Source organism: Rhinoraja longicauda, chromosome 28, assembly GCF_053455715.1.
Source record: "Rhinoraja longicauda isolate Sanriku21f chromosome 28, sRhiLon1.1, whole genome shotgun sequence".
In the NCBI taxonomy this organism is placed as follows: domain Eukaryota; kingdom Metazoa; phylum Chordata; class Chondrichthyes; order Rajiformes; family Arhynchobatidae; genus Rhinoraja; species Rhinoraja longicauda.
In genome coordinates this window covers 15648040-15792218 of record NC_135980.1, presented here as the reverse complement: position 1 = coordinate 15792218, position 144179 = coordinate 15648040, and the positions used below count along the sequence as shown (strand labels likewise).

Sequence of the window (144179 nt, the reverse complement as noted above, 5' to 3'; positions counted from 1 at the left end):
ATCCTTGAACACCTAGGAAAACACAGTGCAGCACAGGGCGACACAGTGGCACAGCTGGTAGAGCTGCTGCCTCACAGCGCCAGAGACCCAGGTTCGATCCTGACCTCAGGATCAGTGGAGGTGTGGAGTTTCCAGGTTCTCCCTGTGACCTCGTGGGCTTCCACCGGGCTCTCCAGTTTCCTCCCACATCCCAAAGACATGTGGGCATGTAGGTTAATTAGCCTCTGTAAATTCCGCCTTGTGCGTAGGAAGTGTTGGGAAAGGAGGGATACCACAGAACTAGTGTGAATGGGTGATCAACGGTCAGTAGATAGACACAAAGTGCCGGAGTAACTCAGCAGGTCAGGCAGCATCCCTGGAAAAGAGTGTAGGAAAAGAACTGCAGATGCTGGTCTTACAAATCGAAGGTATCACAAAATGCTGGAGTAACTCAGCAGGTCAGGCAGCATCTCTGGAGAGAAGGAATGGGTTCCTTCTCTCCAGAGATGCTGCCTGACCTGCTGAGTTACTCCAGCATTTTGCGATACCTCCCTGGAAAAGAGGATGGATGACGTTTCAGGCTGGGACCCTTCTTCACAATTCACATGGGCCCCAGCTACGCCTGCCTTTTTGAAAAAGAAAATGGACTTCTGATCAATGGTCAGCGTGGAATTGGTGGGTCAAAGGGCCTGCTTCCATGCTGTATCTTTCAATCAATTAATTAACGCCGGCTTAAGAATGGTTCAGGCATTGGGGGGCAGTGGTTGGCACAGCCAAGGCAGGTTGGGCCCGATGTGGTGCGCTGTACAAGCCCCAGACTGCACACAGGCTACCCGCTGCCCTTCAGCTGATGACTGGTACCCTCACCCGGTTGGCAGGCTGGTGCTCTGGGTGCTGAAGGCAAATGTAGCACCTCTCCTCTCCTCCCCTCCCCTCCCCTCCCAGCCTTCCCACACAGCTGCTGGGGAGGGGAGATGCATTCTCCAAACCCCGCCTGGTACAACATTTCTCGAAATGGCCAAGCTGTTATTGAAACAGCCTCACTCACAACATTGAAATTCAGGCCATGGTGGCAACAAAATCATTCAAACTATCTCAGGTGCCACGCTGAAATAAACCGTCCAATAAACAGTTAATTTGTATTCTGGGTACACCCAAGGCATAGGTGGAGAAGAGGAATGAACCAGCTAACTTTCTGTCAGGACTGAGAGAGCATCAGCTTACGAGCTGGGCTGACAGAGACAATGGATCACGCCTGGTACAATCTCCCCTCAATAAAATAATGAATCTTGACTTGTGCAGCCCCGATATTGACTGAAAATAAGCATCCACTGTAAGCTGCGATGAGATCCTCGGTGATGCAGCCATGTTGGGAATCAGTGCACTCAAATCCCAGCCATTTCACTACTGTATTTGAAATCAAAACACACAATCCCAGCCCAGCACGCTGCAACAAAGAATAGGTGTGACCACAATGCCATCGCAGCTGAGTGCAATGCACTGAATCTCCCAGCCTTACAACAGCAGAGCATGCACACAGCTCTCACAGACAGCAGCAGCCTCATGATACATCCACACCCACCCACCCACCCCGGACGCTTGGATCAATAGCCTATTCCATAGGATCAGTTTAAAACCACTTACTCCATTGCCAGTGCCATTCACTCTGCGCTGCTGATGCTGACGGAGGGGAGTCTCTCTGTGATCCTGGTTGGGAGGAGGTGCAGCCGGGTCTGTGTGCACAGTTGGAGGGTGTTTGTTTCACTCAGAAAGCCCCCCCCCCCCTGCTTTGACAGGCTGATACCAGCGAACAGCTTCACATCTCAGTGTCTGTGTCCTGTGTTTGTTCAGCTCCAAGCCTCTTGCTCACAGTAGTGTCACTGCGCCCCTACTGGAGACTGGCCGCATTACCCAGCACGCTGACCGCCTCTCCTGGAGCTGCCTGAAGGTCCATGCAATTACATTAAAAACAAAACTGGAGCCACCATTCAAAATAAAACACTGATGACATTTTTAATGGTTTGGGTTTGGCTGAACTACTCACAGGCGGGAATAATACAGTGGCGCAGCTGGTAGAGCTGCTGCCCCAGAGCACCAGAGACCCAGGTTTGATCCAGGTTTGATCCAGGTTTGATCCAGGTTTGATCCAGGTTTGATCCAGGGTTGATCCAGGTTTGATCCTGATCTCTGGTGCTGTCTGCGTGGAGTTTGCACGTCCTTCCTGTGACCGCGTGGGCTTCCCTCGGGTGCTCCGGTTTACCCCCACATCCCCAAAGATTGTAGGTTAATTGGCCTTGGTAAATCGCCCCCAGGGAGTGGATGAGAAAGTGGGATAACATAGACTAGTTTGAACGGGTCGGCATGGACACGTGGGCCGAAGGGCCTGTTTCCAGTCTGTGGAATTCGCTGCCTCAGGGAGCTGTGGAAGCAGGAACGTTAAATAAATTTAAAACGGAAATAGATTGTTTTTTAATAGGCAAGGGAATTAGGGGTTACGGGGAGCGGGCAGGGAAGTGGACATGAGCTATTGTTAGTATAGTAAGACCTGAGTAATCTCCTGGACAAGTTTCGATCGCCTAGCTTGGGGTCGGAGAGGAATTTCCTGGATTTTTTTCCCAAATTGGCCTGGGTTTTTATCCGGTTTTTCGCCTCTCCCAGGAGATCACACGGTTCTTTTGGGTGGGAAGAAGGGCGGTAGTGGGAAGGGGGTTGGGGTAGGATCAGCCATGATCGTATTGAATGGCGGAGCGGGCTCGAGGGGCCGGTTGGCCTACTCCTGCTCCTATTTTCTTGTGTTCTTGTGTATCTTTCAATCAATCAAAACACATAGAAATAACAGTAAAGACTGGTATCTGCAGACTCTGGGTGTGGCTGTGATACACTGTGATACACTGTGATACACTGTGATACACTGTGATACAAGAGCCTGATGCTCGATGGTGAGAAGCTCTTATTGAACTTGGAGGTCATGGATCTGAAGCACCTGTAAACTCCTCCCAAGGTAAGCAATAAGATAGAAACATAGAAACATAGAAAATAGGTGCAGGAGTAGGTCATTTGGCACAGCCATTCAATATGATCATGGCTGATCATCCAAAATCAGTAGCCCGCTCCTGCTTTTTCCCCTGATTCCTTCAGCCCTTAGAGCTAAATCTCACTCTCTCTTGAATACATCCAGTGAATTGGCCTCCACTGCCTTCTGTGGCAGAGAATTCCACAGATTCACAACTCTCTGGGTGAAGAACAGCTATGGTGGGGTGGATCTTTGATGATATTCGCTGCCTTTTCAAAGCAGCGCATCCTCTAGATCCCTTTGATGGTCGGGAGGTCAGTGATTAGCCTGCAGGATCATTGCAGGGAAGGGGATTTGAACACAAATGTTTTGGACTCCACACGTGGCAAAAGCAAACAGTTTACAGCTAATTAATGTACACAACGGCAATTTACCTTCACACAGCAATGCTAGTGCAGTGAAACATGCCTTGAAGCAGCGTCAGGCAAATAGTCTCACCAGGCCAGAGGCATGGAGAAGAGATCAATGACAATCCTAAAGGTGGTTAGAGAGATGGGAATATGTAGGCAAGGGATCCCACTGAAGCTGTGGCACCTAACGGTGGAGCAATGGAGAATGGGTCAGATCATTGTGGCAGCATAGGAATCATGAGCTCGGGAGGTGATGACTGTCACAGAGATAGACTGGAAAACCTCGCAAAGGATTCTGAACATGATGAGAATGTTAAATTATCGACCAGCTCCGTGCCATGGGTGGAAGAGGGGTAGTGCTGCTCAGGATGTGTTTAGTTTAGATTAGAGATACAGCGCGGAAACAGGCCCTTCGGCCAACCGGGTCCACGCCGACCAGCGATCCCCGCACATTAACACTCTATCCAACACCCACTAGGGACAATTTTTACATTTACCAAGCCAATTAACCCACAACCCCGTAGGTCTTTGGAGTGTGGGAGGAAACCGAAGATCTCGGAGAAAACCCACGCAGGTCACGGGGAGAACGTACAAACTCCGTACAGACAGCACCCGTAGTCAGGATCGAATGGCGCTGCATTCGCTGTAAGGCAGCAACTCTACCGCTGTGCTACGGTGACCGCCCAATTGTTTCCGCTGAGCTCTCTTTTCCAGAAGTCAATCAGCACAGCATCCGGACAGAGGTTGGGGAACACAAGGGTTTCAGTGGCAGAGAGGGATGCAGGAAACCTCAAGGAAGAACCAGATCCTCAGTTCAGGACCGGGTAGGGACCACAATTCCAGTAAATGAGGCACCATCAACAACTGGCTCGTGTCTAGCCCGGGTTGAGCAAGGATTGGATAAAGAGATATTTGCGCAAACGTGTGGGTAAATGGGTTGAAACGTGTGGGTAGATGGATGGAATGGGCATGGTGGGCCGAATGGCCTGTTTCTGAGTTGTATCACTTTCTGAATCTGGCATGGAGGATGCTGAAGCTTTAATCTTTAAAAAGAGTAATGTGGCTCAATCTCTCACAAGCTGACAACACCGAGATCATGAACGTGTCAGAGGAGATGGCGGTGATGTAGTGTTGGGTCTTTGGAGCTGATGTCACCTTGATGGTGGCACATTGATGGTGGCACATTGATGGTGGCAGATTGATGGGGGCACATTGACCACATTGATGAGAAATGAGGAGGCCAGGGACGTATCGTTGAGGACAAAGGGGTGAGGGGAAGCGAAGATAATTGGTTGCACACTTGCAACCAGAACCGTTTACAAGCAGAGTGGTGCAGCAGTTAGTGCTGCTGCCATACAGATCTTGGGACCAGGGTTCGATCCTGACCTCGATCATGTGGGTTTCCCCTGGGGACTCTGGTTGCCTCCCACGTCCTAGAGAAGCACTGGTTGACCATTGTGTGTAGGTTGGTGGCCAAGCAACAAAAGGGAGTTGATGGACATGTGTGAGAGAATGCGTCACAAGGAAACATGGTGGGTTTACTGGCCACTTTCCTGTTGTAATATGTAACCAGCAATTAAATCATCAATCTGTTGTGATTATCATTTGACTTCACAATGGCTGAAGGAAATACTTTAAAACTTTACAATAACTTGCAGTAAATGAACAGCTTGTGTTGTGAGTGACCAGCGCACCCTGGACACGACACCCTGCAGCTAGAGAGATGGACAGACAGGTAGAGATACTGAGATACTGAGATACAGAGATAGACAGAGAGAAAGACAGGCAGAAAGACCGAGAGACTGACACACACAGACAGACAGAGACAGATGCAGGTGGAGAGAGGCAGATAGAAACAGAGAGAAAGGGAATAACAGAAAGACAGAGGGAGAGAGAGAGAGAGAGAGAGAGAGAGAGAGAGAGAGAGAGAGAGAGAGAGAGAGAGAGAGAGAGAGAGAGAGAGAGAGAGAAAAAGAGAGAAAGAAAGAGAAAGAGAGAAAGAAAGAGAAAGAGAGAGAGAGAGAGAGAGAGAGAGAGAGAGAGAGAGAGAGAGAGAGAGAGAGAGAGAGAGAGAGAGAGAGAGAGAGAGAGAGAGAGAGAGAAAGAGAGCGAGAGAGAGAGAGAGAGAGAGAGAGAGAGAGAGAGAGAGAGAGAGAGAGAGGGAGTGGGAGAGGCAGAGGCAGAGGCAGAGGCAGAGGGAGAGAGAGAGAGAGAGAGAGAGAGAGGCAGACAGACAGACCGCAAGAAAGACAAACATATAGAAAGACAAATAAATACATTGATCGGCTGAAGGACCTGTTTCTGAGTCGTTATGACTCCATTACACAGTAATGCACACATAATTATTATGTTCTACAGGTGCCCTAAAAATATAACAAAAATATATTAAATATAATTGTCTATGTAGATTAAATCATACCATCAATTTGCTACTTCAATGCAATATGTTATTATACAAATAATCATGCAGGAAGCACATAAATATACAGGAAACAACTGTAAACTAAACATTGATCTACTCAATTTCGAGTCCACTCAGCTACACGACAATGTAAACTTACAAGATACCTGATGCCAAGGAACCCAATAAATGACTTCTCCAATATACTTCACTTGACAAATGGCACATTACCATCTGAAGAGTTACTTTAACAATATGTAGCCATGATTACCGAATATCACATGCATTTCTCAACATCAATTGTAATCCCTATAACAGAACCTAATTAATTACCACACTGATTGCTACAGTAATTACATTGCTCCCAAAATATTCCCAAGTATCACAAAGGCAATAATAATTTCTAAATTAGATTCCCATCTTCTAGTTTCGCACACACTGTTTCGCACTGCAATTCCCAGCAGCTCCCGTGAACTGCAGGCATTTCCTTCTCACTGCTGACCCTTGCGAAGCTGGGAAGACAATAACTGACCTCTCCTCTCCAAAGATAGGCACAAAATTTTGGAGTAATTCAGCGGGTCAGGCAGCTTCTCTGGAGAAAGCGAACAGGTGACGTTTCGGGTCAAGACCCCTTCTTCAGATCCTTTCCTTACCAAGCTGTTTCCAGACCAAGGAACTCAGTTGCCACAATGTTCACTCCCCCCCCTTGGCAACAGTGTACTGAGTGGACATTGGTACACCCAAACCAAAGGCAACAGGATTGGAACTTTAGACCAACTTTAGATCCCCTCCACAATGTTGCAATGTTGATCTTTCTGGTTAGTGATGTGAAATCCCCCCTCACGGTCTTGGCCCAACACTGTTGGATCTCCCTACTAACCTTTATGTTCACAGCTACTGCACACATTGACCGAACTACCAAGCTTCCTCTTCTGAAAGACGTACTCATTCATTTCTTCCACCCCACAGCCCAGGTCATGCACATTACTTCAGATGGGCTTTGCTCAGACTTCAGCTACATCTGTGCTGCTGATCACTGGCTCCATCTCAAGGACCACACATTTTTCCCCAACATGGTTATCTGTGTTAGCCATGCTCTCTTCCCCAGTCGCTCATTCACTTGTCTTCCCAGAGGTGGAGCTTTGGCTAATGGACATCCTGTTAAATCAGCAGCTGGTGGCCTGGGTTTGCCGTGTCTCCGAGCTCCAGCCTTCTTGGTATCTCTGGAGCCCACCCAGGTCAGTGGTCCTCTTGGTTACGTCCAGTACACTCCACTGCCTGAGTATCTCCAAGATCCTAGGATCATCCATTGCTGCAGCCCTTCCAAACACACAGTCCCTCAGCTACAATTGACGCCCCACACCACAGGCCTGGCACCATAACAGGTTCCTGAACCCATCCACCTCCACATGAATTCTAAGTTTCTATTTCACCCATGACTGGAGTATCCCTCATGCATTTATGCCCGGCACCATTTTACTCAGCCCGAATGACATTTTGGATTGTCTTGGTGTGCACTTTACCCTGTAATCGATTGGTTTGCAGCAGTGTTCATCTGCAGGCTGATGAGGCTGACCTCAACTGATGAGGATATATTGTTTGTTATTCCCACTGCAGCCACACAGCAAATTCTATTCAATGTTACACTCCACCTCTGATCATTACAACTCTGACCCATGGATCGTGTTCCATCAAGGGTTCCCTTGCATCCAGGAGACTAACAGGAACCTATTTCATTTTCTTTCCCCCTCATAGTTTCTACCAACATCGGAGGCCCTTCAGCCACTGTGTCCATGCCAGCACTCAGAACATTCCTCTCAGTTCTGTTACCCAGTGCTCTCTTCTACTTCATATACCTTTCAATTCCCCAACCTATTTTTTTCCCCCTCAGCTACCTAAAATAGGGGCACTTTACAGTAGTCAATTACCTACCATCCTTAACAGCAGTCATCTTCATGATGATACAATTTGGCCTATCTGAGGATAATGAAACATTTGAATCAACTCTGCAAGACTAGGTGCTTGTGGACTTTGGAAGATTCAACATATTAACTCTGATAAACACACAAAAATAAATTATTGATAAATCACACATAAAATTGCACAAAAAAAGAAAGGCTGCAAAAAAACAGGACATTCCTACAAAAATATAATTGAAAAAAACAAGGCCACGAGATGAAACGTAGTGTTCTGTTGTCAAGGTAGGATTAGGGGTGTGGAGGTTGCTTCAAGAACCTGATAGTTGTAGGAGAGCAGCTGTCTCTGAACCTGCTGTCTGTGAATCAGGCCTTTGTACTTGGCTGATGGTAGCGGTAGGGGTGCCAACTATCTCACTCCCAAATAAGAAACAAGGTGACGTCACTGCCCCACGCCCCACGTGACCTCACCCAGCCATCGGCCACGTGCTCCCACTCCACCAATGGCGACCGCCCAGGCCGAGAGGCGGGTTGCTACGCAACCTCCGTTAGGCGGCGCCAGGGCCTCCGGACCTACACTGTCCGGACCTACAGTGTCCGGGCCTACAGCGTCCGGGCCTAATATGGGACAAGGGTGGTCCCGTACGGGACAAACCAATTTAGCCCAAAATACGGGATGTCCCGGCTAATACGGGACAGTTGGCAACCCTAGGTAGCGGTAAGAAGAGGCCATGGCCTGGATGGTGGGGATTCTGTACGATAGATGCTAACATCTTGAGGCAGTTCCTCATGTAGATGCTTTCGATGGTGGGGAAGACTGTGATGGATCAGACTGTGTCCTCCACTCTCTTCAGCCTCTTGTATTCCTGTGCATTGTAATGGCCATAAAAGGCCTTGAAGCAACCAATCAGGATGCTTTTTGCAGTACTTCGGTAAGAGTTTATTAGACTTTTCGGGGACATGCTGTATCCTTTTAAACTCTAAGATAGCACAAGCAGTGGCTTGCATATAAAACCTGACAAAAAGCTATGACTAAATATAAATACAAAACATGACACAAAGTCTGACACAAGATGTTACATGAAATCACTAATGTACAATATAAAACGTATCAAACAAGAGCCAAATGTCCAAACCACATGAACTCCAGTTCTTGACATTTCAACAGAAAATAAAGATCCTTCAATAAATTACTCTCTAACTCAAAATATTACTCTAACTACAGTCTCCATGATGAGTTCTATCCATTATCATCCACTCAGGATGGTCTCGATAGCTTCTTGCACATTGTCCCCTCCTCTAAGTCCTCTTATAAATCAAAATTCTCATCAAGCTTTCTACCTCCCTTTTTATACACCCAAACAGCTCTAGTCCTGACATGATTTCAATTGAAAAAGTCACAAACTGCATCGGAATTCACTCTCGAGTTGCAATCTCATCTTTCGACCACTAGGTGTAGGTGTTGCTCCATGGATTCCCTTCTCTAAGCCACACTATTCCCAATATAAATTCCTCAAAAGCCCTCCTCGTGCTGGAGAAGGTCCAAAAAGTGAAAGAGCATCACTTGTTAAAAAGATCTAAATCCATTAATAGCCAATAATTAATCAGACATACAGTGATTTTAAAGTCAGAGAAAATATATCAAAATGGGACTTAAATGTAAGGGGATTCTTCTTGTACAAGATGGTTCACTTTACTCACATTTGAATTTGATCTTGGTTCAAACAGGATGATTTAACCTTTGTTGACTGAAGTTGCACTGGGTTTGGTCTGGACTATAAGGGGCGAACACACCATTCCAACTTGTAGAGTCATAAGGTTACACAATGTGGAAATGAGCCCTTCATCTAAGACAACAACATTGCCTTACCAAGCTTATCCCACTTGCCTATGCCTGGCCCACATTCCACCTAACCTTTCCTATCCTTTCGCATGTCCAGGTGACATAATTGTAGTCCCCCCACCCCCTTCCAATATAGTTTGCTTGTTCCAATATACCCATCAGCAGCTATGTGAAAACATGCCCCTTAGGCCCCTTTTAAACCTTTCCACTCTTACCTTAAAATCTATCCCCCAGGCATTAGATTCCTTACCCTGGAAAAACACTGTGGGTATTCACCTTATCTATGCCCCTCATGATTTAAAACACTTCTATAATTTCAGCAACAGCCTCCTACACACCAGGGAAAACATGGCCTATCCAACCTCTCCTTATAACTCAATCCCTCCAGTCCTGGTTAAAAACCTCGGAAATCCTTGTTGCACCTTTTCCAGTTGAATGACCCCAGAGTGCACACAGCACTCGGATTCCACCTGAGTGGCAGAAGTTTTCTATGTCAACTTCATAAGCAGAAGGTCCCCGTGGGTTCCCCGGCCTCACGTTCCACTTACTTCTTTGTTTCCTGTACCTTGTCTGTGGTTTTTAATAAATCCAGGATGTCTTTGTGCCTCTGCTATTTTGTTAGAATGAATGCAGTGGTTAAGTGAACTCACGAAGTGTCAGTGGGGATGGGCTGCCGTGCCCAGTGCTGTGACCAGGAGCACACAATGCATTCGGGGAATGAGAGCGAGGGACACAACGGACAATGATGCTCACGGATTGATGACACCGACAATCTGCACATCATTCTTCCTGTGGGTGGGCAAGTCACACACAAAGGGGCAATTCAGTTTGATGCAGGTGCCAGGCACACTAGTTCTCGTGATGATGATGCAGGATTAAATCTCCCAATATTTCAGCACCTGAATTGAATTGACTTGAATTGAACACTCAATTATCACATGTGACAAGCCACAGTGAAATTCTTTGCTTGCCTAACCAAAGGTATGCAAATAGTCACCACATAAAGGGCGCTTACAAACGTCCACCCTTGTTCTCCGCTCTCCCCCTCTCTCCCCTCACGCCGGGTCCTCCCTTGTTCCTTCCCCCCGCGGCGGTGTCTTCACTCCCACGTGGTCCGTCCTCGTCCGTCGGTCAGCGCCCTCATCGACCGCCGCACTGACCTTTCCACTATCACCACCACGTCCTCTCCGGACGCCCCCCTGGAGCCCACCCAGGCCCCAGCCACGGACTCCCCGTCGGCCGCGGGTTCCTGCCACGGCTTCTACTCGGCCCGCTGGAGGACCTGCAGCTGCTACGCCATCCAATCCAAGATCCTCTGCTCTTTTAGTGGATTGCAATTCATGCCAAATTTCTTTTGACCATCTCCATTTAATCTTCAGTAGTTTTACCCATAGGAAGACAAAGAAACAGTCAATGAATGCCCCCTGCACACCTACGTTGGCAGGTGGAAGGTAGAGCAGGTGGAGGTGGGAAGGAGGCTCAGTTTCAGTCTGATTTAGTTCAACAAAGAGTAGGGATTAACAGGTCCCTTTCAGAATGGCAGGCAGTGACTAGTGGGGTGCCCCAAGGCTCGGTGCTGGGACCGCAGCTATTTACAATATACATTAATGATTTAGATGAAGGGATTAAAAGTAACATTAGCAAATTTGCAGATGACACAAAGCTGGGTGGCAGTGTGAAGTGTGAGGGGGATGCTATGTGGAAGCAGGGTGACTTAGACAGGTTGGGTGAGTGGGCAGATGCTTGGCAGATGCAGTTTAATGTGCATGAGTGTGAGGTTATCCACTTTGGTGGCAAGAACAGGGAGGTAGATTATTATCTGAATGGTGTCAAGGTAGGAAAAGGAGAAGTACAACAAGATCTGGGTGTCCTTGTTCACCAGTCACTGAAAGTAAGCATGCAGGTACAGCAGGCAGTGAAGAAATCTAATGGCTTGATGGCCTTCATAACAAGAGGAGTTGAGTATAGGAGCAAAGAGGTCCTTCTGCAGTTGTACAGGGCCCTGGAGTATTGTGTGCAGTTTTGGTCTCCAAATTTGAGGAAGGACATTCTTGCTATTGAGGGAGTGCAACGTAGGTTCACAAGGTTAATTCCCAGGATGGCGGGACTGTCATATGTTGAATGAATGGAGCGACTGGGCTTGTATACACTGGAATTTAGAGGGATGAGAAGGGATCTTATTGAAACATATAAGATTATTAAGGGCTTGGACACGCTAGAGGCAGGAAACATGTTCCTGATGTTGGGGGAGTCCTGAACCAAGGGCCATAGTTTAAGAATAAGGGATAGACCATTTAGAACGGAGATGAGGAAAAACCTTTTCACCCAGAGTTGTGAGTCTGGAATTCTCTGCCTTAGAAGGCAGTGGAGACCAATTCTCTGGATGCTTTGAAGAGAGAGTTAGATAGAACTCTTAAGGATAGCGGAGCCAGGGGGTATGGGGAGAGGGCAGGAACGAGGTACTGATTGTGGATAATCAGCCATGATCACAGTGAATGGCGGTGCTGGCTCGAAGGGCCGAATGGCCTACTCCTGCACCTATTGTCTATTGTCTATTGTCACGTGTACCGAGGTACAGTCAAAAGCTTTTGTTGCGTGCTAACCAGTCAGCGGGCAGATCAGATGGCAATGCAGAGCCATCTGGTTCTTGGTAGACAGGGGACAGGAGAGCTGTATCTGGCCAGCGTCAAGCAAGAAGATGTGAAAATAACCACAGATTTTGCTGGTCTCCAGAAACGGCCGAAGGAACTCTTGAGGTCCCGTGGGACAAACCGTGATCAAGTGACTGTGTGGCTTTAAGCAGGTTGCCCTGCGACTGCGACCAGCTGTGAATGTAATCAGGTTAACTTAGAACTGAAATAAAACCAAAATATTTGGGAAATATTCAGCAGCTCAGGGAAGCATCACTGGAAGTGGAGTCAATGTTCATCGGAGCAAGGCAAAGTTGGGAAACAGATGGAAACAAGGGGCAGGTGTGAAGGGAACGATGGGGCAGTTGGTGTAAGAAAATAACTGCAGATGCTGGTACAAATCGCAGGTATTTATTCACAAAATGCTGGAGTAACTCAGCAGGTCAGGCAGCATCTCAGGAGAGAAGGAATGGGTGACGTTTCGGGTCAAGACCCTTCTTCAGACTGATGATCAGATGGAGATGAAGAAACACAAGTGGTCGAGAGGGTGGTGAAGGCTTGTTAATCTCAGTTGATCTGTGAGATCTGAAGGAGATATAAGTAGAGAGAGATGAAGGAACAGAGAGGAAAGATAACACTGGAACGTGAAATACCAATTTCTGTGACTGCAATTCTGGACTAATTCTGCCCCTCTGACTCATGAACATGAACTAAAGCAGACCATGTCAGTCAGTTAGTTAACATTTCAGGTCCATATAAAGTTATCACTGAAACTTCTCCGGTTTCAGTATTGCAAGAAGTGGCTGAGATGCTGCCTGACCTGCTAAATTACTCCAGCACTTTGTGTCACAAAATGCCAGAGTAACTCAGCGGGTCAGGCAGCATCTCAGGAGAGAAGGAATGGGTGACATTTCGGGTCGAGACCCTTCTTCGGACGGATGTCAGGGGGGGGGGGGGGGGGGGCGGGAATCCCTGACATCAGTCTGAAGAAGGGTCTCGACCCGAAACGTCACCCATTCCTTCTCTCCAGAGATGCTGCCTGACCCGCTGAGTTACTCCGGCATTTTGTGATACCTTCGATTTGTACCAGCATCTGCAGTTATTTCCCTACACAACCAGACCTTTGTGTGTTCTTTGTAAACCAGCACCTGCAGTTCCGTGCTTCTGACTGTATCTTTTACAACCTTCTGAAAAAGGTTTACTGCTTGTTATGGTAACCAAGGTTTCAGTTAACTGAAAATCAAAGCCCTCACAAGATGTCCTTTAAAAATAGGACAAAAGAAACAGCTGATGTGGTGGCTAACATTGCACAGTTCATTCGGGCAATGGTTGGTTCTTGGGAGTCTGGGAACCACTCCTCGCAGCCACCAGCAGAGGGTGCTGTCACACCGTGTCACGGAAATAAAATAACAGTGCCAATTTGCACCTTTTATCACTCCAGTCTGTGAACAGGAGCAGAACTTCGATTTGTACCAGCAGAAGTTATATTGATATTGTTATATTGATCCAAAAGCAGGTTTTATGTGTCCAAAATGAGGGCTAGAAAGTGCAGGAGGTGCCAAGCAGCAAACCTGTCAGTACAGCACATAATCCTCCTACATTTTCCCCACCTTCAATGGGGTCCCACCATGGGTCACATCTTCCCAACTCCATCCCTATCCACCTTCCGCAGAGACCGCTCCTTCCACAACTCCCTGGTTAACTCATCCCTTCCCACCCAAACCACTCCCTTCCCAGGTACCTTCCCCTGCAACCACAGGAAATGCAACGCCTGTCCTTATACCTCCTCCCTCGACTCTGTCCAGGGACAGAGGTTCACCTGCACCTCCTCCAACCTCATCTACTGTATCCGTTATTCACGATGTGGACTCATATACATCGGCGAGACCAAACGTAGACTGGGTAATCATTTCACTGAAAACCTTCGCTCAGTCTGCCTGGACCTTCCTGATCTCCAGGTTGCCAAACACTTTAATTCCCCTTCCCATTCCCACACTGACCTTTCTGTCCTAGTAAGAGTGAAGTTAATCGCAGATTGGAGGAACAGCATCTCATATTTTGCTTGGGCAGCTTAAAACCCAGTGGTATGAATATTGATTTCTTTTTCAAGTAACCCCGACACTCCCTCTCTCTCCATCCCTCCCCCACCCAAGTCACACCAGGTTCCCGTTCTCATCTAGCAAAAAGCTAACAATGACCTGTTTCCTTTATCATTGTTACTTTTTTGCACATCTTTCATTGACATGTTCTATAACACTCAACGTCACTGTCGATATCTCTCGTTTCCCTTTCCCCTGACTATTCTGAAGAAGAGTCTCAACCCGAAACATCACCCATTCCTTCTGTCCAGAGATACTGCCTGCCCTGCGGAGTTACTCCAGCATTTTGTGTCTATCTTCAGTTTAAACCAGCATCTGCAGTTCCTTCCTACACATCCGATACATTCTGAATGGCAGGGGAAAGGGAAATGAAAGACATAGGCAGTGAGAGGTGAAGAACAAATGAATGAAAGATATGCAAAAAGTAACGATGCTCAAGGAAACAAACGGTCCATTGTTAGCTGTGGGCTAGGTGAATACAGACAATGAAACTCACCAGGACGACAGTGAAACTAGTACAACGATGAGGGTGGGGTAGGACTATGCCATGCAGGAAAGAATTAGCGTACGGGTGATTGTTGGTCAGTGTGGACTTGGTGGGCTAATGTGTCTGTTTCCATACTGTGTCTCTAAACTCAACTAAACTAAACTAAGTCTATTCATCCCATCTGTTGTCCAGTACTTTGAATGACTGCCCAGGTGACTAACATGGAACATTCCCCCCACCCTTAGTGATGTATTTGAGTCCCTTCCTGGGTAGGGTGTGGGTGTGAGGCCACCTCTACAACAAAGAAGGCCGTAGCCAAGAGGCATCCCCAAGAGTTTCAATGCCAATCGTCAGTGAAATGAAGGAAGAGACATCGTCAGCGTGTACAAAATGGCTGGAAACAGGAGAACAGCAGAAACATCAGTGCAGCTAAACACTTCCGGGGTGTAACAGTGGAAGACCAGTCCACCAATACTGCCCAAGCTGAGGAGCAGAGCTCCGGGCAAAACATATTGAAATGAATTTCCTGTGTTGTTCAAATTAATTTCCTATTATTTTGCTCCATTAATGTAAAGGACAGAATAGATTTAAGAGCTGCCAAGCTGCTTATTAAAGGTCTCCTCGCCAAAGCTGTCCAGAGCTGTGAAATCACGCTGCTCATTTAAATGCAAATAGTGGTGTGGCTTTGTCCTCAATAAGAATTTTGTATCGATTCATCAATTAGAATCTGCCACTGTGTTCAATGATCCGTTAAATTCTGTTATATGTGGCAGACTCGGCAACGAGACATGGGGCTACAGATGCAGCTTTGCAAAACTGGTCTACAGGGGGAGGCCATTCAGCCCTTCAACCTAACCCACCATTCAGCCACTCCGTGGGTGATCTGAATCTCAGCATCATTTAACTGAACAGTTTCTCTTGAAACCTCCTTTCCCCCATTCCAGCTTATTCACCCCATTTCACCCTTGGTCACAGGGGTGAGGGGAATAGTGTGATTTGGGAGAGGGTTGTTTGAGCCTGGACAGGGTGGGGTGTTGTGTGAGATGTCTTGGAGAAGGAGTGGTGCAAGGCATGAGGTGGAGTAATTGAAGATGGGAAGTGGATGGGTGATTGAACTGGAGGGAGAGGGGTTGGTTTGGGCTGGAAGGAGGAGTGGTGATCCAAAGGGATGACGTTTCAAGGTTTCAACGTTTCAAGGTCAGTTTATCGTCATGTGCACCAATTAAGATGCAGTGAAATTCGAATTACCATACAGCCATACTAAAAAAAAAGCAACAAGACACACAACTACATAAAAGTTAACATAAACATCCCCCACAGTGGATTCCCCACATTCCTCACTGTGATTGAAGGCAATAAGGTCCAATCTCCTTCCTTTTTATTCTCCCGCGGTCGGGGCAGTCGAATCATCCACAGACGGGGTGATTGAAGCTCCCGCAGCCGGCGGTCGAAGCCCCCACATCGGGACGGTCGAAACCCACGTCGGGGCAATCGAAACTCTCTCATCGTGTCGATCAAAACTCCCGCGTCAGAACGGTCGAAACTCCTGCAGCTTGGAGTCTCTGATGTCGGTCCCTAACCAGAGACCGCGGGCTCCGCGATGTTAAAGTCTTGCAGGCTCCCACAGTTGGAAACCCAAAGACGACCCCTGACAGGGATCGCAAACTCCGTGATGGTCAGTCTGTAGGCTCCCGTGATGGAGCACCAGGTCGATCTCCAGCAAAGGCCGCCATGTTTCTAATTTTGTTTCACTGGGTTGTATAAATTTATACTGATTAGCTAATTAATTTATTGCATCATATGGAAGGCGCATTCCCAATCTCGTTGTACCCCTGTACAATGACAATAAAGATATATTGTATTGTATTGTATTGTATCTCCACGATGTTAAGCTGCGGTTCGGACAGATACGATATGGAAAAAATCGCATCTCTGTCGAGGTAAGAGATTAGAAAAAGTTTCCCCCAACCCCCCCTCCACATAAAACAAGCTAAAGAACACAAAAAACATACATTTAACACATGCAAAACAGACACAAAGGAGGAAAGGATAGACGGACTGTTTAGTTTGAGGTTGGGCGGGAAGGGGCTGTTTTGCACTGGGAGAGGAAGAGGTGTTATAAACTGGATATGGCTTTATTGGGAATAAGACAGAAAGTGGGAATGCTCGGTAAATCACGCGGCACCAGTGGAAGGAGAAACAACAGCGACATTTCATGAGGAGACACAAAGTGCTGGAGTAACAACGGGTCAGGCAGCATCTCAAGAGAACGTGGATAGGTATGTTTCAGATTGGGACCCTATGTCAGACTGTAAACGGGAAGGGGGCGGGGGTGGAAAGCTGGAAGAAAGGAAGGTTGGAGAGGTGCGAATTGTGAAGCCAGAGGAAGGAAGGCATGCTTACAATTCACAACTCTTCATTCCTTTTGTCTCACACCTGTCGTTTCATCGCTGGCTTTTGGCCAACCAACTGGCCTTCAAATAACTCTCCTCTCCTTTGACAGCCTGTACCCGCCAGTCTTTGTCCTGCCCCTCCTCTCTTCCAGCTATCGTTACCACCCACACCCCCTCCACCATCAGTCCGAAGAAGGGTCTTGACCCGAAACATCACCTATCCATGTTCTCCAGAGAAGCTTGTGTGTTAGAAGGAACTCCAGCTGCTGAATTAAACCGAAGATAGACACAAAATGCTGGAGTAACTCAGCGGAACAGGCAGCATCTCTGGAGAGAAGGAATGGGTGACGTCTGAATAGACAATAGACAATAGGTGCAGGAGGAGGCCATTCGGCCCTTCGAGCCAGCAACACCATTCAATGTGATCATGGCTGATCATTCTCAATCAGTACCCCGTTCCTGCCTTCTCCCCATACCCCCTGACTCCGCTATCCTTAAAAAGAAGGGTCTCAACCCAAAATGTCACCCATTTTTTTCTCTCCAAAGATGCTGCCTGTCCCGCTGAGTTGCTCCAGCATTTTGTGTCTTCTTTTCTAAACCAGCATCTGCAGTTCCTAATTTCAACATTTCAGAAGCAAATTTTGGTCAACTCCTTAACAAAAAGAAAAAACTGCAGATGCTAGTTTAAACCGAAGACAGACACAAAAAGCTGGAGTAACCCAGCGGCTCAGGCAACATCGCTGGAGAACACGAATAGGTGACGTTTCGAGAGGAGACCCTCTTCAGACTGAGAGTCAGAGGAACGGGAGATATAGACAATATATAGACAAATGAATAGAATATATGCAGAACGCAACAATATTCAAGGAAATGTGGAACCCACGATGGTCCAATGTTAACTGTGGGATAGACGACACAACTGAGGTTGGAGGTGTAGGGAGTGTAAGAAAATAACTGCAGATGCTGGTACAAATCGAAGGTATTTATTCACAAAATGCTGGAGTAACTCAGCAGGTCAGGCAGCATCTCAGGAGAGAAGGAATGGGTGACCCAAGGGTCTCGACCTACAGACTGACCATTCCTTCTCTCCTGAGATGCTGCCTGACCTGCTGAGTTACTCCAGCATTTTGTGAATAAATACCTTCGAGGAGATGAAGGGAAGTGCCATTGGAGGGAGAGGCTAAACGTTTTCGGGAGTGGGGTGTTGCTGGGAGACAGGTGTGGAGCTGAGGTGGGGGATCTGGGTGTCTATCTCCTGGTGTGAGTGGTGTACGAGGCAGTGTGGCCAGGCAGGGGCAGGGCTTGGTTCTGATGGATGTTAAGTGGGTCCCGCGGCATTGGTGTAATTCCAGCCGTGACTGTGATGTATGGCATGAGCACAGGGGGGGGGGGGGGGGGCGCAGTGATAGATATCCAGCACCTGCATGTAAATTAAAACCCGGGGGATTGTGTGAGAGTGCGAGGACTGATGCAAAGATCTTCATTGTGTTTGGCTGGACGGGCAAGGAATCACGTGAAGGCGTTTTCCCGTGGGAACCGCCTGGCAAATAGATAGATAACTCCCTCTCCGCGCACTGCAACCTTGCATTCGGACTGACCCTGACCCCACTCCCCACCCCGACCCTGGCACCTTCTCCCTGCACCAGGCTGCTTACTCCCGAGACAGCTTCAGCCAGGTTAAATTTAGCCACCAAACATCAGAGTACTATTTGAACACAATCCCTGGTGTTTTACTGGTGCAAACTGCCCTCTGTATTATTACAATGATTAACACACGCAGACTACGGCAGTACCCCCTGGTCACAGCTAACACCTGCTTTGCTGCATCTGTCGGGGAATGCATGTGTGGAGCACAAGGAGTGAATAATAGCCTGCACAGGCAAACCGCCTCAAAATGTCAATGGGCACAGCGCTGGTGGATGCGGATGCAGGGTCCAGCTTCTTACTCCTGACTGTATTTAATTGAGGCATTTGGTTTTCTTGAAATTGCAACCGGGATTGCAAGAGTTTCATCTCCTCAATCCCTACCCCCCCCCCCCCCCCCCGCCCTCAGTGCTACGTTCCGGCAATCTTTCCTCCTCCCTCCCCATCTCCTTATTCAGGGTCCCAACCAAAAACGTCCCATCTGCCTCCACAGATGCTGCTTGACCCGCTGAGTTCTTCCAACATTCTGGGGTGGGTTTTGTTTTGTCAGTAAACCAGATACCATTTTTACAACAATTTGTGCTCATCACATGCAACAACATCAGATTATCAATTGAAATAAAATGTCACCAGTGGGATTTGAATTGGGACCTTCAGATTGTTAGTCCAGGCCTCGGGGGTACTCAATCGGTCACAATTTTTGCACCGAAAATGTTCCCTTTTTTTGCCTTCCTTGGCATTCAGATGCACGCCCCTCTCTGATTTTCCACATCTCCCTTCAGCCTTCATCTCTACACTCCAATCCAGTTATAAACATGTGCATGCTCCAGAGCTGATTGGTTTCCCCAGCTCCAGCAACTTATCATATTTTAATTAAAATGGAATTGCATTAATAGTTAATGGCAGCACATAAAAGTAGGAGGCTGACCTTTCATTACTCCATGCAACGCTGCACTTTGACACATTGAGAAATGAATTGAAATGGGTATTTTTTTAATGCCTTCCCTGGCTGTGATTTGCAAACCTTGACCGCAAGTACAGCAATTTATTGTTCAATAGAAATGATTGCCACAATGGTTAGGCTTGTGTAGAAAGATGCTGGTTTACACCGAGGATAGACACAAACTACTGGAGGTATTTTGTATAGAATCTGGAGAGAAGGAAGGGATGCTGCCTGTCCTGTTGAGTTACTCCAGCATTTTGTGTCTATCAATGTCCACAGATTCACCACCCCTCTGACTGTGTGTAAAATTGTCCCTAGTGTGTAGGGTAGTGTTAGTGTGTGGGGATCACTGGTCGGTGCGGACTCGATGGGTCTGTTTCTGCACTGTATCTCTGAACTAATCTAAACTAGATATATTTAAATTACAAGTGAACCCTTGTTATAACAGACAATCGGAGGATGGGGAGGGGGGAGGAAAAGGGAATGGAGGAATATAAGAGATCTGTTGGTATCATGTTCAGCATGGAGATTGTGGGCTGAAGGGCCTGTTCCTGCGCTGTACTGTTCTGTTTTATTCTGCCTGTGACCACCGAAGCTGCCTCCAACCTTCACCACCATCTCAGCTGTTTCCAGACCAGCTCTACAGAACTGGCATGGACATGGTGGAACATAGGGACTGTTTCAATGCTGTGTGACTCTATGACTCTGATACACTGAGCAATGAAGCAAGAGACCAGACTTCACATCAGGACTGTGCCTTTCAGGGTCACCTGGCAATGTTATAACCCGTGACTCTGCTTTTGTTCACTTCAATGCCGGTGAGATACTTACTACCTCATTAAGATCTTGATGGTTACAACGATACCACGGGGGTAGCCATGGGAATGACCTCATCAGACATTTTATTAATAATTTCCTGGACATTTTCCTTTTCACAATTTTTATTAATGAGGCCAGAATGAACAGAGCTTACACGTTAATTGGATTGCAGTTTTGATTACTTCACTACAACCGGTATGGCTGATATTAATCTGCAATATTCCCTGCCTCATTAAATGTCAGAGCACAATTAATAATATCATTGTCCATTGCTGTTTGAGGAAGGAAAGGAAAGCCTCTATATTTATACATTTTACATTTATATGCACGTTTTACATTTCCATCCACTTTTATCGCCAGAGGTATATCAAAGAGTTTATTCTCTTGGGCTACTATTTCAATGGGTTTATTTTGTTGCTTACTCTTTGCTACCTTCTCCCACTGAGTTTACTCTGCGCTGCCTTGTTCAGCCCAGGCAGATGGTTTGAATTCTTCAGCACACTCCAATATACGTGGGTGTGCACTTGTCTGCATGACTGGTGGAATTGATTACTTTCAGAAAGAGTGGACAGACACAAAGTGCTGGAGCAACTCAGCGGGTCAGGCAGCATCCCGGGAGAAAAAGGATAGGGGGTGTTTCACATCAGGACCTTCCTTCAGACTTTTCGAGTTGGGACTCTTCTTCTGAAGGAGGGTCCCGACCTGAAAAGTCTGAAGAAGTGTCCCGACCCAAAATGTCACCAAGCCTTTTACTCCGGTGATGCCACCTGAGTTACTTGCAGCCAATCTTCCCTGTCCCGCCTGCAACTGGTCCAAAACGCCGCAGCGAGACTCCTGACGGGTACCCGTAAAAGGGACCACATCACCCCGATTCTGGCCTCTCTCCACTGGCTCCCTGTACGGTACAGAATCAACTTCAAGCTCCTCCTATTCACGTATAAAGCCCTAAATGGACACTCCCCCCCCCCACATCAAAAATCTTCTAACCCCCCTCTCTAACTCCAGGTCCCTCAGGTCGGCCGACTTGGGGCTACTCACTATCCCGCGGTCTAGGCTTAAGCTCAGGGGTGACCGCGCTTTTGCGGTTACAGCTCCTAGACTGTGGAACAGCATCCCTCTCCCCATCAGAACTGCCCCCTCCATCGACTCCTTTAAGTCCAGGCTCAAAACCTATTTCTACTCCCTAGCGTTTGAGGCTCATTGAGGAGGCGCTGTGAACTGTTTGCGTGCTACTGTATGTTTCATTTTTTTTCCATTGGAACCTGATCAGATGTACAGCACTTTGGTCAACGTGGGTTGTTTTTAAATGTGCTATACAAATAAAATTGACTTGACTTGACTCCAGCACTTTCTGTCCATCTTTGGTATAAACTAGCCTCTGTAGTTTCTATCTTTCTACTACTTTCAGAAGGGAATCAATCGGTGGCAAGGATTACAGGGCTTGCATCATGCCAGCAATGGCACCACAGGCCAAACAACTTACTTTTGAACTGCGCAATTTTATCTGCGAATCTTGTACACCCTATCATTTCTCATATCATCTCTGAAGTTTAAACTAGGGTGCAGTTTTGACTATTATAACACACATTAGCATTTACTGATAGTTCATCCCCTCAAACCACTTCATTAAAACAGGTCATCTGACTGAACCTTAACAAAATGGTGGGATTCAATTGGGTCAAACTCACACTGAACAACATAAAGTCGCAAGTCTTTATCAAGGGGGATGCACCTGCATTCTCAGCCAAGGGGGGATGGTTGAAGTTCTGGAAGGGCTAGGAATTGGTAAAGACTTTTTTCAAATCATATCATATCATATCATATCATATATATACAGCGCGGAAACAGGCCTTTTCGGCCCACCGTGACCGCGCCGCCCAGCGATCCCCGTACACTAACACTATCCTACACCCACTAGGGACAATTTTTTACATTTACCCAGTCAATTAACCTACATACCTGTACGTCTTTGGAGTGTGGGAGGAAACTGAAGATCTCGGAGAAAACCCACGCAGGTCACGGGGAGAACGTACAAACTCCTTACAGTGCACCCCCCGTAGTCAGGATCGAACCTGAGTCTCCGGCGCTGCATTCGCTGTAAAGCAGCAACTCTACCGCTGCGCCACCGTGCCGCACGATTAGTATTTGTATCAGTTTATGGTTGCGTGGACTGAGATTCAGTGAAAAGTTTTGTTTCGCATGCTATTCAGGGAGAATATCCATAAGTGATCACAATCAAACCGTTATAGCGACACAGAAAGCGCAGATAAAAGAAAGAGTGTAAAGGCCACAACAAGGTGGATGGAGGGGATCGGGAATACATCCTTAGCTTATCAGAAGTCCATTCTGGAGTGTGATAACAGTGGGGAAGAAGCTGTCCTTGAATCTGATGGTCCGACGTTCAGGCTTTTGTTGCTTCTGTCTGACAGGAGAGGGGGGAAAAGGGGGTGACTGGAGTTGACAGGAGAGGGGAGAAAAGGGAGTGACATGGAGCACTGGTCTTTAATTGTGTTTATTGTCTGTGCCTTTTACCTGTCTTGGGTATCCCAAGCACTTATCTACATGCTTTTTAAATGCTGTGAGAATATATGCCTCCCACCACCACAGACATTCCAGACTCCAGCCCCCCCCCCCCCCCCTCTGCATGAAAAGATTTCTCCTCGTATCTGCTGTCGTTTTTAATTTTAATCATCAGTTAGTCCCGGAGATGATACAGGGAAGAAGATACTTTGGTCACTAAGTCACAAAGTCAAGGGCAATACGGTGCAGAAACAAGCCCTACAGCCCACCAAGTCCACACCGAGAATCGAGTACCCATGTATACTATTGGAACATTCATTCCACAGGCGATGAGTAAACAGGTGAGAAGCAGGAACGTTAGTGCAGAGTAGGTTACAAGGCGATCAGGCGGAAAGTTTATGAATAACAAGGTTTTTTTAAATAAGGTCAACTGGGAAAATTATTTCCATTGTTTACTACATCAATAACTGGAGGATGAGGGACAAAATTCTCCTGGGTCTCTTTTCGCTTTCACAGCAGTTTCATCTGAATACTTTTACCTCGTACCTCTGAATTGCCATAGTGTTGCATGGAAGAACCAGTGAATGATGCAGAAAGCCCCTGTGAAAAGTCAGCCCCCCCTCTCCCCATCCTTGTACACGTCACCAAGGTGTTGAAAGAAATATGTTGGGAATGTAGAAACAAGGAACTGCAGATTCTGGTTTAATGAAAAGACACACAGTGCTGGAGTAACTCAACGGGTCAGGCAGCAACTCTGGAGAACATGGTTGAGAAGAATCAAATATGTTGGGAATATTTGCTTCTGCTGAGGACCAAGACATTGGGACACGTATTAGAAACACAGAAACATAGAAAAATAGGTGCAGAAGTAGGCCATTCGGCTCATCGAGCCAGCGCCGCCATTCTATATGATCATGGATGATCATCTCAAATCAGTACCCCATTCCTGCTTTTTCCCGATATCCCTTGATTCCGTTAGCCCTAAGAGCAAAATCTAACTCCCTTTTAAAAACGTCGAGTGAATTGGCCTCCACTGCCTTCCGTGACAGAGAATTCCACAGATTCACAACTCTCTGGGTGAAAAGGTTTTTCCTCATCTCAGTCTTAAATGGCCTACCCCTTATTCTTAAACTGTGACTCCTGGTTCTGGACTCCCCCAACATCGGGCATTTTTCCTGCATCGAGCCTGTCCAATTCTTTAAGAATTTCATATATTTCCGTAAGATCTCCTCTCATCCTTCTAAATTCCAGTGAATACAAGCCCAGTCGACCCACTCATTCATCATATGTCAGTCCCGCCATCCCGGGAATTAACCTCAGAATTAACTACGCTGCACTCCCTCAATAGCAATAATGTCCTTCCTCAAATTAGGAGACCAAAATTGCACACAATACTCCAGGTGCAGTCTCACCAGGGCCCTGTACAACTGCAGTAGGACCTCCTTGCTCCAAAACTCAAATCCTCTTGCAATGAAGGCCAACATGCCATTAGCTTTCTTCTCTGCCTGCTATACCTGCATGCTTACTTTCAGTGACTGATGTACAAACACACCCAGGTCTCGTTGCACCTCCCCTTTTCCTAATCTAACACCATTCAGACCATACGGGTGTTGCACTGTAAGGAGTTTGTACGTTCTCCCCGTGACCTGCGTGGGTTTTCTCCGAGATCTTCGGTTTCCTCCCACACTCCAAAGACGTACAGGTATGTAGGTTAATTGGCTGGGTAAATGTAAAAATTGTCCCTAGTGGGTGTAGAATAGTGTTAATGTACGGGGATCGCTGGGCGGCACGGACTTGGTGGGCCGAAAAGGCCTGTTTCCGGCTGTATATATATGATATGATATGATATGATAATAATCTGCCTTCCTGTAGATGGCACCAAAGTGAATAACCTCACATTTATCCATATTGTACTGCATCTGCCATGCATCTGCCCACTCACCCAACCTATCCAAGTCACCCTGCAGCCTCATAGCATCCTCCTCGCAGCTCACACTGCCACCCAGCTTTGTGTCATCCGCAAACTTGGAGATGTCACATTTAATTCCCTCATCTAAATCGTTAATATATATTGTAAATAACTGGGGTCCCAATGTTACATTTAATTCCCTCGTCTAGATCGTTAGCATATATTGTAAAAAACTGGGGTCCCAGCACCGAGCCTTGCGGCACCCCACTAGTCTGCCTGACATTCTGAAAAGGACCCATTAATTCCTACTCTTTGCTTCCTGTCTGCCAACCAGTTCTCTATCCATGTCAATACCCTACCCCCAACACCATGTGATCTAATTTTGCACACTAATCTCTTGTGTGGGACCTTGTCAGTGGCTTTTTGAAAGTCCAGATACACCACATCCACTGGCTCTCCCTTATCCATTCTAGTTGTTACATCCTCAGAAAATTCCAGAAGATTAGTCAATCATGATATACCCTTCATAAATCCATGCTGATTTGGACCGATCCTGTCACTGCTTTCCAAATGCCCTGCTAAAACATCTTTAATAATTGACTCAAGCATCTTCCCCACTACCGGTGTAAGGCTAACTGGTCTATAATTCCCCGTTTTCTCTCACCCTCCTTTCTTAAAAAGTGGAGTTACATTGGCTACCTTCCAGTCCACAGGGACTGATCCAGAGTCGAGAGAACATTGGAAAATGATCACCAATGCATCCACGATTTCTAGGGCCACCTCCTTGAGTACTCTGGGATACTGACCAGCAGGCCCTGGGGATTTATCTGCTTTCAGTCCCAACAATCTACCTAACACCATTTCCTGACTAACAACCTCCCTACTGCTGTTTGGTGTTCTGTATCCAACCCAACAAAAGTTTTCTGCCCTTGGCTATTTCGCAGTTCTACCCATACCGATTCTACAGCATCCAAGCTAATGTCTCTCCTTGATATTGCATTAATCTCCTCTTTAACCAGCGATGCCACCACACCTCCCCTTCCTTTCTGTCTATCCTTCCTGAATATTGAACACCCCTGCATGGTTAGCTCCCAGCCTTGGTCACCCTGGAGCCATGTCTCCGTAATTCCAACTATATCATATTCCTTAACTACTAACTGTGCATTCAATTCGTCCACCTTATTACGAATGCTCCTCGCATTAAGGCACAAAGCTTTCAGGTTTATTTTTCTATTGCCACCAACCACAAAGAGTAATAAAGATTAACCTGCGATGGAGTTAAAACAGGCAAGAGGATAAGTGATTTAAAAGATATTGTAAAACTGTGGACTTGGTTGTCTCTTTGCCAACCTTCGGATATTTCAAATTGTTTAACGATCAACGAAGTGTAATTAGGAAGGAAACTCTGCAACTAATTTACAATTAGAAAGGTCCATAAATATCTTTGAAATAATTAATGTTTTTATCCTAGGTATTCATTGTTTGTGGGATCAGCAGGAGGCCAGCTCTCTCTCTCTCTTGTACGATACCAAGGGACCTATTGTGTTCAGGTGGGCAATCCCAGTGTGGTAATATAGAATTAGGGGTCACAGTCTCAAAGTAAGTAGGCCATTTCGGATGGAAATATGGTGAACTTTCTTGACTTAGAGGGTGATGATTGTGATTCTCTTTCCTAGAGTCCATGGGAGCTAAGGTACCCCTGCAGAGTAGTTATTAAGAGGGCTGATCCGTGGGCGGTTGCTGCTGGGACGTAAGTTGGGGCTTGATCAACCCCGGCTGGGTCGCCTCGGCGAGGGTGTCGGATGTTGTGAGACCCAAAACACCCGATGTCCCCAGGTCACATCACTGAGGATGCGTCCCAGCGCATCCAGAAGATGTATCGTTCAGGAGACTGCAGTTGGCAGAATCTAGAGCAAAAAATCAACCAGTGGGAGGAACTCAGCAGGCCAGGCAGCATCTTTGGAGGCAAGGACATAGTGGATTGAGAACTGATGCAGCACTTTAACATGAATTGTCACCTATCCCTTTGCCTCCACTGCCTGACCCCGTTGAGTTCCTCTAGCACTTTGTCTTTTGCTCCCCAGATTACTGCACCAGCAGGTTACAAGATGATCAAGCATCAATCGTAACCCAGCATTCATTGGGTTCCAAACAGAGAATTATAAATTTCTGGATATGAAAGAAATCGAGGGATATGGGACGAGGGCGAGGAAACTGTGCAGTAAATCAGCCTTTATGGAGCAGGTTCAAGGGGCTGAATGGCCACCCTTGTTCCTGTGTTTTATTTCCTAATTTTTAGTTTAGTTTAGAGATAAAGTGTGGAAACAGGCCCTTTGGCCCACTGAGTCTGCGCCGACCAGTAATCCCCTGCACTAGCACTATGCTCAACACTAAGGACCATTTACAACGTGTACTGAGCCAAAATTACCTACAAACCTGGACATCTTTGGAATGTGGGCGGAAACTGGAGCAGCTGGGGAAAACCCATGCAGTCATGGGGAGAACGTACAAACTCCGTACAGACAGCACCCGTAGTCAGGATCTAACCCGGGTCTTTTGTGCTGTAAGGCAGCAACTCTACCGTTGCACCACTGTGCTCCCCCCCCCCCCCCCCTAATGTCCCATCCAAAAGGAGATAGAGATGAGGAATGAGAACAAGTGAGTCCCAGAGCTGCTCTGTGTGTGATGGGCGTTTGATTGGTTTGGAAGCTTTATTGAAAGACACAAAGTGCTGGAGTAACTCAGCAGGGTAGGCAGAATCTCTGCAGACATACATTGGTGACATTTCAAGTCGGGACTGCAGTTCCTTGTGTTTTCATTGAAAGACATGATTAATGGGCTTAGGTTCCTCCTGTCATGACCGAAGGCAGTGAGACCCCCTGTTAACCCTGCTGCTAAAACGGTCTGCACATCCCAACAATGTCATCAGGAACAATGCCGCCATTTTAATTGAATGTGCCGTATTGCCACCCCTCGCCCTTTGTCTAATTTCCCCAAGTGATAGTTTAAGATTATAGGAATAAAACCCGTCCAGCCACAGCAAACTAGATCCTTCACTGTTCCCATGAATGTGCAATCCCCAGGATCAGTAAGCTGGCATCGGTAAGGGGCACGGGACTAGAGGTGAGCAAAAGCATGCTTCAGGAAGATGCAGCCATCTCCACCTTTGTGATTCGTCAAATGAGAAAGACTCATCCATAACAGAACTTTCATGGGCATTACTTCAATTCACTTCATTCAATTTCAAAACACAAATTTACCCAGTTCTGTCTGGCTTCATTTCATGTCCTTTCTTTTTGCTGAAACTTCACTTCAACATAACTCCTTCGGCATCTCATTTCTCTCCACCTGCTTTTAGCTATCTTGAGAATGTTTTTATTTTACTCTTAAAATTACACTGAATTAGGTCATTCAGCCCATTGAGTCCATACCGATTCCCAAGGGAGCAATCCCATTAGTGATATCCCTCCTCTTATTTCCCTGTGCTCCTGCAACTTATTTTCTCTCACACGTTCCCTTTTGATTATTTTTGCCATTAACCCATATTTACAGCACCCAATTAACCTAAAGATCACCAATGCGTTTGGAATGTGGGAGGAAAGTGGAGCACCCAGAGAAACCCCCATACTGTCACAGGGAGTATCTGCAAACTTCACACAGACAGCACCGCAGGTCGGGATTGAACTTGGATCTCTGAAGCTGTGAGCCAACAACATTAACTGCTGCCTGCCTTTAACTCCATCTGTTTGACTGTGACTGATCTGCACTACAGATCAATCGAAGGGTTTGCTTCGTTGCACACAAGAACAAACATACGAGAGTCATTGTGTGATCTGACAAACAGGAATTAGCTTCTAACCAAGCTCCTGGGAGTAAATATTTCCAGTGTCTGATAATCAGACCTGGCTTCAGCACTTGTTTTGTTTAAACATCAATTAATGTGAAGCTTGCCGATTTATGCAGTATTGGGCTAGTTCCCCTGTGACATGGATTTCTCTCAGATTAGGCTCATGTTGAAGATGTGAAGGGAGCTGGCAGACTTTCAGCAGTGAACTGGCCGCGGGACATTGCCTGCAGGATGAATCTTTGGAAACAGCAATTCTTTTCTTTCTGACAAAGACACGCATCAAGGATGGATTGCAAAGAGGACACAAACTAACTGGTTACATATTGTGTCTTTCACGTTTGTAAAGTTTTGCACAGAGCTCTGAAGCAAATTGAACACTGTCAAAGGCTTAGTTTGTGTAATTGGACAGAATGGCAATCAGATAAATAAATTATTCCGCAACTCCTTGGTTCACTCATCCCTTCCCACCCAAATCACCCCGTCCCCAGGTACTTAGCCCTGAACTGCAGGAGATGTAACACCTGTCCCTATACCTCCTCCCTCATTCTGGGACTGAGCACGTGGTCTTGTGATGCCCCTGTGCTGATGGTCAACAGGGAGGAAGTGTGGTTGCCAATACATGCTGATTGAGGTATATGGAAGTCAATAAGGAGAGGGCCAAAGGAGATGGGATTGTTCTTCTGGAAGCCAGCATGGATCTGACAGTTGAATTGGCTTCCTTCTCATTCCCGATGTTGGGGGTGTCCAAAACGAGGGGTCAAAGTTTAAGAAGTTAAGGAAGGCGGCACAGTGGTGCAGCGGTAGAGTTGCTGCCTTACAGCGCTTACAGTGCCGGAGACCCGGGTTCGTCCCAACTACGGGTGCTGTCGTATGGAGTTTGTATGTTCTCCCCGTGACCACGTGGGTTTTCTCCGAGATCTTCGGTTTCCTCCCACACTCCAAAAGACGTACAGGTATGTAGGTTATTTGGCTTGGTGTATGTGTAAATTGTCCCTAGTGTGTGTAGGATGGTGTTAATGTGTAGAGATTGCTGTTTGGCAGGGATTTGGTGGGTTGAACGGCTTTTTTCCCACGCTACATCTCTAAACTAAACTAAACTAAAAAATAAGGGGTAGGCCATTTAAGACTGAGATGAGGAAAAACTTTTTCACATAGAGAGTTGTGAATCTGTGGAATTCTCTGCACAGAAGGCAGTGGACGCCAATTCACTGGATGTTTTCAAGAGAGTTAGATATAGCTCTAACAGTTAACGGAATCAAGGGATATGGCGAGAAAGCAGGAATGGGGTACTGATTTTGGATGAAGGTCAGCCGATTCTGGAAATCTGAAGTAAAAACAGAAAAGACTGTAAACATTCAGCAGGTCAGACAGCATCGGTTGGGATAAAGAGAGATAACAGCCATCCATGTAACCACTACTGGACTAGGAGGAGGAGGAGGAGGAGGAGGAGGAGGAGGAGGAGGAGGAGGAGGAGAAGGGGGAGGAGGGGGAGGAGGAGGGAGGGGAGGAGGGGAGGGGAGGAGGAGAGGAGTGGAGGGGGAGGAGGAGGAGGAAGAGGAGGGGTGGGGGAGGGGAGGGGGAGGGGAGGGGGAGGAGGGGAGGAGGTGGGAGGGGGGTGGGGTAGGGGGGGAAGGGGGGAGGGGGGGAGGGGGAGAGGGGGAGAGGGAGAGGGGAGGAGGGGAGGGGGAGGAGGTCTGCTGCTGAAATAGGCCATTAATATGTAAACATAAGCTCAGCATGTACAACTCGGCTCATTGGTGCCATTGATGTTAAGGACCGTGAATTTATAAAGCAGTGCCTAACTCACAGTCATCACCACATCATCTGCCGAGTGCTTCCTAATCGTGAAACTACTTCTGATCCGGAGCTTGGTGACACATAGTTGGTGGTTTGAGGGCGGCAGCTTGGCTGTGGCCATCGGCAGAGAACCGGGTTCGATCCTGATCACGGGTGCTGTCTGTACGGAGACGGCGTGGGTTTTCCTCAGGTGCTCCGGTCTCCTCCCACGCTCCAAAGAAGTACAGGTTTATAATTTAATTGGCTTCGGTAAAAAATTGTAAATAGTCCCTGGTGTGCGGGATAGTGCGGGGTCGCTGGGCTGAATGGCCTGTTTCCACAATGTATCTCTAAAACCAAAAAAATACAAAAACTAGATGCTTCTGATTGTACTTTGGTGCAGGTGACAGTGATTAAACCTAAAACTGGTTAACTTTCCAGCTCAACGCAACCGGGTAGGTCTGGGAAGTGTGACTGTCTGTCCTTGAGTGTCCCGGGGAGGCGAGGGTTAAAGTGCATCGTGCAGGACATCCTCGGTGGAGGCGAGGTTGGCAATGGCTCTCTCCATCAAGCTGCCCACAACTCGAGTGCTGCAGAGACTTGGCCCTCTGCCCGCTGGCATGAGCGGCTGTGGGTGGCAAGGAAGGCACAGCAGGATCGACCAGGGGCAGGGCCATGTGTGTGTGTGAGTGTGTATGTATGTGTGTTTGCGTGTGAACCCTGGCATCCGAAACTATTGAGATCGTAGGCCTGCGTGCCTTTGGCTATGTTGTAAATGAAACTATGTTCTTATCGCTGGAACAGAAAGGGTTTACAGCGTGGATAATGAATAATGAATGCGCCCTTGAAGTTTCATTGCCTGGTTATTAATAGGAGGCAAGGTGGCAAATCGCTCCATATTTGCATTTCTGACCCACTTATATTCCGACACATCGGCTGGTAATAGTGTGGGCACAGCTGGTACATGAATCAACCGCAAATCCCTCCTTGCACTCTGCATCTTAGAGCTGGGAACAAGCTTCCAGCTCACCTCGAGAGTCCCCTCCCACTCTGCAGCTCCAGGCCAATGTTCCTTTCAACATTGTCTCAGAGATGCTGGAAACCTGAAATAAAACAAAATCTGCTAGAAATACTCAACAGAGGCCCCCAAACAGTAGCCTCGACATAGGGTGCAAGTTGAATCAGGAGATAAAATTGGCGTGTCACAAATGTAATGCTACGGTGGTTATGGGAGATTTCAACATGCAGGTAGACTGGGAAAATCAGGTTGGAAATGGACCCCAGGAAAGAGAGTTTGTAGAGTGCCTTCGAGATGGATTCTTAGAACAGCTTGTACTGGAGCCTACCAGGGAGAAGGCAATTCAGGATTTAGTGTTGTGTAATGATCCTGATCTGATAAGGGGACTAGAGGTAAAAGAGCCATTAGGAGGCAGTGATCACAACATGATAAGTTTTACTCTGCAAATGGAAAGGCAGAAGGGAAAATCGGAAGTGTCAGTGTTACAGTATAGCAAAGGGGATTACAGAGGCATGAGGCAGGAGCTGGCCAAAATTGACTGGAAGGAGGCCCTAGCAGGGAAGACGGTAGAACAGCAATGGCAGGTATTCCTGGGAATAATGCAGAGGTTGCAGGATCAATTTATCCCAAAGAGGCGGAAAGACTCTAAGGGGAGTAAGAGACCCCTGTGGCTGACAAGGGAAGTCAAGGACAGCATAAAAATTAAGGAGAGGAAGTATAACATAGCAAAGAAGAGTGGGAAGACAGAGGATTGGGACTCTTTTAAAGAGCAACAAAAGTTAACTAAAAAGGCAATACGGGGAGAAAAGATGAGGTACGAGGGTAAACTAGCCAATAATATAAAGGAGGATAGCAAAAGTTTTTTTAGGTACGTGAAGAGGAAAAAAATAGTCAAGGCAAATGTGGGTCCCTTGAAGACAGAAGCAGGGGAATTTATTATGGGGAACAAAGAAATGGCAGACGAGTTAAACCGTTACTTTGGATCTGTCTTCACTGAGGAAGATACACACAATCTCCCAAATGTTCTAGGGGCCGGAGAACCTAGGGTGATGGAGGAACTGAAGGAAATCCACATTAGGCAGAAATGGTTTTGGGTAGACTGATGGGACTGAAGGCTGATAAATCCCCAGGGCCTGATGGTCTGCATCCCAGGGTACTTAAGGAGGTGGCTCTAGAAATAGTGGAAGCATTGGAGATCATTTTTCAATGTTCTATAGATTCAGGATCAGTTCCTGTGGATTGGAAGATAGCAAATGTTATCCCACTTTTTAAGAAGGGAGGGAGAGAGAAAACGAGTAATTATAGACCAGTTAGTCTGACATCAGTGGTGGGGAAGATGCTGGAGTCAATTATAAAAGACGAAATTGCTGAGCATTTGGATAGCAGTAACAGGATCATTCCGAGTCAGCATGGATTTACGAAGGGGAAATCATACTTGACAAATCTACTGGAATTATTTGAGGATGTAACTACGAAAATTGACAGGGGAGAGTCAGTGGATGTGCTGTACCTCGACTTTCAGAAAGCCTTCGACAAGGTCCCACATAGGAGATTAGTGGGCAAAATTAGAGCACATGGTATTGGGGGTAGGGTACTGACATGGATAGAAATTTGGTTGACAGACAGAAAGCAAAGAGTGGGGATAAATGGGTCCCTTTCGGAATGGCAGGCAGTGACCAGTGGGGTGCCGCAAGGTTCGGTGCTGGGACCCCAGCTATTTACGATATACATTAATGACTTAGATGAAGGGATTAAAAGTACCATCAGCAAATTTGCAGATGATACTAAGCTGGGGGGTAGTGTGAATTGTGAGGAAAATGCAATAAGGCTGCAGGGTGACTTGGACAGATTGTGTGAGTGGGCGGATACATGGCAGATGCAGTTTAATGTAGATAAGTGTGAGGTTATTCACTTTGGAAGTAAGAATAGAAAGGCAGATTATTATCTGAATGGTGTCAAGTTAGGAAGAGGGGATGTTCAACGAGATCTGGGTGTCCTAGTGCATCAGTCACTGAAAGGAAGCATGCAGGTACAGCAGGCAGTGAAGAAAGCCAATGGAATGTTGGCCTTCATAACAAGAGGAGTTGAGTATAGGAGCAAAGAGGTCCTTCTACAGTTGTACCGGGCCCTGGTGAGACCGCACCTGGAGTACTGTGTGCAGTTTTGGTCTCCAAATTTGAGGAAGGATATTCTTGCTATTGAGGGCGTGCAGCGTAGGTTCACTAGGTTAATTCCCGGAATGGCGGGATTGTCGTATGTTGAAAGGCTGGAGCAATTAGGCTTGTATACACTGGAATTTAGAAGGATGAGGGGGGATCTTATTGAAACATATAAGATAATTAGGGGATTGGACACATTAGAGGCAGGAAACATGTTCCCAATGTTGGGGGAGTCCAGAACAAGGGGCCACAGTTTAAGAATAAGGGGTAGGCCATTTAGAACGGAGATGAGGAAGAACCTTTTCAGTCAGAGAGTGGTGAAGGTGTGGAATTCTCTGCCTCAGAAGGCAGTGGAGGCTAGTTCGTTGGATGCTTTCAAGAGAGAGCTGGATAGAGCTCTTAAGGATAGCGGAGTGAGGGGGTATGAGGAGAAGGCAGGAACGGGGTACTGATTGAGAGTGATCAGCCATGATCGCATTGAATGGCGGTGCTGGCTCGAAGCGCTGAATGGCCTACTCCTGCACCTATTGTCTATTGTCTATTGTCTATTGTCTATTGAGTAGGGTTAGCGTCTGGTTAGAGTGAAGCAGAGTTAAGATTTTGGGCTTTTGACATGGTTTTTCTCTCCATTAAGTATTAGGATGTGGATGTTGCTGGCAGGAGAGATATTTATTGCCATATTTAAAAGCCAGCTTCTTCCAACTTCGAACCATAGCTAAAATCAAACCTTTCCTCCAATTTGACGACACAGAAAAAATCATTCACGCTTTCATTTCCTCCCGCCTAGACTACTGCAACTCCCTATACACTGGGATCAGCCAATCTTCCCTGTCCCGCCTGCAACTGGTCCAAAACGCCGCAGCGAGACTCCTGACGGGTACCCGTAAAAGGGACCACATCACCCCGATTCTGGCCTCTCTCCACTGGCTCCCTGTACGGTACAGAATCAACTTCAAGCTCCTCCTATTCACGTATAAAGCCCTAAATGGACATCCCCCCCCCTACATCAAAAATCTTCTAACCCCCCTCTCTAACTCCAGGTCCCTCAGGTCGGCCGACTTGGGGCTACTCACTATCCCGCGGTCTAGACTTAAGCTCAGGGGTGACCGCGCTTTTGCGGTTGCAGCTCCTAGACTGTGGAACAGCATCCCTCTCCCCATCAGAACTGCCCCCTCCATCGACTCCTTTAAGTCCAGGCTCAAAACCTATTTCTACTCCCTAGCGTTTGAGGCTCATTGAGGAGGCGCTGTGAACTGTTTGCGTGCTACTGTATGTTTCATTTTTTTCCTTAGTACCTAATCAGATGTACAGCAGTTTGGTCAACGTGGGTTGTTTTTAAATGTGCTATACAAATAAAATTGACTTGACTTGTCTTGACTAGTTAAAGCGACGTAATTTTGTGACCTGCTGGGGTGATTTGGACAGAAGTCACCACGTCAGTACTATATAGATATGGAATCCGCTGTAGACCGAACAGGACTTTGGGGTTCCTTCCAGAAAAGGGCAGGATGAACCAGTTTGGTTTTCACTGTAGTCTGTCAGCCATAGACCCGTATTTACTGAGACCAGGTCATCTGGCAGATCAAGTGAAGCTGAGGCCATAAACTACCACAGTCGGACCTGGACTCACCACCTCTCCTTTGTAAAATCTTTCCTTTGTTCCTAAAAAACCAAAGCACTGCAAATGCCAGAGATAGCTACCAAAAGGCACGAACCCTTGAAATGTTCAGGATTTGGTTGGCATTGTTCCTTCTTCAGTTTGCGTCTCTTTTCTATTCATTTGCAGCCAGAATGAGACAGTCCAGGTTCTGTATCAAGCCACTGAGTTCCAGGATCTCTGAGCGCCAGGGTTACTGAGTGCCATTGTCATTAATACCAGGGTCACTGAGTACTAAGATCACTCGGTACCAGGGTCACTCGGTTACCAGGGTCTCTACTAGGATCACTGAGTACCAGGGTCACTGAGTACCAGGGTCACTGAGTACTAGGATCACTCAGTACCAGGGTCACTCAGTACCAGGGTCACCGACACTGAGTACCAGGATCACTCAGTATCAGGGTTACTCTGAATGCATTCAAGAGAGAGCTAGATAGAGCTCTTAAGGATGGCAGAGTCAGGGGGTATGGGGAGGAGGCAGGAACGGGGTACTGGTTGAGAATGATCAGCCATGATCAAATTGAATGGTGGTGCTGACTCGAAGGGCCGAATGGCCTACTCCTGCACCTATTGTCTACTCAATACCTGGATCACTCAGTCCCAGAGTCACTCGGTACCAGGGTCACTGAGTATCATGGTTTCTGAGTAACAGGATCACTCAGTGCGAGGTCCACTGACAACTTGGGTCAGTTTAGTTCAGAGACACAGCATGGAAACAGGCCCTTCGGCCCGCCGAGTCCAGGCCCACCGTTGGTCACCCATTCACACTGGTTCTATGCTATCCCAATTTCCCTACACAGGGGCAATTAACAGGTCAATTATCCTACAGACCCACCATTGCTAACCTGGGTCACTCACTACCTGGGTCATTCACTACCTGGGTCACTGACAGCCAGGGCCTCTAAGGCATTTTGTGAGTCAAATGCAAAAGGAAAGTATACAGTAAATGACTGGACCCTCAGCAGCGTTGATGTACAGAGGAATTTGATATGCCATAGCTTCTTGAAAGATGCAATGGAAGTAAACAAGGTTGTAAAGAAAACCCACGAACTGAATCAAATCAGACTGGCCTGAACTCTATGGCCATGGATTATAAATACATGAGATTCTGCTGACAAGTTACATGTAGCCTTGGGACACTGGCTCAGATGAATGTTTTGCTGGGACTGCCTGGTGTTTCCCACCAGTGCTGCATTCAGCAAGGGTTTGATCCCGACAGACACCGAGCCATAATCAGACTGTTACCCTCATTATTTAACAGATGTTGAGGCCCATTGTTGAGTTTCCCACGATAATTAAAACAAAATGCTTGACCCTCCCATCCTCCAGCTCTTTGCCCTGCTGACTTTTTCTGCACCAGCCCCATACTGCCAGACTGATTGTCCTTTGTTTCCACAGGCAATGGCTGTGAATTTGTCTTGCTTCAACCCATCGATTACGCCTGTGCTTCATGGCAGTACTGGCAGCCAGCTGGGTTCACATACCAACAGTCACCCTGGGAGCTTGATTGCAGCCTATTCATATTTGGGTTCCCTTCAGCTCCAGATTATTTCCATCTGTTGCTCTCTTCAAAGGGCAACTGCTTACTGTTTGTATGCATCATGTCCCATCTGACTGCAGCACCCGATGTAATCTATATGCACACTCACAGAAATGCACACATTTTAACACAATCCCGTGCCCTCTCCATCTATACAAATTCTCCCTCTTTCTCTCTCATACACACACAATTACACTCACACACAGATACATATACACACATTCACACTTAGGCACACACACTGACTCACAAAGGCATGCACACTCACACGCACAAACTCTCGTGCACACGTACATACACACACATTCGCTACATATGCAATTCATCACTTACACAAGGAGCAATCCTAAAGTTAGTCCTGCACACATTAGGCACACGTCATGGAAGATCGAGACAAGAGGTCGGTGGGATAGACAATGGACAATACACAATAGAGTGCAGGAGTAGGCCATTCGGCCCTTCGAGCCAGCACTGCCATTCAATGTGATCATGGCTGAGCCTTGCTTGAATCCCCTCTGTTCCAGGATGGTCTATGGGGAACCCTATGGTTACACTCACAGCTTTCTTAAGGCGTGGAATGGTGTTGAGCTTCTGCGGACAGCCAGAATCCCTCTCGGTTGATGGAGCTGTAACATTTTGTGACTTGAAAAAGGCTGTGACACTCAATGCTCTGAGTTTCTACAGCACTTCGTCTCATGTTGTGCTAAACCCAGTGAGAATAATATACACTGATTCTTTTTCCCCGCATAACTTTGCCCGCATTGATTTTCTGACCCTGGATTTATTTATAAGCCACCAAGCATGACAAAAACAGACTTGCCTCAATGACATTTTACTAAATAAAAGAAATGGAGTCCACTGGCTCTGATCCAAGCATTTATTAGTTAACAATTTAATTTTATTTCTATAGAAACAAAGTGAGGCGGAAATCTGGAATTCTCCTCTCAAACTGTGAATGCTTGGAGAACAATTGAAATGTTCAAGTCCATAATCAGTGGCTTTTTATTGAATAAAGGGATTAAAGTTGCAGCTAAAAGCAGGGTAGAGAGTTTTGAAGCAAGCGCACTTTAGACTTTAGAGATACAGCGTGGAAACAGGCCCTTTGGCCCACCGGGTCCACGCCGACCAACAATTACCCTGCACACTAGTACTACAGAAGCCAATTAACCTACAAACCTACAAATCTTTGGGATGTGGGAGGAAACCAGAACATCTGGAGAAAACTATGGAGATAGTACGAACTCCGTACAGACAGAACCCGTGATCAGGATCGAATCTAGGTCTCTGGCGCTGTAATAATAATAATAATAATAATAATGCATTACATTTATATAGCGCTTTTCAAACACTCAAAGACGCTTTACAGGGATTACTAGAACATAGAGAAGAAAATAAATAGATAAATAAGTAAACGAACAGAAAAAGGAGACAGAAAAAGAACAGAAAAAGGAGACGGTCAGTGGTTGAAGGCAGTGCTGAACAGGTGAGACTTCAGTGATGTTTTGAATGTGGTGAGTGAGGAGGAGTCTCTGACAGTTTGGGGTAGTGAGTTCCAGAGGGTGGGAGCAGTGATGGAGAAAGCGATGGAGTAAGGCAGCTCTTCTACTGCTGTGCCACAGTGTCACTGGCTCCTGCTTCTAGCAGAAACATGCAAGCATTGTGAACCAAAGTCTTTCAAGATAGACATAAGGACATTACTGGATATATTTATTTCTCACAACGCAGAAGAAGATCATAAGATTACTCCCCAGCATTTTGCACTCCTAGCCTTTCCAACCGCTCCCTATAACTAAGTCCTTTGAATCCTGGCAATTTCCTCGTAAATCTTTTCAGCATCTTTCCAGCTTAATGGCATCTTTTCTATAGCAGGGTAACCAAAACGGAATACAATACTCCAAACACAACCTAACCAACATCGTGCACAACTGCAATATAATATCCCAACTTCTATACTCAGTAAAAGACACAAAGTGCTGGGGTAACTCAGAGGGTCAGGCAGCACCTCTGGCCAACATGGATAAGTGATGTTTTGGGTTGTGCCCCTTGTTCAGACTGATTGTAGTAGGAGGGAGAATGTGGGAAGAGATGTGGGATGGGACAAAGCCTGACAAGTGCTAGGTGGGTACAGGTGAGGGGGATTTGATTGGCAGATGCTTGGGCAGAGATGAGATAAGGATGAGAGAGTGGAAAGAGTTGTTGTTGGTGGGTTATCTACCTAAAATGAGAGAATTCAATGTTCACACCATTGGGTTGTAAGCTACCCAAGCAGAATCTGAGATGCTGTTTGTATACGGTATCACTCTGATAGTGATATTCTTCAGGGTCAGAAGAAGGGTTCCGACTCAAAATGTCACCCATCCTTTTCATCCAGAGATACTGCCTGACCCGCTGAGTTGTGCCTATCCAGCACGTTGTGCCTATCTTTGGTATAAACCAGCATCTGCAGTTTACCATTTTCTAAGTTTGTAGGCTGATTGGCCACTGTAAATTATCACTAGAGTGAAAGTGAATGGTGCAATCTGAGGAGGGAGGGAAGGGGGGGGGGGGGGGGCATTGATAGGAAGATGGAGAAAATGAAATGGGATTAGCATTGGATTAGTGCCAACGCTTGATGGTCAGTGAGGACTCAGAAAGGCAAAGGGCCTGTTTCCATGCTGTACAAGGCAATACATTAGGAGTTCATGATCCAGCATTAGAGTGGAGCCATTGTGTTAACTCATGGACTGTTGATGCTGAGAATTTGACTCTATACAAGCATCGTGTTCCAGTGACCAGGGGCTCAGGAAAATGAATGCAAGACCCAGAGGACGGACTCTCTCTCTCTCTCTCTCTCTCTCTCTCTCTCTCTCTCTCCCCCTCCCCCTCCCCCTCCCCCTCCCCCCTCTCTCCTCTCTCCTCTCTTCTCTCTCTACTCTCTCTCTCTCTCTACTCTCTCAAGGGAATAACATTGTTGCACCTCAATTAACTTGGGCCCCTGTCAGAAAGGGGGCCGAGCCTGCTTTAACATGACCATATTGAGTTGAAGTAATGTGTGGCCATTTGTGAAGTCAGCTTCACTGCTCAATGGAGAAGAAAGTGAAGGATTGTGATTCATCTATAAAAGCCTGCAGACTACTTGAGCATATTATCGGTACCCTCAGGCAAGTTTAGAAAGTAGTGTCTCCCACCCCCTCTTCAGCACGCACAGACCGCTGGGCAAAGCTGCCTTCAGAAAGATATGTGTCCTTTTGTAACGATGAATGAAAATAACCCAGCCCCTGTGCCTCAATGAAATGGTATCTGTCATTATGAGCGGACTGATCTGGTATTACTGAACTGTTGTACAATGCATCAGTCCACCACTGCTGAGCACACTACTTACTGTGCAACACAATCCTTCACTAAATGTGAAATCTGAAGCTTACTCAAAAGCCCTTCCCTCGGTGAAACTTACAGACAACATAAATCCATTTTCAGTTGCAAAAAATTGAAAACAATGGTAACGACTAAATGAAACTTCATCTTTGATGCAAACCCCGAATGATTCAGGGTTAAATTGAAGTGCTTTATTAAGCAGTAAAAATCAAACATAACTTTGATATTTCAACACAAAAGCCCTTTAATTTTAGGAAAGATTTAACAGGATGGTAATTGCTGAACGAAGCTTTGGTTACCCTGAATGATTCCCATGGCATGGATATTCCATGTCTTTCACTCGCTACCACTACATGGAGCTTCCCCTGTGGTTGCTCTGGATAGCTGGGTCAAGGGTCCCTTCCCAGCCCTCGTGAGGTGGAACTCCACGATTCCAGGCCGATCACACACTGAGCTCCTCTCCTGGATTGGATAGACACAAAAAGCTGGAGAAACTCAGCGGGACAGGCAGCATCTCTGGAGAGAAGGAATGGGTGAAGTTGATCAAGCAAGCTTCTGGTTTCTGGATTCCACCAGGAATGGTTGCTGCGTGCAGCAGCGGGCTATAGGACACGGGTGAGGGCATCCCCTATAAACCAGCGGTTTGAGCAGAAATCCCGACATCCTGAGAGAGAAAGACTCTCCAAACTGCCTCTGGAACCTCACAGGACTGAACCGACAACAGCAGAGTGCAGTTCTTGTGTGACCCAGATCACCCTTTTGTATCCATGCATGGCCTCCAACAGATACCTTCCAGAGAAAATCTGTCTGTTCCCCAATAGTTTAGTTCAGTTTAGTTTAGAGATGCAGCGTGGAAATAGGCCCTTCGGCCCACCGAGTCCGTGCCCACCAGCGACCACCCACAGACTAGTCCTATCCTACACACTAGGGACAATTTACACAAGGCACTTAACCTACAAACCTGCACGTCTTTGGAGTGTGGGAGGAAACTGGAGCACCCGGAGAAAACCCACACGGTAACAGGGAGAAGGTACAAACTCCGTAAACAGACAGCACCCATTTTCAGGATTGAACCCCGGTCGCTGGCGCTGTAATTAGGATTAGAATTAGAATGCCTTTATTGTCATTGTACCAGCAGTACAACAAAATTAAAAGTGCTACATCTGAAACAGTGCGACAGTGCAAATCTTTCAAAAACAATCGCACAAACATAAGAACCAATACAATAAGTACCAATATCAATAAAAACTAATAAATAATAAATGAGTTTTGCACCTAAGATGCTGTATATTTTTAAAAAGTGCAAAGAAAGTGAAAGTTAGGCGGCAACTCTACCACTACGCCATCGTGCCACCCTGGGCCACCAATAGTTGTGGTGTTTTCCATGAGGGACATGGCTATTGCCCAACCAGGGAGGGAGTGGGGGAGGTGAATTGACTGCTCAAATTGGGAGGTTTTAAGATGTAGGACTCTGGCCTACTGGTGATAACAAGATACACGTTCCTGCATTGCTCAGTATTTCTGCACTTGTCACACCTGGACGGGAGTTCCACCAACCACTGACCAGGCAAATCCGGCTCATCCTAGATGGACACGTATCCAGAGAAAATGACAGAAGCAGCTACAATTATAACATTTGAAAGGCATGTGGACAGGCTCACGCAAAGAGACGGCGATGTGGCCAAAACGAGGGTAAATGGGACTGGCTCAAGTAGGTACCCTCAGTAGACATGGACGAGTTGGGCTGAAGGGTCTGTTTCCATGCTGTACAACTCAATGACTCTACATCAGGGAACGGTTCCTTGTCAACCTCCGTAATTATAAAGTGCCACGCTGCTTTAATGCTCCTTCTGGGAGAAAATGAAGATTTGGAAATACACTCAGTATTTAAAGATGGTGCACAGAAGGCGGTTCTTAATTTGTGAATATCTATTGTCTCAAAATTGTTTCTGCCATTTGTAATGTTAAGCGTGTGCCTTGGTGTTGAGGGTCGTTTTGTGGCTTGCCATTGTTTGTGCCGGTCCATTGTTTGCAAGGGTCGGATTTCACCTCAGTTTTCATGGGTATCTCCACTGCACCACAATTATCTCCCAGTCCCCTGCAAAACACACTTCACTGCAGCGAAATAATCAATGACATCCCGCGTCTTTATATTTTAGCTCGCAATATCAGAGACATCATTCTGAACGTGGTGTTTTGATGTTCCCCCGGGGCTGTTAGTCAGCACTGCTGCCTTTCGCTGTTCTATCAATACAACATCTGACTGTGCATAGGAATGACATGTTTTGGATGGATGAAGGCAATTGATGCAGTCCTGGGTAAAAATATTTCCAGCGCCACTCATCAACCCCTTGCTAAAAATATTCCCTCCTCAAAATGGAAGGACCCCACACTGTAATTCAAGATGCAAAACCACAATGCATGGGATAGCAACAGAAAAAAAAAGGCTTACTGGAATTTGATTCAATTCTCGCTTTCATTTGTGAATGGGTGTTGCTGCCAAGCGGCTCGGAGGGGGGAGGGGGGGGGAGGGAGGGAGTGTGATAGCTAATTGACCTGTTCTGCTCAATTCTTCCCCACACCAGCAGCAATCTGCCCTTATTAAATACTTAATGAGAGCCAGCTTCCCCACAGCTGTGGTTCTGCACAGTCTCATCTTGCTCTGAAATGAGCTGTCTGGGGTGTGTGATCTGCAGCATCGGGGCTTTCACTGTAGGAGGAGCTACCATTTAGAGAAGTAGCATTTTACCATTTACCATTATGGACATCGCATTTACCCAGCAACGAAAGCGCACCCAGTCTCACTTCTAACTTCGCAGTGTGATCATAAAGGAATTGTTGGCTAATCACAGCAATCAGTTAACAAAGACACTGCTGTGGCGCGTCGGTAAAGGCCCGAAATAAAGGCAAGGAGCCAGGTATTTTGGGGGCGTTATGGTTTATTAGACGGGTCGGTTCGCACCCAAAACCTTGTCCTTATATCTGTAGTACCGGACCGCCCCCCTGGACTGGTCCATTCCCGTGTCGAGGGGTCGGTAGTGGTATGGCCCGACCCTTGGGAGCCGCCACAGGACCCCCCCCCCCCCCCCCCCAGAACCGGAGGCACAAAGCGCACTGGTGGTCGCACAACCCGACCGGACCGCGTACAGTAATCGGTCGACAGAGGGGCCGGCCGAGGCACAGTTGGAGGGACAGGTGGTGGGTCCCGGAAGGGTGGGCGACCTCGTGGCCGAGGCTGGGCAACCCGCACCGGTTGGTCAATGTCTAAGTGGGCCGGCTTCAGGCGGTCAATTGACACGGCCTCCGGCCGGCCCCCCATGTCCAAGACAAGTGGCAAGAATGTTTTATGACATTTTCTATTATGTCCCAAACAGAACAATGAAATTCTTACTTGCAGAATATGTAAGCATAGTACTCTGTAAATTATACATAATAAATGAAAAAAAGTTCATAATATATGTATACCGAACTTTTTCATTTATTATATATATATATATATATTTATATAAATGTTTATATATATATATTTATTATTATATATATAATAAATGAAAAAGTTCAGTATACATATATATTATACTTATATTATAAAGTGTATTATGCAAGAAGATCCCAAGTGCAATCATGAGTAGAGCAGGCAGTACAAAAAGAGAAAGGAAACAGCGAGCAGAATATGGCGTTACAGCTACAGGGAAAGTGAAGATTTAAAAAGCGTAAGGGCCGCTACAGGGTAGATTGGAAGATTGGGAATACAGTCTTAGCTTATGTGAGATAGACACAAAAAGCTGGAGTAACTCAGGGGGACAGGCAGCCTCTCTGGAGCCATCCTTGGGACTCGAACTGAAATGTCACCCATTCCTTCTCTCCAGAGATGCTGCCTGTCCTGCTGAGTTACTCCAGCTTTCTGTGTCCATCTTCGGTTTAAACCAGCATCTGCAGTTCCTTCTTACACACTTAGCTTATGCGAGGCCTGTTCAAGAGTCTGTGGAGTCAGGTAAGAACCTGTGCTTAAATCTAGTGTTACATGTTTTCATGCATTTTGTACGGAATCATTCCCATTCAAAAGCATCTTGCAAGCAATTGTGCTTTTGCAGTGCAATCACCATTGCAATATAGAACACACTGCAGCATATAAACAGCAATAATGGTCAGTTAATTTATTTAAGTGTTAACTGTTGTTAAAGTTAACCATTTATTGCTTATTGTCAATTTGTTTAAGTATTAAACTATTGGCCAGGAGATGAGGAAGAATTTTCCCCTTCTTCAAAGAGCATCTTGCTGCAACTTACAATCTTACCGTCACTCCTCCAACCACAGGACTGACAGTTTGAATCATGCCCACACGCCTGTAATCTCTCTAATACCGGACTGTCAGCAAGCAGAGGATTGCAATTTCCCATCACTGTCAGCTGCCCTGGCAGAATCCGAGCAGTAATTCAGTGATAAGCTATCTAATCACATTAGTTTGGAAAAGGTCCGCTGTGTGGTGTGAATGAGATTGATCTGCGTGATGTTTCAGAGGACATCTGCCTTTGAGCTTCTCCAGAAAATAAAATTCAATTCTGGGGAAATCTGCATCCATTGTCACTCAAGCCCAAGTCACAGGTAACACAAAAACCCCATTGAATAATTGGACTGGAATAATGCTTCCCAATTCAAACCTTGTTGTTCTGCTGCACATTGTCTCACCTTTATCCCTCTCATTCCACGTTTTACCAATCTCTTCAATGTCACGCTCCACCACCCCACCACTCCACTCCACTCCACTCTCTTTATTCACTTCATCTCCCGAATGAAGGTGAGAATGTGGCACTGGACTTCACTCGGTGTGTCAACAAACACCTCTGTTAGCACCATTGTGGTTGTGATATTAGCTTTCCAAATCTACTGCAGTCTGTAAATGTTTGCAACATCATTAGCAAATAGAACTGGCAACATGATTGCTTTTTTGGTTGTTAACTGCTGATTAATAGTGATTAAGTGTGACCTGTGGATATATTTCTTTTCAATGTTCATTTAATGCCGCTATTAAATCCAGCTGGGTGACCTGAGGAATTGTGTATAAGATTTAGACGTTACTTTAGAGACAGTGAAAACAGGTCTTTTGGCCCCCCGAGTCTGTGCCGACCAGCGATCACTTTACACTAGGGACAATTTACAATTTTTAATTGAAGCCAATTAACCTACAAACGTGTACGTCTTTGGAGAGTGGGAGGAAACCGGAGCACCCGGAGAAAACCCACGCGGTCACGGGGAGAAAGTACAAACTCCATACAAACAGCACCCGTTGTCAGGAATGAACCTGAGTCTCTGGTGCTGTAGCAACTCTACCGCTGCACCACTGTGCCGCCCTACGATGATGGGGGCTTGGGTGCTGTCCACTCAGAAGCAAACTCGTGGACCTCAGCAAGGACCCCTGCACCAGGAGGCTGCATCTGGACAGAGATTGTGCAAACATGGGAGACCGTGTCCGTGATGATCACAAAGACATGCCCAGCCTCACCCCCACCTTCCAGCACTGAATCTGTAGCCTCGCCACTTGCAGCTGTCCAAACAGGCTTCGGATTACTGTTGTAAAGGGATGACGGTCTCTGCTTCTTTGGCAGCGCAGCGTACACCCTCATCACCCTCTCCAGGGCTGGCAATCCCTTTCTTCACCTCCCTTGTAATCATTCCAAAAATGATCCTAAATCGATGTCCTATGATGACAGGGCCTTCTGCAAAGGAAAATAGGTCTTCCTTTGTTATTCTATCCGAGGCCACCACGATACGTCACAAAATTCTCCACATCAATCTCCCTCAGCCTCCCCACTTACCTATTAACAATATCATGGAAATCCTCGGCTTATTTTGTGGTGGGTTTTATTTGAATGGAAACGCAGGAATGGGGTATTTGGGACTTTGGGCTGGAAGACAGATTGGATGGATGGATGAAAAGAGTTGTCGTGGTTCAGTCCCTTTGAAGGTGCTGCTTGGAGCCAGGCAGAAAGGCTGCTCTTTGTCCCCATCTGCTGAAGAGAGTCCGCTAGGATTGCCTTGGCTTCCATCCGCTTGTACTCATCCCTACAGGGGGGGGGGGGGTGTGTATTCTACACTGAATGTGGATTGGGAATTCACTGGCATCTAACTACACGACTGAAGCTCCACAAGCAATGGCTCCAAGCATCCAGCTTTCATCATTGAAGGACTGTTGTTGGCTCCCAGCTCCTCTCAGCGACGCTTGGTTCTGCCAACCCTACTGTGCCCCTTAAGGTGTTACACGCTTGTGATTCAATCCAACAATGACAACAATGTCCTTGTTCACAGAACATAGAATAGTACAGCACAGGAACGGATTCTTCAGCCCACAATATTTGTGCTGAACATGATGTCAAGTTAATCTCATCTGCCTGTACATGATCCATAACCCTCTATTCCCTGCACTTTGACTTGGCAAGCCTCTTAAATGCCACTATTGTATCTGCCTCCACCACCACCCCTGGCAATGCATTCCAAGCCCCCACCACTCACTGGTAACTTCCATTAAACCTGTACACTTCCATTAAACTTTCCCCTCTCACGTTATAGCTTTGCCCTCTCATCTTGGACATTTCAAACCTGGGAATAAGTTTCTATCTACGCTATCTATGCCCCTGATGATTTTATATATTTCTACCAAATCCTCCCTCAACCCCTGATGTTCGAGAGAAGACATGTAGACAAGGAGAGGATATTTCCAGTGGTGGGAGAGTCTAGGACCAGAGGGCACAGCCTCAGAATAAAAGGACATGCATTTACAATGGAAGAGCAGGATTGTTTTTAGCCAGAGGGCAGTGAATTTGTGAAATTCGTTGCTACAGATGAAGGCCAAGTAATTAGGTTTTTAAAGCAGGTAGGTCGATAGGTTCTTGATTAATAAGAGCGTCAAAGATTATGGGGAGAAGGCACAAGAATAGAATTGAGAGGGGAAAATAGATCAACCATAATCAAATGGAGGAGCAAACTCGATGGGATGAATAGCCTAATTCTACTCCTATGTCTTGTGGTTTTACATTTGACAAAACTCAAGTATTCTGTCCAGTGATTGAAAATCTAATGTGAATTTCTTTTTAATACACTTACCTGCCAGATCTGCCATTTCAGTCCTCAGCATCCACCAGGCTGGTTTTTGAGTTTAACCAGAGTGATTAATCAGCATAATGAGCACCGTGGTAGAAGTCAACTCGTGCATCCATTAAGAACAAGGCAACACAAATACAGACGATGAAGACAAAATGCTGGCAAAATTCCTCAGCTTCACTGATGCCGTTTCCATTCATGGTATTTAATCAGTTCAGCACTGGAGACTTTATTTGGCTCTTTCACACCCTTCTGAAGCCTCATATCAGGGATCATATCTCATATCAGATCTGGATAAATGATTAATTGCAGGGCATAAGGGTAGAATCATAGGAACCTTTGACATGGAGAAGGAGGTGAGGCTGTTGAATGCGCTAGCAGAGTTTGCGAGTAAAACAGAGACCTTGGGAGCATTAAAAAATAAAGTTCAAAGGGGACTGAGCAGGAATATGCGATTGAGACCACTGTTTGTATGGAGGTTGAACATCTCTACAGGCTCCTGGAGCAGAATAGTAAAGAGAACTAAGCTAGGGAATGCAAAGATCTACATATAAAGTATACCGACCAATTGCAGAATTTGATACAGATACTAAGAACACAAAAAAATGTAATGGTCAGGAAAAGTGTGGTTGAGAAATTCAATGAAGGAAGCTAAACTTCCCCATAATCCAGCAGAATCAGGAAATGTGGTGCAAAATAGCATTGTTTTATGTCATTCCTATTGATAACTCAATACACCTTTCATCCACTTGCTGTTTTTGACAGAGAGTGTGGGAGAAGGGGTTCTAATTTTAAGAGGATGTGGGAAATTGAGCCCCAGATAGTTTAAGGAGAAAGGGGGTAAACATCGCCCATTGAACCAAACACTTAACCACGTATGACTGGAAACCGTGACCACCAGGTTCAAGAGGACTCTGACTCTGGTTGCACTAAGGCTTCAGTCTTTTTGCACTATTATGGTTACCTACTATAATGATTATCTCGTATCATGATTATTTAGCATGCAGCAAGTAAAACTTTAATTGTTCCATAGTCGGTGCATACGACAATTAAACACTCTAAACTCTCTTGACTGCCTCACAAATTGGATTAACAAAACCACTCTGTCCATTTTTCCCCTGACACAGTCTGAAGAAGGGTCTCGACCCGAAACGTCACCCATTCCTTCTCTCCAGAGATGCTGTCTGTCGTGCTGAGTTACTCCAGCATTTTGTGTCTATCTTCTGAACATATGGTATGTTGATCCATTCTTATCTTTGTATTTAACACCTAGGCTTTTATGCATGCTTTTGGAATCACCAGGGAACAGCAATAGAGCCCTTTGTTGAGATCCGAAACAAATACTGGCCTATTGACACTGTCTCGACAACCCATTTAATCATCCTAGTACACTTCTACTGGGTCGGTTTAAACTCTTAGTTGGAATTCTATTATAATCATGTCTTCCATCATAAACTGAATTGTTAATATTTACTGATCAAATATTTTGTCTTATTTTCTTACAAGTAATTTGTTATCTTTCATTGTGGCAGACCCACAAAATGATTTTGCTTACACCTTTGTCATACGAGTTCTTCAAACCTAGATCTGTCTCAGCAACACTAACAGTTTCACTCTTGCACGATACGAACAGAGGGCTGGAATGTTTGCACACTGTCTCCAGAAAAGTGAGTGGTGGCTCAGTCACGTCGCCAGTTGTCAGGAGAAGAGTAGCTTTTGAGAGAATTAAGGTGGACACAAAATGCTGGAGTAACTCAGCGGGACAGGCAGCATCTCTGGAGAGAAGGAATGGGTGACATTTCAGGTCGAGACCCTTCTTCTGAAGTAACGATGTAACGAGAGACTTCAACTATGCTAATGCTCTAGTGACAGAGTGCTGCCCTGTCGCTGGAACCATTTGGAAAGCCGGACGTAAACCTGCTGTCAGATGGATCTAGAAGGTAAAGGACTGTGCAAGGAAGCTCTCCCTGGTGTACTGGACAATATTTGTGTCAATCAAGATGACTTGAACGGTAAATCCCCTTCCCAAAGGTCGCCAGCGAACCAGCTGGATTTAAGGAACTGGATTCAGATGCCCCAGCATCCGTGGTGGGAGTTGAACTCATGACTCAGGATTGTGGGGGCGAGCCTTGGGATTACCAGCCCATAAATTAAACACTTCGCCAGCCCACTGTGACAAAGGTGGACCATATCATGTGGTTGTCTCAATAAATTGAAAGGTTTAATTTTAAATGAAAAGTAATCTCGTTGTACCCTGTACAATGACAATAAAGACATATTGTATTGTATTGTAGCTCTTAAGGCTAATGGAATCAGGGGATATGGGGAGAAAGCAGGAACGGGGTACTGATTTTGGATGATCAGCCATGATCACATTGAATGGCGGTGCTGGCTCGAAGGGACGAATAGCCTATTCCTGCACCTATTTTCTGTGTTTCTATATAATGAATTTATCTTGTTCATACTGGAGCTCCAGTCAATAATCCCCCTCCTCACTCCCAGCATTACTCAAGCCATGTTGCTTCAGCAAAGGTGGAGAAATATCTGTGCAACGCCCTCCAACAAAGCTCCTTTGGTGGTTGTTGTGTTATTGTGTAATCCGCCTTTCCGATGTGACATAGTGCCTTTAACCTGGTACGAATGTCACAATGCAAGAAATTTGACTGAACTGCATTAGACCAGAAACTTGGCCAAAGGGATGGACTTAATGCGGTGTGTCAGAGGGAGTCAATGAGGCAGTCACAGGAAGAGTTATGGAGATAATTCAGGCCTTGCAAAGGGGAGCTCATAAATACTGGAACATAATAAGGAATAACAGTGTTGTCCTTCAGAAACAGAATCCTATTTAATCCACTCCACAATTTTGTTTTCAAAATGACATTTATCGAATTCACAATTAATTTTAAAGTTCATTTCTGTCCAAGTGACACCTTCCAGGTACAAAATACTTCAGAACAGCAGGAGCTACCATTAATATCACTGGCATAGCACAACAGTTAGCTTCACAAAATCAGGCGCGTTATTCCTCACAGTTAATAACAAAGTTACTCTATAAACAGTAATCATTCAGACAACCACAACCAGAAGAGCTGTTTGGAGCCAGCCTCCAATAAGTCAGCAAATGTCTATTTACACAACCAAATATTTAAAAGGTGGGGTTTCCAGGAGTGTGCCTGGGTTTAGCTTCCTTACATCAATGAGTTAGATTTAACCCTTTGTTTGCATTCTTCACCACCTGGTACTATGTTTGCAACCAACAACACCCATTAGACACTCATCTGGACTCTCAATACTTTGTCTATCCAAATATACCATCTTGGCGAATAAACCCATTACTCTTATTGTTGTCCTAACCCAGCATCGAAACCCAGTTACACCAACCATCCCCCCCACCCCATTCTGCTGCCCCACCCCATCCCTCCCACAATGTACCCTAGAATGAATAGCATTGAGGCCACGTAACCCTTCCCAAGGTCCAAGCAGAGGTCTAAGGGTCAACTCTCCACTTCAGGAGAGCTGGCTTTACTGACTAATGCTCGAACATAAAACCGACCAGCCACCCTGCGCAATGTGTGCATCGCTAAACATAAAGCAGGCTAATATTTTCAGAGTAAATATCAAGTAAACATTCTGTGTAGCTTTCGAAATAAGCCAGTGACATTCATAAAGATGGCTCGCGGTAAGTTTCTAATTCTGATGATCAGGAATTTTACAGGAAGTCATTTCATCAATAAATGGGTCAATCTGAAAGAATCGAGGCGTCGTCTTAATTCTGTGCAGATTGGAAGAGATAAACAGCTGGTTCCTCACTTGATCAGTCATCCTCATAACCGCCCATGCGTTCCACCCCGTCCAACCAGCAGCAAAAAGAGAGCACAGTGGTGCCACTTGGCAGACCGGAGCTGAAAGGCGCCTCCAGTTTGTCCGTTTGTGTCTATGGTTCTGGACACAAAGGTGGATCCGACCAGTGGCAAGGTGCACCTTCAGTGGACCAGGCAGATTTGCAGGTGGCACCTGGGATTGCTAAATTACAAGGTGCAAAGATCATATTTAACCTGCCAAAGAGCTAAACACTACGGAGAGCAGCAATTTTCATCCACATCCGGTTGGTGTGGGTGTTAACATAGACTCCAATAGTTAACATATTGCATTCCAATATATTGCTTGCATTTCAACATTGGACAACACCTGTCCTACATTAAGACCTAATAATTCGTTCCCAGCAGATCTGTCTTATCCGTTTCATTTTTTTTAAACTACATCAGAGTCATCATATGTGAGGATTAACACAATTATTCTTACTGAAGGTAGCTGCAAATAGGGTTGTGCCACATCTGTAGTGAATTGTTACAATAATGACCTTTCAACAGGATTTGAATTGGAGCAACCAAGAATGTTAAATCTCTTTCTCTCCACTGAAGCAGCTTGAATTTCGAGGGAACTACCAGTATCATTATTCATTTGACACTTCCAGCACCAACAGGATTTTGATTTTGTCCTTTGTTCTAGATTGAGGTGTTGTGGAGCAAGGAAAATGACAGTCACTTTGCTTGCTCATTTACAATCAATAATATTGGTAATCAATAGATTTTAGCACCAAAGTATCTCCTATGTAACTAGACCATTAGCAAGGTCGCACCAAACATATTTTGTAAAAGGTTGGCAGTATTTTGGCACAGATGCACCAGATCTTTCTCTCCACATGTATTCTGCAAAGTCCCATGGTTGACACAGAATGTTGACCAGTATATCAGGAAGTCACAATAAAACAAATTACACCATTGGGTGAACTACGTATTACACAAAATTTCATTTCTTGTTTCCTCAACCAATGTTAATTTTAAAGCACATCTGAAACGCTGGGTGACAGATTCAAAAAGCCTGAAGTTGATAAGAACAAAGTATCATGCGAGTTAAAGCAATCCATAGTATCCAGGCCTCTTAACTAATGAGCTGTGGGCCAGTTCTTGGGTCATGAAAGGTGCTATTAAATGCAACTCTTTCTAAACCATATCCGTGAAGGTTGGATTCTTTGACCTGCAGTCTTTTGGGCGTTTTATTTTGTTTGCGAGGGAGGTCAAACTGCAAAGAAAACAGTTTTGAAGGGGGCTATCAATCATCATCTGGAAAGGTCTGACAGCAGGAACTCCATGGTAATTGGTCCCGATAGGTTCAACGTGGGAACAAATGCATTGCCCAGATAACCAATCCTTGACTGGTTTGGTGCTGTGGCAAGTTATTGTTCCAAACGCATCAAATCACGAGTTGACACTCCATTCCAAGGGACCGGTCTAGTCTTTGAATCTCCGGTTGGCTTGAAGCTTCTTCAAGTAAGCATCCTGATCGCCATCGGCGCTGCATTCACGTTCCCCAAGATACACGGTGTTGGGCTTTCTCCTGAGCGTCGAGTCACGGCTGGAGCCAATGGTCAGCGTGTCCGAGTTGGTTTCGCTCCTCTCCGCCCCAGCAACGTTGATGGTGGCAACACTGCAAAAGCGCACATCCTCCTGTTCAAGGTCACTGGCAGAAGAACTGGGAGAGTTGCCATTGTTTTGGGCTGATCGGTAACCTCTGTAGTCCCGATTCAGGTCGTTGAGCTCGTAAGCCTCGTGGACATCCATGCTGCCCTGAGGGGACTTCCATTCCCAGGGCCCCCCACCATTCCCAGATGAAACGTGGACAACCGGGTGGGCACCGTGAGCGTCCACGGTAACGATGCTGGAGGAGTCGCGCTCCGAGGGGGACTTGTATTGCGAGGAATCGGAGCTACTAGACCCATCGGAATGCTTTGGCGTCACGGTGATCATGCCTTGCTGCTTGGACATTGCAATGACCTGCATGATGCGGGGCTGGTTGTTGGCCCGGGGCGCTACTCCCTTCTCCGCCATGAGCATCCACTTGGCCCGGGCCGAGTTACTCTTGGGGGAGGTGCTGGGGTTTCCTTGGGTCTCCTCCGGGATGTGAACCAGCTGGGAGGGTCCGGGCCTGGACTGGATCAGCACCCGGGCTCCGCTGCCTCTCTCCGAGTTCCTGGCCTGCACCATGGGGTAGAGTGAGGAGGGGGTGGGCTCGTCCTGGTCAAAGCCCGCACCTCGCAGCTCCAGAGCCGTCCTCATCTGGGGCTGCGACTGACTGATGGAAGGGTCGTGGTCCAAGGACATGCCGTCGATCGACTTCTGCTTCCACTGGGAAATCAGCTGCTTGGACCGAGAGGCGTCCATGGAGACGTGGATGGTCATATGGCGGCGGGCAGCCTCGTCCAGGTTCGGGGTGTTGACCCGGGGCAGGGTGTTGCTGAAGGTCACCATGTTCTCCTTCCCCATTGGGCTGCGCGGCGCCAGCAGCTCCACATCAACGCTTGCCCGCTTCAGGCTGTTGAGGGAGTTCTTCTCTCGCTGCGCCAGCTGCTGTTCCAACCCATCGAGCCTGGGCTGTGGGTTCAGTTCGTCGGTGCTGAGGGATTTGCTCTGCTGGTAGACCGAGTCGTGGCGAAGGTGCGTCAGGGGCCTGAGCCCACTCTTGGGGGAAGGTCTGGTGGGAGAGGTGTCCTCCGATGCCTTGAAGTTACCCACCGCATGGAACCCCTGTGAGGGCAAAATAAGGAAGAGCGATTACCAGCTTTCATGATCGAGGGCGACAACACAAATTCCAATTGAACATTGAATTTTAAAATCAAAAAGTAATCCTTCTTCAAAGTTGGGCAATAGAACACAGCAAAGTACAGCACAGCAACGGGCCCTTCGGCCCACAATGTTTGTGCCGAACATGATGCCGAGTCAAACTGATCTCATCTGCCTATACATGATCCATATTTCTCTACTCCCTGCACTTCCATGTGCCTAGCCAAAAACCTCGTAAATGCTATTATCGTATCTGCCTCCACCACCACCCCTGGCAATGCGTTCTTGGCTCCCACCACACTGTGTAAAAAAACTTCCCCTGCATGTCTATGTTAAACGTTCCCTCACTCACCTTAAAGCTATGCCCTCTAGTGTTGGACATTTCCATCGAGGGAAAAAGGTTCTGACTGTCTACCCTATCTGCTTCTCATACATAGATACCTACAATGTTTGTGCCCACAATGTTCAATGTTCATGCCCTCAATGTTCATGCCATCAATGTCCCAGCCAGTGAAATCCTTCCCCGGAACAGTGATTGGAACGTCAGTTTGAAATCTTTCAGAACGTAACCTTCCTTGTCCCTTCGTCCTCCCCACATCCAGATGTCACTGGATGACCCCACAGGTCGGGCTTTACATTAGCTTTTCAAACCTTTGACGTAGAGTTCCCAACTGACAGTCTGACGCTGAAGCAACTTATTGACCCCAATAGTCAGTGCGACCCCTATTACCAGCGGCTAAAAGAATTAGATTGATAGTCTTTGGAGGTTGCAAGCATGTGGGGTGATCTCATTGAAACATACAAGATCCTGCAGGAGCAAAGCAGGACAGGTGTTGAGGACGTTCTGCTGGTGGGAGAACGAGGTGATATTGTTACAAGATTGAAAGTGGTCATTTAAAACTGAGATGCCTCATAAAAAAATCTTGCAGAAGGCAGAAAATCTGGAATTCTCTACCCCAGAGGGTTGTGAAAGTCAGAACATTAGAATTATTTAAAGTGGAGGAAGATATATATTTTAGACCAGGCAATAAAGGCCTCTGGGGAACAGGCACAGGAGAGGTGATGAGGCTTGGAACTGATTATATCGACTAGTGGGACAGGCTTGAGGGGCTGACTGACGTACTCCTTTTAAACATGTTCCCAGCTTGATTTGACATCCCATCAGTGTGTCCTTCTATTCAGGTCCTGGGACCATTCTTCCAAATCGATTAAAGCATTAAATTGTGTGATTACTCTGCAAAGTTTGTCTTATATTCCTTCAAGTGCAGAATTCCAGAGAGGCGAGATGAGTTCTTGAAGGAGTTTAAAATGGTGAAGGGATTCGACAAGGCAGAAAAAAGAGATTATTTCTGCCAGTGGGCAAGTCAGGAGGCATGATATTAAAGTCACAGCTGGACATTTTTGATAAGAAGCCAGGTTGCGAGTTTTCACTCTGGGCAGAAACGTAGCATTCTCTCCCCTGCTATTATGACACTTTCTGGACTGGAATCGTTAGGTTTTTGCTGAGATCAGTTAAGCGAGGTGGAGTCTGGGTGGTTGAGATTCAGAGCAGTCGTGATCTAAGGGAATATCAGAATAGCCTCTGCGGTCTAAGCAACCTGCAGCTGTACGATCGCAGCGAAGGATTCTTCCCGAGAGTCTCACAGAGTGTGCGCTTCTAATGATGATCTGCGAATCCTTTTCAATATGGAACTGCACTCATTCATAAGACACCCGGTACTTTTAGGACTCCACTGATGTTTACAGAAGTGGGAGAAGAAAGGTTTGGATGTCAAGTTATTATTATATTTACAGCTGTCAGGAGACCACGCATTCTTTCTCTAGTTCTATCTTAAAACACGGAGAAAGACTTGCTTCAGTAAATAGAGTATTGTTGTAACATTTGCTCAGCTATAATTATCTGAGAACGTTCATCACTTGTCACATCCAGATGTATAATTAATGCCCATAGTCAGCACCGTGGTGGAGTGTTTCCCATGGGAACTGCTAGTTGGCAGGCGAGTACATAGCCATGAATTATTTCATTCCAACAGCCTGTCACCTTGCTCCACGCACGCACCTTGGGAAGACGCAGCTCTTTGTTGGGCTGGTTTGTAATTGGACTTGTGCCGTGCAAGTCGGGCTTCAGTGAACAGGCATGGAGGTAGGAACTTAACCTGCAAAGCATTAGGAAATAGCCAGGCAGCAGATTTCTCTGCCGACCCTCTGCTGCCGGAAGAGGTAGTTGAGGCAGTACTATCGTAATGTTTAAGAGACATTTGGACAGGTACATAGATAGGATAGGTTTTGAGGAATATAGGTCAAGTGTGGGTAGCTTGGACCAGTGTAGATGGGGCATGTTAGTCGGCGTGAGCAAGTTGGGTCGAAGGGCCTATGTCCATGCAGTATGACACACTGTCTCTATGGCACAGGTGTACTGGGGGGCAGAAGGCCATGGGCCTCACATGGGTCAGCTACAAGTTTCAACTGATCCTATTCCTGTTGGTTCAACACGTGGACAAAATCCTCTCCAATTCAATATTTCACCTTGCATTGGACCTGATCCAAGATTCCATTATTTATCTCAAACCAGGTCACATTGTTCCACCTACAGACCACCACCAAACTCAGCAAACATTCTGCACTAACATTTCAGATTTCAAATAGAACGTAGACCATTGGAGCATGGCAACAGGCCACTCCATCCAAGATGTCCATGCCGAACAGAGTGAAGAAAGCAAACTTTAAAGTCATGTCAAGGTGGCACAGTGGCGCAGCGGTAGAGTTGCTGCCTGACAGCACCAGAGATCCAGGTTCAATTCTAACTATGGGTGCTGTGAAGGGTTGTCAACTTTCTCACTCCCAAATAAGGGACAAAAGGTGACATCACCGCCCCGCGCCCTCACGTGACCTCACCCAGCCAGCGGCCACGTGCTCCCGCTCCACCAATGGCGGCCGCCCGGGCTGGGAGGCTGGTTGCTACGCAACCTCAGTTAGGGGGCGCCCGGACGTCCGGGCCTACAGCGTCGCTCGGGCCTACAGCGCCCCCCCCCAGGCCTAATGTGGGAGAAACCAATTTAGCCCAATATACGGCATGTCCCGGCTAATACGGGACAGTTGGCAACCCTAGTGCTGTCTGTACAGAATTTGTACATTCTTCCCATAATTGTGTAGGTTTTCTCCGGGTGCTCCGGTTTCCTCCCACATTCCAAGCGTGATGGATAGAACTAGTGTATGCGTGATCACTTGTTAATGGGGACTCAGTGGGCCGAAGGACCTGTTTCCACGCTGAATCTCTAAACTAAACGAGGATAGACAGGATCAAAGATGATAAAAGATATTGAGACTGAGGAAGGGTCCCAACTGGAAACATTACCGATCCATTTTCTCCAGAGGTGCTACCTGACCTGCTGAGTTATTCAGCATTTTAGGTCTATGGTATAAACCAGCTTCTGCAGTTGCTTTTTATTAAACTAAAAGAGGGCATGGGTAACTTGAATTCACACAGGAACTGAACATCCACATCTTTCTGGGGAGGATTTGTAACAACTCAATGAAGAAAACTCTCCCCTTATACGTCCTAAATCCATTAGGTAGACACAAAATGCTGGAGTAATTCAGCGGCACAGGCAGCATCTCTGGAGAGGAATGGGTGACCTTTCGGGTCGAGACCCTTCTTCAGACCCAAAACCTTCTCTCCAGAGATGCTGCCTGTCCCGCTGAGTTACTCCAGCATTTTGTGTCTACCTTTGATTTAAACCAGCATCTGCAGTTCTTTCCTACACATTTTGTCCTAAATCCATTATGTTGAAATAAGCTTCTTTGGACTTGACACAGCCTCTCAGTTTACACTGCTTGCACATCTGTTCAAAAGCATAAATATCATTTTATCTAACCACAATAACATATAGGCGTATCTATGCAGGTATGAAATATCTTTCCCCTAGGCCCTGGTCTTTACCTGGAAGGATCCTGTGTGGAATAAGTGTGGGCAAGGTCGTGTGGCATAAACCTATCATCAAGAGTCGTGTTTATAAAGACCAGGAAATGGTGCAATTGGAGGTGGCCCTTTCAAGGTGGACATAATATAATGGTATTGGGGCAGAGTAAAAATCATTTGCTGCAAGCTGACTCTGACTTCTTTAAGTAAGAACAGACATTATAAAATAAAACATAATTTCCAAAGTGACTTCAAAATGTGTGCAGTGCAAGTGTTAAGTTACCATGAAGTTCATGAAGGCATGAAGGCAAATGAAGTTCCTCGTATGTTGCAAAACATACTTGGCTAATAAAGTTTTATTGTGATTGTGATTTTGATTGTGTTGTCAAAATGACAACATTATATGCAGAGCAAAATGGAAGGATTTTGATGCTGAGTCTTGTTTAGAAGGGGTTGTGGCTCTGATTTTGCCTGCAAGCATTATGGTAATTTTTTCTCTGTAAGTGCACGATGTCCCGTTAATGAAAATCTATCTCAAGAAACCCCACTCAATGCATCTTATGGATCTGCAGAATCATCACCTGTCTTATTAATAAACAGTTAATTACCCAGGTTGCAACTAGGCTGTTTTTAATCACAATATTTCAATACACCATTAACCCAATAAGGATCAAGTCAGAAGCCTGCAAGTGGCCCACTGGAAACAACATTGGCTCTTAGAGTGATTGTCTGAAGCAACATCCTTATCCATTGTCACATCGCTCCCAAGCTCTGATCATCAGTCACATATTCAGTCACATTTCTCTCAATTCTCATTTTATTGGGCACATCTTATGGAAAGATTCTCTGCATTACAGACAATCATAATTAATGTTAGCCGATGCTCACAGTAGTACATATTCAGGGTCCGAAAAATCAGATTCAAGCATTTCTTCCTGGACATGGGCACAGGGCCGTTTTTACAGCATTATGGGCCCCCGGGCAAAGCAGTGTACTGGGGCCCCTACCGTTACTCTCCCCCACCCCCCCTTTCCCTACCAGCCCCCCCCTGTTGTGCCGGCGAAAAGCACTTACCGAAAAGCACTTAGCGATGGACAGGGTGCTATATTGTTGCGAAAAGCACTTACAGATCGCTGTGAGAAGCACTTAGTGACCGAAAATGTTGCGAAAAAAGCACTTATTGAACCTACATTTTTAAAGTAGTATTTATTTATTGCAAGTCACTTAACATACACAGATCAGCATGGGGCCCCTATGCTCGTGGGCCCCCGGGCAAGTGCCCATCAGGCCCATGCGTTAAGATGGCCCTGCATGGGCACTTAATCTAGACTGACTTTTGAGGGCAGGACCAGTGGAGGTGCCCTCTTTCAGATGAGGTAATAAAATGAGGGGTTGATCTGTTTCCCCAAGGAAGGCCCCATTGCATGGTCAGAAGGCCTGTTTGAAGCAACTGCATTACCCATTATCAACAATGATAACAATGATGGTTGAAGATGCCAGGGAGAACTCATTGCCCGTTTCCCTGGTCATCAGAGAGTACACCCCAACATTGCTACATAATTGGTACATAATGCCTCAAACATCACTACATAACTCTCTGGTCATTTATCTTACTCTGACTGAAGAATTTGACTTTGACTGAAAAAGGGGTTTGACCCAAAACGTCACCTATTCCCTTTCTCCAGAGATGCTGCCTGACCCGCTGAGTTACTCCAGCATTTTGCATCTGTCTTCACTGACATGTGGCACCATGCTGTGCTCTATGGCTGCCATGTTTCCATGGAACCATTGGCTGGGAAGCACTTTGGCCATTTGTGGTAATGAAAGGGACTGAATTAGAGCAACTCATTTTTCCCAGTGGGCCTTGAATCTCCAACAGTGGGAGGCCTGTTTACTAGAATGGGAAAGGTGAGGAGGACTTTCTTCTCCTTGTCATTTGTTCCCTGTAGTACATGTCTACTCACCAGATATGCAGCGATACCGGCCCCAATGATGAAGCCCACGTATACGTCCAGTGGGTGGCTTCTGTATTGGGTGATCTGGGTCAGGCCACAGATTCCAGCAGCAATGGCAAAGGCAAACACCAGAACCGGCTTCAGCAGCTTGGTACAGTCAGATATTGTGGAGTTAAAGTACATCTGAAAGAAAAGCATGGGAGACATCAAGCAGACTGCTCTGTTATTCAATCTGACTTTGCTGATCTATATCTCAATTCCAATTCCCACATCTCAACGCCTCTCAATCTTCAAAGCTCTAATATATCCAGTCTTCCAGGGTAGAGATTCCAGATTATGGCCATATTTTGTAGAAGAAGTTGTTCCCTGATTTATGTCCCCAATTAATTGGTGTTAATGTTACGACTTGTCATTCCCAATTTCCCCAACCAGGAAACATAGTTCATGTACTGTATCAAATCCTTTGAAACGTGTTGCTCAGATAGGACAGGTTTGGAGGGATATGGCCAAATGCAGGCAGCTGGGACTAGTGTAGCTGGGACATGTTGGCTGGTGTGGACAAGCTGGGACGAAGGGCCTATTTCCACGCCTTTATCACTATGACTTTATGAGACCTTCACTTAATGACCAAATCTTAATGTATACAAGGTAATTTTACTTAATTTGTCTCTGAACCTCATTGAGTGGGAATCTTATCGAAACATAAGATTATTAAGGGGTTGGACACGTTAGAGGCAGGAAACATGTTCCCAATGTTGGGGGAACCAGGGGCCATAGTTTAAGAATAAGGGGTAGGCCATTTAGAACGGAGATCAGGAAAAACTTTTTCAGTCAGAGAGTTGTAAATCTGCGGAATTCTCTGCCTCAGAAGGCAGTGGAGGCCAATTATCCGAATCCATTCAAGAGAGAGCTAGATAGAGCTCTTAAGGATAGTGGAGTCATGGGGTATGGGGAGAAGGCAGGAACGGGGGTACTGATTGAGAATGATCAGCCATGATCACATTGAATGGTGGTGCTGGCTCGAAGGGCCGAATGGCCTACTCCTGCACCTATTGTCTATTGAGAGATGGTGAGATGGGTCTCCAGCCCAGGTAAGGCTTCGCATCCAGCCCGGTGGGGGAGATGAAGCCAGCCTTCTACAGGCCCATTGGTCTGAGCTGCAGTACTGCAATGGGATCAGACAACACAGTGGGAGTGAGGGCAGATGTAAGAGATACTGCAGGTGTGTGAGATCAGAGGAGTATGCTATCATTACAGCCCGTCGGGTGGGGTGGGCTGATCACCAATTGTCACATTGGATTCCATAGCAGGAAGTTCTCAGGCCATCCTTCCGGTGTGTCAGTCTCTCGAAGCCAAAAGAACAGCGACACACCCACGAAAACCTGTGACAAAGATTGGGATCAATGGGATTAAATTTCAAAAAGGGGAACGACTGGAAAGGTAGGGATCCAAGTCAACAGGGGCATGTGAGCAAGTACATCATGACCCCAAACAATGGGAGTGAACATAGTGTGATCCCACACAACAGGTGTGAGTGAACACTGAGATCCAGCACAAGAGGAATCATTTAAGACGTTGGAAAGGAAACTATAACAATATTGCTATATTCCATCAGAGATAATTATTATGACTGCACTGTGAAACACCAGATGCCCTATGAAATAGCGACTCCCTTGATCCAAGAGAGCCAAAGGGCAGAGAGACTCACCGAGATGTACACGGCGGCGAAGGCAGAGATTGTGGCGTGCTGGGATGGGAAGCTCTTCCTGTGAATAAGAGCACAGTGAAGTGTTGAGCTGCAGAAAGCTGCATCTTGAACAGTGATCTGAGCCGCACTCTCATCTAAAGCACATACTGCCATCTTACTCCTCACATTGGCTGCTCCTCCAGTACAAAAATGCCGATCAAGTGAGGTTTGAACAGCAGTATCTTGATCACAGTGCTGGTGAACCCAGGGAATACATTAGCATGCAAAGTGCTGGAGTAATTCAGTGGGTCAGGCAGCATCTCTGAAGAACATGGATGGGTGTAGTTTTGGGTCAGTCCATACGAAGAAGGTTCCTGATTGGAAACATCACCTATCCACGTTCTCCTTCAGGTCAATAAATGTGAACGTTTATCAAGCAATTCTGTTGTTATTCAATAGTACTTCAACATATAATGGCGAGTTGTAATCAGATACATCCATATCCAAGGCACGTATAATAATTCATTTGAAAATAAATTTCACATTATGAGGGATGAACACACAAACATGATGAATGGGCCAGTTCCCACCTGCTTTAATCCATAACTGTGAGATTATGCTAACAGGCAGTCAGGCTGTCGATGAAAGACTGACATACTGAGAGGGCCCAGACTATTTCAGACATATTTAGAAGACTTTAAGTTCACTATTACTACTGTATCCCCAATCTTCAACCCATTCACCATCACTGCTGTAAAGTCATCTCCCAAAACCACTGGACAGCCACTCATTCAATGAACAATGCGACAAATTATCTTAAAATAAAGATAAGCTTAGAGTTCTTAGCTTACTCCTCCACAACTCCAGCCAGGGGGGTCTCTCATACCTGTAGTTCGTTGTGAAATGAACTTGTTACGATGGGGTGGATTCCTGGATGGTGTGGCTAAATGTTTCATTATATTTGTTACATTGACGGTGTAGAAGATAGGATTAACGTAGATGGGCAAAAAAGCCAGCATGGACATGGTGGACAAAAGGCTCAGCATTGACATGAGAGGCCTGTTTCCATGCTGTACAACTCTGATCTTTGTATATTTTGGAGTATAAAAAGTCAGGAAAGGTGTTATACCCAAACTCAAACAGCTGCAGAGTTCAAGTCATGGAGAGACAGGGCACAAAAAGAAAGCATTCGACGCACCATGCCCACGGCAACCATCAAGCACCCATTTTTATTCTAATTCCCCTTTTTACCCTTTGGGATGTGGGAGGAACCCAGAGCACCTGGGGAAACCCACAAGGTCGGTGGTCACAGGGAGAGTGTGTCAATCTCCGGGTGGCACCACCTCCAGTGGCTGCCTTGCAGTCTGTCCTTCCTTCTTTTTGTTATTTTTAGTATGTGTCAAAAGTATGTTTTAGTGTTCCTTGGTTTGTTTTATGTGGGGGTTGAGGGGCTTGGGGGAAACTCTTTTTTACAATCTCTTACCTCGACGGAGATGCAATTTTTTTCCGTATCGTATCTCCGTCCCCACCGCGGCCTAACACCGTGGAGTCGGCGGCCTTTCCTGGAGACCGACGGGCGTCCCAAGCCACGGGAGTCTGCGGGACTTCAACATCACGGAGCTTGCGATCCCTTTGCCGGGGATCGAAGCTCCAACCGCGGGGCCTGTGAACTTTAACATCGTGAAGCCCGCGGTCTCTGGTAAGAAGAGGCCGACTCGGGAGCTCCATGCCGCGGAGAGAGTTTCAACCGCCCCGACGCGGGAGTTTCGATCACCCTGACGGGGTCTTCGATCGTCGGCTGTGGGGGGCTTCGATCGCCCCGACTGCGGATGGTTTGACTGCCCCGACCACGGGAGAACAAAGAGGGAGAAGATTGAACTTTGTTGCCTTCCATCACAGTGAGGAATGTGGAATCCACTGTAATGGATGTTTATGTTAACTTTTATGTGGTTGTGTGGCTTGTCACTTTTCACTTTGTATGGCAACTCAAATTTCACTGGACCTTAATTGGTACATGTGACAATAAACTGGCCTTGAAACTCCACACAGACAGCACCCGAGATCAGGATCGAACCCGTGTCGCTAGAGCAGATGGGGGGGGGGGGGGTGGGATGTGGATGGCTCTATTAGCATCACTGTGCCATCCATGGAGAAACAGAAGACCCTTTTCATGGACGATTGAGGAGCCATTGGAAGAATCAGCACTCAGGGGGACAGGTTCAGCAAGAGCTGATCCATTTTGTTGGAGCCTCGATCTTGTTGGAATGCAAGAAAGATTTCATTGTTATTGGCTCAAAGAGCTCTCAATCAAAAATCAATTCTATTTAATTTGTACAAGTCTCTTTCTCCAAGAACAAGAAGAATAGCTTGCGAGACTAACTGGCAGCGTACATGGTAATTAAACTGCTGGCTAGCGTGTGCAAATGCAGTCATTACTCCTCACTCTGACACAAGGTTGGGTCTGAATACCAAGGAGGAGAGCTGCGATCACTACATTTCACCAGTCCCGTGGATCACACAGTAAGGAGCTTACAATCGGCCCAAACAGCTTCAGAACGTAGGTGGCTGGGGCAGTCAGTTGGGACACACTGAAGGGATTAGTTTAGTTTAGAGATACAGCGCGGAAACAGGCCCTTTGGCCCACGCCGACCAGCGATCCCCGCCCAATAACACCACCCTATACCCACTAGGGACAAGTTTAACATTTTCCCAAGCCTATTAACCTACAAACCTGTATGTCTTTGGAGTGCGGGAGGAAACCGAAGATCTTGAAGAAAACCCACGCAGGTCACGGGGAGAACATACAAACTCCGTACAGACAGCACCCATAGTCGGGATCGAACCCGGGTCTCCGGCGTTACATTGGCTGTAAGGCAGCAACTCTACCGCTGCACTACCGTGACCGCCCACATAATCACTTGTATGATGGTTTCACCACATTCTGCCTCCCTCCCATCACTAAACCCTCGGAGCCCTGACCTCTCACTTTCTCTGGTTCTTCTAGTTTCCCTCACTATCACCCACCTCCCTTCTCCTTCAATAACACTCCCACCATAGTGACCACCCAACTTCCCTTTCTTGTCCCCATTTTAATTTATAACGTGAATAGTTCATCTTCCCTTCAGATCTGCCAGCATCAAGCCCTAACTGAAATGGCACAAATGCCCTCCATAGTCAGCATATCTCCCCCCCCTGCCCCTTCTCAAATGATTTATCACCTCTCCCATCAGCGGTCAATATTCCACCTTCCCACTATACTGAAACAAGTGCCTTTACGTTCCTTTAGAAATGAGATGGTGGAATTTCTTTAGCCAGAGGGTGGTGAATCTATGGAATTCACTGCTACAGATGGCGGTGGAAGCCAAGTCATTGGGTATTTTTAAAACAGAGATTGACTGGTTCTTGATTAGTAATGGTGGCAATGTGTACAGGGAGAAAGGAGGAGAATGGGGTTGGGAGGGAAAGATAGATCAGCCATGACTGAATAGATCCGATGGGCCAAATAGCCTAATTCTGCTCCCATGACTTATGAAAACTCATCCTGTGTTGCCCTCAGTACCACTTAGCTTGACCCGAGGTAGTGCTCTGATTGGTCACAATGTATTTCTGCTCCCAATACTGAACAAGCAGAATGGTCCTCGACTAAACCTTGAAGACCGAATCCATAAACTCCATTCCTCATCTAATGGCTTAGACAGTCCCTGGCAATTGCCTCAGTACAGTCACTCACTCGTCCACAAGATCAACCCCGAGATGAGGTTCCAACACCATTATCAAGAATGCAACCTTCCACCTCAGATCTCCTATCAGATCTGGATGAAGCTCCCAGCTGTGCCTTTATCACCTCCATGTTTTTATAATTTCCACTTGTCTATCCTCACCTCTTCTGCCTCTCTCCATAAACCCGATCCATCCTAAAATATATTGTCCTTCTAACTCACGCCAACTCCTACTTGCTTCTTATCCCATCACTAACACCTGGTTGAGTGGCCTCTTGAGTTTCAAGTTCTCACCCTAGTGTTCGACGCTGTCCACAGTCTCATCCCTGCCAACATATGCCTGAACCAGCCTCACCTCCATTTTCCCAAATCCCTTAATCGACAAAAGTCTTGCACACTTAGAGATAGTTGCACTTTAGAGATAGATGCTGGAATCTGGAGCAAAAAGTGTGCTGGAGGAATTCAGTGGAATGGCTTTCGAAATTGAACACATCAAGTGAATGGAAAGCGGAAAAACCAAGGAAGGGGGGGGGGGGGGTGTGGGCAGGGGGAGAAGGCGGAAACAAGAAGGAAAAAAAAATCGCTGTAGGGAGTCAACAACTAGAGACTGACTCATGGCGATTCGACCCATGACAGATGATAATGGTTAAAGCTGCATTTGCATCGTGTGGAGGCAGAGATCGATCTGATAGCGTCACCATTGAAGCACATATCATGAACAGGCCATTCAGCCCTTTTTTTTAGAGATACAGCTCGGAAACAGGCCCTTCGGCCCACTGGGTCCGCGCCGCCCAGCGATCCCCGCACATTAACACTATCCTACACACACTAGGGACAATCTTTTTTTTTTTTAACATTTGCCCAGCCAATTAACCTACATACCTGTACGCTTTTGGAGTGTGGGAGGAAACCGAAGATCTCGGAGAAAACCCACGCAGGTCACGGGGAGAACGTACAAACTCCATACAGACGGCACCCATAGTCAGGATCGAACCCGAGTCTCCGGCGCTGCATTCGCTGTAAGGCAGCAACTCTACCGCTGCGCCCTGCTATGACATTCACACAATCATGGGTTCTCCTCCCAGTTCAGCCACCTAATCCCACCCTCTGCCCAAATCCTTTGCTGTCTCTAGCTCGAAGGACAAAATCCAACTCCAGCTGGTGTTTCCACCTGTCGGAGAAGCAATGTGTGAATCCTTGCCACGAGATTTCCACATCAATTCATTTTTTTTTTAAAATGAAGCAACTGAACAGTTAGAAGACAATTGCAGCCACAGTGGTTTCTTGGTGAACATCCAGAAGGTCTCCCCAAGGACTCAGTGGGCAATCTGCATGTTAAACTACACCTGGCCACATAGGAGGTCCTTTCTTTTCCAGGCAGGATCAGCTGATGGCTTGAAGCCCAAGTCAAGTTTAATAAATGCAACTCACTTACATGGGCGCAATTGCAACTGGCCTCCACAAGCAGATTGGCAGCAAGTAATGTTGCTCTTAAATATCAGGCAGCAAAAACAAACTGAAGGATGAGAGAGTGGGTGTGGAGGGATTGTCCAGTATCACACACATGTGGTTGAGAGATTGCTCTTTATCACCTGCCCTGCAAAGTAACCTCCAATCCTACACCCACAGGGATGTCCAACATATACTGTTGTGCTGCTGCAAATAAGGATGTCATTTTTCTGTCTGGGACACCTGACAATAAAACACTCTTGATTCTTGACTCAAATTCGAGATGCCACTTAACCAGGTATCAGTGCTGGGATAAGAAGTAAGTAATACTTGGCATGAGTTAGAAGGACAACAGATTTTAGGATAGATCAGGTTTATGGAGAGGGGCAGAAGATGTTAGGCCTGTCAAGTGGGCATTTGGGTAAAAATCTGTTGTCCTTCTGACTCACGCCAAGTCCTTCTTACTTCTTATCCCAGCCCTAACACATGCCTGAGTGGCATCTTGATCTCACCCTGGTGTTTAAGCCCCTCCATGCTCTCATGCCCATGAGTGATCGGGGATGGGTATGGGATACGTGCCCTCACAGAACAGTATCGCATCAAATCTAATTACGACAAGTAATCGAAAGAACTGAGTTCAGACCCAGCTACTGCAATTTGATATGAACAAAAAGCCGTTGTAAAAACCTAATCAGTCCCTTGGGAAGCAAGCACACTGTCATTATCAAATCTATATGCAACTCCACACTGACATAAAGCATGGTGCCTGCTAACTGTCTTTTGAATGACTGAGGTGCATCGAACAGTTAGCCACTGATTTAGGCAGAATGCTCAATGCCTCAACGAACGGGCTGTTTTTATATTTCAATGATTTTAATTTAATTAAAGATTTATTTATCATATGTAGGTTGGCACAGGGTCAACAGTACAATGAAATGTATTTGACAAGACAACGGGTCACCTCAGCAGTAATATTCCAAGGATAAATAAGATTAAAATGACATTAGTAAGGTAAAAAGACAATAATAAAATAATCAACATATATGATGTGAAATGTGTTTATGAGTTCAGAAGCCTGATGGCCTGATGGTAGAAACTGTTCTTAAGTCTGGTGGTACGTGCAGCCATACTCCTGTATCGTCTGCCTAACGGTAACAAGGAGAACAGCCTGCGTGCTGGATGGCTGTGGTCCTTGATGATGCTGCGTGCCTTCCACAGGCACCGCCGGTAGAAAATGTCCTGAATGGCCGGGAGACAGTTGCCAGTGATGTGCTGTGCCGTCTTCACCACTCTCTGTAGTGATTTGTGGCTGTGGGCAGAACAGTTCCCGTACCAGACTGTAGCAGATGTGGCCTTAGCATTCGAATTACTATGTACGATTGCTGATATAACCATTTCACTGTATCAGTAACATTGACATTTTTTCAATTTCACGTTGGGCTGTAGCCTGTCCAATTGTTGTATGTGACCAAACACTTTGTGGGTGTATTGGTAAAAAAGGAATCACCAGTGCCACTGATACATTAGAAACAGAATGTATTGATTTGTCTGTATAATTATTGCAAAGAGAACAGGTGCCTATTGTTCCATGTCCATAAAAATATACTGAAATTTTAAAAATCAATCAATGGGCTGCATGGGCTGTTCCCAGGGATGTGTTAATGTACCGAGAAGCATCATGTTGGCAGCAATACTACCACAGTTGCTTGATTGACATATAAGCCTCTATGACAAACATAGAGGCTTGTACTCAAAGTTCAGCGCACAGGAGCAGAAACGATTATTGGTGAATTACCTTTTGTGACAATTCATAAGTTCATAAACGAAAGGAGGAGAATGAGGCCATTCGGCCCATCAAGTCTACTCCGCCATTCAACCATGGATGATCTATGTTTCCCTCTCAGCACCATTCTCCTGCCTTCTCCTCATAACCCGACACCCGACAATGCCACCAGCACGCTGACGTCCACTGTGCAATTGTGATCGGTCAGGAGTTGGTGTCACAGAGGACCATTAAAATTGGGGGAATTAAAAGGATATGGACAGTACAACTCAGAGCACAGATACTGGTCTAATAACAGAACAATCATGTGCTGGGCTAACAAGATGAACAAGAATAGTATGTAACATGAATTCATGGACTGCAGCACATCTACACAAGAAGGCAAGGGACCAGATCACTTTACACAGGAGTTGGTGATGAGACTGTAAGATATTATAGTGATGGCATGCAGACAGAAACACACAAAGGTTTCAGTCGAGCAGTGTGGGGCTTTTTGGTTTTATATAAGCACACTGCTCATACTCACACTCACATTCAGGTGACTGAAAGGATACGAATACATCACATGGCTCAAATTGTACCATCTGCTACTCAGTTCTTAAAAGTTCAGTTACCATTATATTCACTATAGAGACCATGAAAGCATTCAGTAACAAAGGGGATGTTGACTGGGTTCCAGCAATAGCTGAACCCTGGGTTACCTTGCGGACACGATGGCGTGTTGGTCCGGGCCGGAGCAGATGTCCTTGGTGATGTAGGGGTTGTGGCCACAGGAGATGCCGTGCAGGGTGTAGTTGGGCTTGCACACCGTGAGGAAGAAGGGAGCGTGGTATCCAGTTGCCAGCTGAATGATGTCAGTTACCAGCGCCGTGGCACAGAGCCCAAATACATGAACACCTGGAAAACCAAAGTGACATTGCCAGAGGGTGACGGAGGCAGGTAGAGTCACAGCACAGAAACGGGCCCTTTGCCCCACTGAATCCACACCGACCATCAAGCACCCGATCACCCTAACCCTACCCAAGTCACATTTTATTTTCCGCCATTATCATTTCAACTCCGAGATTTAATCAATCACTTGCATACAATTTAGTTTAGTTTTGAGATACAGCATGGAAACAGGCCCTTCGACCCACCGAGACCACATCAACCATTGCAACATGCAAGAATGTCATTGTTCTGGACCAACTTTAGATAGTTCCTCTGTCCCTCTCTTCCCCTCCCAGATCTCCCACTGTCTTCCTGTCTCCACCTATATCCTTTGTCCCGCCCCCCTGACATCAGTCTGAAGAAGGGTCTCAACCCGAAACGTCGCCCATTCCTTCTCTCCTGAGATGCTGCCTGACCTGCTGAGTTACTCCAGCATTTTGTGAATAAATACCTTCGATTTGTACCAGCATCTGCAGTTATTTTCTTACACTACTTGTTCTGGACCCAGTGCACATGACCATTTAATATCTTTGACTCTTGATTCTCTTGACCCCTACGATGGATCAAGGGGAAAGGGTCATAGACAACAGGGGCCATCAGTGAACACTTCACTGATGGCAGAGTCATGGTCTTGCAAGAGCAGGGACTCCTGCGAGCCTCATGCTCCCACTGGGCTCGACGAGAGAGGAAGATGAGGCGAGGCCATGATGCTGCCTCACCAGCTAACCTCAGGGCCACCCAGGGGACCAATCCCAGTCATCCTGGAGAGCAGCAGGAGCAGGAGGGACAAGAGAGAAAAGGGCGTAGAGTCCTGCCACCCATGGTCATTTACATGCAGCTCACAGGGGTCCTCAAGAGGTGGGAAGTTCGTAAGGACAGAGGGAAAGTGGAAGGATTCAGCCCGGTTTTCCATCCCTGATGGAAAGTGATCCACCCCGAAATCACACTGGCACAAGAGGAGCTCAAATTAGAGGACCCTCGGCTCATCCCAGGCCTGGGCAGATGTTTCCCCTGCAGTGATACTACAGGCACGCTGGTGCCCAGGAGCGCTCAGTGTTGAACTCGTCTCTCCATCCATCCTCGTCGCCAGACCCGGTGGTCACCAGGCTGAGACACCACGGAAGGACAGTCACTTAGAGGAAGCAGGGGGAAGACCACAACCTCATTGGAAAGAAGACAAATGCAGATTTTGAAATTCCAAAATGAAACAGGAGTTATTGAAAATACTCAGTAGATCAGGCGTGTAGGAATATAACTGCAGATGCTGGTACAAATCAAAGGTATCACAAAATGCTGGAGTAACTCAGCGGGTCAGGCAGCATCTCTGGAGAGAAGGGATGGATGACGTTTTGGGTCGAGACGTCTCGGGTTCGGGTTCAGACCGTTTCGGGTCTGAAGAAGGGTCTCGACCCGAAACGTCACCCATTCCTTCTCTCCAGAGATGCTGCCTGACCCGCTGAGTTACTCCAGCATTTTGTGATACCTTCAGTAGGTCAGGCGAATCTGTTCGGAGGAGGAGGATGGGTGATGTGTCTAAAGAAGGCTCACTGAGCCAAAATGCCAACTCTCTTTCTCTCTCCATAGATGCCACCGGACGTGCTGTGTATTGCTAGCATTTTCTGTTTTTATTTCATCTCAACTTAAAGCGAGCAGGAAGTGGCTGTTGGGAAAAGATCCCAATAAAAGATGGTTGTCAAATCCCATCACCAGAAGTAATGCATTTCAGGGAATGCCAATCCCAAACACTGGTGGTTAAAAACTCCTACCCCTCACGTTAATTATGGAGTATTAGCAGATCAGAGTCAGGCCATTCAGCCCACCACGTACTGGCAGGGTGATGCTCCCACCCTATCTCACCCATTGGAATCTACCCATTGGAATGGACCATAGAATACATGGTCCATATCAGAGACACCCCCTCTCCCCGGTACCTTAACCAGGTGTTTTTGTCTCCTTCCAGTTCTGATGAAGGGTCTTCTGATCTGAAACAGTTACTCTGCTTCTCGTCCCTCAGATGCAGCCTGACCTGCTGAGCATTTGAATCACTTTCTGTTTTTATGCTTGATTTTCACCATCTACGTTTTTATTTCCAAATTACCATTCCTCATGATCGTATCTAGCTTTCCCTGAAACTCATTGACATAAGTTTTCATTATTGATCCCAGGCAGCAGGTTACACATGTACCACTGGTATGAGGTTGAGAAAGCTGGGGACTGGATAAACCCCGGCAGTGGTGATCGTTTGTGCACGGAGTGGAGTGCCTCAGCCGTGTCATTTTACGACTCTTGCGGCTTTGAAGCACACCAATGCCCCATGACCACGCCAGCGCAATTCTCTTTTATCAGCGCACTCCATGTAAATTTAACCGATCAAATTTGTGCTAATTAATGCTCAATATTGTGTTATAGACTCATCGCAGTGAGAAGTGAATTAAACCTGTCAGAAATCATTTCCCTTCAGGCTTTGGTGATCCCCAGAGGGCAGTTGTGTTGCTATAAATACTCAACACAGAATAGAAATGGGCATTCAATTATAAGCAGCACAAAGAATTTGAATCTGAAACCTGTTCCAACTCCTTTGGTTACGGATTTAGCTCTCTTTATCCGTTTTCTACAGGAGGAATTATTCATAGACGCAGCTCTGAAACTCCGCAGCGAGATCTCTCTGGAGCACAGCGCCCAGATGGCATCGGGTTCAGCAAATAAAAACTTTCTTTGAAGTACGGGTTAAGGACACAGATGTTGCCTTTCACACTCATTGCAATGCAAAAAATGAAAGGCAGGGATGACCTTTCATGTTACTGAATTTGAATTCAAGTCACAATCAGCCAGAACAGGCTGCTGAAATCACCTCAAATGAAATACATTTCTAATCCATCCTGTTCTTAATTAAAAACAGGTTTCACAAGGTTTAGCATCCTTCAAGAATGAGGATATGGCAGAGTCTCACAGAAGTTCAAACAGGTCCTTTGGCCCATTACATCTGTGCTAATCAAAAATCACCCACTTACTTTATTCTTATTGAATACTCTCCCCGTTCTTATCTCACCTGCAGATTTTACTCCTTACCTGCACTCCAAGGGTTACTGACCTACCAAACTGCACTTCTATGGGATGTAGGAGGAAACCGAAGAAAGCCATATACCACAGGAAGAACATGCAAACTCCACACTGACAGCACCCGAGGTCAGGATCGAACCTAGTTCACTGAAGCTGGGGGACAACGGCTCTGTTGGCCTCGTCGTTGTGCCCACGGTGGACAGGACATGCCAGCTGCAGATTGGCGTTAACACCCGTTGTTTGTCCTGTTCCATCTCACCCAGAGCTCTAGCCAACTAATCTGTACGGAGTTTGTACATTCTCCCCATGACCTGCGAGATGTTTGGTTTCCTCCCACACTCCAAAGATGTACAGGTTTGTTAGTTAATTGCCTTGGTGTAAATGTAAAAACTGTCTCTAGGGTAGGGTAGTGTTAATGTGTGGGGATCACTGGTCAGTGCGGAGGGCCTGTTTCCACGTTTATCTCTAAACTAAACTAAAATATTCTGTTTGTCTGTCTCTCGTAGGGGATTCATGGTTCTGCATCAAATGAGACGTTTGTGATGTACAAGATATCAGAGTTGCAAAGGAATGCTAGAGGGGTGAGTGTGTTTCCTGCCTGTCCTTGTTCGAGTGTCTGAACTGGTCCTTTGCCAGCCCAGTGCACACGCGAACAAAGGCTGGAGTAAGGCGATGAAGGTTACAACCTGCACTTGCTGTAGAGAAACAATACTGACTATTGCACAGGATAGGACATCTCCAAAACTCTGTCTACAGTGCCTACAGCCAGCTTCACTGTGGCTTTACAGAAGGCTTCATTACACTGCTTCATCAATCTCACCACTGACGTTGTTGATCCTCGTGCATCCTTCATTCTGTGATCCTGATGCCAAAATTCTCAAATTAGCAATTTTCAAATGTATATTTTTCCAACACAGAAGTTATGGGGAGAAGGCAGGAGAATAGGGTTAGGAGGGAGAGAAAGATCAGCCATGATTGAATGGCGGAGTAGACTTGATGGGCCGAAAGGCCTGATTCTCCTATCACTTATGATCTTATGAACATATTCGTATCTCACCAATCCATTCCCTAGTGTTCAGTACAATCTGATCCACCACACAGACCTTTGGCAAGGACTTTGTGAGATTGTGGACAACAGTTTGCTGAAACTCTCCGCTGCAAGTCAGTTTCATTGCATTAAACCCATGCTTGTATCACAAAATGCTGGAGTAACTCAGCGGGCCAGGCAGCATCTCAGGAGAGAAGGAACGGGTGACGTTTCGGGTCGAGACCCTTCTTCGGACTGATGTCAGGGGAGGGGGGCGGGACAAAGATAGAATGTAGTAGGAGACAGGAAGACAGTGGGAGAACTGGGAAGGGGAGGGGAGAGAGAGGGACAGAGGAACTATCTGAAGTTGGAGAAGTCAATGTTCATACCACTCGGGTGCCGAACTTGATGGGAATTCTGGTCAGTCATCAACCTCAATGCCTGAACTATCGCCAGTGAGTGGGATGGAGCCTGACCTTTCATGCTCTTATGATTCACGTCAAATGATGTATTGAGCAAGATGCACAGGACTGCTGAACCTACCAACAAACCTTACGGTGCGGCGCAGGAAGGAGTTGAAGTTGCAGCCACCTGCATTAATGCTGCCTTCAGAACGCTCCTTATGCTTCTGCTTGGACTGGCAACAGTAGACAATCCCTTCACCGATCATAATCTGCGGTGGAAAAACCATACAGCATAGGTAGGTTGAAAAACAGATGGGTGCAATATCAGTGAGGCAACATAGTTAAAAATAACTTTCATTATGTATCATACGAACACAGCGACCACTTTGGCGTGCACTGTGGTGGCGGGGCTGGGCTGGGTCAGGAGGCCAGTTCTGAAGGAAACATGAGAGATTTGGCCGTATAAGAAGATAACTGCATGAGCTGGTACAAATCGAAGGTATTTATTCACAAAATGCTGGAGTAACTCAGCAGGTCAGGCAGCATCTCGGGAGAGAAGGAATGGGCGACGTTTCGGGTCGAGACCCTTCTTCAGACTGATGTCGAATGTTTCATTATGTCTGAACTTCATTGGCCTAAAGCTGTAGCTCTCAACCTTCTTCATCCACGGCTGAAAATTGACCCACCAATTGGACTTACGGCCCATATTTTAAGATCAGCATGATACGAAGAAGGATCCCATCCCGAAATGTCGCCCATCCTTCCTCGCCAGAGATGCTGCCTGACTCGCTGAATTACTCCAACACTTTGTGCCTATCTTCGGTATATACCAACATCTGTAGTTCCTTTCAAAAACATTATGATAAATGAGTTGATCATTCCATCAAAGTGATTCAAGTTTTCAAAAATAATTATTTTGGCTTTGTGGCTTATTAATCACAAAATCAAAGCATGAATTATAAGTCAAATTAATTCATTGATAACAAAATTAATGCACAAAAAAATTATTTTAAAAACATTTTGGGCCCCCTACGTGGGCCAGTTTTAATCCTTAATGGGCCAATTTTGGGGCCGAAGCCCGAGGTTGGGAACCAGCGGGTAAAGCCTTGGCCCACGGTTGAAACACTGGAATCTAATAGCGTTGGCAAACTGAGGGACAAGCAGGTTGCACAGATACCAATGTGAACATGAGGGAGATGCCAACAAGAGGAAGATTCTCGAGAGGAATTTTTTCCTGTCCCTCAGTATTTACCAGCACCGTGCTGCAAGAGGACTCGGCCATGGTCAAGGCTGGGGTACAGGGATTAATGGCACTCACCCTCGCTCAGTATTAATTAACACAGGTATGAGAGCGGCTTTGTAAAGTGCTCTGGGGTTTGAAGCTAAAACCCAGTAAACAGAGCTGATGCAGCCATGATTCAGTTGAATGGTAGATTAAGGAGAGTGGCGCGAATCCTGCCATTCCAATGTCCGACCAAGCAGTACCCGTTGAGACTAGTCCGAGCTACTTACAGAGGCTGCAGGTCCAGCAAATGCCAGGCTGAGGAGCATCAGCAGTGGGATGAGTTCCTCGCTGGGTTCCACATAGGGCATGCTGAGTGCTCGGTCATAGCACTGGAAGCCCACTTTAGCTGGTCTGAACAGGTCCGTCAGTTCCAGGAAGTAAAGAGTAACGATCGATGAAGCCACAATGGGAAGCTGCAAGGCAAAGGTCAGATGCCAGTAATGTAAAGCTGACCCCCACCCACCCCCCACCCAGACATCACTAAAACCCCCAAAACATCTCAATAGACAATAGGTGCCGGAGTAGGCCATTCGGCCCTTCGAGCCAGCACCATAATCTCATACAATACTGATACTTTGCAAGCCCATCCCACACATGCAGCACCACCATGCAGCACACATGCAACACCTTAATCATCCTATACATCACCCCTACCACGCCCCGTACAACAGCCACCACCCCGCCACCACCCCACCGCCACCAACCCACCGCCACCAACCCACCACCCCCCCCCCACCACAACCACACCACCCCCCACCACCACCACAACCACACCTCATGTTTCAGTGATAACCCTCCCCACCCCTACTGCACCAACAACACCCCATACATCTCGTCTGGAGCACCATGGCATATTGAACAGTGTAATTTCTCCGAGATGGCTGGTTTACATGCAATTAGTCTGAGCAAGCCCCATGCCCATACAGTTGTTACCCCACTGTCATTGTGCAAATATGTTGTGCAAATCATCGCAAGTGGAGAATTCCAACAAGCTTGGGTTTCTTACGTTGATATTTTAATGGTCTTGAGTCACAAAACTTTTATTTTCAAATGCAACATAACTATTTCTACAGTACAGTGTCAAGATGTGAAAGGAAATTTGCATTGGTCATAAAACGTGGCAAGTTATTAATAAACCACACTTCAACATTACGATGTGAATCTGTGCCTGCAATTTGCCATTCAATTAATTCTCATTCTCCCTGCTCGTTCAGGGTTAAGATGATACAGAGCAGCAGGAGGGTGTGGATGCACTTGTGGGGTGGGGGAGAAAAGGTTCAATCTTCATAAGACACGACATAGGAGCAGAATCAGTTGCCGATCGAGTCTGCTCCGCCATTCAGTCATGGCTGATCTATTTTTCCCTTTCAACCCCTGCCGTCTCCCTGTAACCTTTGACGCTCTTACTAATCAAGAACCCATCAATCCCCGCATTAAAAAATACTTGGCCTCCACAGCAGTCTACGGCAATGAATTTCAAAGATTCACCACCCTCTGACTCAAGACATTTCTCCTCATCTCCATTCTAAAGATAAATCCTTTTTGATTCTGAAGTTGTTCCTTCTGGTCCTAAACTCTCTCTCGATTGTAAACATCTTCTCTGCATCCATGTTATCTAAGCCTTTCATTATTCGGTAGGTTTCAATGAGATTCCTCCCTCATCTCCTCTCCTTATGGTCACCCACTCTTGAATATTTAGTGGTTCACAGTCTTCTTCCAATGACAACTTGCATTTATATAGCACCCTCAAAATAAAGTGACAAATCCCCAGATATTTCACAGGAGATAATGGTAACTTTATGGTTTAGGAGCCAAAGAATCCAGAACAACTCCAGCACATGTCCAGCTCAGGGCAGGGTCCTCAGGAAGGTCCTCAGCAGGTGCTCGAGACCTATTGCTCATGTCTGCTGACTTCCTGGAAGACTTGAAGGTATCACAAAATGTTGGAGTAACTCAGCAGGCCAGGCAGCACCTCTGGAGAGAAGGATTGGGTGATGTTTCGGGTCGAGACCCTTCTTCAGACTTGGATATGGAATGGAGACGCTTCAGGAGGCCTTGGGGTGGAAGACAGAACCAAGCACAACTGAAGCTTTTTGACTTTATTTCCTGAGAAATAGCACCATCTCAGCCTTGATAAACACAAAATGCTGGAGTAACTCAGCAGGACAGGCAGCATCTATGGAGAGAAGGAATGGGTGACGTTTCGGGTCGAGACCCTTCTTCACGCTCCCCATGTCCACGACAACTCACACACCCTTCGTCTCTTCAATGGCTTCCGTTTTCCTGGCCCCCACTCCCTCATCTTTACTAGCTTTTCCCAACATCTCAGCCTTCCCAACCAGCTTTCCTCGCTTTGTACACATGCCCGCAAGAATATTGGAGTGGGCTCCGAGGCCTATTGGCTGCAGTTTCTCTTGTGCTTTCCCAGCACGAGCTCTACGAAAGAATCTACCGCCACTACTGGGTGGGAGAGCAATGATGAGTCCTTGCATCTCACTCACAAGGAAGGGCAGTGTCTCAGAGCACCCCGCAAAGTTCACCTCATTCCGTGATTGGAACCCCTTTCACAAACTGTTGAGAGTCTAATTGAGGGGAATGTTTTTAATAAAATTAATAGGGATCGCATCGGCTGGTCATCCATCAATGAATTGCTGTCAGCCAGGGCCAGGGAGCTAGGCTGGGCCTTTGTACTCACTGCACGGCACAGCTCCCTTCCCACGCAGCCACCCAATTTAACGTGCACTGTTAATTACTTTGGGGGCAAGACCTACCCTCAGGCACATTCCTGACTCTTATTTCCCAGCCATTCTCCAAAGGCCTCTCTGAGACACCGAGTCACAATTGTGAATCTAAAAATCTTCCCAGAGAAGATTCTTATTGCCAGAGAACGGTCCCATCACCACATACGTGGTAGGTGCGCGCACGCACGCACGTATCTCTCATGAATGTACACACACAATGGATCGTTATGTATCTCACACACAGGAAACAGGGCAGAACAGAGGCACAGCAGTAGAGTTGCTGCCTTACAGCACCAGAGATCCAGGTTTGATCCTGACCAAGGGCGCTGTTTGTACGGAGTTTGTACATTCTCTATGTGACCACGGGGTTTTCCTCGGGTGCTCCGGTTTCCTCCTATATTCTAAAGACCTGTAGGTTAATTGGTTTCTGTAAATTGTCCCAAGTGTGTATGATAGAACTAGTGGATGGGTGATCGCCGATTGGCGTGTCTCTGTCTCTGTGTCTCTGTGTGTCTCTCTCTCTCTGTGTGTGTGTGTGTGTGTGTGTGTGTGTGTGTGTGTGTGTGTGTGTGTGTGTGTGTGTGTGTGTGTGCAGCAACCATATGTTAGCCCATTTAAAAACAACCCACGTTGACCAAAGTGCTGTACATCTGATTAGGTACTAATTTTTTTTTTTAAATGAAACATACTCTGCCTTTAGGTTGAAAGAAATGGTGGGATCAATAACTCTGCAGACTACACACCCGAAGTCCAATCTTCATCGTCTTCGAACATTCATTTGCAACTTTTCAAGTGTCTCCACGTTCTGAATTTTTCTCTGTTGTTCTGCAGTTTTAGTTTTAGGGTTACTGATAAAATATCCTTGGGCCTATTCTTTCATAATTAAATTACTTCATCTGGGGCGTAAAGAGGCATAATTTTGTTCATTACATGCGAATGTTATTGCAAGCTCCACTGGAATTTCTGCAATGCATCAGTGCAGGAAATAGCCCTTGCAATTATGTTTAATACGAGGAAATATGAATTCATTTGGCTCATTGCATTGCTGAGGAAAAAAAGAAAGCAAATTGCCCATCTGGGATGAAAATGTAATTTAACTTTATTCAATTGATTGAACTGACTTTAATGCTTGAGAGCAGCAAATCTTTGGTTTCCATGAACTATGGCCAAAAATTGGATTATCGCCGATTTAAAAAAATAAATAAATTGCTGAATTTAAATGTGGTTGCTTTTAATACTCGTGTTTAATCAGGCAAGAGGGAGACACGAAAGATGATGGAATCTCGAGCAAGTACTGGAAGAACTCAGCGGGTCGGGCAGCTTCTATGGGAGAAATGAATAGATGCTGCCTATTTTGGGTCAGGACTCTTGCAAAATTGCAAATTTGGTCAGAAACACATTTGAACCAGGATAAGGGAGTCCCTAGCAGGGACTGCTCTGCACCTGCCACAGTGTGGAGCTGTGAGCTCCGATATACGTTGGCCTCGTAGAAATGGGCATCTCCTGACTGATGATCTCCTGATGATTGTAATCTGAAACAAGCACTCAAGGTGGGGCCTGGCACCTTTGACGGAGATCATTCAATGTCACATCATTTTTCTGAGCAGCAACCATATGTTAGCCCTTAAAGACACGTGTCCCATACCCTTCCATTTACTCACATAGAAACATAGAAAAATAGGTGCAGGTGTAGACCATTCGGCCCTTCGAGCCTGCACCGCCATTCAATATGATCATGGCTGATCATCCAACTCAGTATCCCGTACCTGCCTTCTCGCCATACCCCTCGATCCCTTTAGCCACAAGGGCCACATCTAACTCCCTCTTAAATATAGCCAATGAACCGGCCTCAACTACCTTCTGTGGCAGAGAATTCCACAGATTCACCACTCTGTGTGAAGAAAAAACTTTCTCATCTCGGTCCTAAAAGACTTCCTCCTTATCCTTAAACTGTGACCCCTTGTTCTGGACTTCCCCAACATCGGGAACAATCTTCCTGCATCTAGCCTGTCCAAACCCTTAAGAATTTTGTAAGTTTCTATAAGATCCCCCCTCAATTTTCTAAATTCCAGCGAGTACAAGCCGAGTCTATCCAGTCTTTCTTCATATGAAAGTCCTGCCATCCCAGGAATCAATCTGGTGAACCTTCTCTGTACTCCCTCTATGGCAAGAATGTCTTTCCTCAGATTAGGAGACCAAAATTGTACGCAATACTCCAGGTATGGTCTCACCAATGCCCTGCACAACTGCAGCAGAACCTCCCTGCTCCTATACTCAAATCCCCTCGCTATGAATGCCAACATACCATTCGCTTTCTTCACTGCCTGCTGGAATTTTGGAATGTAAAGTATGAAAATAGGACAAAGGGAATGGAGATCAAGGAAAAGGTAGAATTGATCATTGTTAACAACAAAGCAAATAGAGATAAAATGGTTAAGAAGGAACTGCAGATGCCGGTTTAAACCGAAGATAGACACAAAAAGATTGAGTAACTCAGCGGGACAGGCAGCATCTCTGGAGAGAAGGAATGGGTGACGTTTCGGGTCGAGACCCTTCTGAAGAGTTTGGTCTCGCCGATGTATAAGAGTCCACATCTTGAACAATGGATACAGTAGATGAGGTTGGAGGAGGTGCAAATGAACCTCTGCCTAATCTGAAAGGACTGTTGGGGTCCCTGGACAGAGTCGAGGGAGGAGGTATAGCGACAGGTGTTGCATCTTCTGCGGTTGCAGGGGAAGGTACCTGGGGAGCAGGTGGTTTGGGTGGGAAAGGACGAGTTAACCGGGGAGTTGCGGAACGGTCTCTGCAGAAGACAGAAAGGGGTGGAGATGGGAAGATGTGGCTAGTGGTGGGATCCCGTTGGAGGTGGCGGAAATTTGAGGATGTGTTGTAACAGCTTTCAACGGTTTGTTTCCTTTATCATCGTTACTATTTTTCATTTCTTTCATTCACTGTTCTTTATCTCTCCACATTACCGTCTACAGAAAATCTCTTGTTTCCCTTATCCCAAACCAGTATGAAGAAGGGTCTTGAGCTGAAACATTACCCAATCCTTCTCTCCATTGATGCTGCCTGTATCGCTGAGTTACTCCATCTTTTTGTGTCCATCTTTGGTTTAAACCGGCATCTGCAGTTCCTTCTGAATCATTTTATCTCGGTCTGCTTTGTTGTTAACAATGATCTATTCTACATTTTCCTTGATCTCCATTCCCTTTGTAAGAAAGGTATTTATTTCACAAAATGCTGGAGTAACTCAGCAGGTCAGGCAGCATCTCAGGAGAGAAGGAATGGGTGACGTTTCGGGTCGAGACCCTTCTGCTGAGTTACTCCAGCATTTTGTGAAAAAAAACTCATTCCCTTTGTCCTATTTTCACACCTTACACTTCCTAATTTAATGTGTCTTTTCACACCATACACTTCCTAATCTATGTATCGCCCTGTCACCTGACATCAGTCTGAAGAAGGGTCTCGACCCGAAACGTCACCCATTCCTTCTCTCCAGAGATGCTGCCTGCCCCGCTGAGTCACTCCGGAATTTTGTGTCTATCGTCGGTTTAAACCAGCATCTGCAGTTCCTTCTTACATAACATAACATAACATAACATAACAACACTTTATTGTCACTCGGCACAACACCGAGCGAAATTTCAGCAGTCACACAAAATACAGCAAAAAAGAAAAGAACACAGGATACCCGACCCCAACACAAACATCCATCACAGTGACTCCAAACACCCCCTCACTGTGATGGAGGCAACAAAACTTCCCCTCTCTTCCCCCCGCACCCACGGACAGGCAGCTCGACCCCTACCGAGGCAAACGACACGCACAGCCCCCGCAAGGGGATGGAAGGCCCCCCGGCCGAGCCGCCCCGGGCACCGAAACGTCCCGCGGCCACACCGGGCGATGTTAAGTCCAACGGCCGAGCCGCACCGGGCACTGAAACGTCCCGCGGCCACACCGGGCACTGAAACGTCCCGCGGCCACACCGGGCACTGAAACGTCCCGCGGCCACACCGGGCACTGAAACGTCCCGCGGCCACACCGGGCACTGAAACGTCCCGCGGCCACACCGGGCACTGAAACGTCCCGCGGCCACACCGGGCGATGTTAAGTCCAGCGGCCACACCGGGCACTGAAACGTCCCGCGGCCACACCGGGCGATGTTAAGTCCAGCGGCCAAGCCGCACCGGGCACTGAAACGTCCCGCGGCCGCACCGGGCGATGTTAAGTCCAGCGGCCGAGCCGCACCGGGCACTGAAACGTCCCGCAGCCGAGCTGCGCCGGCAATGTTAAGGCCCGCAGCCGAGCTGCGCCGGCAATGTTAAGGCCCGCAGCCGAGCCGCACCGGGCACTGAAACGTCCCGCAGCCGAGCTGCGCCGGCAATGTTAAGGCCCGCAGCCGAGCCGCGCCCCGGGGAAGAGACCTAATAAAATAAAGGTCCCCCCCCACCCCACCCCACCCCACACCCCCACCACACACCCTCACCACACATACACAGCCAAAAACAGAAACAAAAACCATCCCAACACCGACACAAACAAAAAAAAAAAAAAAAAAAAAAAAAAAAAAAAAAAAGACAACAGACTGCCAGAGAGCCGCAGCCGTTAGGCGCAGCCAACTCCTCCCATCTCTCTCTCTCTCTCTCTCTCTCTCGCTCTCTCTCTCATTCACACAAAAATAAATGCAATGTGGTGGACCAGTATCGGTCTCTCTTCCTCACACATGCATGCACACAAAGCAGTGCACTATTAACATGGCGTTAATTAAGGAGGTGTTTTTTGTAGGTTAAAGGCGGCTTGTTAATCTAAAGAGCACATCCCACAGATCCCATACAATGACCAGTTTCACACTGACAAAGCACTGGGAAGTTATCTTAAATTCACCTGCAGAGTAGCCACAGCTATGTTCTTCTCTTTGAAGTTCTTTCATCTGAAAGCATCTCACAGCAAGATTGACAAATCAATGGAAGGTCTGTCAGCAGTTTTGAACTGATGTACAGTTCCACTGGGAAAAGTCCTGCCGAGCTGTTGCTCTATTACCCTTCTATAAATGGAACTTCGGGAGATTGTTTTCTCTCTCCTGACACCCAGGGCAATCTGCCTTATTTATTGCTCGCTTGCTAATACTATGCTCATCTCATCGCCCGCTACAGAGGAAACAATTTCCTTCACAAATCTCTTTCATGAGCTTATTACTGGCGGGAAGTGCTGAGGTTTATTGATTTTCCACCGTAAGACAAGGGGAAAGCAACATAACTCGGGAGATGGAGGTGCTCTCCAGCCAATCATGCAAGTTGTGGTGCAGTCACACTGTGATTGAATCAAACACAGCCAATGTCTGGTGCTGCAAACTCCCCAAAAAATGCCAGCAAGGAAATAACCTGATCAGTTATTTTTAAAGCATTGACCTTAAATGGCCATCGATATATTATAAATCTCACCTCTGTAAACTCAACAGGCCCCAGAGAACTGAAGATTAAGGTGAGAGGGGAAAGAGTTTGAAAGGGACCCGTGGGGCAACATTTCACACAGAGTGCGAGGCGTTTGTGGAACGAGCTGCCAGAGGAACTGGTAAGAGGACAGTATAATTACAACATATAAAAGATACCAGGAAAGGTACATAGATAGGAGAGGTTGAGGGCTATGGCTAAGTGCAGGCAAGTGGGACTAGCTCTGTCAAGATAACTTGGTCAGCATGGACGAGTTGGGCTGAAGGGCTGGTTTTCATGCTGTATGGCTATAACTGAGATCAAAAGAGTGAATTTGAGAGGTTGCTCTCTCAAGGCAGAATGTCAGTGGGTTAATCAGCCACTGTAAATCACCCTTTAGCATTGGGCAATGGCCAATAGGGTAAATGGGAATCAATGGGCATGTGTGAAAGAGAATAAGATTCCAGGCAACGTAGAATGGGGCTGATGGGATTGTTCCTCATGGAAATGGCATAGGTCCAATGGGCTGAATGGCCTCCTACTACATTGTAAGAAACAAATGTGAAGGAAAAAGGAGCTGAAAGAAATGCGGAAATAAACTATGGATGGATGTTCCGTCAAGTGATCAACAGTTGGGCGGCACAGTGGCACAGGTGTAGAGTTGCTACCTTACAGCGCCAGAGACCTGGGTTCAATCCCGACTATCGGTGCTGTCTGTACAGATTTTAAACGTTTTCCCTGTGAACACGTGGGTTTTCTCTGGGTGTTTGTGTTTCTCCCACACTCCAAAGATGTACAGGTTTGTAGGATAATTGGCTTCTGGAAATTGTAAATTGCCTCTAGTGTGTGGGATAGTGCTAGTGTACGGGGTGATCGCTGGTCGGCGCCCACTCGGTGGGCCAAAGCCGTTTCCATGTTGTATCTCTAAAGTCTAAAAAATGCCATTACCCAGGCAGACTGATCTAATGTGTAGGAAAGAACTGCAGATGCTGGTTTAAATCAAAGGTAGACACAAAATGCTGGAGAAACTCAGTGGGCAACATCACCCATTCCTTCTCTCCAGAGATGCTACCTGTCCTGCTGAGTTACTCCAGCATTTTGTGTCCATTTCAGACTGATCTAATAACTGGTCCCAGATGATGCTGCGGGTAGCCTTTACTTTGCATCTGTAACTTCAATCATCCAGTGAACCCCTCAAAGATCCCTTCAGGGGATCTGATGATCCCTGTCAGTCATTGTCCTCAGCCCAGACAGCAGAGTTACAGGTCCAAACAATGCCTGCAGGATAGCAGCATTAATCTCATCTACTTTGAAATGCCTGGCATTTATCCTCGGTCCTTCATTAAACAGTATCAGCGTGCTGTTCTATTTGACTAAAAATAAACAAACACTTAGCACTTCATCAAGAATTTGATAATTTGATACTGCATCTTTATAGTAGAAATTATATCAAGACACTCCAAATCTTGATACAAGTAAATATCGAAGAATTTCACTAAATGCAGAGGATTTTCTAAAATATAATTTTAGAAATGCCTTTTTATTTATTCATTTTTCATCATCAGGGGATCTCTGACAGGGCCAGGGTTCATTGCCTGATTATAATTTCCCTTGGGGAGATGGTGGTGAGGCACCTTCTTGAGCCTCTGATCTTGTTCTGGTGAAGGTGGCCCCACAGTATTGCTGGGGAGGGAGTCCCAGGATGAAACTCCATGATTTAGATTTAGATTTAGAGATACAGCGCAGAAACAGGCCCCTCGGCCCACGCCGTCCAGCGATCCCCGCACACTAACACTATCCTACACCCACTAGGGACAATTTTTACATTTGCCCAGCCAATTTACCTACATACCGGTACATCTTTGGAGTGTGGGAGTAAACCGAAGATCTCGGAGAAAGCCCATGCAGGTCACGGGGAGAACGTACAAACTCCGTACAGACGGCACCCGTAGTCAGGATCGAACCTGAGTCTCTGGCGCTGCATTCGCTGTAAGGCAGCAACTCTACCGCTGCGCCACCGTGCCGCCCTATGATAATGTTTCCGAGTTCGGACGCCGTGCGACTCTGAGGGGAACCTGCAGCTGGTGGTGTCCCCATGAACATGCTGCCTGTGTCCTTGGTGTTCTCAGCTTTGTGAGGTGCTGGCAGACTGGACAGGGTGAGGGTAAAATTTAAAAAAAACAACTGCAGATGCTGGAAACCCAAAATTTTAAAAATACCCAATAAAATGCTGGAATACCCAGCAGGTCAGGTTGCATCTGTGGAAAGAGAAATAGAGTCAATGTTTCAGGTCAAAGGCCCTTTGTCAGATCTGGGAAGGAGACAAAAGAAGCTGGTTACACTGTGGGGAGGACGAGGGAGGGAGTATGTCTCTGAATGGGAGAGTAATCGCAGTGCACTTTGTAGATCTGTGCTGTGTGGATGCAGTTGGGGAAGATGATGGAAACCACAGTCATTTAGAGTTTTAGGGCTTTTTTAAAACAAGGGAATGAAATTTCCCCACAGCATAAAAAGGGTTAATGCGATAAACTGTTAGGAACAATCAATGTCTGGTTACAACGGGACTATTTTCAATTAATTACAGAATAATGGCATGAGTTAATGGGACAATTTCGTCACATCAGTAGTTTTATTGGGTTATGAACACGATTCTGAAAAGAATGCACGACGTGTCTCTTTCTAAACGTATAACGGCAGGTGGGGAACCGAGATGATCGTCGCCAAAGGCCACAGATAGTCCAGCAACTCTCGGAGCACACGTACAATGCCCCGTAACCTCTTCTTACATATCCTGTCCAATGTTTCCCTTCGACCAGCGGCACAGAAGCAGAGTATTGGCTCCCCATCGTGTTGGAAGCTGGCAGGTCCAACACAACACTGTGCGCACGCAATGTAACAGCGGCAGAGTAAATTGAGGATTTCAAACTGAATGGCAAATAGCCTCCATGCCACAGACACACAAACACAGCAGTGGGATCTTTGTTGTAGAATGAAGACCAGGTACATTTTTTAAAGTTTAGTTTAAAGATCCAGCGCGGAAACAGGCACTTCGGCCCACCGACCAACGATTCCCCCACATTAACACTATCTACAGTCTAGGGGCAATTTACATTTATACCAAGCCAATTAACCGGCAAACTTGTACGTTCTTGAAGTGTGGGAGGAAACCGAAGATCTCGGAGAAAACCCACGCAGGTCACGGGGAGAACATACAAACTCCACCCGAATATACAGACAGCACCCGTAGTCAGGATCGAACCTGGGTCAGAGGCAGCAACTCTACCACTGCGCCACTGTGCTGCAAGTTACATGGGCAGTTATATTACATCCATTTTCAACAGGGTACAAAATGTAAGATAGACACAAAAAGCTGGAGTACTTCAGTGGAACAGGCAGCATCTCTGGAGAGAAGAAATGGCAGATGTTTCGGGTCAAGACCCTTCTTCAGACTTAGAAACATAGAAAAATAGATGCAGGAATAGGCCATTCGTCCCTTCGAGCCAGCATCGCCATTCAATATGATTATGGTTGATCATCTAAAATCATTAACCCTTTTTCCCTATATTCCTTGATTCCTTTAGCCTTAAGAGCAAAGTCTAACTCTCTCTTGAAAACATCCAGTGAATTGGCCTCCACTGCCTTCTGTAGCAGAGAATTCCACGGCCTCTTCAGAAGGGTCTTGACCCGAAACGTCACCCATTCCTTCTCTCCAGAGATGCTGCCTGCCCCGCTGAGTTATAACCATATAACCATATAACAATTACAGCACGGAAACAGGCCCGTTCGGCCCTACCAGTCCACGCCGACCACTTTCTCTGACCTAGTCTCATCTACCTGCTCTCAGACCATAACCCTCCTATCCCCTCCCATCCATATACCTATCCAATTTACTCTTAAATAATAAAATCGAGCCTGCCTCCACCACTTCCACCGGAAGCTCATTCCACAGTCACCACCCTCTGAGTAAAGAAGTTACCCTTCATGTTACCCCTAAACTTTTGTCCCTTAATTCTGAAGTTATGTCCCCTTGTTGGAATCTTCACCACTCTCAAAGGGAAAAGCCTACCCACGTCAACTCTGTCCGTCCCTCTTAAAATTTTAAAAACCTTTATCAAGTCCCCCCTCAACCTTCTACGCTCCAAAGAATAAAGACCCAACCTGTTCAACCTCTCTCTGTAGCTTAAGTGCTGAAACCCAGGCAACATTCTAGTAAATCTCCTCTGTACCCTCTCCATTTTGTCGACATCCTTCCTATAATTTGGCGACCAGAACTACACACCATACTCCAGATTCGCCTCACCAACGCCCTGTACAATTTCAACATTACATCCCAACTTCTATACTCGATGCTCTGATTTATAAAGGCAAGCATACCAAACGCCTTCTTCACCACCCTATCCACATGAGATTCCACCTTCAGGGAACAATGCACAGTTATTCCCAGATCCCTCTATTCCACTGCATTCCTCAATTCCCTACCATTTATCCTGTACGTCCTATTTTGATTTGTCCTACCAAAATGCAGCACCTCACACTTATCAGCATTAAACTCCATCTGCCATCTTTCAGCCCACCCTTCCAAAAGGCCCAAGTCTCTCTGTAGACTTTGAAAATCTACTTCATTATTAACTACACCACCTATCTTAGTATCATCTGCATACTTACTAATCCAATTTGCCACACCATCATCCAGATCATTAATGTAAATGACAAACAACAGTGGACCCAACACAGATCCTTGGGGTACTCCACTAGATACTGGCCTCCAACCTGACATACAGTTGTCAACCATTACCCTCTGGTATCTCCCATTCAGCCATTGTTGAATCCATCTTACAACCTCACTATTAATACCCAACGAGTTAACCTTCTTAATCAACCTTCCATGTGGAACCTTGTCAAATGCCTTACTGAAGTCCATATAGACAACATCCACAGCCTTGCCCTTATCAATTTCCCTGGTAACCTCTTCAAAAACTTCAAGAAGATTAGTCAAACATGACGTTCCAGGCACAAATCCATGTTGACTGTTTCTAATCAGGCCTTGTTTATCCATGTGATTATATATATTGTCCCTAAGTATCTTTTCCATTAATTTTCCCACCAGACGTCAAACTAACAGGTCTATAATTGCTAGGTTTACTTTTAGAACCTTTTTTAAACAAAGGCACAACATGCGCAATGCGCCAATCTTCCGGCACCATCCCCGTTTCTAATGACGTTTGAAATATTTCCGTCATAGCCCCTGCTATTTCTGCACTAACTTCCCTCAATGTCCTAGGGAATATCCTATCAGGACCTGGAGACTTATCCACTTTTATATTTTTCAAAAGTGTCCGTACCTCCTCTTCTTTGATCCTCATAATTTCCATCACTACTCTACTTGTTTCGCTTACCTCACATAATTCAATATCCTTCTCCTCGGTGAATACCGAAGAAAATAAATAGTTTAATATCTCCCCCATTTCTTCCGGCTCAGCACATAGCTGTCCACTCTGACTCTCTAATGGACCAATTTTTTTGCTCCAGCTTTTTGTGTCCATCAAAATTTAAAAAATGCATTATTATCTTTGGTTTAAACCAGCATCTGCATTTCCTTCCTACACAGGGTATAAAATGTGCTGGAAATCATCACCAAAGACCAATTTGATTCCCCCCTGATCAAGGTTAAGGTTGTGGTTTCAATTTTGAAAATAGTTAGGTTTAGGCTTATTACAGTAACATGTACCGAGCTACAATGAATAACTTTGTTTTGCATGCTATCCGTTCATATCAGATGATACTGTGCATAAATATAATCAACCCAAACTCAAATACAATAGGTAGAGCAAAGAGAAAGACACAATGTTCAGAATTTGGTTCTCAGTCTTGAAAAGGAAGCAATGCAGATTCACCAGAACACACAAACTGCAGCAGAGGGTACAAAATGTGTTGGAGAAAAGGTCTATAAACTGGATTTAAATAGGCAATGCATGGAGGGAACAGGCCTCATGCAAGCAAATGGGATTAACATAGTTGGGAATCATGGTTGGCAAATGACTTTTGCAGTGCAACCTTGTGGGCAAGATGTTAAATTGGCTGCTCTGTCAGGCGGCTGCGAACTGTCTGATGATACCAGCTTGAAACAGAAAGTGTGGTTATCTGAGGATATAGACACAAAATGCTGGAGTAACTCAGGCAGCATCTCTGTAGAGAAGGAATGGGTGACGTTTTGGGTCTAGACCCTTCTTCGGACCCGAAACATCACCCATTCCTTCTCTACAGAGTCACTCCAGCATTTTGTGTCGATCATCGGTGTAAACCAGCATCTGCAGTTCCTTCCTACATCAGAAGAGTCCAGGCTAATATTTCCCCCTAAATAGCATTACACAAATAGGAGGTTTGATCATTACCACACTGTTGTTTTGGGGAGATTGTTGTGCAAAGATGACTCGCAGAGGAACCAGTGCAGATTCACTGGAACACACAAACTGCAGCAGAGGGTGCAAAATGTACTGGAGAAACGGTCTATAGACTGGATTAAATAGGCAATGCATGGAGGGAACAGGCCTCATGCAGGCAAATGGGATTAACATAGATGGGCGTCATGGTTGGCATGGATAAGGTGTGTTGAATATGTCCTTTTCTCTGCCCGATTCTATCATTTGATAACTTCCACTACCCTTGTGCAATCTCCACTGTGAACACTCACCTGTGAAAATATCCCGATGGCCCACAACTCTCATACTGCGAATGTGAATGGTTCCTGAACCAGAGACAAGAGATCAAGTCTCTGCAATCTCAGATGAAGCTCAGTAATATGGTTCCATGCTGGAGCTGGGCGTGCCTTCTCTCTCTCTCTCTCTCTCTCTCTCTCTCCCGACAGAAGCTGTGGCCATTACTCCCCCTGCCCTTTATCGTCTAACAGCCTATAAGGAAGTGAATCTGACCTTTAATCCCACAACGGGCTGTGGACTCAGTGGCTGTTGGCTGAGCCACCTGCTCATCCCCAATTCCATTAATGTGTGTGACCCCGTGCACAGTCCCAGATTGACACATCTGCCTCTTTTGCCGAGTGAACGAGTGGTTTATTACTGTCATCATTCACTGCCAGTGAGCCGTCCTCATTTGCGCTCAAGTAGTAGTTTTCAAACATCTATGCCCAGGGCTAACTAATCCATCATTCATCAAATGGCACTAATGGCCCTTATCATTCCCCCTCTGCCTGTGGATTGTCAGCCACTGGCTGCACTCTAGCCTCTGAGCCTGAAGGCTGAGGATTCAAACACCCCACTCAGAACACCAAGTACAAGGTCTTGGCTGAAGATAGACACAAAATGCTGGAGTAACTCAGCAAGACAGGCAGCATCTCTGGAGAGAAGGAATGGGTGGCGTTTCGTTATGGAGAGCCCACCCCGTTCCCAGATCTCCGACCAGTCTTATCTCTATCCGACTACATTTTATCTCTGTTGGCTTTGTTGTTACCTTCGCCCAGCTAACAATGATCTATTTTACATTTTCCTTGATAACCATTCCCTTTGCCCTGCTTTCACACCTTACACTTCCTTAGTTATGTATCTCCCTCTCCCCTGACATCAGTCTGAAGGGTCTCGACCCGAAACGTCACCCATTACTTCTCTCCAGAGATGCTGCCTGTCCCGCACACTTCAGCATTTTGTGTCTATGTTCGGTTTAAACCAGCATCTGCAGTTCCATTCTACATATGGGTATTGTCCTCCCCGCCATATGAAACGTGCCTCAAAATGGCAGCTAATATCATCGAAGACCCACATTTTGAGCTGCTCATTGCTAACATCAGAAAGGGCACAGGAGACCGAGAAACATGCCTTCCATGTTCAAAAAAAGCTTCTTCCCATCAACCATCAGGCTCTGAACCACACTGCAGAAACCAAACCATAACTCTCTCTCAGCAACAGTGTATCATGGACTTTGGTTACGTTGCATGATGGTCTTTGCTTTGTACTATTATGGTCTGGTTACCTAGTACTACAGATAATTCATTATATTATTGATTATTGTATATTTGGTGTGTAATTGTGCTAATAGTCCTGTCAATCTTGACTCAAATTAAACATTTCAGCCTTGCAATAATCTCTTCAGTACCAAACTGTGAAGTACAACTGGTGCCAAATAGGACCAGGCAGCTTGCCAACTTGAGGGTTATGAAGGGTCCCAACCCGAAAGGTCTATCTGTCCTTTTCCCTCAACATATGCTGCCTGGCCTGCTGAGTTTTTCTGGTACTTGTTTTTTTTGCTTTATTAGGACCTCATCTATTGCATCCGCTGCTCTAGATGTCAACTCATCTATATCGGCGAAACCAAGCGCAGGCTCGGCGATCGCTTCGCTGAACACCTGCGCTCGGTCCGCATTAACGCCACTGATCTCCCGGTGGCCCAGCACTTCAACTCCCCCTCCCATTCCCAGTCTGACCTCTCTGTCATGGGCCTCCTCCAGTGCCATAGTGAGGCCCGCCGGAAATTGGAGGAGCAGCACCTCATATTTCGCCTGGGCAGTTTGCGGCCCGGTGGTATGAACGTTGACTTCTCCAACTTCAGATAGCTCCTCTGTCCCTCCCTTCCCCTCCTCCTTCCCAGATCTCCCTCTATCTTCCTGTCTCCACCTATATCCTTCCTTTGTCCCACCCCCGACATCAGTCTGAAGAAGGGTCTCGACCCGAAACGTCACCCATTCCTTCTCTCCCGAGATGCTGCCTGACCTGCTGAGTTACTCCAGCATTTTGTGAATAAATCGAGTAGTTCAGTAGTTTATGTTCTCCCCTCTGTGCTTGGAACCCATGGGTTCAGGTCCCTTTCCTGAAACTTTAGCTCCACCTGCACTGAGAGGAAGCATCACTGTTGGAGTTGCCACCTTTCAGATGACACATTAAACCATGGCCCTCTCCACCAGGGCAGCATGGTGGTGCAGCGGTAGAGTTGCTGCTTTACAGCGCCAAAGACCCAGGTTCGATGTTGACGGGTGCTGTATGTACGGACGTTTGCACGTTCTCCCCATGACCGCATGGGTTTTCCCTGGGTGCCCAAGTTTCCTCCCATACTCCAAAGGCGCACAGGTTAATTGGCTTCTGTAAAAATTGTAAATGATCCCTAATGTATTAGATAGTGTCAGTGTACGGGGATTGCTGATCGGCACGGACTTGATGGACCGAAGGGCCTGTTTCCGCACTATATCTCTAAACTAAACCAAACCAGGTGTGCACAGAAGATGCCATTGCACTGTTTCAAAGAACAACGTGGCCCTCGAACACTAAACAACTCATACATCTCAACCAATGTTGAAAAAACAAATCATCTAATGATTGCAATGTGTGCAACTATGCTGTGCAACAAACAAACAGCGTCGGCTGTTCTCCACATTACAAGAGTGGTGACCCTGCCACTGTATGTTGTTTCTTTTTTTTTCCTAATCAGATAATAATAATAATAATATTCATTTATTGTCATTGCAACGAGTACAACGAAATTAAAAAACAGCCAATCCTGACGGTGCGTACAAACATATGTGCAATAAATGCAAAAACAAATAAATACATAAATACAATTAAATTAAGTACAAGATTTTTTAACGGTGTTGCCTAGTGCACAGGTAGTGTTCAGTTCTCGTATGGCCCTGGGGTGCAGCACTTTGGTCAACGTGGGTTGTTTTTAAATGTGCTATACAAATAAAATTGACTTGACTTGACTTGACTTTGCTGCACATAAAACATTTAAAGTCCTGCGCTTGCGAATGGCACAGTATCAAGCCATCTCTTTCTTAGAGTGCCTGCTGCATATTAAGCAGACTAGGTGTCGAGAATGAGAGCGTGATTTGTGAGCAGCAAGTTTGGCAAGCTGGGCAGCTGATGTGTGAAACACTAGCCAGCCTCTGTGACGGCCAAGTGTAAACTAGAGAAGGGTATTATACTTGCACCATCTTCTCAGGTCCCTGTTCCCGGCCCTGGGGCGCACTATGCAGCCTGGACTCACCTCGACAAAGTAGAAACAGGGAAGCAAAGTCATGCTGTCCTTGGAGAGTTTCCTCTTCGGCCTTTCCTTCATAGAGATCATTCTGATGATTACGGTCACTCCCACGGGAGCAGGGAATCACATTCCCACTGCAGGAAGAGAAAAGGAGTTGCTTTAATACCATTCCAACATTTCACCATTGATAATGCAGCTACTCCTCTCTGGAGAGTGCTGGGCATTCTGGATAATGTTACTGAAAAGCAAACACCGTCTTTGCTGGAAGTCTGTGACAAAAGCGGAAAATATGTGAAGCAGCATCAGCATCAGCATCAGCGGAGAAGGAAACTGGTCTAACGTTTCAGATCAGTAACCTTCATTAGCACAGCGCTGATGGAACATTAACCGTTTCTTTCTCCAGTAACACACAAGAGACTGTTTTTTTGCTCAAGATTCCAGCATCTGAAAAGTGCTAGATGAACTCAGCGGGTCAGGAAGCATCAACGGAAGGAATGGGCAGACGACATTGAGTCGGGCCACTTCTTCAGACCCCGAGTTCCTCCAGCACTTTGTTTTTTTGTTCTCTCTTCACAGACGCTGCCTCTGCTGCCGACTACTTCCAGCATTTTGTGTGGACACTGTTGTAACTGTGCTAATCATTTGCACCATTGGTGACTCCTGCCGCAGAGGTAATCAAAGGCAGGAAGTAACTACAAAACTTGCTTCACCAAGAAGAGAAGCCAAGAGGATAATAAAATCATCAGCCGTCTCAGTGGATCTTTCATTTCACTGCACATCGTGTATGTGACAAATAAACTTGACTTGGAGAAGCAAACCACTAACTCCGACATAGGGTTTCGGAACATTACAATAACTTGCATTTGTATAACACCTTCAGCATAGAAGAGTTAGTCGTAGAGATATACAGCATGGAAAGAGGCCCTTTGGCCCAACTGGTCCATGACAGCCTAGTTGGTTTTCAGGGTGAGTCTCATTTTTCTGCATTTGACCTTGAAAACCTTCTTACCCACATATCTGACCAAATATTTTTTGAAAATCCTAATTGTATCCACTTCCATAACTTCCTCTTGCAGCTTATTCCAGACACAGACTACCCTCTCAGTGAAAAGGTTGACACTGAGGTCTCTCTCAATCCTATCCCCTCTCACCCGAGGCCTACGCCCTCTAGTATTAGAATCCTCTCCCCTAGGAAAAAGTCGGTGAGGTGTCACTTTGTCTGCGCTCCTCATGATATTGTTTACTTCAATAAAGTCACTCCTCTGTCTCCTATGCTCCAAAGAAAAAGTCCCAGCCCATTCAGTCTCTCCTGCAGCAAGCCCACCAATCCCGGTAAAATGACCCAAGGTAATTCACAGATAAACAAAATTTGACACAAAGCCACTCAAGCTAATGGTTCAGGTTTGGGAAGGGAATTCCTGAGCCTGGCGTCTTTTCAGCTGAAGTGCGACAAAGGTTGGCGAGACAAGGGAAATGGGGCAGATACTGCCAGAATCTCAGAGGGAGGTTAGAGCCAAAGAGAGGAGAAGCCATGGAAAGAATCAAAGGCTGGAATTTCTAACGAAATTGCTGAACCAGGAGTCAAGGACAAAAAGCTGGAGAAACTCAACGGGTCAGACAGCATCTCTGGAGAAAAGGAATAGGTGACGTTTTGGGTCGAGACCCTTCACTGTTGGGCAAATAAGACAATGCAATTTTTGGCACAGAGTCAATAGGTTTATGGCTGGGCTGAAGATTGCAAGAGGCACATACATGAGCTCAGCAGGTTACAGAGAAACCCCTTAGTGCACAGCCACAGATTTGCTTTCATATAACATTTTTATTAACTTCAAGGCATCTTAAAGAATACACTACTGAACTACTTTTCCAAGTGTAACAATTTACCTTGAAATAGGAATAGATATGGTAAATGCACAGAGTCTTTTACCAAGAGTAGGGGAATCAGGAACCAGAGGACATAGGTTTAATGTGAGGGGGAAAGATTAAATAAGAACCTGAGGGGCAACTTTGTTTACACGCAGGATGGTAGGTATGTGGGACAAGCTGCCAGAGGGGGTAGTTAAGGCAGGTACTATCAAATTGTTTAAGACAGGTTCACAGATAGGATAGGTTTAGAGGGATATTGGCCAAATGCAGGTAGGTGGGATCAATGTGAAGAAGGGTCTCGACCAGAAATGTCACCTCTTCCCTTTCTTCAGAGATGCTACCTGACTGGCCGACTTACTCCAGCATTTTGTGTCTATGTGAGGTGGGACTAGTGTAGATGGGGCATGTCGGTCAGCATGGGCAAGTTGGGCTGAAAGTCCTGTTTCCAAGGTGTACGACTCTATGACTCTAAATACAATGACACGGACTGGAGACCAGCACTTTCTCGGAACAGGCCACATTACACATCCCCACCATTTGAGAAGACTCCAGTTTTCTGTCTCATCCAAAGGGACACGAATGAACATCAAGCTTCTAGCTCGGAAGCAATGATGCTGCAGCCAAACCAAGGCTGAGACAGAATGAGCAGATAGGCATCCAACTGCAATTTCCCCTGCCTACATTAATAATTCAACAGCGAGCCAGTCTGTTTCATTACCATGTTGGTTAATCTGCACTGCCCGTTCCTGCTTTAATGTCCTCCACTCGCAACTCCGACACTTCACGTGAAGTCAACAGCCCTGCACTCTGCACCCCTCATTTGAATTTGCTTTTTTTCAACAGGGGAAGCAATCTTTTATCTGAGGAGATGTCAGATGTACATCGTGACTGCCGGCACTGGATCAGTGGGATGAAAACCAACTCTTGAAAGCACTGCCGCTTTTATTAAAACTGATCTGCCTGCTGATCGCATCAGGCACTGTATTTGTTCTGCTCCAGGGTTGGTTGCTCCTTTAATTAATGAAGCTGCATATTTTTTGCAAAGGAAGCACTACATCAGACCAATATTCCAATTTATCGTTTCTGGTCAGAATCCAATTTTAGTAATATAAAAAGTCATTGAAATTCACGATGATGTTAACAGCCCAAGCGAGCCTTACAAGATGAAAGGCACTACTCCCATCTCCAAGGCCCATTCTCAAATTGGTAGCATTACCCAACTGATCTAGGACCGGGATCTGATGAGATTCAAGTCCAAGCTGATTCTGACAGGCATTGACTCACCATTGTAACATAAGAGTGTGCACGTTTTTGAAGAAGGGTCCCGGCCCGAAACGCCACCTATCCATGTCCTCCAGAGATGTTGCGTGACCTACTGAGTTACTTTAGCACTTTGTGTTTATTTTCCAGAAGAGTGTGACATATACTTCAGTAAGACAGATCTAGACTTTTGTGGAGGTGTGGGGCTCGAATGGGATGGGAAATTAGTTCCTCCGTGGCAGCTTGAGAAGTTAAATTTTGTTTCAGAGACAAGTCTTGTAACGAAAGGCTGGACCTAGGAAAGGTGACCAGCAGTCAGGTGGAATTGCCTGAAGATTCACAGGTCATTAATTTTTCAGGAACCCACCCATCTTTGCAAACTGACCAACAGAGTCAAACCCAGTTCAGCTAATCCATCACACCATCCACTCAGCAATTAACCCCCCTGTTTTCAGACCAAGCCCTGCCCCTCCGCCTCACGGATATCAGGCCGAAGATTTCTTTCATTGCCCTCTGTATTTGGAGTATTGTGTACCGTTCTGGACACCGCACTGCAGTAGGTATGTCTTTTTTAGAGATACAGCGTTGAAATAGGCCCTTCAGCCCACAGAGTCCGTGCTGACCAGCCATCACTCATACACTAGTTCTATACTACACAATAGGGGCTATTTACAGAGACCAACTAAGCTACAAAACTGCGTCTTTGGAATGTGGGAGGAAACTGGATGTTTGGGCAGGTACGGAGAGGAAAGGTGTAGTGGAACACAGGCAAGTAGCGTGGATAGGCATCACCATGGACATGGTCGAGGGGTACCATGAGCATCCGATTCCGTCTGTCTCTTCTGCTTCAACCAACACACTCCTGTAAACTCCATGTTAGTGCCACGCTGGCCTCTTGCCCACCTCCCATCTCTTGCCCCACAATTGATAACCGTGCCTTCAGCTCCCTTGATCTCAACACCTGCAATGTCCACACGTCAAATCTATTGTCTTGAAGTTGCTCCTTGAAATATTTCTCTTTCATTCTCAAGTAAAATTCTCATCCAGTTGCACAAGAACATAGATAATAGAAGTAGGAGGCCATTCATCATTCGTGCCTGCCCACCATTCAGTAAGATTAGAACTGATCTTTTTTCCTTTAGAAGGTATCACAAAATGCTGGAGTAACTCAGCAAGTCAGGCAACATCTTGGAGAGAAGGAATGGGTGACGTTTCAGGTCGAGACCCTTCTTCATTAGCATCACTTTCCTGAACTAGTTCCCTGACTCTCAGTCTGAAGAAAGATCTCAACCCGAAATGTCCCCTATTCCTTTTCTCCAGAGATGTTGTCTGACCCGCTGAGTTACTCCAGCTTTTTGTGTCTATCTTTGGTTTAAACCAGCAATCTGCAATTCCTTCCTACACTAACTCCATGTCCCTTGATATCTAAAAGTAATCGATATCTTGTGTTGAGCATTGAAGATTTGTTGTTGTCTTGAACATCTGAAGAATTCCAAAGAATCACTACCCTCTCCCGATCCCCAAAAGGGAAGAAAGTTATTTTCCACACAACCCTTTTTTTGACTGTGATTCCTGGTTACAAGTGCCCAAGCCACGAGAAACATTATTCCAGTGTCTACATGGCCAAGCCAGGTCATTGTATGGGTGCCAATGAGATCACAAGGGCCATTTTGCTATGGACAAGGTGACGGATACACCCATACTGATGATTTTCGTGACTCCATTTCTACGACAACATGGATGATTCTTCACTACAGGGCATCTCGGGTTGTATGCACAGCCCACACATACACACAAGCATCTGGAAAAACGTTGGGATAAATTTACCGGCTGCATCAGAGCCGCAGGCTTCTTCTGCCCTGCGGGAACTCGGTTCACGGCCGTATTTCCAACTTACGGGTTTGGGGCAGCACAATGGTAGAGTTGCCGCCTTACAGCGCCAGAGACTCAGGCTCGAATCTTACTACGGGTGCTGTCAGTGTGGATTTGTACGTTCTCCCCGTGACCTGCGTGGGTTTTCTCCGAGATCTTCGGTTTCCTCCCACACGTCAAAGACGTACAGGTATGTAGGTTAATTGGCTGGGTAAATGTAAAAATTGTCCCTAGTGGGTGTAGGATAGTGTTAATGTACGGGGATCGCTGGGCGGCACGGACTTGGAGGGCCGAAAAGGCCTGTTTCCGGCTGTATATATATGATATATGATATGATATGATATGACCGCGTGGATTTTGTTCGGGTGCTCCAGTTTCCTCCCACACTCCAAAGACGTACAGGTTTATAGGTTAATTGGCTTCGGTAAAGATTGTAAATTGTCCCAAGTGCGTAGGATAGTGTTAGTTTAAGGGGTGATCGCAGGACGGCGCGGACCCGGTGGGCCGAAGGGCCTGTTTCCACACTGCATCACTAAACTAAAACTGAGCAAACAGTTCCCAGGAAGGCAATCCTGCCATAACCCAAGAAGGACCAGCATAGGCAATAGCCAGTCTGTGTCTGGAACAAATACCGAACTTTGTAGCAATACTTGGACTCCAAAGCTTTCAAACAAGAAACTCTCCCTGTCCAACACTCCTCTTTCTACCAGCACTGCAGCAAGTGATTTGCACAAAGAGAACCAAACATGTCAAAAAATGGAACAATAAGTTGCCAGCATGACGTTTCGGCTGGATTTCAGAATCCTCTAAATATAGCCAAGATTGAATTTGTACCTTATTTCCATGAAATATATTATTTATTTCCTCAATAATATTTGCTCATCCTGTTCACATTGCCGTCAGAATGCTGGAATCTAACAATATTCCTGTCAACAGCCAAATGAAGATGTTCCAGGGCCTTCTCAGTGCCCCCCAAGAGAATTCAGCCTTAACATCTGCTTTCCCACAGGACCTTGCTATTTACCATTTCAATCAACAGGCACAGAGAGTTTACCACTCAAGCATTATTTCCCCGAGTCTTTCGGCAAAGGAAAGCTCTAGAAAATTTGCTCTCGTATATTAGCTCCAATTGGTAGTGGCTTCAATCATGCCACTGTATGCCAATCTACTGAAGACTCACAATGCCAGAATCAGATGTTTGGGCTTGCTTTGTGCCATAGCCTTGGTGCAGGGTGAATTAAAAAGGGGCACTGCAAAAAATGTCTGGGCTTCCGCCAGGAATGTTGTTTTAGATGCAACTCTGTCCCAAGCAGCAGTGGAATCTCTAAATCAGGTGACTCTGGGTTTGTATCCCACTCCAGTTACTCAGGCTTTCATGAAGTACAGAGGAAGTGGTATATTCTAACAAGTATTGTTAATCACAAAAGCAAGAGCTTCTCCTGCCTCCAAGGTGAATATAAAAGATCCCACATACCACTGAGAAAATCCCAATATGTTGGCCAATATGTTTCTGTGGTCAACATTGCCAAACGAGATGGAGATGTTTCCTTGGTTGAAGGCACAAAACATGCTTTAGAGCAACATCTGCAAGCTGTTTCTGCTGTCGAAATTCACTTTCAATAACTCCCTCAGATCCTTGTAGCAAGAGTCCGTATCAGACAAAATTGGACTGTAAGATACAAGAGTTGGGTCAACTTCCCAAAGCTCTGTTAAAGTGCGTCTTGAGGAGGATTTTAAAAAGGAGCAGAGTTAGAGAAGCTGGGATTTTGGGAGGCTTCACCACACATCAGGGCCCAGGGAGCTGAAGGCAACGCTGTAAATGGACAGGTGAAGGGGCGAGGCATTGAAGTGCTTGTGCCCTCTCCTGGCGCAGGCTGCTCTACACCGTCCTCGTGAACATTGCCACCACCACACAACCAGCAAACAGGCATCACCGGGGCACAGAGTCAAAGAGTGATACAGTGTGGAAACAGGCCCTTCGGCCCAACGTGCCCACACCGGCCACTTGTCCCAGATACACTCGTCCCACCTGCCTGCGTTTGGTCCATATCCCTCCAAACCTGTCCTATCCAAGTACCTGTCCAACTGTTTCTTAAATGTTGGGATAGTCCCAAGCCTCACCTACCTCCTCTGTCTGTGGAAACAAGTTCTTACTACCCCCTCTCAGTATAGGTGGCAAACCTTCACGCACAGATAGTGGAAGCAGGTCAGCCAGCAAGACTGCTCGACTTGTACCAAGTGCTCAGATGTACAGCACTTTGGTCAACGTGGTTGTTTTTAAATGTGCTATACAAATAAAATTGACTTGACTTGACTTGACTTGTAACAGCTAGCATCATTTGGTCACAAACCTTCGGCAGCCATGGCCTGAAGGCTTTTCCAACTGTAGCAGCGACTCAGCAGAAAAATAACATCTCAACAGCATTGAGCTAATTGGCTTCTCCGGAGAGCTGAGCTAATGAAGGAATGTTTTGCGCCCTGGTTTCTGCCTCATTACTCCATGCACATCAAGTGCACAAGAGAAAGTTTTTACATGCAGCATAACACGGCATGCAACAGCAAGGCAGAAATAACTCAGTCAGCCTCCAGAGATTACAGTGATTCAAAGTTGCTGTGTGTAATATTAACCAAGCACATACACAGGCTGAGGTTGGGTGTTGCAGAGTAAGGCAGTGGCAATCGATTCTGGTGTACGTTTATAGTATCTTGCTTTCACTGCACTGAAAATTCTTTCTATTTATAACTAATCAAACCATCCACGTGTTCCCAGAGGTTAATGGCAAGTAACTCCGACTACCCATTCCTGTCCATTCTGGACCCACTCTCACCCCCAGCTCAGTTCTAATGAGTAGCCAATGCCGACCAGTGGACGTCCACTCCCACCGAAGATAGACGCAAAATGCTGGAGTAACTCAGCGGGACAGGCGACATCTCTGGAGGAAAGGAATGGGTGACGTTTCTTGTCGTGACCCTTCGTCAGACTGAGTCAGGGGAGAGGGAGACAGAGATATGGAAGGGTAAGGTGTGGAAACGAGAGATCAAATGGGACAAAGCCCAATGAAAATCATCGTTAGCTGAAGGGAAGATGGCAACGAGGCATACAATCAGTAAAGTTTAACCACGAGGACAGTGAAACTAGTCGGAAAACTAGGATAGGGGAGGGATGGAGAACGAATGAAAGCAAGAGTTCCTTGAAGTGAGAGAAATCAATATTGCTTGAAGTTCCTCCCTCCCTTGCTCTGACCCCACAGTCGTTGATTACTCGGGATTACCACTGCAGGGTAGGATGGTGAATAGCAGACAATGAAGCAGCAATTGTGCAATCAAGTGACCAATTTAAAATCATAGTCCAAGTTATCGGCAAGGCAATGTGGAGACACGATCAGCTTTGCACACAAGGAATCATGTAGCATGGCAATAACCTCTTCTCCCTGCTTCCCTGGTGTTCTCCCATTGTCACTCTCCAGTGCTTCTTCCCTGCTGAATCAGTTTCCAAGTGTCAAGAGTGTTGAATTAATTGTCCCATGTACCGGGGCCAGAACAATTAAATTCTTATTTCCTGCAGCTTTGCAGGCACAGTAACGCCATAGCAACAACAAATAAATGTATGATAAATAAGAATACAATAAATGATCAGTTTTGTGAAATAACGAGACCCATGGATGAACAAAACATTCCAGTTCTCACAGCCCCAGTCACAAAATTTCAGGAAATACATTCCCCAAAAACTCATACTGAATAATTTGCAAAAGCTAAAAGACCACAGATAGTATCAGGCAGAGCTGGAAAGGGAAGGCAGGTGAGAAGACACACTGGCATCCTTCTTCAACAGAATGAATGTACCCTCATAATCCAAGCCAATTTTATTTCAGCCACAGTAAGAATGGTAGCAACCAATTTCTGTACAGCAAGCTTCTACAAGCAGTATCATGAAGATTGGAAAAGCTGTTTTTTTACTCACTACCCAAGTGAGTGGTGGAGACTGAGACTCCCACAATATTTACAAAGTATCCACAGGGGCCATGAATCACCAAGGAATAGAAGGTTATGGATATAGAGCTGGTGAATGGGAATGGCAGTTGTTGGAGCGGAGGGCATTCCCAGTCCAATGTTTCCTCCTGCTCTGCATTTTGCAACTCCAGTATTCCTTTTTCCGTATTCTTTTGTCTTCGTTCCCACTCTCTAACTCCTTCCTTTACTCACTGACGAGACATCCTTATTTGCAGCTTGTCTCCAAGGTCACCCCATTTTACCCTGTCCGAGATAGGGTCACCCCTTTCCTGTAAGTGAACCAGCTTCCTTCATCTCCTTCCCAGCTCTGACAAAGGGTATTTGGCCCGAAACATTAACTTGCTTCACTTCCCACAGATGCAATCTGACCTGCTGAGTTTTTCCAACATTCTCTGTTTTTCCACACAAAAGGATGCAGTGCTGGAGTAATTCAGCAGGTCAGGCTGCATCTCTGGAGAACGTGGATAGGTGACGTTTCAGTCTGAAGAAGGGTCTCGACCCGAAAGGTCATGTAACCATGTTCTCCAGAGACACTGCCTTACTTGCTGAGTTACTCCAGCACTTTGTATCCTTTTGTGCATTAACAGCATCTGTAGTTCCTCATTTCTACATTCTCTGTTTGTATTTTAGTATTGTTGGTTACTTGATGGATAGCATGGACATAGTGGGCCGAAGCACCCATTTCACGCTGAATGACTCAATGATTAAAAGCTTTATTTATCATGATTGAGGGATTAAACCTTAGCCAAGGTACGAGGAAGAGTTCCTTCACTCTTCTATGAAACAGAGCTTTGAGGCTTTGTACATTCACATAAAGGTACAGAGGGAACCTTTGGCTGAGTCTCACATGACCATGACCACATCAGACAGTGCAGCACTCTATCTGCACTGCGCTATGGAGATGATCCATACATGTGGCTCAAGGAAGGTGTGAATTTAGCTTCGGGCAAGTACTATAATCAGAACCACAGCCGACAGTGGAGAATCCCCAAATAAAGCACCGGCACGTGCTGGTGGTTAGTTCTCACAGACAGCAGCAGGTACAGGTGCAAATGGAGCGATCTGGACACTGGGATAAGCAAATCCAACACAAATCGAATGACCTCAGCCTGAGCGCAGTGCTAACAGATACACCTCAGTGGTATCAGTATGGTACCTGCTTGGAGAAGATGACTGGCCTTTTTGGAAGAAAAAAGACATACAGCAGGAGAAAAGAAATCAGGCAATTCCTGGCACCCTTCATGCTTTGAGCCACCCTGAAGTGTTTTACATCCAATGAGGCGCTCTTTGTTCTGTGCCAGGCTGTGGGAAAGCTGCAAGCAGTTCATGCACAGCGAGATGCCACAAGCAGCAGTAAGGCAAGTAACCAGCACCATTAAGCCAGCTCAGGAAAAGATGCTCGGCTGAGCACAGAGAACTCCCCTGCTCCGACCTGTGATCTAAATGATAGTGCTCATAAGGAGATTTCAAGATGTCGCACGAGGGAATGTAACACGCATCCTTTTACATGAAGAAAGCCAGAGAACGTACAAAATAAAGCAGCCAGCCAATGCTAAAAAACCCATGTGAGGTCCTTCAGAGCACCAAATGACAGAGGACTCCTTTATAAGCGATGGTGGAGCCACAACTAGACCATTAACATGTCGGCCTTGCAGTATTTCTCAACTAACAAACTGGACTCTATTAATTGTCACTTTACCTACAGACCCGAGTTATCCACTGCCTTCCCCAACAACAACCTCACCCTAAATGTGACCTTCATTCTCTCCCTCTCCATTCTTCCACATTCTGGTTTCCCTTCCTTCAACCGGCCCATCCCATCCCCAGCACATCATCCTTGCAGATGGTGTTCACAAAATTGTAATTAAACCACACATCGCCAACTCCTCCCTGCCACGCGTGCACAGCGACTGTGGGAAGGAAACAGGGGAACACGATTTAAAATGAGCCACAGACTATAAAATGGGCAGCAGTACTCAGATCATTCTCCTCCCCACACATTAACTTGGATTGAGTTCAGTGCCAATAGTGTTGGAGAGAGCCCACAATTACCAACAATGATAACAATCAATGCAAAAGCCCACTCTGTCAATCTTCAAAGCTGGTGAAGCAGCTTTTGGCAATTCAAAGCAATTTTCTGTATCAACTCATTGGCAGTTGGGTGGAGTCCAAATGGAGTGATCTCAGTCGCAAGCAGAGGCCGAGCAGACCCAGCCACCTGCCAGCGATACACAACTCTCTCTCAGTGGTCATTCTAGCCACATCATTCATTTACATTGAAAAAAAATATTAACCCCGATACCAACCCCTGGGGAATTCTGCTCTATCCAGTACAAACAGCAACCTTTTACCACCATTTCTATTTCCTGTAACGTAGCCATCATTCTAACCTTAACTAACTTACTTATTATGGCACAGAATGTTCTGAAAGCTTTTTATTCTATGGCCTTCCATCTTATCAAAGGTCTGCTGGAAATCTATAGCAACCTGATAAACCGAATTATCCTTATCAGTCCTCTCCATTACTTCAATAAGTCTAATCAACTTAGCTATCAACAGTTTATTTGTGATTAATTTTAATTTCTAGGAGACTCAATTCATTACCCGTAACAAGATCAGACCTATCCCATTACATAAATACTCAGGCTTCAAACTACAATCACTGACTTGGATCCATTATCATTCTATATAAACTATATCTGTCACCCAGTAATCTTGTATTCTTTTCTGTTCATTCACACACCAGAATGCATCGACCTCTGTACTACCCACTCCCCTGACTTCAGTCTGAAGAAGGGTCTCGACCCGAAAGGTCACCCATTCCTTCTCTCCAGAGATGCTGCCTGTCCCGCTGAGTTACTCCAGCATTTTGTGTCTATCTACCTTAGTCAATAGTTTATTGCGCTTTGGGGGACTTTGCTGTGGACATATTGATTGACCCATTTCCTACAGTGCAGAAGTGACACCATACCACAAGTACTTCATTGCCTGCAGAGTGCTTAGGGACACCCAATAGTCATGAAATGTTTAGTATTATTGCGTTCTTTTTGTTGGCTTGGATCCCAGTGTCTTTTGCTTTCCCCCCCCATTTGTTTTGGCTTTTATTTGAGAATATTTCCTTGGTGCAAGCTTCAAATGGATGTGCCAATGTGCTTTGGTGGCCATTTCTTAACGGCCTCACTCTTCGAGGTTAGCGAAGTGGCAATTTCTTTCAGTCCCTGCACAAAACTCTCTCCTCCACAACACACTGGAGAATCTCACTGACTCACAATCAAAGAATGTCACACATGACAATAAAGTATTCATTCATTCACTCAATCCGAGGCAGCAGGATGATGGAGACTGGATTTAGGAGGAGCAACCTCTCTATCCTCAAGGTCACCTGAAGAACTATGAAGAAGTACATTCACTCCATCCTCTCATAAACCATGATATTTCAGCCCTGTTTTAGGCTGTAATCTGGTGTTACAAGTATATTGCCTAACCTAAACCTACTTGGAGACTGATAGAGAAACCAGCTCTCCAGAGGGATAACATGGCAGCAAATGAACACTTGGGTTGACTGAGATTCTTTTAAAAGGAGATCAAAAGAAACATATTTTATATCTCTTGTCAGTATACCCAGAGCAACTTGCAATCAATTAATACTTTCTGAAGTATGATGATAGCTGTATTGTAGGAGATGTATCTGGAATTTTGCAACAAACTCCCCCAAAAGCAACGTGATTTTGGCCACAGCATCACAGGCACATCGACTTAAACCATACTCCAAAACATAAATTATACAAAAAACAAGGGAAGTTCTGCAAGGCCGCGAAAAGGACTGTGCATAAATTAAAGACATGAGAGCAAAATACATTTATAAAACAAGTCTATGGTGGTGCATGACGTGGTCAGTAGTATTCTGCTGCTGAGGTTGGGTCATGGTTGACCAGGTTGGTTCAAGAACCTGATTCGTGTAGGAAAGTAGTTGTTCACACTGCAGGCAAGCTCTCTCATCAAATAAAACCAGCTATCTTCCATGGAGTTTGCTATTCAGCAAACAGCCAGCGTCTTGAGCCAGCTTGCGTGCAAAATGAATACCGCTCCATTCTATTTTGGCTTTAATCACACCACATGGCACCACATCGAGCCAGCGGGAGTCCATTTTGCATACATTTGCCAGTTTAGTGGCAGCTCTGTGCTGTGGATCTATGCCCCAGAGACCAGAACTGCCAAACATCATTTTGTACGGCAAAGAACACAAACGTATCAATTGTCTCGGTGAGATTTGATCCCGGATTTTAGAAGACAAGAAACCAGTCCTCGCTCCTTTACGTCTAGTTGGAGTTTAACCCATGGCAGACTGCAGACAATGGGGAACTAAGACGCATGCCCAAGAATGAGAAGTGTACGGAGAATTTTCACGGAATCACAGGTCCCGCAACCTGACTTCCTCAACCTTGAAAACACTGCAATTTTGGTACTGTTGAGGTCTGGATAAACAAAAGGATATTCTTACAAATTGCTCTCCTAATGCTCAAATGATATTCCTGCAGCCCCTTTTAACAACTGTAGGACACAAGGGCCGCAGTGCAATGGAACAGGCTTGAAAAGCAGTGTCAGAATCACAGCTGCCCAAAGGTCCCACCAAAAATACTCTGCCCAAATCACATGTTTTGCCTGAAGTTGGGAGAGGATTAAATATTTCTGAAGAATGCCGTGTCACAAATACCTGCTAGTGGGATCAGACAGAGTCGCACTGCACAGCTCATCCATAAGTTATCACAGCCAATAATGCAGCACTTTTGATCTACACTCTCTGCTCAGGACCCAAGAATGAAGGTTGAATCCACAGTGAAGTGACCCACAGGCAAGTGTGCTAACACTAAGCAACAGGATGAGAGAGATTTGTCTGCAGTCCTGCTTCCTCTGCTGCAGGAAGGATGTTGTTAAGTTGGAAAGGGTTCAGAAAAAATCCATAAGGAGTATTTGTTTAGTTTTAGTTTATTGTCATGTGCACTGAAATACAGTGAAAAGCTTTTTGTTGCATGCTCATCAGTCAGCAGAAAGACTATACATGATTCCAATCAAGCTATCCACAGTGTGCTGCTGTTGGAGTAGAGGTTTAAAAGAGTGTAGCGATTACAATGAGCGATTGGGGATCCACTTCCGGGACCAGTACCCAGAGAGTCTCCTGGCTTGGGCACCATCTTGGCTGTTAACAGGACTTGAGTTAGAAGAGGCTGAATAGGCTGGGACTCTTTACCCTGGAGCTCAGTGCTGATGAGACCTTATAGACTTATACAAAATCAAGTGAGGAATAGATAAATGGTCACTGACATTTCCCTAGGGTAGAGGAGTCCAAAACAATAGGGCATAGGTTTCTGGTGAAGGGGGGTGGGTGTGGGGGGGGGGGGGGGGGGGGGGGGGGAGAGATTTAAAAGAGACTCAAGGGATATTTTCTTCATGCAGAGGGTGATGTGTATATGGAACTAGCTGCCAGAAGAAGCTGTAAAGGCAGGTACAATGGTGACATTTAAAAGACATTTAGATAAGTGTGTGGATAGGAAAGGTTTAAAGGAATATGGGTCAAATGCAGGCGAATGGAACGCCCACTTATAAAACCTGGTTGGCTTGGACAAGTTGGGCTGAAGAGCCTGTTTCCATGCTGTATGATGAGATAACACAGACCAAAACCACCAGACTCAACCACAATCATAATGATCACGGTACATTCATTACCTTTACCTTAAGGGGATACAGACTGACCAAGCCACATGCAGCTGACACTCCAGGCAATGTGCAATTCACATTGCTTCGGATTCTCAGGAAATAAAAGGATTTACATTTCATGGTCAGGGTCATGTTTCTGTGACCTAGGAAGCTGAGTACAAGTAGAAAGATCTCCAAATCACAATGAAAGATTGAAGATGAAAATCTAGAAATGTAGACACAAGGAACAGTAAATCTTGCATAGAACATAGCACGCTGGAGTAACTCAGTGATTCATCAGGCAGCATTTCTGGAGGACATGGATAGTCAACGTTTCATAGTGACCATTCAGTGTGACCATTCTACAGACCTAGTCTGAAGATGTAGAATAATATGGCACATTTCCTATCCATTGGATGCCCCAAATATTTCACTGCAACATAGTAAAATATAAAGCATGCAAGCACATACAACACTGCAATGAATTCACCCATCCTCTTCCCCTTTATGGCAGGTGTACAGACACACTTTTGGCAATCCAAGTCAGCTTATTTTATCCAGCTGTGTCTACCTCAAACATGATGTTCTAGAGGGCCAGTATGATAGCAAACTCATCTTTGTACTGGAGTGTCTTGGGTTCAAGTCTCACTCCAGGCAATTGAGCAGATTATCCCAGGCCGCTGTGCTAACGTAACGATATGGGCAGCACAGCAAGCGTCCACAAACAGCAACGAGGTAACAGCTGAACTGCATGACCTTCTCTTTCTATTATGTTGACCGAGGGGTGAACAACTGGGATCCCCTCCCCCCCACTTATATTTTAATTATAACACAACAACCATAAAGCAAATGGGATTTCAGTTATTCATCTCAAATGATGGTACCTCTGATGCTGCTGCCCTGTAATGGAATGTCAGCCTTCAGTTGTGCTCAGCTTCCTGGGGTGGCAGTCAGTCCTGAACCAGAATGCCCTTTGTAGTGGGCACCGTTCTTCAGACTGTAGCAGATTGCCATCATCTGATCAAGTGAATCACAGAGAAGGTGTCAGGAGACTATATGAAGGGGGCAGAGCTGAGGACACTTGTGCAGCATACAGAAACCAGAACAAGAGAGAAAGCGTATAACCAACCATTGATTGTGGTATGGTCACAACTAAAGAGAATCCAACAGAGATACAATGAATGGCAGGTGCTGGAATCTTGAGCAAATCACAAAGTACTGGAGGAACCCAGCAGGTCTGACAGCACTGTATCTCCCATGGACAGGTTGGTTGAAATTTATGGGTTTAACTGCTATAAACTGAAGACTGCCATTAACTCCCTAAACTGAAGTTTTCCAACCAAGAAAACTTATTCTTTTTTTCCCCTGACAAACACCATGTTGACAATAAGTGTCAACCGTGGAGAATTTACACGTTCCTTCATTTTGTTTGAAGAATCTACAGCTGGCATTCAAACACTCACACTCTGGTTTGTTTACGTGACGTGCTGGGCAGTGCAGGGAGGGTGAGAAAGACAAGGGCCAGCTGTCGTGCAGAAGTGGGGCCAGAAACAAAAGGTGATGCTGTTCCATCAGAAAATAAAAAGCAATAATCCAGATACAATCTGAACTCGGGTGCGATTGCTATCATTGCTGCTTCAGTCCAGGTGCACTTTATTAAAAGCCAAAAGTTGAGGCATTTCTCGACTGAAGTTATTTTTATAACAGAAAATGTCAGATATTGTCATATAACAACAACAACAAAAAAGAACAGTCAACTGAAGCAAAGATTAAAAAGTAAAAAGAAAAGCCACAAAATACGCAAACACTTGCAGGTAGACACAAAATGCTAGAGTAACTCAACGGATCAAGCAGCACCTTTCTGCACAACACTTGCAGGCACTGATTTGGCAACACACTCACGGTTGTCACTTGTAAGCGACTGAAGGAGATGCCTCGGAAATGCAAGCGTTGCTTTTTTCCCCTCGGCATCAGAGGCGAGGAGACGCTCGGTATCCCAAGGGCGCTTGGCCCTTAGACCACAGACCCCCAAGCAATTAACACAGGGGACGCAATGGTCCCTCCGAATCACATTGGCAGCAGACATATCTAATCAAGTTCAACAAGACACGAATCAGGAACGGCGGCAGACAGGGATTGTTGGGATTCGTGCAAGTGAGCCCGTTGCTTAAAACCCTCCCTATTATAATGTCAGCAGAATCTCACTTCTGCCTTGCGTTAATTATCCGTAAACAAAGAATGGAGAAGGCTTCTCTTTATAACACAACGGTCTCAATACAAAGAAACTTCATTGCGCCTCCCCGTCTCCCTCCTGCCCTGTGTGAGTGGACATGTCCCGAGATTGGTTTTGCAAGGAGCCGCTTACCTTTTGTTGTGCGAGGAGGCGCAGAGCAGAGGCTGGGAGGGTCGCCTTTCTGCAGTGTGCCTCTTCCCCTCTGCTCTGCAGACAGATGTTGGGAAGAAAATCCAGCAGGGGGGAAAAAAAAGGGGGTGTGCTCAGTCCAGAGGCTGCCTGGTGACTGGGGCGGAGCTGCTGCTGGGAACCCAACAAGGCATTTCCAAAACCGACCCACCTGGTTGCTGGGGGCGAGGGCTCGCCGGCTTAACACCAATGCCCCTCGCTCGCCCTGCTCACTGAACCAGAGGGTGGCTCGCCGGCCGAGTTAGCGCCGGGAAATCTCGCCGTGCAGCCGAACAAAGGGAAGGGGGAAGACGGCAGCAACAGCTTCCATCACATCCAGCGGGTGGTGGTGAGGGAGAACACTGTCAGCACACGGGAGACACCTGCATGTACCCTCAGCTCCAGCCCACAGCCCCGCGTCTCAGCACCGGCCCTCGGGGACTGGCAGTCTCTGCACATTGTGGCTCACTCCACGTCGAGCCATGCAGAGATGAGCTCACTTTAACCGTTTCGCTGCCGCAGGGGGGGTTGAGGCCGTCCCCCCCCCATTATCCAAACACTTCCTGCCACAATCTTTACATTAAATATATACACAATTTGCATACATAGATGCCCGATTCTATGTAACTGTTGTCGTGTGTGCTTCAGGTGTTATGTATTTACCTGTAAACATAGAAACATAGAAAATAGGTTCAGGAGTAGGCCATTCGGCCCTTCGAGCCAGCACCGCTATTCAATATGATCATGGCTGATCATCCAGAATCAGTACCCCGTTCCTGCTTTCTCCCCATATCCCTTGATTCCGTTAGCTTTAAGAGCTGTATCTAACAAAATACTGAACACTTACCACATAAATACATAATACATATGCATAACACATAACATAACGCTCATATATTTGTGTGTGTGTGGGTGAATACAACAAGCGTAAGTGTAGAAGGGTGCATTTTGCAGCACCAGCATAATTGCAGAACAGAATACCCTTACAGCGATGCTACATGGATGTGCAGTTACCGTTGTAATGTAGGTGATGGCATCATGTTTGCGGACATACATACCCATGCACACTGGATCTCAAACACACTTACACTCGCTGATACACTCGCCTACTGACACGCATTCACACCCACATGCACTCACACAGCTACACACACACATCATTTATTGACAAGTACATTTACATGTCCAGACACAATGTCAAAATAAAAAAAATCTCTGAAATTACTTTGTCCCCCTGTGCTCATTGTTGGTGGAGTCCAGATGTGGATTTTCCGTTTCTGCTGCAATGGGCAAAATGTGCCCACTTCGGCTCGGCAGCGCGTTAGTTTTGTGTAGGAAGGAACTACACCCAAGATAGACAAAGTATTAGAGCAACTCAGCGGGTCGGGCAGCATCTCTGGAGAAAAGGAATAGGTCGAGATCCCTCATCAGATTGAGCGTCAGGGGGGAAATTAGAGATGTGAAAATCTACAGAACGCTTTCAAAAGGCACAGATTTGCTCTGATTTGTTCTGTACATTTTCATACCTCTAGTTTTCCCCCCTCTCCCCAGTCTGAGGAAGGGCCTCGACCCGAAACGTCACATATTCTCTTTCCCCGGAGATGCTGCCTGACCCGCTGAGTTACTCCAGCATTTTGTGCCTTCCTACTACGTTAGTTTTGTTGAGGTGAAGTCACATTCAATTTCTACAGGCAAGCTGATTAATATACACGCCTGAACGTAAAATCTCTCCCGAATCAGCGTCATCAAATAGCAGAATCGATAGTAATCGATTGTTGACTGGAGCACCACATTCCCAGGTCTCACAATGGGATTGTTGGAGAATGAACTCGTCCTCACCTGATAGATTCAAGACCTCAGCTCCCGGCTATTCTTTAATTAGCTTGGCTTGTTTGATTTGCTTTGTGTGCCGTCAGCTGACTAAAGCCACGCAGGTGTATCCGGCTCTCTGTCTCCCTACAGAATCTCGGCTCGTTTAAAATTGAAGTTCGGGTAATTGGTGGTGGTACTGCTGCTGCAGAACTCAGCAGGGTCAGCGCCAGGAGCGGCAGGTGATTAATGTGGGACTCCAATGAGCTTCTGGGCGCGGAGTGTTGAACGTCATTGGAATCGGGGCAATGATGGGAATTCCCATTCTTCCTGAGAACTGTGCCAGGCCTCGATAGAACGGGTTACTTTAGATGGATGGACCCTTCGGCGAGCGTTAAGGAATGTGGCGGCCTCGGAATGAGTGTTTATAATCCCAACCACCACACCTGTAATGCTACAACATTTACACTGACGATAGATACGTCTCCCTGATTAAATTTTATCTTTGCTTCGTTGTCAGCTTCCCCGAGCTAACAATGAACTATTCGACATTTTCCTTGAACAGCGTCTCCTTTGATGTCTCGTTTTCACACCTCACCCTTCCATGTGTCTGTGTCTCCCTCTCCCCTGACTCTCAGTCTGCAGAAGGGTCTTGACCCAAAAGATCGCCCATTCCTTCTCTCCAGAGATGCTGCCTGTCCCTTTACGCCAGTATTTTGTGTCTATCTTCAGTGTAAACCAGCATCTGCAGTTCCTTCCAAAACATTTAGACTGTTTGGTTTCGACTTGCCCTGATGCCATCTCAGTGTGAAGAAGTGTGTAGGAAGGAACTGCAGATGTTGGTTTAAACTGAAGATAGACACAAAGAGCTGGAGTAACTCAGCGGGACAGGCAGCATCTCTGGAGAGAAGGAATGGGTGACGTTTTGGGTTAAGACCCATCTTCAGACTGGTTAGGGATAAGGGAAACCAGAGATAAAGACAATGATGTAGAGAGATAAAGACCAATGAATAAAAGATATGCAAAATAGTGACAATAACAGGCTATTGTCAGCTGTTTGTTGGGTGTAAACGAGAAGGTAGTGTGACTTGGTAGGGGGAGGGATAGAGAGAGAGAGGGAATGTGAGAAATCAGTTATCATATCACTGGGCTGTAAGCTGCCCAAGCGAAATATGAAATGCTGTTCCTCCAATTTGCATTTAGCCTCACCCTGACAATGGAGATCTAGGACAGAAACACTTTAATTCTCCTTCCCATTCCCACACAGATCTTTCTGTCCTAGGTCTCCTCTTCTCTCCAGAGATGCTGCCTGTCTCACTTAGTTACTCCAGCTTTTTGTGTCTATCCTCAGCCTGCAGAAGGGTCCCAGCCCAAAACGTCATCTGTACATTTACCCCCACGGATGCTGTCTGACCCACCGAGTCCCCCTAGCAGTTTTTTCCCCCCTCAGGATTCCAGCATCTGCAGCCTCTCGTGTCTCCTTGCACAACTATCTGGCTGGAAATCATACGTCAACTTTACTCCATGATCAATACCACGACCAATATTAACCCATCTGTTACTTTTCTTTCTCTTGGGGTTAATCTTGTTGTGTGCAAGACTAGACTTCCACAGTATTATCAACTCCTCTATCTGGGGCTGTCATTGCTGGCTTTATTCAAGCGGATCTCAACAGTATCACAGATAAAGAACAGGTCATTCAAGTTATGAATTCATTGCCATATGCACTAGTATAGTGAGGTAGAGCGACAAGGAAAAAATCCTGCTTGTTGCAGCAGCATCAGCCCATCACACTTCTCTGATTTCTATGACTGAAACATTCCATTAATCCTACTCCTTTACTTTTTCTCGAAATCCTCCAAATGTCCCCCTTCAGGTGTATATCCCATCCAGTTTGGAAGATTGCTATTGAATCTGCTTCCAATTTTAAGACTGAAAAACCCGACTGATTAAAACCAAGCTCATCACTTCACTGTTAAAATGCAATAATTCTTCCATTGATATTGGCCATTGTAATTTGTGCCAATACACTGTGCAAAACATTGTTTTGCATACTATCCAGGCAGATTGTACTAAACTTGACGACAGGTAGTTCAACAGTGAAAATAGAGCGCAGGAGATAGTGTGATTGCTGCAGAGAAAGTGCAGATAAGGAAAATGTGCAAGGGCCACAAAGAGGTAGAATGGAAGATACAGAATACATAGGAAAGGTCTGTGCAAGATGGGAAAAAAGATCTTGTTATGGGATATGGACCAAACATAGCCAGTTGGGACTAGTGCAGATGGGGCATGTTGGTCGGCATGGGCAAGTTGGGCCGAAGCAACTTTTTCCACACTATCACTCTTGTTAAGGTTGCATTTGCATCCAATGAGTTTGTTAAATGAGTTTGGGTTCATTCAAATTATTTGCTAAGTCAATTCATGAAGTATAAGCTTTCATCTAAACTGTAGGATGAATATGAAAGAATTGTAGCTGAACTGGAGACAAGTTGAAACAAAATATCAAAAAATAATGATTACCAAGTAGTCACCAAGCCTGCTGAGACAGTCCAACAACATTTATGTTACCTGGATTCTTGCTTTCACTGACATGCCCTGTCCTCTCTACTCCCTCCTCTCTCAGCAACTGGAAACATGCTTGTTTTCTCCAGGTTATGATGAAAGATCACTAATCTGCAGCATTCTCAATCTCAAATGTTAACTCTGTTTCTATCCCCACAGATGCTGCCTGGCCTGCTGAGTTTCCATCATTTTCTTTTTTAGCAATAAATAATATTTTCTTTTATTAATTGGGGTAATTTGTTTAATTGGGGTAATTTGTTTAAGTCAGTAAGGATATTCACTTGTTCAGAGGAAAGTGAATGAATGAATGAATAAGTTTATTGGCCAAATATGCATATACAAGGAATGTGCCTTGGTGCTCCACTCACAAATGACAACACAAACATACAGTTAACAATTAAGAATAAAGCATAAACACATCAAAACAATAAGGATACACCATTACGGTCTAAACATGTGGGTGAAAATAAACCAGAGCAAAAAAGAGACTACAGACTTTGGTTATTGAGTAGAACTATCACTCGTGGAAAAAAACTGTTTTTATGTCTGGCTGTGGCTGCTTTGACTGTCCAGAGTCACCTTCCAGAGGGAAGTGCTTCGAAGTGTTTGTGGCCAGGGTGAGAGGGGTCAGAGATGATCTTGCCTGCTCGCTTCCTGGCCCTTGCAGTGTACAGTTCGTCAGTGGGGGGAAGGTTGCAGCCAACAACCTTCTCAGCTGAGCGAACGATCCGTTGCAGCCTCCGGATGTCGTGCTTGGTGGCTGAGCCAAACCAGACCATGATGGAGAAAGTGAGAACGGACTCAATGATAGCAGTATAGGATTGGACCATCATTGCCTGTGGCAGATTGTGTTTCTTCAGTTGCCACAGGAAGTACATCCTTTGTTGGGCCTTTTTGACTGTGGAGTCGATGGTGGCCCCCCATTTAAGGTCCCTGGAGATGATGGTTCAAAGGAACTTAAATGACTCCACAGATGTAACTATGGTGTTGTTGATGGTGAGTGGGGGGAGGGGTGGGGGATCTCTTCGAAAGTCTACAATTAGTTCCACTGTCTTGAGAGCATTGAGCTCCAGGTTGTTGCGATGGCACCAGGACGTTCAGCTGCGTCACTTTCCATCTGTAGGCAGATTCCTCCCCATCCTGGATCAGTCCAATCAGGTTAGTGTCATCCGCAAACTTGGGGAGCTTGACAGAGGAGTCTGTGGATGTGCAGTCGTTGGTAAAGGACTGGTAAAGAGAGAGTAAAGGAGAGGGGAGAGTACGCAGCCTTGCGGTGCTCCTATGCTGAGGGTGTGCGGGTCCGAGATGTGCTTTCCCAGCCTCACATGCTGCTTCCTGTCCATCAGGAAGTTGATGATCCACTGACAGAGGGGTTCAGGCACAGTCAGCTGGGAGAGTTTGTAGTGTAGTAGCTCTGGCACAATGGTGTTAAAAGCAGAGCTAAAGTCCACAAACAGAATCCTGGCATAGGTCCCCTTGTGGTCTAGGTGCTGGAGGATGAAGTGCAGGCCTAGATTGACTGCGTTGTCCACCGATCTTTTGGCCCTATATGCAAACTGCAGGAGGTCCAGCAGTGATATTTTTCAGCTGGGCCAGCACAAGTCTTTCAAAGGTCTTCATGACTACAGAGGTAAGTGCGACAGGCCTGTAGTCATTAAGACCAGTGATCCTTGTCTTTTTGGGTAAAGTAATCAATAAAAACAATTTTTATTAACGCATTTAACCCACGTCAATAAGCTATTTGCTTATCGAAATTAAAATAACTGTTTTCCCTTAATAACGATTCTTTGTTCAATGCGTATCCTTTAGTATGCATAGTTCATTGATTTTGAACTTTAGCCTTTACAGATACAGTGGGGAAACAGGCCCTTCGGCCCACCAAATCTCGGACGACCAGCGATCACCCTTTACATTGGCACTATCCCACACGCTGGGGATAATTTTACAATTTACCGAAGCCAATTAACCTACAAACCTGTACGTCTTTGGAGTGTAGGAGGAAACCGGAGCTCTTAGAGAAAACCCACGAGATCATAAGGTCATATGTGATAGGAGCAGAATTAGGCCATTCGGCCCATCAAGGCTACTCCGCCATTCAATCATGGCTGATCTATCTCTCTCTCCTAACCCCATTCTCCTGCCTTCTCCCCATAACCCCTGACAACCATACTAATCAAGAATTTATCTATCTCTGCCTTAAAAATATCCATTGATTCGGTCTCCACAGCATTCTGTGACAACGAATTCCACAGATTCACCACCCTCTGACGAAAGAAATTCCACCTCATCCTAAAGGATTGTCCTTTAATTCTGAGGATATGACCTCTAGTCCTAGACTCAGGGAGACCGTAAAAACTCCATACAGACAGCACCCGTAGTCAGGATCGATCCTGGGTCTCTGTCGCTGTGAGGGCAGCAACTCTACTGCCACCCTCTGTGATTGATTTGGTTTGTGGAGTTTGCTGTTGAAACAGGTGGGTGTAGATTTGGGATTAAACAGGCAGACAACAAACCCTAGGACTGGCTAAGAGGGAGGTTAGATGACTCTGGGAGTGACTGGGATGGAGGCAGGGCTCTGGAGGTGAGAACTAGTTGGATATTCTGGCAAATTACAGTAGATTTGATGCTGAGAATCGTAATTCCCACAAATGGCAATCCCGATAGATTTAATGATAAATCATGACCGAGGTATAATATGCATTGATTTAGAAAAACAAATTTGTCCCCTTTAAATGATACAGTTAAAATCTTACTCTTGTTTTTTGGATCTAACTGAGTTCAAATTGACTGCATAGTTCCCTGCAGTGATTATAATTCAAAAGTATTTCATTAGCTGCGAAGCACTTTTGTAATCATGAGGTTAAAATCGGCTTCGTTGGTGAAAGAATGAAGAAAAGGGATGTAAAAATGAATGAAAGGGAACTGTAGTTAGACAGGACCATCAGGGTTTATTTTAATCCTTAAATGAAACAGTGTTTTGTTGCCATTTAACTGTTAGACTGCTGTTTGAAGATGGTTCTCACAGTCGTGACTGCTGTACTCTTGCAGATGTGCAGACCAACAGAATATCAATGTGCTCATTCAGCATGAAATTCTGCAGCAATTTTGTGCGCGTATGAATTTCAAGTTGGAATTTATAGTCCATTAATCCAGCCGGCCTCAGGCTATCGAAATGTGAGGTGAGTAACAGCATTTTGAACGTTGCAAGGTCTAGTGCTGTGGTCTTTCATCCTGCAGACATCGCCAGCGCCCTGCTTTGTCCCCAGCTGTTCCTGGAATATCTTTCAGCACGACAGAGAGCAAGCTGTTTAGGGATGGCTGACTTGCGTTTATTCTCTGGGAAGGATGACAGGCAATCAGGGTGGTGCCAGGAGATTGGGGGGTGGGGGGGTGTTAAATCCAACCTACACTGGGGAGAGGAGGGGGAATTGGGGTGGTTTGAGGGAGGGGAGGGGAGGCAAGCTGAGAGACAGCTGATCGAGGAAAGTGCGGTTCAAATATTTTTTTCTCTCAGGTGATGTGACTTCAAGTATACTGTAAGTCAGTCCCAAAGGGCGTTCCTGGGCAAGTTGGTGACTGACGGCTCAGTAAGAAGATTGCTGACCTGAGCGTTAATTCTTGTTATGTGCTCGAGTACTGTGTGTTGTAGTGAAGAGCTATTCATCTGGCTCACACCACAGGTGTGCTCAACTTTGGGTAAAGGGTAACCTCACAGATGGTTTGGGCACCACCGTAGAGCTGCTGCCTCTCTGCCTCCAAGACCCGGGTTCAATCCTCGGGTGCTGCCTGTGTGGAGTTTGCCCGTTCTCCCTGTGACCGTGCCGATTTCCTCCAGGTTCCTATGGATACTTCCCACATGCTAAAAATGTGCGAGCTTATAAGTTAAATGGCCTTTCTAAAAATTGATCCTAGTGTGTAGTGTGGATGAGAAAGCGAGAATAGCATGGAACCAGTGCGAACGGGTGATCGATGGTCGGTGCGGATTTAGTGGGCCGAAGGGCCTGTTTCCAAGCTGTATCTTTAAAACATAAAACTAGTTAAAAACTAAAACTTTGGTGATAAAGTACTGATGATTTTCCACACAATTGGATGTTACTTATATAATACCCAAACACAGTTTTGTTAAACTTTTTATCAAATGTTATAGTGTGGTAAATTATCAAGTAAACGTGGTAAGTTTAAAAGGAAGTGAGAAATAGACATGTGCACCAGTCTTGGCCCCAGCTGCAAATCTACCCACATTCCTGACCCCTGGGGTTCCAGACCCCCAACCCCGGCTCTGACCCACACCCGGACTCTGGACTGCTCCCCGACTCCAGCCCAATTCCAGATTAATGAGAGATCTTGACACCAGATCATCAGTCTATCCCCACAATTGAATGTAGGATTATCAGTTTTTACAGGTGCTGACTTTTTTGCAAGAAAGAAAGCCCATCAACACCTCTACTTCATTGGGGAGATTTGGTGTGTTGACAAATTATCTCTGTGTTGAACTTCTGCAGGTGTACGGTAGAGAACATATTGACTGATTGCCTCATGGTCTGGTTCGGCAACTCGAATGTCCAGGAACATAGGAAATTACAAAAAGTGGTGGACACTACCTGGTCCATCACGGGTACTGCCCTCCCCGCCATCAAAAGGATCTATAGGAAGTGCTGCCTCAAAAAGGCAGCCAGCATCATCAAGGACCCTCACCACTCAAACCATGCTCCCATGTCTTTTCTGCCGTCGGGAGGAAGGTATTGGAGTCTTAAAACTGTGTCTCTAGGTTCAGGAACAGGGTTTTTTTCAACAATTGAACACTACAAACACCAATGAAACTACCAACCAAGTACTATCTTGGATGTGCTTGGGACTTAGGGCTTTTGTTTTGTGCTAATATTTTAAACAAAGATTGAATTTTCTTTTGTTTATTATGTTATCTATAAGCACTATATTTACAGTCCTATCAAGCTCATGCAAGTAAAAATTTCAGTGTTCAGTTTTTGGTTCATATGACAATTAAACACGACTCTTTACCCTAGGTAGATTTCAAAAGACAAAATGGATATTGAGGCCACGTGGGGGAGAGAATGGGAATATTGTGTTTGAAATGGTGGATCAACCATGACAGCATTGAATGTGGAACAGGCTCAAAGATCCAAACAGCTCTCTGCTCCTGCTTCCTATTTTCCTATATTTACTCCTACTTCCCAGCTGGGAACTGCTGTCTAAGCCTCTGCAAGGGTTAAACGTTGCATAACAGCAGCTCAATAAAAACAGCGGAGAGATTGGCTGCAGGGAGAAAGGCGAGGGGAGCAAGGGGACTTAATGAGGTCATTTTATGTTTTTAATAGTTTTTGCGTGGTTGTGTGGTTAAAACCTGAACAGGTTCGAACTGCTCTTGGATGTTTGACAAGCGATCCGTCCGTGCCCGGAGAGGCACTGATTGGGACGGCACTCCGCTGAACGATGCCAGGCCACTGCGACCTGGATCCAAGTGGAACACTGCATCACACATCACCCACAGTAACCTGGTGATCTGGAGAAAAGGGACAGCTAGCTCAGGGATAATAAAGACGTTTCCTGTTCTCTGAATATAAATTTGCACCAACACAAAGCATCAGTTTAGTTTATTTTAGTTTACTTTAGAGATATAATGCAGAAACAGGCCTTTCGGCCCACCAAGTCCACACTGACCAGCGAACCCTGTGCATTAGCACAGTCCTACACACTAGGGTCAATTTACATTTTTTTACCAAAGCCAATTAATCTACAAACCTGTGGGTTATTGGAGTGTGGGAGGAAACCAGAGCACACAGAGAAAACCCACGCAGTCACAGAGAGAACGTACAAACTCCCTACAGACAGCACCTGTAGTCACGATTGAACCCAAAGAACTCCAAAGACGTACGGGTATGTAGGTTAATTTGACTGGGTAAATGTAAAAAATTGTCCCTAGTGTGTGTAGGATAGTGTTAATGTGCGTGGATCGCTGGGCGGCGCGGACTTGGTGGGCCGAAAAGGCCTGTTTCCGCGCTGTATATATATATGATATGAACCCGAGTCTCTGGCGCTGTAAGGCAGCAACACTACCGCTGCACCACTGTGCCACATTCAAGTTTTCTCAACTATTTTCCCTGGTGTTTTACAAACTAAACGCATCGGACAATAACAGAAGGAGAAGACTTGTCTTGCCAGCCATTTATCCCAAGGAGTTTCCTGGTGTGAAGAGCAGGGATGGGGGAGGGGGGAAGAAAGAACACGGACTGGATCATACAGTGAAGGACTCGGCAGAGGGTGTGGAGTCACATGTGGGCCAGACCAGGTGAACTTCACCTTTCTCTGGCAAATGACCAACACCAGGGCAAAGAAGACCAGGAATGTCCACACTGACAACTGTGTTCAAGTATCAGATGTGCAGTGGGCACCAGCGTGGGTAACACGGCAAGTTTGGGTTAAACGCCCTTGTTGGGGTTCACCCCACAGAGGTAGAATATTGGGAGAAAGCTCACAATAAGACACAGTGGAGGGATCGTTGTGCCTGACCTTTGTTGCAGTAGTGAAGAGATGGTGGTGACACAATGACAGGGGTGGTCGGTGGGGGTGGGAGTGGGGGTGGTGATGGTGGGGAAAAAAAGCTTTGATCAAAGATCATTGTTTGAAACATACTGAAATGCAGATTAAATTAAGGAAATGTCAGTGGGTAATAGCATTAAATGAAACGCGCTATTAATTAGTGGTTTATGCACCGTCTTTTTATGGTGCACAGTTTGAATGATAATTAGCTAGTAGACATCGGCAGAAGAAGTGATAAATGAGAATGACTTGTGTGAGGCAGCGGGGATGAGTGGGGTCTCCCAGGGATGTCTCCGAGCCTCTGTCCCCATTAATGAGGGGAGAGATGAAAGCTGCACAGGCGTATCAGGAGGTGGTGTGGAATTATGTGGAAGTGTTCAAAAGGATGTGCAGGAATGCAGCATCCAACTTTCCTCTCACTTGTTATCTCCTAGTACAAGCGGACTGCACTGGTGACCCATCAGTGATAATGTCCACATGCTGTGAACCAGTGTGGCCATAATTTGAAGTAAACCCTGGTGCGATGATTTAAAACAAATCACTGCCAATAGGCGGGCCTTGTCCAGTTCTCGTTGCCTTCAGAGAGTAAGGATCAGCCCTTCTTCTCGAAGTGTAACGCCCACAGGATGAATGTCCCTCTCCTGGGCGGTGAACAAAGAGGTCTCAGCATTCAGACCCAGAGATGAGGATCAACTGTTTCCAAGGCAGGAATGTGCATGAATGGTAGAGAGAGAGGCCCATGCTGGTGTTGTGATGTTCGAGGCAGCAGTGAATGGAGCTCTGTTCCTGCTGGCAGTCCACAGCTTTGAGCTCCTGGATCTACTTTGATTCCATCCTATTGAGCACAATGGCTTGCCACACCACACCAGATAGGGCGGTACGGTAGCGCAGCGGTAGAGTTGCTGCTTTACAGCGAATGCAGCGCCGGAGACTCAGGTTCGATCCTGACTACGGGTGCTGTACTGTAAGGAGTTTGTACGTTCTCCCCGTGACCTGCATGGGTTTTCTCCGAGATCTTCGGTTTCCTCCCACACTCCAAAGACGTACAGGTATGTAGGTTAATTGACTGGGTAAATGTAAAAATTGTCCCTAGTGTCTATAGGATAGTGTTAGTGTGCGGGAATCACTGGGCGGTGCGGACTTGGTGGGCCGAAAAGGCCTGTTTCCGCGCTGTATCTGAAATATGAAAATAATAAAAAAATATGAAAATAAAATAGTGATTTTGTCCTTTCACAAGTATTTCTCTTCAGGCCAATTCAAAGGATTGCAAAAGGTAACCACGCCAATTCTTAGGGCAGACAAAGCAAGGATAGCAGGTTTCCTTCCTCTGAAAACCTTTGCTTTAGAGCATTTCTAGCACCTTTAAGGACACTTTAACCAATATGAAATTGTTTTAGGCCCATTTTTAATGCTCAAGCTGTTATAATGGGACGAATCAATATTTTCCGACTTGTTAGCCCTGTAACAACACTGCAGTGGAAAGGCACAAAATGCAGCGTAACTCAGCGAGTCAGGCAGCAACCATGGAGAACATGTAGAGGTGACATTTCGGGTCGGGGCCCATCTTGAGACAGCAGTGTTTTATATGTAATAAATTATATTTATTTGATTTGAATATAAAATGCTGATGCCAGCTCCAATGATGTACACAATAGCTGGCCGTTCATTGAATCCAAGCCAGGTTCACATCATTCAACCTGTGCAAACATCAAGGACAATTCTACCAGCATCTTACTTCAGACCAAACCCCATGCACTATTAGATTTTTAGATTTAGATTTAGAGATACAGCGCGGAAACAGGCCCTTCGGCCCACCGAGTCCACGCCGCCCAGCGATCCCTGCACATTAACACTATCTTACACACACTAGGGACAATTTTTACATTTGCCCAGTCAATTAACCTACATACCTGTACGTCTTTGGAGTGTGGGAGGAAACCGAAGATCTCGGAGAAAACCCGCGCAGGTCACGGGGAGAACGTACAAACTCCGTACAGACAGCGCCCATAGTCAGGATCGAACCTGAGTCTCCGGCGCTGCATTCGTTGTAAGGCAGCAACTCTACCGCTGCGCCACCGTGCCGCCGTAGCTTGAGTTGTAAATCCTCTTGATATTTGCAAACGACGCCATCCCCCACCCACAACCTCACCTTCCTCCACTCTCAGTACAAGCTTTAGAGATTTTTCCTGACTTCTGACCCTTATGCTGACATTCATCCGCTTACCATCAAAGGCTGTGCGAGGAGCCCTGGGTTCTTCATTCCCTCAACTTCTCCCTCCCTTCCCCTCTCTATTCCCATTAAGATTCCCTTTATAACCTGCTTTGATCGAGCATTTTCCCATTTGCATCAAATATCCTCTACGTGGCTTATGGACGATTGTTTTTTTTTATTGCACGTTCTCATTAAATGCCTCGGCGTGTTGTGTTATGTTAAAGCTATTATTTAGTGGCATATTGTCACAACAGATTCCAGTATTCCAAGCAGACCAGATTGGTCCATTGTATTTGATAATGAGGAAGATTAAGCAGATGGAATTTAATTGAATGCCACAGGAAAATATATTCTTTAATTAGAGTGTTGCAAATCACTGTCTACCTGCCACATCTAACACACAAGTTTCAAAACAGATTTTGCTTGCTTCTGCACAGCAGTGCTTCGTTGCTCAGTGAGCAACATGGATGTCCAGATTAATTCAAGGCAGGAATTCTCCAAATAACTCATAGAATGCACATCAATATCAAATAAATAAACTTGTTACTCAGACATTGGCACGCATTCCAGAATAGGTATTCTCAGTACCACAATAAATTGAAGGCTCCACATGCACAGTAAACCATTGTGAAGGCCACTATTTGCGCAGAAAGACACGTCGCGGATGTTAGGGTTCATTTTCAACTGACACCAATGGCTGCAAAGATAAAACACGTACCGCATTTGTTAATCTCACTCCTAACAGACAAATAGCGGTCTGGTGCTCGACCCATCTTAGCCGCTTAAGTTGCTGTTCCTACTGTCTGCAACTGAAACCAATTGCCAACGCTCTCCATAAACACAACCCTCCAAGCATCAGTCACTGAGCCCGGTGGTGCGGTGGATGTCTTAGTGAACTAATAATCCTGGGCTTCTTGATAAAGTCGTAAACGCACAGAGTCATTCAGCATGGAAACAGCCCTTCAACCCACTGAGTTCGCACCAGTGTTACACACTTACATCAATCGTTCATGATACCCTGTTTTTATTCTCCCCACATTCCTGTCAACTCTCCCCAGGTTCGACCACTCACCCGCACATGAGGGACAATTTACAGTGGGGAGTTATGGAAGTTTTCCAATGCAGGAAAGCTGGCACCCAGTAAAGGCAAGCACAAATCTACTGGTGGTCATAAAGTCCAACTGGTTCATTGATGTCCTTTAGGAAATGGAGCCAGCCTTCCATACCCAGTGTGAGTTACAGTCTCCACACAAGCAGTCCAAAGGTTAAAGACAGTGTTCCTGGACAAATGTTTTTTAAAAATTAGATGTTTGTAGAGTTAAACAGACATGCAGCTCAGAAACAGGCCCTTCAGCCATCATGTCTATGCATACCAGTAAGTATCCATTCATTCTAATCCCTTTTACAGCACTTGGCCTTCAATGCCTTGGTGATTCAAGTGCTCGTGCACATAATTTAAAAGTTGTGAGATTCTCTGCCTCCACCATTCTCCTTGGCAATGTGTTCCTGATTCCACCCACCCTCTGGGTCAAAAAGTTCTTCCTCAGATCCCCTCTAAATCTCTTACCTCTTACCCTAAACCTAGGTTTCTAGTTGAAGATATCTTTGCTACAGGGAGGCGTTTCCTACGATAAGAAAAGTCGTCCCCCTTATTTTCACCACTTGCCTTTATCCAGTTCAGCTTCAACACTAGAATCCTGTCTCTGGTTTCCCCATTTGTTTCTCCTTGCCTCTCCATGATATGACTCAATTATTCCCTTTCCCTTGTCCCTTTCATGTTCCTCTCTGTCTCCTCACGCAACCCACACCTCACCCCCAGCTTCTCCTTGTTACAGGTCCTTGGTTCACCAAGCTTCTTCTTTTGGAGTTAGCTCTGTCCATCCCCATGGCTGTGGCAAGGAGCCCCTGTGCCTTAACGCCAGCCCAGCCTTTGAAGTTGATGAAACGAGTATGAAGCACCGACAGAGATAAACAATTTCATCTGGTGGGTAAGCCTAGAATTTTAGGCAGATCACACAGAGCAGACGAACTGCTTCAAGCAAAGAGAAGACAAAATTCAAAACTCTTTCCACAGAAGATGTTTATGCTGCTGGGAGAGTGAATCAATTGGATAGATGGATTTTTGCTCATCAAGGGATCAACGATTAGAGAGCACAGGGTCAGGGGATTGATGGTGGAGGTCAGTTGTGTGTGAGATGAGGGGAGGAGAACATCGTGGATGAAGCTCGGGGACATTTTACTGAGTGCATGGGTTCACAAGTTCACAAGTTATAGGAGCAGAATTAGGCCATTCGGCCCATCGAGTCCACTCCGTCATTCAATCATGACTGATCTCTGCCTCCGAATCCCATTTTCCTGCCTTCTCCCCATAACTCTTAACACCCATTCTAATCAAGAATTTGTTTATCTCTACCTTAAAAATATCCACTGACTTGGCCTCCACAGCCCTCTGTGGCAGTGAGTTCCACAAATTAACGACCCTTTGACTAAAGAAGGTCCTCCTCACCTCCTTTCTAAAAGAGCGCCCTTTAATCATGAGGCTATGACCTCTGGTCGTAGACTCTCCCACCAGTGGAAACATCCTTTCCACATCCACTCTATATATGCCTTTCATTATTCTGTACGTCTTAATGAGGTCCCCCCTCAACCTAAACTCCAGCGAGTACAGGCCCAGTGCTGTCAAATGCTGTCAATGTTCAGAGTGAAGGGTGGGCAGGGAGGGGGGGGGGGACATGTTAACAAAGGAGCAAAAGATAAGGAAGAGAAGGAGTAGGAGAGGGGAGGTCACGCTTTCAAGCCTCTTCGGAATACAGGCAGATCATTACTGTTCTTTCATCTCAGCACAACCTCCCTGCAATAGCGCATATCCTCAATTGCCTCAATATCTATACATCTATCCTTCACTCTTGAACACACCCAGTGACTGAGCACACCCACACCCACCTGGTCAGTGGATTGCAAAGATTTGTAGAACATAGAACAATACACCAAAGGACCAGGAAGTTGGGCTCAAAAACTCTGTGCCAAATATGATGCCAAGTTGAACTAATCTCCTCTGCCTGTACATGATCCATATCCCTCCATTCCCTGCATATACCAGCCTATCGAAAAGCCTATATAAAATTATAAAAGGACCAGACAAGCTAGATGCAGGAAAAATGTTCCCAATGTTGGGGGAGTCCAGAACCAGGGGACACAGTCTAAGAATAAAGGGGAGGCCATTTAAAACTGAGGTGAGAAGAAACTTTTTCACCCAGAGAGTTGTGCATTTGTGGAATTCTCTGGCACAGAAGGTAGTGGAGGCCAATTCACTGGATGAATTTAAAAGAGGGTTAGTTAGAGCTCCAGGGCCTAGTGGAATCAAGGGATGTGGGGAGAAGGCAGGCACAGGTTACTGATTGTAGATGATCTGCCATGATCACAATGAATGGCGGTGCTGGCTCGAAGGGCCAAATGGCCTCCTCCTGCACCTATTATCTATGTTTCTATGTTTCTCTTAAAGCCCACTATCATATCAGCCTCCACCACCACTCCTGGCAGCGCTGTCCAGGGACCATGCTGTGGCTGAAGTAACTCCTCATCTCTGTGTAGAATGGCCAACCACTGAACTTGAGACTGTGACCCTTGGTCAGTGACTTTACTTTCGAGATACTGTGCAGAAACAGGCCCTTCGGCCCACCGAGTCTGCACCGACCAGTGATCGTGCCGTACACTAAAACTATCCTACACACTGGGGATAATTTACCTGTATGTCTTTAGAGTGTGGGAGGGAACCGGAGCGCCCTGAGAAGACCCACCTGGTCACAGGGAGAACGTGCAAACTCCACACAGGCAGCACCCATGGTCAGTATCAAACACAGGTCTCTGACACTGTAAGGCAGCATTGGGCCACTCTGCCACCCCTTGGAGTGCTTGGACGAAGGTGGGCAGATGTTGGAAGAGGTGGTTGCAGTGCAGAGGAGTGGGAGGTTATGACAAAACAGACTGGTAGGTGATTGTTGGGTGAGGGCACAGGTCCTCCACCAGGTTATGAGCACCCAACTTATGTCGAGCCCAGGATGTGAGCAAGAGTTTGGGAGATCAGCGGGTTGGACCTGGTGGCTGGTGTTGGGCTGCAGCATCTTCTGCTGGTGCTGGGCTGTAGCATCTTCTGCTGCTTGCGTACTCGGTTTGCACCTGCGTTTCCGACTCACACCTCTGCTTATGTGGACAGGCTGTGGGCTGAACCCTGCGGTCACCTGGGGAGAGCCTGGGCTGAAGACCACAGACGAAAGGGATAGACTATTGAGGGATATGCTATCCTAAGCCATGACCTTCTTGTGAAGGGCTACAGCCATAAACCCACTGGCCCCATCCCTTGGAACTGACAATCAGAGGTCCCAACACAGGGCCCCGCTGTTTTCCCACGTTTTCCCCAAGTGTTTTGTCAGGAAGAAGTAAATTACTTTTCTCTTGGACTATTAACTGAATAACCAACAAGAGAATCCATTAAACTAATAAAGGAAACCAAAATGTTAGCTATTTAATCTAGCAGACATTTATTTGTTTTTATCACAATAGGATTCAAAGCTTATCTCCATCCCAGTTGTTCTCAAGTGTTCACCAAGATCACTTTCAATCACCCTCACTGGGCCTGGTATTTTCTATCTCATAATTATTGTTGCTCCGGTGAGTTTATGCAAATATCCATGCCTCTGGGCTTTTCCCATTAAACCATACAGCTGCACTGGGTCCCCAGAGAACTCCAGCCATGCGCCACTCAGTACTCCAGGCAAGACCTGCGGCTTAAATGGTGTGTGTGTGTGTGTGTGTGTGCATGGGCGTTTGCGTATGTGTGTCCGTGGGTCCGTGTGTGTTGGTGTGTATATGTATGCATGTGTCTGCGTGCATATATTTGCTTGTATGAGTTTGTACATGTGCATACATGTGTGTATGTGTGTGGGTTTTTGCAGGATAGCATGTTTGTGCAGGTGCTAGTGTTTTGTGCATGCAAGTATGCAAGTATTGTGTGTCTGTGCATGTGAGCCAGGCGTGTGCATTTGCATTCGTGAGTCCGTGCCCACATTTGTGTGCGTACATGTGAGGTGTATACATGAGGTCTGTGTAAGGTAGAGGTGCATGCACATCAATGTGCTTCCATGTGCATGCTTAAATCTCCTAGTGTGTGTGGGGTGAATGTGTACACATCTGTGTTTGTGGTGTGTGGGCTGATATAGAGGGAGCAGCATTGCCACAGTCTGATAGTCGAGTGGTTTGCTCCTCTGTTGCAGAGTGTTTCTCTCAATCCTGAACAGGTAACTTCCTGCAGGTTTATTTTTCATGTGTAATAATTGCATTGAATGCTAGAAAGCAAATCATCATGCCTCCTATTTGATTTCAATATCTTAAATGCAAACTGTGGAATTCTCTGCCTCAGAGGGCAGTGGAGGCCAATTCTCTGAATACATTCAAGAGAGAGCTAGATAGAGCTCTTAAGGATAGCGGAGTCAGGGGGTATGGGGAGAAAGCAGGAACGGGGTACTGATTGAGAATGATCAGCCATGATCACATTGAATGGCGGTGCTGGCTCGAAGGGCCGAATGGCCTACTCCTGCACCTATTGTCTATTGTCTAAACTCCAGCTCCAGACTTATTTATTCTCTCTGGAGAGTATGCACCCCCTGCAAACGTAAGCGTATAATATTTTTGTCGTGCTACATACTGGAAATTAAAAAATAAAAAAAAATCTGAAATAATTGAATGTCGGAAGAGAGGTCACTTAATTCCATGTGCAGTGGTCTACCTTCTGAGTGGACAACTTACCCCTCAGGTCCCCTTTAAGTCTTTCCCTTCTCACCGTAAACCTATGCCCACCAGGTTAAGACGACCCCACCCAGGGATAAAGATTGTGACTATCAATTTATCCATGTCCCTTGTAATGTAATAAACTTCTACAAGATTACCCTTTATAACTGAGGGAGGTACTGTTAAGATAAAAAGTACGTGGAGGTGATTGTGAAAGAGGTGATTATATCAGGAATCTGATAACCAAGGGGAAAAAGTTGCTCCTTAAGTCTGGGTGTCCGGGCTTTTAAACTCCTGCATCTTCTGACTGAAAGAAAAGGGGATGGTCAGGGTGGTAGTTATCCTTGACGATACTTCCCTGAAGCAGTGCACCATGAAGATGGACTGGATGGAGGGAAGTGATGAGCCTGTGATGGATCGGGCTGTGTTGTCCACTCTCTGAAGGTTCATGCAGTCAAGGGCAGAGCAGTTGCCACATCAGTGTTAATGTGTGGGGATCGCTGGTTGGCGTAGACTCGGTGGGATGAAGGGCCTGCTTCTGCGCTGTATCTCTAAACTAAACTAAAAACTAAAAATCAGGCTGAGAAGCATCCCATCGAATACCTTTTATTGCACATCGGTAGAGTTTCGAGAGAATCCTTGTGGACATGCCAAATTCTCACAGACGACGAAGAAAGGGAACACTCCAATGTGCTTTCCTGATCAGTACATCAGTGTGTAGAGACCATGCTAGGTTTCTGATGAAATAGATATTAAGGAACTTGAAGCTGGCAACCATCTCTACAGCAGTTCCGTTAATGAGGAGGGGATTGTGTTCTCCCCTTTCCTTTCCCGAGGTCCACAACCAACTCATCATCATCATCATATATATACAGCCGGAAACAGGCCTTTTCGGCCCTCCAAGTCCGTGCCGCCCAGTGATCCCCGTACATTAACACTATCCTACACCCACTAGGGACAATTTTTACATTTACCCAGCCAATTAACCTACATACCTGTACGTCTTTGGAGTGTGGGAGGAAACCGAAGATCTCGGAGGAAACCCACGCAGGTCACGGGGAGAACGTACAAACTCCTTACAGTGCAGCACCCGCAGTCAGGATCGAACCTGAGTCTCCGGCGCTGCATTCGCTGTAAAACAGCAACTCTACCGCTGCGCCACCGTGCCGCCCAACTCTTCCATCTTGCTGAGTAGCTCAGTGGCTAGATCCGCTGCCTCACAGCTGCAGCAACCCGGGTTCAATGCTGACCTCCTGCACTGTCTGTGTGAATTTTGCACCTTCTCTTAATGATTGCGCGGGCTTCCCCAGGGTGCTCTGGTTTCCTCTCACATCTGAAAGATATGCAAGTTGTTCGGTTAATTGACTGCTCTAAATTACTCCAAGTGTGTCGGTGAGCGGTTGAATCATGAGAGAGTTGCTGGGAATGCGGGGAGAATGAAGTAGGATTAACGTTGGATTTGTGTAAATGGGTAGTAGACAATCATCATAGACTCGGAGGGCTGAAGGGCCTGATTGTACAAGCCACTGATTCTTAAAGGTTTGTCTCCATTCTGAAAAGCAGAGAGTGGAGTAGGCACAGAGCTGCAAGCTGTGTGCAGTGAACGAGTTAACAAGGAACATTTCACAATGAATGAACGAGACTTGTAATTGCCTGAGACCTATTCTGTGGGCTCTGATATATTCATTGTTTCCTTCCATCTTATGACTATCAATTAATCTGGATGGCTGGATGATATATTGAATGACACACAGGAACAGGCAACAAGCACAAAATGTTATTAAGAAACAAAGAGAAAAAAGGAAGCCAGCGCAGCAATAACCCAACGGTAATAATGGCCTGCGAGTTCACCCGGCTTTCAAATTCAGCTGGGTCTCGTGTAAACCAACCCAATGCAGTTGATTTATCTTTCACAGACTCGATCACTTCTGTTTACCACTTTGGAAAGGTTCACAGGCCGCATAAACTCGAGATGTTTTGTGGGGGTGTGTTGCCTCTGAGTAATTCTGCTGTTGAATCCTCTCTTCCTACATCCAGGAAATTCTTGCAATACATCAGCTTCAGACCATCGGAACAAGAAACAGCGCAGAAAGAGGCCATTCAGCCCTTTGATCTCACTCTGCTGTTCAATGGCTGACTTTCCCCTCTGCTGATCTGTTCTAATGACAACACACTTGCGGATTCACAAGTCTTCCTTTTCCTTAACTGTGCCTTTTGTTCAACTATAGTTGTCTAGTTGTCACTGCTCTTAAGTGCATCTCCCACTATTTCCCACGCTTTTACTCTCACTCCATCTACTCCAAACCATGCCAGCGATAGGGTTCTCTTGGTATTCACCTCCCACCCCACTGGCCCCCATATTCAACTGACCATCTTTCATAATTTCCAACACCTCCCATGGATTTCACCACCAGATATTTCTTCCTTCCACTGTCATTTCATCATTCCGATGGGTCTGTCCCCTCTGCAATTCCATCGGTTGCCCTTCCATCTCCATCAAGCAACCTCTTTCCCATGGCACCTTATAATGCAACTGCAGGACATGTAATGCCTGCCTCTTCAATTCCTACCTCTCAGAGACACACACAACTCTTCCAGGTGAAACTCCAATTCACTGGAACCTCTCTAATCTATTGCCCATGTGATAGTCTCCTTTGCATTGGCAAACTAAGCATATATGTGGTGGCAGCCTTGAGGACAGTCTGCAAGAGTGACTCAAAGATTTGAGTCTCAATTCTCTACACCACTCTCATTTCTGTCCTCAACCTCCTACAATGCTCGAAAGGTGCCCAATGAACATCTTCCAACCGAGTAAGTTACAAACTTTGACACTTCATATTTAATTTAATGACTGCAGGTAACTCATTTATGTTGTCTTCATATGGCTGAACCTATCTGCTTTGATTTCTTTCACTATTTTCCCTTCTTTCCCCAACTGCTGACCTTTAAAGAAACTGTTGCCTTGTCAAGTTTGGTCTGCAACTTATCACTGACATTCCCTCTGACATTCCCTCAACTAGAAGTGTCGACCCTACTTCTCTCAACACAGACGCTACCTGACCGACTGAATGTCCTAGAGTCATACAGCATGGAAACAGGCCCTTCAGCTCAACTTGCCCATCACAACCAACATACCTCATCTACACCATTAGTCCCACCTGCCTCCGTTTGGCCCATATCCCTGTAAACCTATCCTATCCATGTAACTGTCAAAATGTTTCTAAACATTGTGATTGTACCCGCCTCAACTACCTCCTCCAGCAGCTCGTTCCATACACCCACTACCCTTTGTGTAAAAAACCCTCAGGTTCCTGTAAATCTTTCTCTTCCCACTATTCTCTGTGCTTGCTTTGGCTTTGCAGAATCTGCAGGGGTTTTTTTTGCTGTTTACACCACCTCACTGTTTTTTAATCAGTCATCCATCTTCACTGATAAATCATCCTCAATCCAAGAGCTTAGTTGTAACAAACAGCTCTGTGTCCAATCCCCGATCAATTGTTTTATGAAAATCCTCATGCTAGCACACCTACTCGTTCTCAACATCTATCTCGCTAATTGCATCCTTAAGAAGCTCAATTTGATTGTCAAACATTGGTTTCCCTCCATAATATTGTCGATTCTGCCTACTGATTCTATTTTGCTCAACATTTTGCTGACAACACTGATCTGACGAATTATCCTTAGTTTTCTTTCCTTCATTTCTTATGCTGCAATGTCACTTCTAATTTGTTGGGGATATTATAGACTCTTTAACCTACAGAGACTGCACCAACAGACAATCAACCACCCATTTGCACAAATCGTACTTTAATCCCATTATTCAAACTTTCTGCATATGCTCATAAAATCCCCCTGGTTTTACCACTCACCCACACAATAGGATCAATTTACGGAGGCTTATTAGCCCACCAACATGCACATCTTTGGGACGGGGGACTAAATCAGCAGCTCTAGGAAATTCATGTGGTTTCAGGGAGAACGGTGGGGTGGGAGCTGCTTTACGTTCTCGTTGTCCACCCTGGGTAGTTCTACGGAACTGGCAACATTTGCAGCAAAGCGCCAACTATGTTACTCCGAAGCACAATTGCCACTTTTGACTGTTGTTGTTGACATACGAAAGAAAGAAAGGGAGAATAGTAAAAATCCACAGACAGCACCAGAGGTCAGACATCATGGGCCGAAGGGCCTGTTCCTGTGCTATACTGTTCCATGTTCTATGTCGGGATTGAACCCAGGACTCTGGCACTGTGAGGCAGCAGCTCTACCCACTGCCTTACTGTGCACCTTCCAAACCTTGGGGCATATGGAAGATCATCATGAATCTATTTGCTGTCCTGGCACCTTGGGGATACAGTCCACCAGATCCAGGGAGCCTTCTCCATCTCAGTCCTCATTAACCCCTCCAGTACTTTCTTTGCATCACTACAACATTTGATAAGATTACAGCTGACCTGTTACCTTAGGGTCACTTTCCTGCACTAAACCTATATCTCTTAAATACCCCAAATGTCAAATCTAAATTAGAGTGAAATCACACCTGGAGTACTGTGTGCAGTTTTGGTCTCCAAATATGTGGAAGGATATTCTTGCTATTGAGGGCGTGCAGTGTAGGTTTACTAGGTTAATTCCCGGAATGGCGGGACTGTCGTATGTTGAAAGGCTGGAGCGATTAGGCTTATATACACTGGAATTTAGAAGGATGAGAGGGGATCTTATTGAGACATATAAATTATTAAGGGGTTGGGCACGTTAGAGGCAGGAAACATGTTCCCAATGTTGGGGGAGTCCAGAACCAGGGGCCACAGTTTAAGAATAAGGGGTAGGCCATTTAGAACAGAGATGAGGAAAAACTTTTTCATTCAAAGAGTTGTAAATCTGTGGAATTCTCTGCCTCAGAAGGCAGTGGCGGCCAGTTCTCTGAATGCTTTCAAGAGAGAGCTAGATAGAGCTCTTGAGGATAGCGGAGTCAGGGGGTATGGGGAGAAGGCAGGAACGGGGTACTGATTGAGAATGATCAGCCATGATCACATTGAATGGTGGTGCTGGCTCGAAGAGCCAAATGGCCTACTCCTGCACCTATTGTCTATTGTCAATATTACAGTGGGCACTTGCTTGAATTCGGAGATCAAGCACAGTGCTGGGACAAGGAAGGCGCCACAGTGGCATCTGATGTCTGTTCAGAAATTTGATTGTTTCAGCATTGCTCAGAATGGAGGGAATCTGAGAGAGGACATTTCCCAGAGAATGGTGAGTAATTGAACACACTGCTGACGAGAGTGGTGAAAGCAGCGTTGGCAACAACATTTAACAAGTACCTAAACGAACATTTGAATCACCCAGGCTTTAGACTTTAGAGATACAGCATGGAAACAGGCCCTTCGGTCCACCAAGTCCACTCCTACCAGCGATCACCCCATACACTAGCACTGTGCCACACACTAAGGAAATTTACAATTTACAGAAGCCAATTAACCTACAACCTGCACATCTCTGGAATGTGGGAGGAAACTGGAGCACCCAGAAAAAAGCCATATGGTCACAGGGAGAACGTACAAACTCCGTACAGGCGGCACCCATAGTCAGGATCGAACCCGGGTCCCTGGTGCTGTAAGGTAACTCTACCGCTGCATCACTGTGCCGCCCCAACACAGGCATAGAACCATGTGGCGCAAGATGGGATTAATATGGATGGGAGCACACTGGTTGGCATGGACATGGTAGGCCGAATGGCCTGTTTATTTGCTCCATGATTCGATGCCTCCCTGGTTCCATGACTACCTAAATCTAAAAGGCTAGCTTTTATAAAAGCTGCTGGGGTTGCCAAAGAACATTTCCCAGTCCATGGAGTTTGCCTTTGGTGTGTCATTGCTGCTGGAATGTAATTAAAGTGGCCGGCTGAGGAGATAAACGGGAGATGATGGTCTGACAGCGTTGCACTCCCTCAGGACGGTGCGGGACTGTCAGCCTCTGTCGTGTGCGGTGGGACGGATGAAAAGATGACCTTCTCCCTCAGAGCTGACACTATTTCACAGAGCTAGCTCGGGCAGCACAGCGCAATCATCACTCCGGATTCAAAGCCTGGACCTTCAATGGGTCGGTGAGCTTCGGTGAGGGCACTGCCCCCCCCTCTCCCCCCTCCCTCTCCCAAGTTACTCAGTAGCTCCTCATGCACGGTGAAAGATGGATGGATTGAGACACAACCCCAGGCGCACTGAGGAAATAGGAGGTGTCGACAGTTAAATGAACCCTGCGATGCAGCTTTGAAGAGAGAACTTCTTCACAGCTCAGTCCGCTGCCCCCATCAATCACCGCGGCCGCTGTGACAAATTACTTGTCAGAGTTTTGTGAGCCGTACATTTTGATAGTTGGCCGTGGCATTTAAAGCTGTTTGCAATGCTCCAAGCTCTGGGCACGCGGAGGAAAGCCTGAAACCCCTGGGATACATCACCCTGCACAGGACCTCAATTTACAACGTGTTCTTTCGCTCTCCGCACAAAGCGAAGACCTTACCTGCTGCAATCGTTTTATAATTACGGATCTGTATCCCAACCCGCTGTTCAGTGGAGTGAATGGCAGAGGGGGAAACATATGCCGGCAGGGTAATCTACTTTGGAATTCATGAGTGGGGAATGTCAATGAAACACAGCAGCACTGAGGCAAGACGATTAATCGTCAATGCATAATAAAATAGCCCAACGTACCCGACAGAGTAGGGTCATAGCTAACAGTTGCCTGTGATTTGGAATAGCATCGTATGCTGAGGTTATGTGGAAACACTTGCTCAGTCGGGCATTGAAAGCAATCAGGTGGGAAGCTATCACCAGGAAGGTAAGGGTGAAACGATGATGTGGGTCAAGTCAGGGCAGGTCGAGTTTATTGTCATTTGCACAAGTACAGTGAGTTAGGGGGTGCAATGAAAGTCTTGTTTGCAGCAGCATCACAGAATAGAAACAAACACAAAATACACACAAATCACACTTCAACACAAGACATTGAAAAGAAAAAAAAGACTGTTCAAAATACAAGACGTTCATGGAAAACAATTAGAAAACAAATAGTTAGAAAACATGATGCTGTAAGTAGATTTAGAAGCGGAATTGAAGGTTTCAGTCTTGGTTCAGCGGTAGAATCTCGGCTCTGGTTAGTAAGTCATGGTTTCAGTGTGGGAGTACTCCATTGTTACCTGTTGGATGTTAAATAAGGAGCTCACATGCACTGTAAGTTCCCAGGTCCTCTTATAGAGAAGACCAGAGAGCTTCTCCTCGTTTCCTGTGCAGCTTTTATCCCTCAAAATACTATTTACTTTAGAAATACTGCACGGAAACAGTACCTTTGGCCCACAGAGTCCGCGTACACTAGCACTATCCTACACACTAGCACTATCCTACACACTAGCACTATCCTACACACTAGCACTATCCTACACACTAGCACTATCCTACACACTAGCACTATCCTACACACTAGCACTATCCTACACACTAGCACTATCCTACACACTAGCACTATCCTACACACTAGCACTATCCTACACACTAGCACTATCCTACACACTAGCACTATCCTACACACTAGCACTATCCTACACACTAGCACTATCCTACACACTAGCACTATCCTACACACTAGCACTATCCTACACACTAGCACTATCCTACACACTAGCACTATCCTACACACTAGCGACAAGTTACAATGCACAGAAACCAATTAACCTACAAACCTGTGGGAGGAAACCAGATTGCCCGGAGAAAACCCATGCGGTCACGGGGAGAACGTACAAACTCCGTACAGACAGCCCCTGTAGTCAGGATCGAAGCCGGGTCTCTGGCGCTTTTAGGCAGCAGCTCTACTGCTGCGCCACTGTGCCGCACTACTCCTTGAAATAGATTGTTTAGAGACATTTAACCCACTGCGGTGTACATGATCTTTCTGTGCTCAGGCTGGTTGTAGCTTTCCCTACATCACAACAGCAGCTACACAGCAGGGGAATTTCCCCGGCTTTGAAACTGAGAAGGTCTGTTAAAGAAGGTGCTAGATCAATGCAGGATCCTGAACTTGTTTTGCAATTAGTAACCGTGGATCTGACTGCAGCCTGCGGAGACAAGTGTTCTTCATTCCCGGCTGTCAGCTTGAAACGATGGGCTATGGAATAAGCTCCTTGCCTGTGCTTACCATTAATTAATATGGCCAATTAGCCACTAAGAGATTTCTTGCACCCTGTCAGAGGGATAACATGCTCATTTTATAACAAACTAATGGTTAAGGCAGAGGAGAGGTTTATCCTTTAGCCAGTACATTGGTTCTGATAGAGACAAGAGCAGTTTTTCATTGAATGGGGGGGAGGGGGGGGGGGGGGGGGGGTGGAATTAGCAGACTGAGGATTGTGGTGTCATGGTAAGTGGTCGCAAGTAAATCTTGACTTTGACTGATTGAATGTTGACAAGGTGCAATAGGAGAAAGGACCAACACACACATTCACAGTCTCTCACACACACATACTCATGATCTCTCTCTCTCACACTACACACACATAAACGCTCACACTCACACACATTCTCATAAAGTCACTCTCACACACACATACTCAGGAAGTGTCTCACACACACACATAAACGCTCACACACACACATACACACATTCTCAAAGTCACTCTCTCACACACATAAACGCTCACACTCACACACACACATTCTCCCAAAGTCACTCTCTCACACATTCTCACATTCTCAAAAAGGCACACACACAATCACAGATGGGTACATAGATAGGAAAAGTTTATGGGACAAATGCAGCCAAAGGGACTAGCTCAGATATGGACTGGAGAAGGGTCTCGACCCGAAACATCACCCATTCCTTCTCTCCAGAGATGCTGCCTGTCCTGCTGAGTTACTCCAGCATTTTGTGTCTAGCTCAGATACAAAACCTGGTCGCCATGGATGAACTGGGCTGAAGGTTTTGTTCCTGTGTTGTATGACTCTGTGACTCTGAACATCAAAAGCAAGAGTGTTAGATGGCACGGCGCCTGTACTCAATGCAGTTTAGAAGGATGAGGGGGGACTTCATTGAAAGTTACTGAATAATGAAAGGCTTGGATAGAGTGGATGTGGAGAGGTTGTTTCCACTAGTGGGAAAGTCTAGGACTAGAGATCATAGCCTCAGAATTAAAGGATATTCTTTAAGGAGATGAGGAGGAGTTTCTTCAGTCAGAGGGTGGCAAGTCTGTGGAATTCTTTGCCACAGAAGACTGTGGAGGCCAAGTCAGTGGATTTTTTTAAAGCAGTGATAGATAGGTTCTTGATTAGTACGTGTCAGGGGTTATGGGGAGAAGGCAGGAGAATGGAGTTAGGAGAGAGTAATTGATTAGCCATGATTGAATAGCAGAGTAGACTTGATGGGCCAAATGGCCTAATTCTGCTCCTATCTCTTATGACCTTATGAGGACGTAGGGTTAAGGTGAGAGGAAGGAGTTTGAAAGGAGATCTGAGAGGAAGGATTTTTTAACATGGAGAGTGCATAATACTATATCTCAAATGCACTACTAGAGGAGGTGGCTAGAGGAGGAATCAGATGCAATCACTACACTTAAGAGATAGTGAGACGGACACTTGAATTGCCAATGCATAGAAGGATATAGACCATTGGAATTAACATAGGTAGACCAAGAGGTCAGCGTGGATATAATGGGCCGTTTGTATACTATATGATTCTGTGACTCAATTCAAAGGGCTCACCACCAATTCTTTGGCAATCTTTGCAAAATTCACATTACTCTGTCTGGGACAACTGCCTGTAAGAAAGGTAACATATGACTTTGTACTGGCTGTAAGGACAAAGACAAGCTAATCATTAGACATTCACGACGAATCCTTCCTAATTGTGTAGAATATTATCCACTGAACAACCCTGCAGGACAGTCACAACATGTGTTCACCACCTCTAATGATGTGCATGAATCTAATGCATGTCAAACTCAGCAATAATTAGCTTCACAGGCACCCTCAATTTGAAGGAAACCTATGGTACTGAGATAAGTCAATTGGATCAATTGAAATATCAAAATTAGAGATGACAATTTAATTCCGGGCGTTTTATGTTTCAGCAACATTTATCCCATGCTAATTTCTTGTGATTGCTCCTGATGTCCTTTCCCCATAAGTGTTAGAATTTGTCCAATTACTTACTTAAAGTAGGTGGTCTGCATATCAGCACAACTCTTGATTCCTAGTACTGTGAAATCTAAACCTCACTCTCATTCAATAATCCAACCTCCCCCAACCTAGTTGTCTTGCTAGTTTCACTGTTTGCATCCATTCATTATCACCTCTTCCACAGCCAACAATGGACCATTGTGGGCTCCACCTTTGTGTCATCAGTGCCGGCTGTGATTGGTTCTGTAGTGGTTTTTCATACCACTAGTTTCCCTCTCCCCTGACTCTCAGTCTGAAGAAGGGTCTTGACCCAAAACATCACCTATTCCTTTTCCCCAGAGATGCTGCCTGACCCGCTGAGTTACTCCAGCATTTTGCGTCTATCTTCGGTGAAAACCAGCATCTGCAGTTCCTTCCTACACACCGAGATTGGGCATGGCATTTTATACAGCAGTTGACTGCCGGGAGTCAGTGAGAACCATATCTCCTCCAGGTTCTGATTCCGCATGAGCTCTGACCTGGGGCAGTGTCTGAGAGGTAAGATCGTAGACTGGGCAATCATTTCATTGAACACCTTTGCTCAGTCCGCTTAGACCTACCTCCAGATTGCCAAACATTTTAATCCCTCTTCCCATTCCCACACTGACCTTTCTGTCCTAGGCCCCCTCCATTGTCAGAATGAGGCTAAACCCAAATTGGAGGAACATCATCCCATATTTCATAAGGGCAGCTCACAACCCAGTGATATGAATGTTGATTTCTGTAACTTCAGATAACCCCTGCATTCCCTCTCTCTCCCCATTCCTCCCCCACCAAGTCGCACCAGCTTCTCGTTCTCACTTAGCAAACTGCTAACAATGGCCCGTTTCTTTTATCATCATTACTTTTTTGCATATCTTTCATTCATTTGTTCTATATCTCTCTACATCACCATCTATATCTCTCGTTTCCCTTTCCCCTGACTCTAGTCTGCAGCAGGGTCTCGACCTGAAATGTCACCCATTCCTTCTCTCCAGAGATACTACCCGTCCCGCTGAGTTACTCCAGCAGTTTGTGTCTATGTTAGGACAGTAGGTTTTCTCTTTGATGAATATTTGTGAACCAGATGGGGTTTTTACAATGGTACAATAATTTTATTGTCACCATTACCGAGACTAGTTCATTTATTACAGATGTTTGAATTAACTGGATTTAAATTCTCCAGTTGCCGTGGTGGTTTTGATTTTTTTTTTGTGCCCGGAGCAGAGGTCCATGTTTCTGGGTTTCTTCTTGTCCGATAATGAGACCACCATGTTACCATGTTCTCTGGCATGATATCCCATAATCATGTGATCTCAACATTTACAGTGATATGACTAGGCAGTATTGTAAACGCAAGACAGCAATACACTCCGAGATTGGATCTGATGCAAACCTTCATTTTTATGAGACATTGACATTAGCATGTGCATCCAATCACGGAGATGTGGGCCTTGTAATGCCAAAGTGAGTGTGCAAGTTGGCGAGTCGGCAAAAATTCTTTCCTCATTAGCAAAAACAGATCTTGCTGTAAATCACAATAGTCCTGGAACCATTAGCATTTATCCTTTTAAGTTGAAACATGTCCAGGAATTGTCAAATGCAGACGTTGTGGAATCGTAGAACCATAGATTATTTAGAATAATACAGGAAGCCATTTGACCCATCACTCTCATGCTGGTCAAAAAATCCCCCGACCGAATCTTATCCTTTAGCGTCTGGTCTGAGGCTCCACGAGGCTCCACAGGTCATGATCTTCAAGTACTTGTCTAGGTACTGATCTAACATCATGAGGGTTCTTGCCTTTATTGCCCGATTAGACAGTGAGTTGCAAGCACTCTCCATCCTCTGGCTGAATGCAGTTTTCCTCATCTCTCCAGAATCTTTTCCCCCAATAATTAAAAAAACCATGACTCTAGTTTTTGACACCTCTGCTAAGAGAAATCAGTTCTTTGTATTTACTCTACCTTGGACCGTCCTCATTTTATACACCTCAATTGTTTCCCTCCAGCCATTTCCATTTGAAGAAAAATAATCCCAGCCCCTCCACTATTTCCGCATAGCTGCAGTTTCCCAGTCCTGACAATGTCCTCGTAAATTATCCCTGTACCCTCTTGAGCGTGGTCTTACCTTTCTTGTGGTGCGTTAACCAGAACTATAGACAATGCTCAGGTTGTGGGTATAACTGGTGATGCACACAATTCTCCCAGCTCTTGTTCTTTGAGCTTTAGCTAAGAAAAGAAAGTAATCTATTTATTTTTTTACGCACATCCTTGATTTCTCCTATTAACTTTAAGGATCTATTCACATCTATATATATATTACTAAAACTCTCATCTTGTTTGTTTGTTTGATTGTGCGTACCCAAAATACAGCCAAAACGGTACACGATAGCGCAACGATTTTAGGCCAACCTTACTCACCATTGGCCTGCGGTTCAAATGATTGTTATATTTTGTTATTCACTTTTTAAACTTTGATAAATCCCTTTTCCACTCTCCCTGGCCGTCAGCCACGCCTGCGCAGTAATACCTCCGTGTTGAACGTCACAATGGGAACACATGCATAGTTGGGGCCCGTTGATCTAATACTTGCATGTTCATCTTGCGTCACCACAGTAAGATGGTCGCCGGATCCACGCATCCGCAGTTGGGGGAGGGTTGCCACTTGGAGGGGGGCGGGACCTGCCCGAGTGACGGGAGTGGTGGCCAATAAGGGGGAGGGGGGTGAGGAGAGCTCTCCTGCTGCTGGCCGCCGCAATGGCCGCCCGGATGAGTGGCTCCCTCTTCCCTTTCCTCGCAAGCCCCTGGCCCCGGGGGAGTTTTAAGGGGGGTTGAGGGGGGATGGAGGGAGGGGGGGGGAGGGGAGGGTGCTATACCAATGCAGGAGGAGATTGGACCCAATGGGTCCACAGCATACATTATAAAATTCCTTTATTGCTCAAGATCACACAACATCCTCTCGTTTACTGTACTCCTGCTAATCTTGCCGTAAACCCTCCAAATGAGTTACATCACACATCCCTGGAATAAATTCCATTTGCCATGAGTCTGCCCAATCAATCAGACCATCAATATCTTCCTGCAATCTAGCTTTCTGTCAACAACATGTGCAAATGCCTTTACCAAGCTGCCTACATTTAGATCTAAATCATAAATCAATAGCACAAAAAGCAAAGCCCTGGGTAGTGCTTGTTATGGAATCTCATTGGTAACCCGGCCCCATAGCAGAAGCGTCCACGTCGCGGGGCTGGAAACTGGAAGTGTCCTGAGCTAATTCTGCTACCACCATCGTCTACTGTACAAGTGAGGCTCCTACTGATTGTTGCCGGAAGCTTATGCCCTTTTCAGGACGGACAATGATAGTGATGTAACATTTGAATGATGGACTCGAAAGGAGAAGACTGGTAACCCTCTGCTTATCGACACAGTTTTGGTCCCTATTTTTCTCCTTTAGATTCTAGAGGGATTTTAATCATCTTACCAGTCTGCCATGAGGTTCATAAATTCATGTGACAGGAGCAGAATTAGGCCTTTCGGCCCATCCAGTCTACTCTCCCATGCCATCATGGTTGATCAATCTTTCCCTCTCAACCCCATTCTCCTGCCTTCTTCCCATAACCCCCGACACCCATATTAATCATGAATCTGTCAATCTCCACCTTAAAAATATCTGCTAATGTCATACATTAACCCAATCATTCCTGGGATCATTCTCGTAAACCTCCTCTGGACCCTCTCCAACGGCAACACATCCTCCTTCACAAAATTTCAAATGTGTTCTGAGCAGTGCCTTATAAACTTCTTGTTCAAATCCTTGCTGCAATCCATGCAGTCCATGTCAAGCACATTGTCAATTGTCCCTCGTGTCTAAAAACTGGGGGGAATTAATGGTCATTTGTGGAGAATAGAATCATGTAAATGGATCAGTATGTTTCAGCCATCACAGATATTGGGCGAATTAATGATGAAGTTAAAAAAAACAGTGCTGGTGAAACTCAACGGGTCGGACACCAATTGTGGAAGGAAATGGAAAGGTGACTTTTTTTGTTCGGGACCCTTTTTCACATCTTCAGTCCCAACCTGATGCATCGTCTGTCCATTTCCCTTCACAGTTGCTGCCTGACCCATTGAGCTTCTCCAGTATTTTGCTCAAGATTCCAGCAGCTGCAGTTCCTTGCGTCTCTTGCTGATGGAGGTAATTTGGCCTGAACCCATCAGTGGGATGGAACTAGGTGGACAGAACCCCTTTAAAAATGATCAGTATTGAGCAAACAGTAGAAAATAGAATAGCGCTACAAATAAAAGAATCTACTGAAAATTAGTATACATGATACTGAAAATATTCTTGCTCAAATCGAAACTCTGTACTCAGATGATCTTACACTGGCTTTCACTTCTCCCTGATTTTGAACACAATTTACTCCAGCAAGCACTCGGCTGCACACGTGATCACCTCTGTCCACTCTTTCATGCAGTAACTGCAGATTCCGGTTTACAAAACAAAATATGCAATGTGCTGGAATATTTTGGCAGGT

General features: G+C 46.0%; 2 protein-coding genes across 3 annotated transcripts in view; both read right to left on the bottom strand.

The window, feature by feature from the left end:
* The window catches only part of palm1a (paralemmin 1a), a 138847-nt gene extending 137014 nt beyond the window's left edge, over nucleotides 1-1833 (bottom strand). Inside the window, exon 1 of the mRNA XM_078424161.1 lies at nucleotides 1624-1833. Coding sequence (XP_078280287.1) covers nucleotides 1624-1640 — 17 coding nt within the window. The 5' untranslated portion in view covers nucleotides 1641-1833. The remainder of the gene's footprint in view (nucleotides 1-1623) is intronic.
* Nucleotides 1834-50287: 48454 nt separating this feature from the next.
* Nucleotides 50288-112594, bottom strand: LOC144607071 (phospholipid phosphatase-related protein type 3-like). Of its 2 annotated transcripts, none has more exons than XM_078423646.1 (8): nucleotides 112388-112594; nucleotides 93451-93578; nucleotides 75521-75706; nucleotides 74148-74277; nucleotides 69289-69484; nucleotides 61658-61715; nucleotides 59959-60132; nucleotides 50288-54039 (listed from the first exon to the last, which is right to left on the bottom strand). In XM_078423646.1, exons 2-8 carry the CDS (start codon nucleotides 93529-93531, stop codon nucleotides 52747-52749), a joined length of 2118 nt encoding a protein of 705 aa, XP_078279772.1. In that variant the 5' UTR covers nucleotides 93532-93578; nucleotides 112388-112594; the 3' UTR covers nucleotides 50288-52746. The 2 variants fall into 2 exon arrangements, with proteins under 2 accessions (XP_078279772.1, XP_078279771.1); XM_078423645.1 differs by lacking the exon at nucleotides 112388-112594 and adding an exon at nucleotides 110513-111013.
* Nucleotides 112595-144179: the final 31585 nt, after the last annotated feature.

Coding starts and splice junctions, on each gene's coding strand:
- LOC144607071 (XM_078423646.1), bottom strand. CDS start 93,531: ATGATCTCTATGAAGGAAAGGCCGAAGAGGAAACTCTCCAAGGACAGC. Junction 74,278..75,520: donor TTGCTGGACCTGCAGCCTCT/GTAAGTAGCTCG, acceptor TTTCCACCGCAG/ATTATGATCGGTGAAGGGAT. Junction 54,040..59,958: donor CCGGTATCGCTGCATATCTG/GTGAGTAGACAT, acceptor TTGCCCTCACAG/GGGTTCCATGCGGTGGGTAA.